Source organism: Coptis chinensis, chromosome 6 (genome assembly GCF_015680905.1).
Source record: "Coptis chinensis isolate HL-2020 chromosome 6, ASM1568090v1, whole genome shotgun sequence".
Classification (NCBI taxonomy): domain Eukaryota; kingdom Viridiplantae; phylum Streptophyta; class Magnoliopsida; order Ranunculales; family Ranunculaceae; genus Coptis; species Coptis chinensis.
Window position 1 is genome coordinate 30041258 of NC_141461.1, and position 144179 is coordinate 30185436.

The 144179-nt window shown below is 37.5% G+C and overlaps 7 protein-coding genes across 9 annotated transcripts; 4 read left to right on the forward strand and 3 right to left on the reverse strand.

Moving 5' to 3' along the window:
* The first annotated feature begins 40810 nt into the window (after nucleotides 1-40810).
* Nucleotides 40811-53083, forward strand: LOC147492519 (dynamin-related protein 3A-like). Of its 2 annotated transcripts, none has more exons than XM_086565873.1 (20): nucleotides 40811-41302; nucleotides 41723-42005; nucleotides 42120-42148; nucleotides 42271-42372; nucleotides 43235-43303; nucleotides 43393-43452; nucleotides 43751-43864; nucleotides 44116-44164; nucleotides 45019-45128; nucleotides 45411-45503; nucleotides 46454-46546; nucleotides 46650-46787; nucleotides 48720-48833; nucleotides 48949-49047; nucleotides 49169-49211; nucleotides 49685-49833; nucleotides 49937-50083; nucleotides 51461-51513; nucleotides 52345-52447; nucleotides 52616-53083. In XM_086565873.1, exons 1-20 carry the CDS (start codon nucleotides 40949-40951, stop codon nucleotides 52901-52903), a joined length of 2490 nt encoding a protein of 829 aa, XP_086421999.1. In that variant the 5' UTR covers nucleotides 40811-40948; the 3' UTR covers nucleotides 52904-53083. The 2 variants fall into 2 exon arrangements, with proteins under 2 accessions (XP_086421999.1, XP_086422000.1); XM_086565874.1 differs by having other exon boundaries at nucleotides 40836-41302; nucleotides 52348-52447.
* Nucleotides 53084-53227: 144 nt separating this feature from the next.
* LOC147492520 (Exostosin family protein) lies at nucleotides 53228-61998 on the forward strand. Its single transcript, XM_086565875.1, has 5 exons — nucleotides 53228-53705; nucleotides 53785-54071; nucleotides 59711-59943; nucleotides 60785-60942; nucleotides 61429-61998. Exons 1-5 carry the CDS (start codon nucleotides 53301-53303, stop codon nucleotides 61528-61530), a joined length of 1185 nt encoding a protein of 394 aa, XP_086422001.1. The 5' UTR covers nucleotides 53228-53300; the 3' UTR covers nucleotides 61531-61998.
* Nucleotides 61999-62692: 694 nt separating this feature from the next.
* Nucleotides 62693-68239, reverse strand: LOC147492521 (Sas10/Utp3/C1D family). Of its 2 annotated transcripts, none has more exons than XM_086565876.1 (8): nucleotides 68004-68239; nucleotides 67843-67930; nucleotides 67594-67773; nucleotides 67314-67496; nucleotides 67069-67230; nucleotides 66828-66982; nucleotides 66597-66723; nucleotides 62693-62963 (listed from the first exon to the last, which is right to left on the reverse strand). In XM_086565876.1, the coding sequence occupies exons 1-8, from the start codon at nucleotides 68153-68155 to the stop codon at nucleotides 62952-62954; spliced, it is 1059 nt and encodes a 352-aa protein (XP_086422002.1). In that variant the 5' UTR covers nucleotides 68156-68239; the 3' UTR covers nucleotides 62693-62951. The 2 variants fall into 2 exon arrangements, with proteins under 2 accessions (XP_086422002.1, XP_086422003.1); XM_086565877.1 differs by having other exon boundaries at nucleotides 67864-67930; nucleotides 68004-68210.
* Nucleotides 68240-85159: 16920 nt separating this feature from the next.
* Nucleotides 85160-108868, forward strand: LOC147492522 (protein SABRE-like). The gene is given in 25 exon segments (XM_086569137.1): nucleotides 85160-85708; nucleotides 85788-85899; nucleotides 86383-86646; nucleotides 87411-87676; nucleotides 88037-88259; nucleotides 89416-89586; nucleotides 89720-89797; nucleotides 90272-90523; nucleotides 91598-93715; nucleotides 94206-96072; nucleotides 96286-96386; nucleotides 97063-97419; nucleotides 98102-98220; nucleotides 100176-100434; nucleotides 100569-100793; nucleotides 102252-102391; nucleotides 103786-103858; nucleotides 104694-104795; nucleotides 104878-105066; nucleotides 105699-106040; nucleotides 106115-106282; nucleotides 106382-106652; nucleotides 106655-106734; nucleotides 106737-106764; nucleotides 108048-108868. Coding segments are annotated over 25 exon segments (7986 nt in total). The 5' UTR covers nucleotides 85160-85637; the 3' UTR covers nucleotides 108158-108868.
* Nucleotides 108869-110007: 1139 nt separating this feature from the next.
* LOC147492523 (Tetratricopeptide repeat (TPR)-like superfamily protein) lies at nucleotides 110008-113964 on the reverse strand. The gene has a single exon (XM_086568763.1). The coding sequence runs from the start codon at nucleotides 113926-113928 to the stop codon at nucleotides 111757-111759; it is 2172 nt and encodes a 723-aa protein (XP_086424889.1). The 5' UTR covers nucleotides 113929-113964; the 3' UTR covers nucleotides 110008-111756.
* A 464-nt stretch (nucleotides 113965-114428) lies between these two features.
* LOC147492524 (F-box/LRR-repeat protein At3g26922-like) lies at nucleotides 114429-116658 on the reverse strand. The gene is made up of 3 exons (XM_086568801.1): nucleotides 115457-116658; nucleotides 115208-115364; nucleotides 114429-115105 (listed from the first exon to the last, which is right to left on the reverse strand). Exons 1-3 carry the CDS (start codon nucleotides 116378-116380, stop codon nucleotides 115092-115094), a joined length of 1095 nt encoding a protein of 364 aa, XP_086424927.1. The 5' UTR covers nucleotides 116381-116658; the 3' UTR covers nucleotides 114429-115091.
* Nucleotides 116659-121003: 4345 nt separating this feature from the next.
* LOC147492525 (hexokinase-2, chloroplastic-like) lies at nucleotides 121004-127296 on the forward strand. Its single transcript, XM_086566147.1, has 9 exons — nucleotides 121004-121786; nucleotides 121981-122131; nucleotides 122230-122412; nucleotides 122590-122664; nucleotides 122812-122967; nucleotides 123277-123372; nucleotides 123624-123754; nucleotides 126559-126640; nucleotides 126729-127296. The coding sequence occupies exons 1-9, from the start codon at nucleotides 121521-121523 to the stop codon at nucleotides 127065-127067; spliced, it is 1479 nt and encodes a 492-aa protein (XP_086422273.1). The 5' UTR covers nucleotides 121004-121520; the 3' UTR covers nucleotides 127068-127296.
* The last annotated feature ends 16883 nt before the right edge of the window (nucleotides 127297-144179 follow it).

Genomic DNA, 144179 nt, shown 5'->3' on the forward strand with positions numbered 1-144179 from the left:
AAAATGTGAGAAGTGGGATGAGGAAGGGGAAACCAACTTCAACATAAATAACAACTTCTAGAATAATCGAAGACAATTTAGCATAAGTTCATTACAATAAAACTTCTGGGTACACGATATTGGTGGTACATCTAGAAGAGTTTGGTGGAAGGACTACACTAATTCTCTTCGAAGATGTGCACCTGGAGAATGCCACGTATAATTGTCCATGGCTGAATACAGGAGTTCTGAATACAGGAGTTCGTAAATCTATCCCAACATACTTCACTGACTGCCCTTGAGATTTATTTATTGTCATACCGTACGCAAGTCTAACTGGAAACTGGCGGCGTGTCATTGGGACGTCCAGCTCTGTAGATGAAGGGGTCAAATAGATCCTAGGTAGAAGTGCTGGCTCGCCTGCGTGTTCCCCGGTTATAATGATTGCTTCAATCACTTTAGGGGCACATTGGAGAACAATCAGGCGTGTTCCATTGCAAAGGCCAGCTTTGGGACCAATGTTTCTGAGCAACATAATTGGGCACCCAAGTTTCAACTTGAGCCTGAAAGGAGGTAAACTGGATGGGTCAAGCGAGTTAAGGAACTCAGTTGGATAGTCGCCAATAGGTGCAGGAGACTTATCATGGTTTTTCCTTTCATTTGATTGAGAGTCAGCAACATCTGGAGTTGAGTTGGTTGTTTTCCTTTTTTTTGTGGTCGTAGGTTTACAATCAGTATCAACAGCTTTATCTGCAGCCAAATATTCGAGAACTTCGCCAGGAAACAAACGCAAGGCCATGTCATTAATATCCTTGACATCATCATTCCTTGCAGCTAGAATAGTACGTTCTCTTAGGAATTCTGGTGTAGTCGTGCCCTCCTTGTCCAACTCAGGGTATACAGAGAGAATTAGGTGTCTGAGATCTATACAGTTTTGTATACCTGATGGCAGCTCAATTGTTTCTTTTGGATTTGTGCCTATCTACACGATAACTTAAAAGTAAAGTGCTTAGTTCAACGTTAAGTATTTGCGGCAACAACATTTCAAAGGCAATGTTGTCATAAGTATTTACCTCGGTAAGATAGGTTCCAAAGTCAATGTTGTCTACATCCGACATGTCCAGGTGCATGTTTTGAAATAGATGCAAAACTTCCACATGCCTCCAGAGTTGAGACCTACGGAAAGATGCAGCAACAAAATCTTCACGGACCCCTTTTGGTATAACGGGCAATGTTTGCCGGAAATCCCCTCCTAGAATAACGGTTATGCCACCGAAATTTTTTTTGTTTTCATAGATATCTTGAAGCAACCGATCAACGGCTTCAACGCAGTATCTATGTTGCATGGGACTTCATCCCAAATAATAAGTTTTGCCTCTCTGAAAAGTCCGGCCTGCAATGAATCTTTGCCAAACCCACACATGGTGTCGTTGAAGACGTTTAAGGGCAAACTAAATGTCGAGTGAGCAGTGCGGCCCCCAGACAATAGCAAAGATGCAATTCCAGAGGAAGCCACCATTATAACGATATTACCAATACAACGACATGACGCTGCAATTGTATTGTACAGGAATGTCTTCCCTGTGCCCACGGCTCCATTCAAGAAAAAAAATCTTCCCTTGAGCATTGTGTATGGATTCTGTCACCGCATTAAAAGCATTGCGTTGCTCTTCATTGAGACGACTAATATTAGCATCAGTTGATTCTTGTAATCCCTGATGGTTTAGCTGCTGATGCTCCCAAATGAGTCTGTTTTCAACAACACGGCTCCAATCTTCCTTTGGTAGGGGCATGTCAGGGAAATTCGATAGATTCTTCCCACTTTCTTGTAGCAGCTGTTCCAACAAAAACAAACCGTAGTCTATAACTTGGGCCTCAGATGGATTCCCTATAAGAAACTCAGTTTTCATCCCGTGCCGAAGGTCATCACATATATTAACGGCAAATCTGTTCCACAATACTTCCGGACGCGTTGGAGAGCACTCTGTTAGGATAATGCTGAATAATCGGCGCAGCTGATACCCCGTCCACATGCAAGATGCCTCCTGCAAACATTGGCTCCACTTTTGGTCATCTTCCAATAGCCCTTGTGTAATACATGCTTCCTTAAACGTACTGTATGGAACACCGTCCACCAATTTAAGTGATGCGAATGATGTGGGCCCTTTAACAACGGTTAGCAGCATGCGTAGATAAAAACACTCCCCGGCATTAGGTTTCTCAAAAAACATTCGCCAATAGCTTAAACAACTATCTCGACTCGAAAGTGTCCATTTTTAAAACCCTTTGTTGTAAATGAAGGCTCCGTGCATCTCCGAATAAGTGAACTCGGGCTTTTGGATTTTCAGCACAACATTTAAAGAATCACGGTTAGAGTTGATTGTTGATGTTTAGCTCGGCGAGAATTTCATCCATTGGTTCGGTTGGGTCGCATGAAGGAACCCCGATGCATCCGAGGCAAATGTTGGCGGTTTAACAACGCGTTGGGTACCTCTTGGTGCATGTTAAACTCTAGAAGCCGCTAGAAGCCCGCTTCACGTGGGCGATATATACCTCGCGTCGATGTATTGTTGTATCTCATTATTTGCTCCAGTTAACACCATGGTTGTTTTTTCAAAACCCTTGTAAATGTATTTATGGATATATTTGACTGCCCGAACTTATGCACACACTTCAACATTAATGTGGCAATCAAACAGCTCAGATAGGTACGGATTATATGGAGCTACATTTTGGTTGGTCACTTTATGTTTCTTGCGCTTGTACTTTATGCCGGTGTTGCGACGCATATAAAGCGGGTATCCTTCTTGATCCATCGTTGTTTTCTCAGCAAATTCCCGCGGGTATTGGAACCTGCAACGACCATCTTGCATGCAGGGCGCTTTTGGATATTCAGAACCACACGGACCATGAATCATACATTTCATAACTGTTTGAAAGAGAGCAGGTTGTGTGTCAGGATTTGGAATCTCAGCAGAAACAATTCGATCGACTTGTTCAGTGGTACGAATCTTGTCTTCATGTTGTAGGAATATGAGAGCGTGCATGTGTGGAAGGCCACGCTTTTGGAATTCAATGGTGTAAAAACGTAATGCGACCCGCGACCGAAAATGTGTTTCTTGGTGATTTCATCCATTATTGCTCTACGCTTCATCTCAAAAACACGCGCCACTATCGTTGGTTTATCATTCTATTTTTGATGTTTTTTAAGTTCCGTTAGAACTTCAGGCCAATTCGGATTCGCAGTTGCTGTAAGAAAAACATCCGGATGTTTATGGTAGCGTGTGATGGCCATTGAATCTTGGTAAATCTCGTACATATGCCTTGGACTGCCGGTATAAGATGATGGCAGGATAACACGCTGCCCAACTTGGCTTGGATGCAGGCCCTGTGCTGCAATATCCGTTAATCCACGGTATAACTAAGACGAATTTGAGCTTGTCGATCTCTAAGAAAACGCGACCGGTTGCTCGTGCATTTGCGCCTAAGCATCGACTAAAAATTGTTGGCCTAGGGCACCCGCATTCAAAATAGGGGAATACTCTGATGCGCAATCAAACATACGATAGGCATAGTATTGCGCTTGTGTCAAACGCACATCGGTGGGACAATTGTTAACGACATTCCACTGACGCAGGTCAGGAGACCAACCGAGATCCCCTCGCGGAAAGAGAAGAACATAATGGAGGGGAGAATACGCGGGGTTACACTCGCTGATCCTTTCTAACCGACCTTCTCGCAAGCGAAGAACAATATCTCGTATGCTATCATACGTACTCCCCTCTCCTAGCAAAATCACAACTATCTCTGTTGTGGATGGAAGGTTGTAGCGACGCCGGTCACTCCCAGAGCCATAATGCAATCGAGCTGGGACATTGTTATTTGGAGAATCACTTGTATTCAAAATCTCAAAAGCATTCATATACAACCTGTAAAAGTTGTTGTTTTGGATAAGAGTGTCCTGAATGATGCTCAAAACGTCCTTTGATAGATGAGGGTTCCTACGAAGACGGTGATTCAAAGCCTCGTTTCCATCATAGAAGTAAAGTTGTGAATAGACCGGATCCCTGCCTAGAGATGGAAGGAGTGACCCGACTCTGTGGTAGAGTTCTCCATGGATGACAAATGATTGTGGGCCACGTCCACTCAATACGCATTGGTCCGGATCCACACCAAGGCTTGTAAAAGCATTACATGCATTATATGCATGAATGTGCTCACGGAATGACACTGCGCGTCCATCATTTCCTTCATATGGTGAGTGGAGAGCAGGTGGCAATGGCGATAGCAAGGGCAGTCTGACTTTCCCTTGTAAACAACACATCCCAAATTTAGGGTTTTTTTTGGATGAATGTGTCAATTTCTCAGCCATCCAGTGAAGAGCTGAACAATGTGGGCAACACACATCTATCCGTCCCAGATAATGGCGTCCTTCTGGCAAATCAGTCAACGGTTTCGCGAGGAGATTTGTTGCAACGCCTTCGCTTAGGCAGACCGAATCAAATGAATTCCTCATTTCAACCCCAAACGCATCTCCAACGATACAATTGGCTCTTTCGTTACATTGCTCGGGACGGGTACTATACATGAAAAAGTATTTAGTGCATAAGTTTTCTCCAAAGTAGCATAAAGCTTTGAGGGGCAATCCAAACGAAGAGAAAATAACGCACTTGAAGAATTTTAAGGAGGCTGATCTTTTTTGACTAACACACATGGGTGGATCAAAGGTGCTAACATCCTTAATTTGTTCTTGGAAAAAAACTTCATTCTCTCGTGTGCAGTCCCCTTTAGATGATGACCCAACCAAATCGTTGATTGTGTAATGCCGTGGTTGCGGAGCCAAATCATAAACGATGTCCTTCCCATTTTTTTTATTTCCATTTTGCGCTGATGGGGAACCCTCAACGACAGGTGCGTAGCAATGGGGCCGATAAGTTGATGGTGGCACACAGCCGCGCTTAATTAAAGTTGAGCTAGGAAGGCGGGCCATTTTGTCTCTGTTGCTTCGGACACGGCGCACTAGTGTCTTTTCGGTTAAGGTGTCACGGTTTGGGCTCAAATGGATGCGAATATCTTTAGATGATAGTTGCATTCCCTGAGATGTGGTTGAAGATGAAAGGCGCTCTCTTTCCCTCCGAGCACGTTGTGTGATGGTGCGGCGAGAAAGCAGAGGAGGAGTAGATCTTGGAGCAAGTTGGTGTTGGAGCTGCACTCGTGGCGTTTCGTTGGAGCTTGCAACCGGCTTTGAACAGTAATCAATCGAAATAAGCACAGTTAAAACGGCACGCTATGATCGAAATAAGAGATGCTATAGTCATAATAAGACATTGTATTAACAACGACACAATGATCAAATGTTTTTTTGGCTGTTTAAAAGCCGGGGAGGAAGCCACACGCAGAATGGGTTAATTAATAGGTTAAGGCAGCAAGTTCTCCCCAACCATTGGGTGTTGTGCTTGTACAGTTTACGGTGGGAAAAAGAAAACTAAATGAATACATGTGCGGGGAATAAGCAAAAAGCAAAATATATCATGCTCGAAAATATAAACGCACCTTCATTTCGTTAACAGCTTCAGTGCGAAGCTGCGCCCACGCCCCTGATCGACGAACTTGTGAGCCCGACTACCGACAAAAAATAAAGAAAGCAGACAGTTTATTGGTTGAGTTAGTAATGGGGATTAGATACGCTAGCATCGGACAACACTTGACAATTGCGGAGATAATAATTACACACATACCTCAACTTCTTTGACAATTCGACTTCGAATTTGGTTACGTATTGTCGCCCGGTAGATCTCCACACCCCCTACACAGTGAAAATGCAAGGACAACCTCAAAAACGCATTAAAAGAATTTATTTGTTCGAACTAATAACAAACCAAGGGTCTAAAATTGCACCGTCTACGTGATACCTTGATTTCAAGAACCTTGTGCCCTTCAACGGGTCCTACATGTTTTTCTGAGAAGTCACAAAAGCAAGAATAAAATCTAACCACAATTGACAAAAAAGTAAAGAAGTTAAATAAAAAGGTGAGGAGAAAGAAACCAAAGTCATCCTAAACTATCAACACCATCGAAATGTAATGGAGACGAATCTGTCAACAAAGTTAGAAATGTGGTAACAACAAACAAGGAAATGTGGTGCCACCAGCCGAAGGACCAAATTCTAAAAAAAAATAGCAGAAGAAACCGATCTGTAGTAACCACCAACCAAGAAGAAAAGAATCCCCGGTGGCATCAGGGTCAAACGAAATGTCATAAATGTAAAGACAGAACGTATGAATTAAAGTGTATCAAGAAAAGTCGTGGTCGGTAAAAGCAAAAACATAGCCGAAGCAAAAAAGAAGTCATTACATTTAGAAGGGTTTGATATATAACAATGTTATTCTTCTCAACTTCTCTGGGCAGCTGAGATCGAATTTTGCTGCGCATAGTCTCCCGACAAAACTTGACGATGCACTAAATAGGAAAATGTAATGACAACCGCAAAACACGCTTAGAAACAAAGTCGTATGAACACACAACAAATCTAGGGGGATAAACACACTCAAAGGCACTCCTAGACTTTTATGACTGTGTGCGCTTCCAATCGATCTAGACACACCCAAAGGGACTCCTTGACTTTTACGACCGCGTGCGATTCCAAGCGATCTAGCGTACATATGTAAGGAGACACAAAATAAGAATGAACGCCAAGAAACCAAAAAGTGAAAAGATAAAAGATAATAACAAAGGAAGAAAGAATAAAAAATTGACCAAAGCCCTTAAGTAGTACAGGAATAAAATGAAAATGACATCTAAAAAGATGTGGTCTGAAAAAAGAGCAGAGATTTTAAAAAAATAGTATAATACTTTACTTCGTCTAGTTAAAGTACGGTACAGGTAAAGAACAATGCGTTCGTTTCTTTGCATGGTGTGGTACGGCGACCAAAAACAATAGGCAATGCAAATATCAAATACCAAAACTACATATACAAACAAACCCTAACTTTAATTAGAAAGCTCTGATTTGATATGTAATGTTTAAATTACTTGAGGTTACTAAGGATTTTAAATAGTGTACGTTCTTAGAGAGGCGACCACGGTGACCAATCTATAGCGAAAGGAATTGCGTTCACTGTCAATTAAAATTTAACGATTAAAAATTAATAATAATAAAAGAAAGAAAGAAAGATAAAACGTCCGACCACAAAGCCTGTACACCTCTAATCAAATGTTGTAGGCGTGACTATAAATGGAAGAAGCACGCTGTAGGAAGCGACAGGATCAACAAACAAAAAAAATCAACGGTAGGTATAGTATCACTACGCATGTGTGCTGTGACACCAATTGCTTCCAATTTATTATTATTATTTTTTTATCAGGAAATAGTAAACGGTGGAATTGGTATAAACGAACCCTTATAAAATCTGTAGGGAGAAACGATAGCTACAAATAGAATAAATCAATGAGTGTACCATAGTGCATGGTTAGGAAGGTGGTTAATCAATTTCTCACATACATAAGAAAGAGTGTACAAACCTTTTGATTTCGCGAAAGCTTCTCAGTTGGAGTTGGTTAGTGTAACCGATCTGAGATAGGAAAAAACAAATATAAGATCATAAAGTGGAGTTTGCTTTGATTTGATATGTAATGTTAAAATTACTTGAGGTTACTAAGGGTTTTAAATAGTGTACGTTCTTAGAGACAGACACAGGTGACCAATCAATAGTGAAAAGGAATTGTGAAATGTCAATTAAAATATAATGATAATAATAATAATAATAATAAAAAGAAAGAAAGAAAGATAAGACGTCCGACCACAAAACTTGTACTCCTCTAATCAAATGTTGCAGGCGTGACTATAAATGGAGAAGCACGCCATAGGAAGCGACATGATCAACAAACAAAAAAAATCGACTGTAGGCATATTATCACTACGTATGTGTGCTGTGACACCAATTGCTTCCTATTTTTTTATTGATTTTTTTTTCATGAAATAGTAAACGATGGAATTGGTATAAACGAACCCTTATAAATAGAATAAATCAATAAACGGTAGCTGCAAATAGAATAAATCAATGAGTGTACCATAGTTCATGGTTAGGAAGGTGGTTAATCAATTTCCCACATACATAAGAAAGAGTGTACAAACCTTTGATTTCGTGAAAGCTTCTCAGTTGGAGTAGGGTAGTCCAAACGATTTGAGATAGGAAAAAACCAAATATAATATCAGAAAGTGGAGTTTGCTCACCATGCGGCACAATTTATGAAGAACTATCGGGGCACAAGCTTAAGGGAAGAAGACAACGACTTGAATCTTTTAGGCATGAGAAAGAATATACATTGGAAGAAGCAGTCTGGAGACGGCGAATAAGCGAAGAGTTAAAGGTTTTTTTTTGTTTAATTGAGCTATTATAAACAATATATGGAGAAGAAGAGGAGCCGAAGTGGGCGACTGATATTTGATTGGCGCTTGGTAATTCGTTGTAAAAGAAATGATTCACCAAGCAACGTAAATAATTTCATGAGCAAAAGGGGCGTTGGCATCAAACTTCACGAATCAAATAAGGGTAGTAAGACCAAATAAACATTAAGAAATATACTAAATCAAGAAGTCATATAGAGCATTTTCTACACGCAGCATCATTGCACCAAGCATAATGCTAATAAAAGTTCCAACGTTTAAGTATGTGTACGTATGCAAAGTTTTAAAATTCCACAAATAACCATAAAGTTTTTTTTTTTGGCACAAAATAAAGAGGTCAAAATCAGAATAATGACCAAAAAGGTAATAATAATAATAAATAATATACACACAGTACTACACTTAGATTCCATCCATCCAATTTTAGCTCCTAAGACAATCCAATAAGGCTCAGTGTATAATTAGCTCTTGACCAACATGAATTATTGACGATGAAAGGATTCATTTAACATACAATGAACACCGTGTCAATTTTAGTACATCAAATCCACTACCATAAGGATTCTAGGAAACCGACGTATCCATTTGCTTATGCACACTTATCATTAAGGATAAACCACAAGCTATCTGGTCACATTCACATTTTGCAAGAAAATCCAAATCTCACCTAAGAGTAATGATTGCAAGAAACAAAATGTGTAGTTATAAGGAAGGAATGTTACCCAAATTGGTTTAGTCAAGAGCCTAATTCAGTAATATCACACTCAACCTGCAAATTGTGGAGCAAAGATTAACACTACACGTGTTGAAGTAAAAAATTCAGTTGTTGAAGTAATAAGTGCAACCACGAAAAACTCTCAAGTGAAAAAAAGAAAACGCAGACCAAGCGAAGGGTTTTTGCAAGTTTGGAGAAAACAAAAGGTTCTTTTTTGGGTTTAATTTCACTAATTTATACCTAATCGCGTTTTAGAAGATAGAGAACTGAAGGGTTTATGGGGAAAAAATATGGTTTATTGTTCCCACACATGTTGATGAGGGTGATCAAAAGCTAGTTGTTGATGGGATAGAACACAATCTATTATATCGCCATCAGAATTCTACAACAACAGCAAATTGATCAACTCTCTAGAGTAACTGAGGGTGATCAAAATCTAATTTGGATATATTCAACAGTTTTTTGCCTACCCAGTGTCCTTTTATTTTGTACATTTAAGTGTCGAGAAAACAAATTGGTGTGGAAAGGTTGTGAAGCCATTGTTCTCTGTGGCGTGTATGTAACTATGTATGCACTTATGCAAAGCAGAGATGCGCTTGCGATGCTTAGCCTGTTAGACTCTGGCCATTCGCCGGCCAAAAGTTGTGTCACCTTAAAAGAAATTGTTCACACATCTAAATTACTCTATTAGGCTAAATAGAATGGCAGAAAGCGAACTACAAACTCGTTCTTTGGCTTCTATTTGTATACATTGGATTGGATTACTTTCACAGATAACAAAAATGGCTTACTTAGCTGATGAATATTCAAAAGTTACATTAGGCAATCCTTCTTCTCTGGGCTTTACTGCCTGTATAAAAAACCAAAGTTTGGTTAAGCTCCTCTATCCTCAGCCACCCTTCAGTCGAATATCAACAAATATCAAATAAATCTAAAATTAATAACCAAAGAAATCAATATTGAGATATTTAATTTGTTTCTATGGTCAGCGCCTCAGCCCAAGGACGTAATTGATGGCATGAAGTATGAAACATGTCGAACATAAGCTAAAAATGTATGTCTTCCTGTGTAGTGATCTAACAAAGTTTTTCGAGCAGATTAACCTATTATATATATATTTTTTTTTTAAAAAATGATCAGCTTCCAGTAAAATAAAGAAAGCAATATATCCGCAGGTGGATCGAAAGCGTTTGGCAAACAACAAATTATATGCAACAGTTGCCTAAAATGAGCATGAAGAGTTAGCAATCATAAATGCAAAAACCAAAACAAAAATCTACAATAATCGGGATTATAGATACCTCGTTTTGTACTCTGTTACGAAGAGAATCAATGAAGTGGCTTCTGTCAAATCCCATCTGAATCACTTTCTGAAGAATTTCGTCGTCACTCTATAAAACCAATAGGGATAGTCAGCTACTATGAATGCGCAAGCCATAACTGGAAATGAAATTCTCACAGACTCCAATTCTGAGTCATATGCTATCAATCAAGAAGAAGAAGAAGAAGTGAAACTTAGATGTGAGTTACATGTGAGTTGTGAGAGTACCGAAGCGCAAGGAGAAAAGTGTTTTTTTTTTTTTTGTCAGATGAAGTTGTAGAGAGAGAACGAAGAGAACCACAGTCTAATTAATTGTGGTTTAAGTCTGGAGAAAACGAAGGGTTTTTCTGTTTAATTTCAAAATTAATGATCTAATTAATTTACGGTGGCTGCCATCGTGGCACTCGTCACGACCGTAGATTTATACCCCTTCAAAACAAATCCCAGCCACGAATCAGGAAACAGCTCTATTTTGTTAGATTGATAGGAGATAAATTCCGTTATAATAGGAGATGAATTCCCGTTGTAAAAAAAGATTTCCGTTTTTCAAATAGTAGAGAAATTCCCGTTTTAGTAAGAGATGACGTGGAATTTTAATAGAGCTCGAAAAATACCTCTTGTGGGAGCTTTAATATTAAGACAAGGTTTTTGACCCGGCCATATAGCCGGGCTCTTTTAAAAACGCCTTAGCTTGATTTTTTTTTTAGTAAATCATAGTTATAATGTTCTATTCATTTCATTACCTATGTATTTCAACGTCCCTATCTATTTTTCACGTGTACATGTAAACTCATTCATAGATAATGTACATGTAATCATCCTTCATGAACACCACTCAATATCATATTTTTCTTCTTCACTCGGTATCAAAATAGTATCAAATGACTCTACACATTTTCTCACCTTGGCCTTAAGCTTTTGTAGTACTTCTTCCTCTAATCATTTTGAATAAAATGACATCATGCAATAGATTAAGTTCTCAATAGATGATCAATCAACAAAATGTTATTTACATATTTCTCAAAGATACAAAATTTGTTACAAAAAAAGAGTAATTGTGCATGTAATTAGTAGAAAATAACCCATATAAATGAGAAGCAGTGCCAAAGAAATAACCCATATAAATGGTTTATTTACATGGAATCTCATAGCACAACTTAAACTTGCTATATCTTATAATTCTATTTGTGAAATACTTATTAGATGCCTGTTCTCAATGGATTTCACATATATATTCCTTCATATTTTCTCTCGAATGGGAAATGTTTTGCAATCACGCTCACTTTGCAAGAGCTTTTGCACACGGAACATGTATCAAGCTATTGTAATCAGCTTAAATTAGGACTTTATTACGTATGTCATTAGTTGCAGTCATATACAGTAGAGTTGTGTTGTCATTCACCTTGACACCTTCATAAAGCCTTGAGTAAGTAATTTTCTCGAATTCCTCATTGCATCATATCATTGAAAGTGTTCCATCTACATAGTGATGAGCTTGAAAAGTATTAATTACAGTCACATCATATAACAATCACCTTAGTAGGAACCTATGAGACTTGCTAGTTCATGTTGCATCCAAGGTTTTTTACCCTAGTGCTACAACTCTCAGGAATTACTAGAATCCTTAAGTGAGCAGGCTTTCAAGTATTACTAACACTAAACTCTTTCTATGGTATCATAAGGACACATTCAATGTATCTTAAGCAAACTGCATTAGTAATAAAATCAAACACTAATTTTATATCAATGATTTAGCAAGGGGACAATACATTAGTAATAAAATCAAACATTAATTTTATATCAATGATTTAGCAGGGGGACAGAATCATCAACTACTTGTTCAATTTACTCACATCTTAAATAAGGCTACACACAAACAAAGTTCCAAATGATCACACAATTAGTATAGCTAAGTTTGTAAGAGTAAGTTCAAAAAATAAAGTACAATACCTGTTTTTCATTCTCTCTTAAGAGTTTGTAACATATGCATCTCCTTGATCCATGCAGATTATATAGTGCAGTAAAATGTTTGCACACAACCATAGTTGATGTAGATCATCTAAAATCCTTGAAGGCATGCAAACATGCATCTAAGGGTCATTTCACTCATATGGTAGTTGCATTCCTAGTTGTGAGCTTGTGATTATATAGTTCTGCTCATGAAGATGGAGAACAACAATGTTTTGTGACACCATACATGACTTTCTTAATTATAATTCTTGTGTTCTTGTGAACAATCGATTTCCTCATCAAGCAGATATATCTGACATGGAGAACAATGACTCAATGATTGCAATATTAAAATTTAAACTCTATCAATCGCTTGGATGATCAAATTATCAGGGACATCAAGGAATTGATAACCAAGGGTATCCCAAAGAGAATCATAGAATATATATTTAAGTTTGATAAAGTAGTAACTCACATAGGCCAAAGATTGTAGTATTCATTCCTGCTGAAATGGCCAGCTGAACTTCATCACCAAGTTCTCTTCGAAGATCCACCGGCTTACTCTGCTTCTCAAAACTTTAAGGAAACATCATCGAAAATGTCTCTTCTCTGTTTTGAGTACCCCACTGCATCGATCGAACCTGCAGAATCTTATCAAGATACTTTCTGATTGTGATGACATGGAGAAACGGAAAGTGTGTATCATTTATTTTGATGATCGAGTGAGTGAAAATGGCAGGTGTGTCTTTTTGGTGAAGTGTTACTTCAGGGTAATAGTTTCTTAGTTTATAAGCCTTTCTATTTTCCTTTTTAAGCTTGCATGTACGTCCAGTTTATGGTTTCTATTATCTTCTTCGTAAGTTAGACAAACAACTTAACATTGTAAACAATAAGTATACATGTCTATGTATTTACTCCCTCTGTTGATGATACTCTTAGGAAGATCGTAAGTATTATGTTTTGTTTAATGGAATAGGTAGGGGTCTTCCCTTCGTTGTATATATGCAATAGTCTTGAATCTTCATAAGAGTCCCAAAGATGTCCTATAATATTGCTTCTTCTTTCAATGTCATATCATCTTCACTCTGTGATGCCTATGCATCACATTGAACCACAACATGAGTTTTCTTTTGATGGATCAGAATCATGAATCATATCCCTTTTTTCATCATCGCCCCAAACTCCTCATAATTGATTTTACCATCCTGCAAAGAGGAATATGTGCAAGAGAACTTTGAATTCAACTCATTGAGTTTGTAAGGAGAGGAAAAATAAGAATAAATCGATTACAATGGAACTCACATTATCTGTGTCGAATAACTTCATCTATTGTCACTTCATCTTCCATTCCGTACTCACTCATAGCGTGTTTCAGTTCATCTCTTGTGATACACCTTTTGATGACGGAAACAAAACAATTATAAGTTATTAGCTAGGCAACATGGTCATTAGAAGCGATGCCTTATTTTCAAACAATGAATAGAAGTAGCAAACGCAGAAGATTATGGCTCGAAACCAAAAAAATAAAAATAAATAAAGGTTACTAAATTAGTAAAGAAATTTGATGAAATATACAAACTCTTTCTCGGTGGTGCTTGATTAGTAATGTTGAGCCGTTGAGGTATTGTTAGAATAGAGCGACCCTAGAGATTCTCTCTCGGAGGTCTTCAGAAGTTTGAGTATTTTAAGAATTGAGAATTGAGAGCGTTTTTCCACGAAAGAAAAAATCATCCTAGGATAGAGTTTTAGTGTTTTAGTACATCCACGTGGCTTTCCTCTGTTATGGGAAAGTGCCACTTAGGATAGAGTTGTCCACGTCAGATGTACTCTACTTTAATATAGAGAGAGGTGATGTAGATAGATATAGATATGAATATAATATAAAGAAATCATGGAATTAGTTATATATAGAATATACAATATTCTATTCAGAATTCCTTCCGAATTCACTACAATCATACAATGAGTCAATCATGCTCTTTGTCTATGTTAAATCATCGTGCTATCTGGGATTTCTGACACATACCTATAAATTTATGATTAAGCCTTAGATTCAAAACCCAAATTGAAGACAGAAAGACAAAATTATGATCCCAATAGAAAGCCATATCAAAGCAGCACCAACGCAGCCTTTGTCATAGTTATTCAGTTATTCTAGCAATTCCATGTCCTACATTGGCCCACTGGAACTTCAATAGTGGTGTGATTTCCCATTCAATACCACTCTAGTCTCACAAAAGAAGGGAACTGGGTCCACTCGAACTTTCACTACTTATAAAAAAGGCTTTTAATAACAGTTAAAAACTGTCATGAAAATTTTATATTGACGTTTTTTGGGTGAAAAATTAGCTGTCATTACTGGGGGTGTCATAAAAAGTCCATAAAAACCGTCATAAAATTTATGACAGTTATATCAAAGTTGTCATATCATGTATCTTTTTTATGTCCAAAATCAATTCCAAGTGTCATGAAAGCGTGAGATATCTTGACAGTTTTTTATGGAGCCGTTGTAATATATGGAGAAGAAGCGTCAAGAAAATTGTATTATTTTTCAAAAAAAAAATCAAAAAATCAAAAAAAAAATATTTTACTACAATAAAACTTTTTGTTTTCTTTATTGTACTACAACATATCAGTATACACCATTCTAAAATGCTTATACATGATAATTCCCAAACCCAGAAATTAATTTGCATCTCCCAAAAAATGCTAACTAAACCCTTCTTCTAACAACATGAATCTGCCTTGGCCCATCCTCTTTCAGTCATCCATCCAACCAATGTGTAAACTTGCCAACAATAACCTGAGTAAAGACATAAAAGTTGAATTAGCACTTGAAAATAAACTGAAAATGAAATAAACAACCTACAGAAAAATGAAGCTAGATGACAGACTAATCCTAGTGAATGAGTGGGCAGTTTAGTACAATATAACATACTAACCATTACAAAAGAAAAACATTTACTCGTTCAAATGTTAACAACTTATTTTAATCTAACAAGGTGTTAAATAATGCCACTATGTAATCAAGGATTCCAGGTGCACCACAGAAATTAAAGCCTCTTGCACGCACGCGAATACTAATTAACTGGTGTGTGTCCTTCACCTTTGAGAACTCTCCATCAGATGACCAACACCTCATCAGCAAGATCATCTAATATTAGAAGCAATGAGACAACATAATGGGAAGATATAAAAATAACATTATTAAGGAAAAACTTTTAACAAAAGGGGTTTGATTGTTTAGGTAGGGACACCTAAATTAACCCTGCAATCCAAGAGGACTGTATCATTATATGTATGTAAAGACTTAATACAACAAAGTTCTATTGGATTCAAGTCATCAGATGCTAGCATAATTCCATTGTAGCTAATGCCCAGTAATTAGTTAGGCAGAAACAAGTGCATCAAGTACCGAGTGAAGGTTTATGGACTAGACTAGTTATAAACTACCATCATCTATCGTTTTTGCAAGCAAAAAAATATATAAGTAACAAGAAAGACAGTAGAAAAGGTGAATCCAGACCAATATATCTAAGTAAATGGGTCATGAAATAAGTTTGGAATAATGGGTGACAATCACAACGTTTGAAAAATAACATACACTCATATAAAATAAAAGTAAAAGTTGACAGAAGAATCAACAAGCTAGAACAAATAACTAACCTTTGGTATCACCAAACCACTACCATTATTTAGAACCCTAGGCTAACCAAGTAAAGCTTCACATACGATAACAAGCTACAGTCCCAAATTCATCAAGAGCATTTGATAGATTGAAGTCCTACACAATCCATCAAGTAAATGTAAATCCTATGTTAGGACCTGCTCCATAAACAACCTCACTACCTTGCTGAAATTCACAATCACCTAAGAACAAAAAAAAAATACCAAGGACTTGTTACTGGGAATTCACAAAATACTAAACAGAATTTTTTCTAAAGTCACTACATTCTCATTGTCTGGGAACAAAAAGTAACTAGAGTTCAGTAATATTTTTTGAATGAATCTAGTTTAGCAAAGAATTACAATGCACCATTTTAACATTTTTCTGTTATAATAAGTATCAAATACAATATTGTCATTAATATGGTCAATATTCACAGTAAAATTCATATTTACTTACTTGGTATGCCTTTGATATTTATAGATCAAATAGATGGTGTTGGGACTTGGTAGGCAAGAACTTGGAAACTGAAAATGGCATCCATAGTGAGTGACTTGAGGCTGGCTAACCACAGGCTCTTCTATTCATGAAAATGTAGCTTAGTGCTTACCGCCTAAGCAAAGACGTTGTTGCTGAAAAAACTAATGCTGACAACACTAAAGGCTAATACGAGTCACGCTCATCAATAGCACTTGCAACATGGAGTAAGATATCAACCTTAATTATCAAAGAGAACACCTACCACAAAGAAGTAACATTATTGCCTCATGTAGTTTGGTACAAATCAGAAAAGGAAAAGAAACTGAAGGTCCTTATCTAGACAAGCTAAGATGACAATTGACCTACTTAGACATGATAAGGGGAAAACTCTCTCGGAAAATGGAGTTGCATATTGGAGCGTAGATAAAAAAATTGTCCAAATGACCTAATTAGCATAAATGAGATTTACCCACAATTCTTTTACAAAATTAAGCGGGAACTAGCAAAAATCAGAATACCCAATAGTACGTGCTTATTAGAAGTGATTCCAAGAAAAAAAGTTTAGAAGAAATAAAAAATAGCGTTGCTTACAAATTAAAAGAAAATCAAAGAAATTAAGAATCTAATAGAATCAACACAGTAGCAGCCAATTATTATTACAGACCGATATCATGCAAGCACCTTATATTCCCCAACCCACGTTCAGAAAAACATACAGAAACAACACAATAGTTCATTATTATTCTATACGATAAATACTTGCACAATAATTACTTTTCAATCAAAATGTTTAAATTGGGGGAAACCAAATTGAAAAGAGGCAACTTTTTTCCTTAAAACATCAAACAATATTGAAAAGAACGATATATATAAAAGAATCTTCTTGTCTCCAAAACGTTCAAGTAAAATTGGATCCTTCTTAGCAAAATTCTGACTCCTCAAATATATAGAGTGCAAAAAACGAATTTTTCTTCTCAAAATGTGCAACGAAATTCTGCTCCCATGAGTTTCAAAACAAGTTTACTAGTTGAGGAGATCTCCTAGTGGCTTAGGAAGCAGGTTCGAGCATGGGAGAGAAAGAGATCTGAGAGAAAAGGCTTGGAGGGTTGGGGAGAGAGAGAGAGAATGGAAGAGGAGGAGAAAAATTGGTTTCAAGAACAGATGTATGGTTCGTGTGTGGCTGTGTGCATGGTCATTTAATTATTTTCTTTCCTTTTTTTGTTTTGATTTCTTCTATGGTGAGAGTGTGAGACAGTGAGACCTGATGACGCTACGTGGGCTTGAATCCCAAAACCAAACAACTCATAGGGTCCAAAAGATACCCCCCTTCTAGTGACGGTTAACCTAAGCACCTAAGCCGGCGTCGTAAATTTTCTTCACATCTGTCTTAATGATGTCATAAATTAGGCAAAGCCGCCATAACAAAAAAGTCCAACTTGACTGTTTTAGGAAATCCGTCATAAATTCATCATATTTTCTTGACGTTTCTTCCATACGAGACACAAAGTTGCAACAACCGTCATAAAAATTTCATTAGGATACTTATCTTGACAGTTTTCAACAAAACCATCAAGATAGAAAAATAACAGCCATCATAATATGTCCTTTTTTTAGTAGTGTTTGTTATGGTTATCCAAGCAATCCCCCACTGAATACCACTCAATATCATATGAGTGGGGCACTGCCTCGCACCTACAACACATACAAGAAAACATTAAATTGACAAATTGAAAATAAGAATAAAATGATGAGAAACTCTAAAACAAACAAAACAGACCTTCTGCAAAAATTCTTCAGATATACGCTGGACATTGATGATTAAGCCAAGTTCTAACACCACACGAACGACCGCGTTAATAAGCTAATTTCTTTCATGAAGGGGTGTGTTGTACGTAGGACACAACAACATAGGCGTATTTATAGAATTGGGTGTTCTATATGCTAAGTATCGTCAGCAGAGCTTATGGGTTATATCCTGATAAGAACCTAAAACTGTAGTTTTAACCCCTTAATAATATTACATTTAGACCAATTATATTTATAATAAATAAGAGTTAGTATTGTTTACGTACTTTTGTGTATTTCAGGTCTTGGAGTCAAATATGTGAAAAAATATGTCACTTTTGCAATAGAAAGGAGAAATGTTGGTTGCTAAGAAGTTCTATGATTAAAGCCCAAGTTTCAAGGAGAAAAAGTCTTTTTAAAGCTCAGTCAAAGCTGAAAAGTCAAAGTCAACGCGGATAGAAATAGAGCAGAAAAGTTAATAGAACTTCTGCAAGCCGTATCTTTGAACTCAGACCTTGAAATTGGGCCTACTATATGTCAAAACGACCGGCTCAAAAATAGCTTTCTAATGGTCTAGCCTTGATCTAATTAGATGAGTAAAAGTGGACAAAAAGGCTGTTGCAGTAATTTCTAGTAGAGAAACCCTTTTTGGAATCAAGTAATTAGGTTTTGGGCTTGATTTAATAGCCCAAAACATAGCTCCAAAGCCCATGCACGAAATTGTAAACCTAACCCTCTCCTATATAAAGAGGGTTAAAGCTAAACAAAACTTGGCTACTCCCCTCTTTAGTTTAGTTATAAATTAGGATTCTCGCTCTCTCCTATTAGTTATTTAAAGGGTTATTTAGGGATTGGTCCTACTTATTTAGGGGTATTTAGGGATAGGTCATAAAATTATCGATTATTAGGCTTTAGTCCTACTTCTATCAATTGACCTTGAGTCAACTTAGTTGACCGTGGTCAACCCATTTTATAATAATATAATTTTCATTTTTTATGAAAATGGCCAAACTATCCTTCAGTGTGCTTCGCATGTGACTTTATATTGGACCGTTGGAACACCAAGTTAAACAATAGGCACGTGTCAAAAATCTAAAGCATTGATCTAATGGCCAAAATTAGAAACATTGATCCAAGGTATTTCACGAACTTAAATTCAAATTCTTTAATGGCAGAAAAGTAGGACAAAAACCTAATTAACTCAAATACAGGAGGGGTTAAATCTTAAAAAACTAATTCTCTCTAATTGAAAGATTTGAAGCTTCCATATACTGCCATTGAAGAATTCGAAGCCTTAACCATCTATCTTCCAATCACACTCAACTTTACGTCATCTATCTTCCATATCTCCTTCAAAGCCATGGGTTGAACAGCATCATGAGAAATAAGCTTTTGCATACAAGAAAGTCCAATCACACTCAACTTTACAGTTTTAACCTCACATGCCATCAGCCCACATCTATTAGAAAAGTTAAGGCCCACTTAACCAAGATTTGAACTGGGTTCTAACCTACCCATTGATCATCTTCTCTACCCATATTTTCCACAACCCAATCTGGACATACCAGCACCAAATTGACACCTCCAACAACACTTAAACAACAACCAATCACATTGAAACATCAAATCACGAACCAAATCGCCATAAATTTTTGTTTTAGAGACCATTCTCTTGTGCGTTGGTTAAGTACCCATATTCCAATATCTTAAAGATCTTGTTGCACAAAAGAAGTAGTAGACGGTTGGCAGAACAAGGTGTGCTGTACTATATATCTTGTCACTGAAGGTGTTGGGAGATTGATCTATTGCTTGGTCATTGGATTACAGAATGCAAGGGGTTACAATTTTCTTAACTACAAAGTATGTAGAAAGCCATTGAAAGTGGGCCTTAACTTTTCTAGTAGATGTGGGCTGATAAAGCTCGTAGATCTGATTCGAGGACTGTCATGAAAGCCATTTATTGAAAATGAATTTTTTTTTCACGATTTCAGCATCGGGGAAATTGGCATTTTGAGATCAGAGAAAGAAATGAGAAGTGAGATTTTGATTGAATGAATGAGAAAAATAGTATCTGTTTGTTTTTATATGGAGGGTAGTTTGGCCATTTTCATAAAAAATGAAAATTATATTATTATAAAATGGGTTGACCACGATCAACTGAGTTGACTCAAGGTCAATCAATAAAAGTAGGACTAAAGCCTAATAATCGATAATTTTAGGACCTATCTCTAAATACCCTTAAATAAGTAGGACCAATCCCTAAATAACCCTTATTTAAATTAGTCTAAACCTAGTTTTATGTTTTATTAGCCTAGGCACCATTAATTCAAGACAAGTTATCTTTAATAAAGTAGTTATTCATTATGTCTTCTTCTACTTATTATTTTAATTATGATAGTCTAATGAACCATAGCTAAACCTCCATTAGAGGGGTTTGATTAAAGCTTTGACAAAGACTTGATGTGTTAGTATAGAATAGTTGTAGTAAATATTCCATTCTAGAAGGTAGTTAATTCATCATGAGAATAAGTTTCAATTGCGTCACTTGCTAATTATTAGTTGGTAGAGATGTCATGAATAACTAGGAATAAAATCACTACACCAAAAAAGGCGTTTACTAACGGCCATAATCATTATTAATATTTTTACTAACGCTTATATCCGTTAGCTCTGGGGTGTTACAATCACTTAGGCAAAAATTACTAACGGGTATATCTGTTACTTTAATTAATTTTAGTAACGATTATATCCATTACTATAAATATTTGTAACAGATAGTTAATTGTTGATTGTCCTTTAAAATTGGTCATTTGTGACGAATACAAATGTTACAAAAATTTGGCGTGCTTTGGTTACTAACATTTTAAAGATTTGGTTTGTCACGGAAATATCTGTTGGTAATAGATGTGTGACATACTACTAGTCAACTTTGGTGTAACAGATATATCCGTTACTAAATTTTAGTCCACGAAAAAAAAAATCCCCATGTCTAATATTTTTCACCCTGCACATATTAGCTCCACCACATCTAACTATTCCATCTCACACAGATATCACACTCCACAACAACTCAAGCAACAATTGAATAATAAGAAAAACCAACAAACTAAACTTTATTGAAACAAAACCTCCAATCCAAATCACAATTTATATAGAAACAAAAACTTCGATTCAATGAGCTTTCACAACAACTCAAGTTACAAGTGAATAACAAGAAAAACCATCATATTCAATACTATTCAATACTACAGTACTTAACCCACAGTCCAAATCCCCCTTTACAAACAAAAATATTGAAATGACTTAACCTACCGTATCCATCTAAAGTTACATGACAAGAGAACACAGAGTAACAAGTGAATTATTGGCCAAGAGCCCAAGTGCACCACATAGGTAATATAAGGTATAGGTGCAACATACATAACAATGGTAGTAGCTAGCAAATCTACAGAAAAGCTTCCTCATCTAGCCATTAAGTGATATTATAGATTCCAGCACGACAAATGCAAAAAAGACAAGTACCACATTCAGAAATAGCACCATCGTCTGCACTTTTAAGGTGAGTATACCTATTTTTACAAATAAAAAAAAATCACATTAGTCTCAAACTTTCCAAAAAAATGAAAGTGTTATAGGTCTCAAGTATTGATTACATCTAGAGAAACTATAACTAACCATTGGATGAGATTAACAAGGATATAATTTACGTATAACGTGGAAAATCCCCATTATCATAGCCTTCAAAAACAGTAAGTTCACTAGCAATAGCAGTGGCCGGTGAGTGCTCATAGTTCTTTGGAGAGCTTGCTTTCACAGCCTTGATGGGAGTGAGTGTCCTTCAGTATGTCAAGGGTGTCATCCTCTTGAATGTCATACCCAATATCATAGTCAGACTCTTGACGCAACATGCTCCCACCTAACTGAGGCATTAGCATAATGGGTGAAGTACACCAACAAAGAGAACCAGGCAAGTGAACACTTCCTTGTAAATGGGTGAGCATCTTGATATATAGGTTATCCAAATGCAAGCACAAAAGTCGCAGGAGCAACAACAGTAAAAAGGAACACCTAATTTTGGATATAATTAGTTAATCAAGATTATCATAATAAATTTATTTGACTCAGTAAGTCAGTAGTCGTATACAACAAAGAAAAAATGTCTATGGAAGTAAGTTTCAAAAGCTAAATGTTTATGTGGCATGCAAAATATAACCAAGCAAGGCAAGCAAAGATGCAAAACAAATGAACTAATCAATTATATTGTCACTTGCTGAATTATGAGATACTTATGCAAATAAAGTTGAAAAGTGGGCAGTGCCCAATATGATCAGTTATATCACCAAATAAAGAGATACAACTTATGGAAACTGCAGAAACTCTTACGCCAAAATTCCCAATCAGCTTATTTCCTTGGTAGAGACATAGAGTAGACTAAAAAATCAACTACTTCTACTTAAGATTTTCACTGCTTCTACATATCAGGAAAAAAAATAACTAAAAATAAACCTTTATATCAACTAAAAAAATAACTACATATCAGTAGCTACACTTATACACCTTTCAAATATCTTATACCTAGCTAATGAAATACATGTGAGACAGGCTATGCATCTCAATATTGCACAAGTATCTATTTTTTAATAAAAGTTTAGAACTTACCTTCTTTGATGCCAAAAAGAATTTTTGCATCCTTCACATATACACCCAGCTGAGCATCCAACACCAGACATGTATGCATCTAAGAATGCCCAATGGTAAGAGAATAAATTATATTACAATTGGCAATAAGACCAAGGTTGGAACAAATATCTAAACCTGAAAGCATTCATAATATTTTTAAAACAGATGGACTTGCAATTGCATCCCCTTTTATTTTCCAACAACAAAGCACTCACAATAACAGCCAACAATAATGCGTACATGTCAACGAAAATTGCAGGGATTGGCTTACTAGTATCCATTGGTTATTATCATCTTGCATGACTTACAGTTTCAAGCATTTGGACCTTCTACAATTGAAATGCTTGCAATCATCCCCAATGGTGTGTGTCCTCTTCCTGGATATCACAAATCATTATTCCCAAACCCACAATGAAAAAATTGAGAGCGTGAGATAATGAAATAAACATAAAATACCTATATTTGACTCAAAATTATTGTCAAGCGTTAGTAACCTTGTTGGCTGTCTAGATAATTATAAGGTGTTTAACAAACAAAACAATGAACTAAGCAATGGTAGATATTAGAGTTCTAATGGACAAGCAATGGTGATTTTGATGAGCCACCCAAACCCCAAACCAACAAAATATCCCAATGTTGCAGTTCTCACACAAAACTTAATTCCCCCAAATTTGTTAGCAATGAAATAAACCTAACTTGATCATTTCAAGGAGCACAATTAAAACAAAAAACTTGGAAATTCGCTACCTAGGGTTTGGGGTTGAAAGAGAGAGAAAACAAATCAAGAGAATAAAAAAGAAAATGTACCTGGCTCACTTCTTCGACGGCGAGAGTTTGATAAAGTAGACAAGGCTTCCATGGAGGCTTTTAGACTTGAGAGAGATGAGCATCGGGGAGAACTTGTTTTATTTACTTCTAATCTTTTCTGTTAGTTCCATATATACCCTTTTGGTATTTGTGTTAGATGTTTTTTATCCATTTTTTATTTGTTTTCTAACGGATCTAATTGTTACCCAACATTAAAACAATACTTTGAAAATAGTTGGAAAAATAAAATGAAAGATACTAACGGATACGAAATAACCTAACAATTATATCCGTTAGACAGGTTCTAACGGATATATGTGTTACAAATAAAAATTTTGTTGTGTTACAAAATGACCCTTATGGTGTAGTGAAAGACCTAACATTTATGTGAAAACATAAATATTAGGATTGCAACAAAAATCTACACTAACATATTAAGAATTAATCAAGGTGAAATCAAATCCCCCTAATTTCTTCTTCTTATTCACATCTTCTCATTAAATTGTCATAGTATAATTTAGCATATTTTAATTAGTTATTTTCATCACCTTAGTATAATTAAACCATTGTTCTCATTGATATTGTAGAATTGTTAAGTTAGAGAAATTGTTACGTTTAAACAACTAGGAGTGGAACGAATTCTAACTCCCGTTATTGCATGATAATTGAGAGTAGAACTTTGATAACAACAAGTGATAATTCATGTGTTTACTTCTGCCGAGTTTAATTAGTTAAGTAGGAGTAAAAGCAGTGCTTTTACAATTATCAAATGGCGCCGCTGTCGGGTGTTTTTACAATTATCAAATGGCGTCGCTGCCATCTTAGTTGTGTTTAGATTAGTTTCCCTTCGTATTTTCAATTCTACCACTATCCCATTTCACCCACCCACCTGATTGTTTGGTTCTAGCTATGGGGGGTTTTTTTTTTCCTGGAAAAAAAATGACATAGTACTCCAAGCGCGCCCGCGCCCTTATTACTCTATTTCTGAGCGCGCCCGCCCTCTTATTACTGGATTATTTTTTTTCTAATAGTACCTTGAGCATGCACGCGCCCTTCGAACAGTACCTTGAGCGCTCCCGCGCCCTTATGTATTCTATACTTGAGCATGCCCGCGCCCCTTCTGAAGAAAGCCCGATTCATAGGTTAGTCACAAGCTCTCTTTGTGTTCAAGTTATTTTTACTATTCAGTGTTCCAAACTTCTTCAATACACTGAGATTGCGTATCAAAGACGTTATTCATACGCGTAGCAAGAAGACATTCAGGTACTCCTTCTTTCACTCCCCGTCTCTTTTGTCAGATAAGTTTTAATTCTAGTATATCAGGTTGTTATTTGACTGCTACTAGTGGTTTTTTCATATTGGCCTTAGCCTTGCATGATATTAAGGTCCAGTAAGAGTAAACCATCTAACGTTATATATCGTAAACGTCAACGCACATGTCTATCTATAAATTTATAGTTAGAGTTTTGTTTGCATATTAATTACCCTAGAATATATTTTAAAACCCAATATGAAATATCAATATGTAGACCAACAATCATGTGGTTATTATGCAAACCCTTCACCATGTTCATGTTGTGGTAGTCCTTACCATTGGGCTTCTCAGTGCCCATCATACCAAGAGTTTGGACCTATTATAAGATATAATAATAATTATGAGCCTCAATTTTCAAATTTTCATAGTAACCAATACAATCAAGAGTTTTTTAGTTATCCAAACTATACATGGAGTCAACCAGCGTCGTCTACTTCTAGTTCCGTGATAAGTGTGTACAACGAACCAAACACTTTTTCGTGTATAATTTGTTCAGATCCAGACCACACCGCCCATTCATGTCCCATATTTATTCAGCCTCAACCTAACCCATCACAGTACGAACTCAACCAGAGTCACTCAAACGCCAATAATTATGACTATATCAAACACCATACCAACCAGACCCACACCACCAAGCTTCCCCTCCGCTAACGACATTTGACAAAATAATGGCCCAAAATAAAATAATACTTCAGAACCTAGAATAGACAAGATTGATACTAACCTCACCTACGCCAGACCCTTCCGCCATGCCAGAAATCACCCACCCATTTAGTTTGCCACCCTTCCCAGACCAAATTTCCCAACAAATGACTGACTCAGAACAAACATTTAGGGAACAAATAGCCAACAATGAAAAAGTGTTTAGAGAACAAAATGCCAAAACCCAAACTATGCTTTAGAATCTAGCCCAAATGATTTCCATGATCCCTTCACCTAATACAGAACTTTCCATAACTACACCATTCGACCTAGTTAAGACCTACCTTAAATTTCATGAACCATTACCTTCCCATGACCCTCCTATTAACCATTATATCAACTCCACACCCTACCTGGATGAAGAAATTCTTGAAGACGACTCTTTAGGATTTGTGACAAATGACCATGATGCCATTGAGGAAACTTATATTGTTTTAGAGGATGAGAGTTAGGGAATAGAAATCAACAATTCTAATCTAAGGTGTGAACAAGGTAATGTGCATGAATTAAACAAAGTAACTTTTTAACGCAATGTAAATCTCAATTTAATTTGGCAGTTGAGGATCCACCAACTGATGAACCACCAACCGACCACCATCCACCTGAGTTACCACCTCCTAAAATCCAACCATCTACCACAACTAAGCCATCCATTCACCCACCATTTCAGAGGAACCTCGAATTTGCACTTGAGCCAATTGCCTCAGAGACCCTCTATAATTTTTTCAACCCTCATGGTGAAGAGTGTTTGCCTAGCACACAATCCCATGAGTACACCATTCATGTAGTTAAGAGCCAAGTTTTGACCAAATGTAGTGAGAAACCTAGTTTGTCTTATTTTTCCTCATCTGAGCCTCATGAAAGACATCAGGATCCATACTTCATTTATTTCTCACCTAAAGTATCACTAATTCATCTTTTGGGTCATTTTAACTATTTAAAATAGCTACAACATAATGGTTTGCATATGTTCTTTGATGGGTTGCATAAATTTTAATTCATTCTTCTACAAGATTGTTTCCAATTATACAACTTCATTTATTTGGGGGTGCATTTAGTATCATATTTTTATGGCTAGACCCCCATCTCTTTCGACTATTAGTTTATAGTTGACCACACATCATCCATATTGTGTCACCCCAATTTCTTGCTTGTTTGGGGGTATGCACAGTCTAGAAAAATCTGACTTAAAACGACCCCACATTAAGTTCATGAGAATCTGACTTTAAAATACCCATATAATTTTTTGTAAAATACCACCTTAAGAGCATTTGCAATGCAGGGGATTATGAGGGATTTGTAACTATAATCACCAGTTTGGTGCAAAAATGGTTGTGCAATGCAGTGGTGAATACCTGGTGACTATAGTCCCCAGTTGATTTCAAGGTGAAACCTTCCACCAAGATAGTGGCTAACTTGTTAGCTTCGGACGGGATCTTGGATTCCATCTGGATTACAAAACTCACCAGACGGAATCCAACATCCCGTCTCGCTATATTTCTTTTTTTCCAGACGGAATCAAACATCCGGTCCGGAGTCCTAGCGGCTAGTTAACCAATGGTCAGAAAGTTAGAACGGTAAAAAATGGTCAAAATAAAAAACTTTGGTATATATACAACATTTGTTTCATTTCAACTCACACACACTTCCAACAATCATATATCATATTTCTTCTTCTTTAAAATCAGTTCTTCAAAAAAAACAAAATATCAAATGGCATCATCTCAAGCATCTCAAGCAAGTGGTAGCACTCAAGCAAAAGCAAAAACTCACTTTAGCATGTCTGAAGATCAAGCTCTATGTCTTGCATGGATAAAAATTAGTGAAGACTCCATTGTTGGTGCTTTCCAAAATGCAAAAGGATTTTGAAATCGTGTAACAAACGAGTTCAATCAAACACGTGGGTCGGATAGGTTTTCCGATTCAATTAGCGGTAGATGGAAATATATTTCAAAAATGATAAACAAGTTTGTTGCAATTGTGAATGTGGTGGAGGCTCGACATGCAAGTGGTACAATAATACAAAGCCGAGTAATTACAACTTTGTCAATTTGGAATTTATTGATTATATTAGTCTTAGTCTAATTATTTCCGTCTTAGTCTAATTATCTTAGTGTATTTATTATTTCCATGTTAGTTTTAGTCTAATTATTTGGAATTTTTTGGATATTTTGACATTTCCAAACCATCGGGAATGCTCTTCATGTGGTGAGGTTGGTAGGGATGCATTGGGGGATGGAGAAGTCATTAGGAATTGAAGTTTGTGAAAAAAAAAATTGTTAATGGAGGCTAGAAAATCGCAATAGAGGCTGGGAAGAAAGTGAAAATGGAGCCTGTACGCGTCTGTTCATATTGACTCATCAGACGGGATGTTACATTCCGTCTCAATAATAAACCTCCAGACGGAATCTAACATCCCGTCCGAGATATTTTTTTCACCTTTGCATTGCACAGTTTCATCTTGTTTTTCACTGTTTTGGTGAAAAGAGGGTGAATAAGTGCTGAGGTGGCGGTGATAAGGGGGGGATTATATTCACCTACATTGCAAATGCTCTAATGGAGTATGGGACACAAAATTTTCAAACTTATAAAGAGTTTTCAAATTTTGTTTGGGGGTGGCGTACTTTGGTATTTCATTTCAAATCTTTTTGCCACCCTTTGTCTGTCATGTTTACTCCAGTAGAATTTGTGTTAGTTAGTACGCAACAGTTTAATTATGCTTCATGTTATCATATTATCTTTATAATATTTCTGTTACAGGTATTGCCAATTTTTACCACGTTTCTATGGTAAAATCTCTCCTTGTCTCTTTATACTTTGAGGACAAAATGTTCGATTGTTTGGGGGAGGGATAGAAACATTTGCAAAAATTAGGCACCGAGTAGGATATATATGTATAATATGCACTTTACTGTTTAGTAAAAAAAATAATAATAATAATAATAATAATAAGTATTTATACTATGCACTTAGGAATATTGGTATTGTTTCTTCTTCTGTGATGATAGTAGTCTAGAAGTTTCACGTTAGCTCTTAAATTATAGTAGTTTTTAGAAATTTAGGTTAATATGTAGGTAATAGTCATTGCATATTTTCATAAATATATTGCATGAGCATCTATGTTTGTATTAGCAGTAAGTTTCTGAAATCTAGGCTAGTATACTTATTCTACAAATCCTGTGAGAATATAGCCTAAAAGCCTTATGAGTTAAATATATAAGTAATGACACAAGGGATAAGTAAATTCCGAATAGAGAAATCACACATCCACTTGATTACTATACCATATCCTAGCGAGAATTTAGGCCCTTTTTGGATTGATATAGCCAGAAATTCAAACATATATAAAATTATTTTCCGCTAGTCATCCCTCTGAGCCTTTCTTTAGCCTTTTCATAAACCACAAATCCTTTACCCTTTTATAAGAAACAAAACAAAATAAAAATCAGCCTACCCACTTTTGAATGAGTCTGAGAATATAGATGAAATGAAGGAAAGAAAAGAGAAAGACCTGTGGAAAACCAAGAATTTGTTAGTTGCTTCAAATAAGAAAAGAAAGCTTCCATTCAAGGAAAAAAAATAAAATAAAAAGTTAGAACTCCAAAAACAGAATCAAATGAGTCAAAAGCCAAAAGAAAAGGAAAAAAAATGGCTAAGGATGGAAACAAAGTGTAGAAGGAAAGTAAGAACAAGGTTTTCTCTAGTTACATATTTTGAAGATCTTATTATCTCAGACTTGTCATTTTGAATATCCATTTCCTTCCTTTTTAAAACCATCACCTAATTCCCGTAACACCTAATAAAGATTTCTAGCTTAATTAGGAATAGGTTAGTGTGATAGTAAGTGGCATATGTGTTTGATCGACTTCGGCTTCCTTGTACGTCATTGAGTTTGTAAGGTAAAGTGTCATCATTGCACACTGGATGTTAGTGTGATAGTAAGATATATATATATATATATATATATATATATATATATATATATATATATATATATATATATATATATATATATATATATATATATATATATAAATGATTGATTATTATGCATTATTATTTAGGTTTTCAATTGATTATTATGTATTTATTGCTAGTGAGATGTATAGATATCTGAGAATAAATAAGAAAACAGTCATTTTTATTTCTTAGTTGTTGTAGTATAGATGAAGTTTGTGAGTACCTTCTCTGGAAAACTCTCACAAAGCTATAACTCGTCCACTAGGGAATTCATAGTGGTTTAAGGCATTATTGCATATGGTCAATGCAATCGCACTCGGCGAAACGAGATTAGTTAGAACTCCATTTTTGGTCAATTATTTTAATTTCTCATATTTGCTTGAGAACAAGCAAAATGCTATTTAGGGGTGGTTTATTAAGAGCCAAAAATTGTAGTTTTAACCCCTTAATAATATTACATTTAGACCAATTATGTTTATAATAAATAGGAGTTAGTACTGTTTATGTACTTTTGTGTATTTCAGGTTTTAGAGTCATATATGTGAAGAAATATGTCATTTTTGTAAAAGAAAGGAGCAAAGATTGGTTGCTAAGAAGTTCTATGGTTAAAGCCCAAGTTTCAAGGAGAAAAAACATTTTTAAATCCCAGTCAAAGCTGAAAAGTCAAAGTCAACGCGGATAGAAATAGAACAGAAAAGTCAACAGAACTTCCACAAGCCATATCATTGGACTCAGACCTCGGAATTTAGCCTATTATATGTTAAAACGACCGGCTCAGAAAGAGCTTTCTAATGGTCTAGGCCTTAATCCAATCAGAGGAGTAAAAATGTACAAAAAGGCTGTTGCAGTAATTTTTAATAGAGAAACCCTTTTTGGATTTAAGTAATTAGGTTTTGGGCTTGATTTAATGGCCCAAAACATAGCTCCAAAGCCCATGCACGAAATTGTAAACCTAACATTCTCCTATATAAAGAGGGTTAAGGCAAAACAAAACTCGGCTACTCCTCTCTTTAGTTTAGTTGTAAATTAGGGTTCTCACTCTCTCCCATTAGTTATTTAAATTAGTCTAAACCTAGTTTTATGTTTTATTAGCCTAGACACCATTAATTCAAGTCAAGTTATCTTTAATAAAGTAGTTATTCATTATGTCTTCTTCTACTTATTATTTTAATTATGATAGTCTAATGAACCATAACTAAACCTCCATTAAAGGGGTTTGATTAAAGCTTTGATGAAGACTTGATGTGTTAGTATAGAATAGTTGTAGTAAATATTCCACTATAGAAGGTAGTTAATTCACCATCAGAATGAGTTTTAATTGCATCACATGCTAATTATTAGTTGGTAGAGATGTCATGAATAATTAGGGATAAAAAGACCTAACTTTTATGTGAAAACATAAAGATTAGGGTTGCAACAAAAATCTATACTAGCATATTAAGAAATAATCAAGGTGGAATCAAATCCCCCTAATCTCTTATTCTCATTCACATATTCTCATTAAATTGTCATAGTATAATTTAACATATTTTAATTTGTTATTTTCATCATCTTAGTATAATTAAATCATTACTCTCATTGATATTGTAGAATTGTTAAGTTAGAGAAATTGTTACGTTTAACCAACTAGGAGTGGAACGAATTCTGACTCCCGTTATTGAATGATAATTGATAGTAGAACTTTGATAACAACAAGTGGTAATTCATGCTTTTACGTCTGCCGATTCTATTTAGCGTAAGCGGAGTAAATAGTTAATTTTACTTTTATCATATCCTAAGGTACTCTACCAGAGTCGACATTCCTAAACTCATAAAAGTCTCGCCGAAAGCGGCACTGAAAATAACTTGTTTATCTATACATACTGCCTAATAAGTATGACAATGCAACAAGGACCATCTTGGATCATACTTCAAAGGCTTGGGCGCATATGTTGTTCAAGTCAAGGCCCAACATATCATCAATATATCTGATATATATCGTTTTTTTGGTACACCGACATCGATATATCCAATATATATCTACCGAATATTGAACCATTTTTTCTCGATATATATCGGAATTTATGATATAACGATATATATCGACCGATATATCCGATATAAATTGTTGACTTTGACCGATATTGTTGATTTTGACCAAATATTGTTGACTTTGATCGATATATTGACGATATTTCTGATATAATCAACGATATTTCCGATATAATCAATGATATTTCTGATATATCGACATACAAAACAAAATTTTGACTGGTCAACAAAAAAATAGATATCTCTGATATTTCTAATATATCGGATATATATCGATTTTTGGGTACACCGAAATATTCACCGAATTCGATATTTTGGGCCTTGGTTCAAGTATGTTCTTTCCAAGGCTAGAGATACGAAACTACATTACAGGGTTGTACAATTTTACTTGGAGGAAGATCCGCCTATATAACACAAAATGAAGTTAGAACCATCTTAAATAGCACATATTCTAAGAACTCAATCCAAACAGTCATCCAGAAACAATTCTCACCGTAATTGTATTTAGTTTTGGAGAGAAAAGAAGACGGGAACACAAATCTAACACGATCCTTGTTTTTAAGACATAGGTTTCACTTATGTCCTGGTTCGTCCATCAGTTTTCATCTTAGTAATGAATAGTAGGAGCCAATTAGCAAAGTCAGTAAAATTTTTGGGTGATGATACTAGAGGTCTGGGGCTCGAACCCCGCTAACATCAAAGAGTTACTGATCTCATTTAAAACAGGCTTACCACTAAAAAATAAATAAATAAAAATGACAATGAGAATAAACAAAACAGTTGAGAAATCACCTCGATAAAGAGGTTGAGACCGCATAATTGTGCCATTTCAGATATACGTTGGACATCGATGAGTTCAAACACCAAATCCCTGACAAGATCTGAATGTTCCTCCACGTAAAATTGTACAACCTTATAATGCAGTTTCGTATATCTAGTCTTCAAAATAACATATTTGAACAACATATGCTCCAAACCCTTTGAAGTATGATCCAAGATGGTCCTTGTTGCATTGTCATACTTATTAGACAATATGCACAGACAAACAAGTTCTTTCCAGCTAGTGTCGCTTTTAGCGAGAAATTTTTATGAGCTTAGGAATGTCGACTCTGGTCGAGAACCTTAGGATATAACCCATAAACTCTGGATGGCGATACTTTGCATATAGAACACCCAATTCTATAACTACGCCTATATATACTGGCATGTCCTACAACACAACTTTCCATGGAAGAAATTAGCTCATCAAAGCGGTCGTTCATCTGATGGTACATGCTAATTCTCTTAAAGTGATCCGCCTATCAGCTGCCATAATAAGTTGTCGGGGGACGGATGTCACAGTTTCTGCCGTCTGTTGTCAGCAGAAACTGTGTCGTTTGTCCCCCGTTTTAATTAAATGGTCGGATGCCCTTCCAATCACTCAACACGATTTTTACTTAGCCAAATTCAATCAATTATTCACTCACATGCATTTAATTGTCATCAAAGCCTCAACCCTCACAGTCTCAACCAACTTCATTTATACCATTTCAATCAAATCCATCAATTGTTCTAACTCTATTTCTTGTTTCAATCACATCCATCCATGTCGTCTAATTAGTTAGATGACATGTCTAAATTGAAACTTTTTGAAACTTTTTTATTTTTTTGAATAAAAAAAAAGTACATTATTTTTTTTGAAACCAAAGTGAGAGTTTCTTGTTTTTTTTTTGTCATAATCTCTCATAGATACTTTGATTACATTTATAAAAAAAATAGGTGAGTATTCAACCAAACAAGAAAGTACTTGCATATCTAATCATAATAAAGCCAATTGAACAACACCATAATAAGCAATGTCACTACAAATCAATCATTATATTGATATCGGAAGTTCGAAACCCATAAAGGGAGTAATGCGGCTATTAGTTTATTACACCCAACACAAAAATAATTTTGTATTACATGAAAAGAAAATAATGTAACTTTCGATAAAGGTTTCTATTTCAACTTCTAACTATAAAGAATGTTCTATGTATCTCCCTAAGGCTTAGATAATGTAACTTTGAAAAGGAAGACTAGTCATCTAACCATTATAATGGCTCAATAAGCTCAAGATTGCTAGGCATAAACAATATACATGCCAATACAATACAAACATTAAAGGAATAAAGATTACAAATTTCAATAATCATTTATCGACCTAGTCTAAATATATATATGCCAATACAATACAAATATTTTGTTATGTTAGAGATTATCTAACATAACAAAATATAAAAGAAATATCACTACATCATTTATAATAACAAAATATTATCTAACATAACAAAATATAAAAAAATATCACTACATCATTTATATAATAATTTATTATATAAATGATGTAGTGATATTTCTTTTATATCTCTAACATTACAAAATATAAAAGAAATATCACTACATCGTTTATATAACTACATCATTTATATATAACTACATCATTTGTATTGTATATGCCAATACAATACAAATATTTTGTTATGTTAGATAATATCTAACATAACAAAATATAAAAGAAATATCACTACATCATTTATAATAACAAAATATTATCTAACATAACAAAATATAAAAGAAATTATCACTATAAAAGATATTTATTATAAATATCACTATATAAATGATGTAGTTATATGAATGATGTAGTGATATTTTTTTTATATTTTGTTATGTTAGATAATATTTTGTTATTATAAATGATGTAGTGATATTTCTTTTATATTTTGTTATGTTAGATAATCTCTAACATAACAAAATATTTGTATTGTATTGGCATATATATATTTAGACTAACATAACGACAGTTGATATAATAAATGATGTAGTGATATTTCTTTTATATTTTGTTATGTTAGATAATCTCTAGATGGTAGCATCAACTGTCGTTTGATCGAATTCAAAGAAAAACCATCTCTAGCTGGTAGCATAATTGTTTGCAATAGCTATCTAGTCGCATCCATATTTGTAAATTTGCGATTTCATTTGCAGATACGCGCTCAATAATAAGAGTGTCTGAGTGGATTTTTTTATAATTATTTTTTTAAATGGTATACGCAACATTATTGGTAGTGTCGCTCCAAATTTTTGTTGACTTTTTCAACTATTTCAACAATGTTTTAAACTATTTATTTTCATTTATTTTATTTTTCTTGGTTACTTTTGCAACCTGACACTCCACTCCAACCTTGGGTTAGTTCTCTAACAAGTAATAACAAACTTGTTCACAAAACGAACACTTGAAGATATCTATTGTAGATGTCAAAAGAAAAGTTTAATTCACGTACATATATCTAAGTATCTAACTAACAATGGTTTATTACTGCCATGTGTAAAAGTTGTATTTCATTTAACCTTATTACAGTAGGCAATTCGAAGAAGATAGGTTGATTGATTGGGTTTGACCGAGTTCATTTGGACGAACTGCCTACATATCAAGTTCTCTCTACTGGGTTTAGACTTGAATCAGGTAAGACGTAGTTCCTGTCCCCTATATATAGAAAACATTGGCAGTCCTTCCTCTTCGTTAGCATTAGGTCAGATCCTGGTCTTTAGGTCATGATGGCGAGTTATGGCTATTGATGAGGTGCGTGACTGAAGTTGTGGTCTTGAATGCATCAGTAAAAGCGTACGTTACTAGCCGTTATGGAACGGGGTGAGCGAACACTATGGAGGTCGCTCCAAGACGAGGTCGTCCATTCGACTTTAGTTACTTTGAAGTGAAGTCGTAGGGTGAGTGTATGAGGTCATTGGGTGAAGAGTTTGTTGGCTCTCTGTGAAGCGATTTGTCATGAGTTCGTTGGGAGAAGTGTCTTCTGATAGTGTTAGTTCGTGATGGAGAGACAGTTTGGTTCGCTATGAAACAAGCTGTTATAGGGGGGGAGTGCTCTCTTGATGAGTTGTGCTTGATACATGTATAATATACATTGGTTGTGTATATTAGCCCCTCACACATCCCCCTCTCATTAGTTCGTTCATGTTCATTGGGGTGAGCTGATGAGAGTTTAAGTTCACACGTGGGAAGCATATAAGGTAATTACTAGACGTCCTTTACTTGTGAGTGATTTAGGCTCTGATTCGGACTTTGTCATGGGGAACGAGGTGGCTGAAGCAGTTATGAACGAACCAAGAGGTATGTGTCTTTTAGCTCAGATGAGGACTGGTGGTACCCTTGGGGGCAGTTCGAATGCTAAAAATAATTTGACGTTGTGTTCTATTAGCAAGCGTCCTGTGGGTGAAAATGACCGAGAACGTCTTCTGTGCCCAGAAGGCTCTTTCTTTGATTTGGAAGAGGTGACTATGCCAGTTCGAATGCTGAAAATAATTTGACGTTGTATTCTGTTAGCAAGCGTCCTGTGGGTGAAAATGATTGAGAACGTCTTCTGCACCCAGAAGGCTCTTTCTTTGATCTGGAGGTGATTGTGGCAGTTCGACCACCAAATTTGAAAAGAAAGGTTGGTGATGTTGCTAATAATGTGGGGACTGTAGGAACTTGTGATGGAAAGGTGGCGATGGATGGTCCATCTCTCTCTAAAACTATTGACCTTAGTAAGTTTGACTTGGATGTTTTTGATAAGGAGGTCGGTGGTGCGACTCTTATTTCTTCTCCTACTGTGAAGCAGAGAAGTGTTATGAAGAATTGTTTTAAGGGGATGCAAACACGGAGCCAAAGTGATGAGCTCGATAGGAGTTTATTGTATGTTCCTCCTAAGATGGGAAAAACCCATTTGGTGAAGCAATCTGATTGTAGCTTCAAGTCGCCATTGGTGGCGAGCTGCTTGTTGGATAGTATTGCTTTGGATGGTGATATGAAAGAGTTGGCTGAAGGCAAGGAGTTGGTGGATAATCTGAGATCCATGGATGTTAGCCTATGTTATGTAAGTACTCTGTTTTATGTCACCTTTGTGGTGTTTTGATTTTTTCTATCATGAGGACTTTGATTTGTTTTGCAGATGCTTGATGGTTACCATCATCTAAAACAATTGGCTTTGGTTGGTGATACTTATAAGAGGAATCTGGATGTGGCTCATGCGGGGCTGGAGAAAGCTAATGAGGAGCTGGTGAATGTTCGTTCTATTTTGAAGTTGGAGTTTGAAGCTGGAGAAGGATGACTATGATGTTTTGAAGAAGAAATCTGACGATTTGGCTGTGGAGAAGGTCGGATTGGCTTCATAAAATAGCGATCTAGTACGTCAACTCGAGGTGGAGCGAGCTAAGTTGGTAAAAGTTAAAGATTTTGCAAATAAATGCAAGTCGGTAGCAAAGTTGACTAAGAATCTTTATGAGACTTTGTTTAGTGAGAGTGGAAAGTGGTAAGTATGTACTTTCTAAGAATTTTTTAGAACTGAAGGGAAAGTATGGAGACTTGAAGTTGCAATGTGTGCATGATGCTTCTGGAGCTAGAGATAAACTCATACCTGGAGGTGCAAATGGTGCCAATCTAACGGAGGATGTTCCTACTGTGCTTTTCGGAGATCGTCATGCTATCTTATCCGACTCTGTTGATGGAGTTATGGATGATGGGGGCATGTCCCCATAGTTTGAGTAATGTAATGTTTAAACTTTGCCTGTTACGTTGGAGTGACGGAAGGCTGTTTACTTTTTGGACTAGTTTGAGCAGGTCGTTACTTGATGTAATCGTGCTTTTGCGAACTGGTTTTCTAAGGTGGCTCGAGCAGTTCTTTTGGTACTATGGAGCTTTGTGGACTGGTTTCCTGAGGTAGCTTGGGCAGTTATTTTGAGTAGCTTTGATGATCTTTTTTGCTTGAATGTTCATTTGTTTTTAGCGTAGTAAAACTCTGTTAATGTTGTTGTGGGAGCTATGATCTTAGAAGTATAGTTCCATAGCTTGTAGTTTTGTGTTGGAACGCGCCTAACTTTAGATCATCATGTGTATGAGTGAGTAATCTTTAGGGTCGGTGACGCTTCAGTAGACTAAGTGGCCATTCCATCGTTGGGCTGCTCCTATCTTCAGATCGTCCTGCATATGAGTGACCGATCTGTAGGTTGGGTGGCGCTTTAGTAAACTGAGTGGTCGTTCCAACGCTGAGTTTCCCCTGGACGAGGTTGTCAACCCGGCTTGAGTTACTTTAGAGTGAGCTCGTGGGGCGAGTACGTGATGAGTTGCTCCTAGCTTTAGATCGTCCTACGTATGAGTGATCGATCTATAGGTTGGGTGGTACTTCAGTAGACTGAGTGGCCATTCCAACGCTGAGTTTCTCCTAGACGAGGTCGTCCACCCAGCTTGAGTTACTTTGGATTAGCTTTCGCTTTCCATTGGTATGATACCATGATAGCTCGATCCTGAACTGGTCCTAGAAATATAGGTCCCCAGCTGGCGAGATTATTTACCCGGGTAGAGTCACTTTGGAGTGAGCTTGTGAGGTAAGTTCAAGTTAAGTTGCTCCTAGCTTCTGCTTTCCATTGGTATGATACCATGATAGCTTGATCTTGAACTGGTCCTAGAAATATAGGTCCCCAGTTGGAGAGACTATTTACCCGGCTGGAGTCACTTTGGAGTGAGCTCGTGAGGTAAGTTCAAGTTGAGTTGCTCCTAGCTTTCGCTTTCTATTGGTATGATACCATGGTATCGATCCTGAACTGCTCCTAGAAATATCGGTCCCCAGTTGGCGAGACTATTTACCCGGCTGGAGTCACTGTGGAGTGAGCTCGTGAGGTAAGTTCATGTGACGACTGCTGAATTTGATTAGATCTTTTGTAAGTCGTCAGCATGGCGTTTTAGTTGGTATGAAAAAGAAATGTGACCTTGCACGTAGCTGTTAATACATATTAATGGTAGAAGATAGTCCGGATTGGTGAGGTGCTTCTTTCGGTGCATTTGTTTACTGGCGAAGCCCTTAGTGTATGATTTGCACTGTGCGACTATGATTGTGAGTTGATCTTGGTGTGGTCATATGACTGGTGTCAATCTGCTCTGAGTATGTGAGATCAGGGGCTATTTGTGGCCAGGATGTATTGGAACGTATTGCTGGTTGATCAGTACGCTTCGTCCTATGTGGTTTGGTGACGTCTCTCTTGAGTAAGGGTGAGTTTTGAGTTGGTCACTATGTTTTTTGTATGGACGGAGTTTCTTGGGTGCATTGTCCTGGTGTAATGTTCGTCTCCCTTGTTATGGGGGAGGCAAAGTGTGACTTCGTGGTTATCGCAGTTCGTTAGTCGTTTTAACGTGCGTGTGGAAGCGAACTGGTTTGACATTGTGAACTAGGTTTTTTTCTATACTGAATTGTAAGTATGGAGCAAAACATGTTCCATGAAAGAAAGATAACTTTATTGATGAACAGAAAGGTAAGACATTGGCGAAATAAAAAATACATGTCAAATGGACCTTTGTGAAAGCATAGATACTCCTTTGCTCAGATGATGACGGTTCTTTGCGAACTTTGTGTACCGTGCTGAATTGGCTGATGTACGTTGCCATACATCATCGTTGTGGTAAGTGACCTAGTTGTAAGTCAGTGAATCTGGACGATATGGGTGGATCCACTTGCGAACTAGGAGTGTGGAAGGGGAGTCATGTTATGATCTGGACTTGACTGTTGGGACGTGTGTTTAAGTAAAAGCCCCAGTAGTTTGACCTCTCTTTTGTTTTTGCAGTTCGCCACTATTGGCGTTCTGGTGGACGTAGTCCCTTTGTTATGGACCTCTACTAGGTTGTTGCAGTTCATTGTCAACGAACTTCTTCAAGAGTCCTTTGCTGATCAGGTATTGTATGTAATTTCTTAAGCACTTACACTTGTCGGTGTGATGGGAGTGAACTTGGTGGAATTGACAGAATGGCTGACCGGTGACATTTGGTATTGGTTTGATATCTGGTTTGAAAAATGGAGTATTTCTGATGCCCTGTTGAAAATGTGGCTTAACGATTTGGAGAGTTTCGCAGATTGAGTTGTGCCATGGGGGGTAACCAGTTCGATTTCTGGAATCGCAAGGTACTCAAATAGGTAACCTTTATCGAGAAAGTCTTGAATGTGGCGTTTCAAGTGCTAACATTCATTGGTGTGGTGGTTGCCGAGTTAGTGATAATGGCATAAGCGATTACCTGGTTTCTTGGGGAGCTTATCTGCTTTAAGGGGTGGGTTGAAAAAATAAAGTGTGTTTGATTTCCTCGAGGATTTCTTCCATTGGTTTGGATAGCGAGTAGAACTGTATGCTCCTTCGCCGTGTTCTTTTCTTCTGGTGGTTTGAAGCTGCTTCAGGCTTCGGTATTGCGTTCCTCATGCTATATATGTTGTCATGGCTGCGATGGTTCTCTGGTTCATATGGAACTGGAATGTACGGCGTGTTCCTTGTGGTTGCGCTGGTTCGATCTTCTGAGTAATCTTCTGGCTTGAGTGGTTCGTCGGTGTTGAGGGCGTTGATGTCGGATGTAGGCTCCCGGTTAGGAGTGAAGTTCTCATCAGGTTTTGGTTGTCTTCTTCTAAGTTTGAGATTGCTTGTTGCATTGTACTCACGGCAGAAACAAGTTGCTTGACTGAATCCATGAGGATTTCCATGCTTCGTGGGCCTGAGAATAATGACTTGATCGCGTTGTTTTCTCTAGAAAATCGACCCGCAGACGGCGCTAATGTAAATGTTGTATTTCGTTTAACCTTACTACAGTAGGCAATTCGAAGAAGATAGGTTGATTGATTTGGTTTGACCGAGTTCGTTTGGACGAATTGCTTACGTATCAAGTTCTCTCTGCTTGATGAGTTGGGTTAACACGTATATAATATATATTAGCCCCTCACACAATGCATCTAAGATTCTAAGGCATCATCACTGCTCATGGTCGACACACACTTCTTCAACCCAAATGGTCCTCAAACCTAGCACCACATCCGCAACCATGTGTCATAACAAAAGTTTAGATGAAGATATAAAAAAAAAAAAAAAAAAAAAAATTAAGCTATCTATCTATCTAACAAAAAGGAACGGTGTGGGTGGTTGGGCTTTTTAAGTCGGGCTTCTGGTGGGTTTTTCAGTGCCTTACGGAACAAAAGTTTGACCCGTGCTTTCCCTTTCAAAAACCTAAACAACAGAAAGAAAAAAAATGAATTAATTTCCCGTTGAAAATTGATTTTCCCATAATCTCGGAAGTCTCCAGAGAAACTAGGGTTCCACTAAAAATGGCAGACGAACAACAAACTCCGTCACCCCCAATACTGTTTAACTCAGTAATACCAATGGTAAATAAACTACAAGACATATTTGCACAATTAGGAAGTAATTCAACCATAGAATTACCGCAGGTAGCTGTTGTTGGTTCTCAAAGTAGTGGTAAATCTAGTGTTCTAGAAGCTTTAGTTGGTAGAGATTTTCTACCTAGAGGTTCTGATATTTGTACTAGACGTCCACTTGTTTTGCAATTGCTTCAGACTAAGAGGAAACCTGATGGCACTGCTGGGGAAGAGTATGGAGAGTTTCTCCATTTGAAGAATCAAAAATTTTATGATTTTGAACAAATTAGGAAGGAGATTCAGGTCTGTTTTATCAAAAGATTCATCTTTTACATACATTCTTTTACACTTCAACTACTAGTGTTTGCTCCAAATTAGTATTACACATAAACCACTTGTGCATGTCTATGCCATACGACCATAGAGACTTATCACATAAAATTTTCAATACACTTGTGTGACACATATCGTATGATATTGATAACTATGGAGAGAGATGTGGGTTTCAATCATCTTCTGAGTTGGCTACAAGGAAATTAAATGGTGTTACTTTCCCCTCCTCATAAAATGAGGCATCAACCTAAGACAGAAGTTAAGCCATTTTGATAGTTGGCTGGATCTTAAAATGTGTGGGTTACCTATGGGGTTCTTGTACTAGTGTCATTGTTATATCTCTATATTTTTCTGACTACTTGACAATATTTGTTATTCTCAAAATTGCAGGCAGAAACAGATAGGGAAGCTGGAGCAAACAAGGGTGTTTCAGACAGACAGATCCGGCTTAAGATATATTCACCAAATGTTCTTGATATTACTTTAGTGGATTTGCCTGGGATAACAAAAGTCCCGGTTGGTGACCAGCCATCTGATATTGAGGCTCGAATTAGAACAATGATAATATCATACATCAAGCATGAAAGTTGTTTGATTTTAGCAGTTACACCAGCAAATGCGGATTTGGCAAATTCAGATGCACTTCAGATTGCTGGCATTTGTGATCCTGATGGTATAATTTTTTCACAATTCTTATACAAGATTGTTTTTCATCATGTAATTGGAAGTATGGATGTATTGCCAACGATACCAGGGATATGATTGTGATGACTATATCTGTTGGCAGGTTATCGGACTATTGGTGTAATTACAAAGGTGCCCTCAGCTATGTTGTCTTTCTTTCTTTTTACTTTTTTATTCATAAATTTCAGCAACATTGGGAGTTATCGTTGTTTGCTTTTGAAGTAAATTATTAACTTTCCTTCAATTTGCATCAGTTGGATATTATGGACAGGGGTACTGATGCCAGCAAGTTCTTGCTTGGGAAAGTGATCCCACTTCGACTTGGTTATGTGGGTGTTGTGAATCGTAGTCAACAGGTAACCTTGGCACCCTGCTGCTCACAAGTAGAGTATCTAGACAATTTGACATTATTTACTCAGATTTTACTGGCTGGGTGAGGATTGTTTTTCTCCTCTCCCTCCATTCATTGATTAGCAACTACAGTGTATGTGTATGTGTATGTGGATAGAGTTCAAAAATCCCAAGGCCTAGTTGAGTCAATTGAGTCAATTAGGGTGTTTTTAGGCAAGGTGTAATGTGGGTTTTTCCAGTACTGCCAAACAGCCTTAAGTATATAGCCTTAAAGATGTTCTTAATGCATGTCAACTCTAATGAAAAACTTGAGTAGCTGTGTGATGCAAATGGTGTAGCATTTTGTTGAGAAAAATCCTGTAAGTAGGCACTGAAGTTGAATGATAGTACTCTTCCATGAAAACAAATAAAAGTGCTATCGTAGCCAAGTGGTATAAAATGATGACATCATATGGTATCTACTATCTTGGCATATTTTTCGATGTTGCCTTCAAGGCATCTTGTTCGGTAAGCACCAGGAGGTTGACTGAGCTCATAATTTAGTTTTATCTGTTTGGCATGTAAAGATGTCATCCTTTGTTGTGATGATAATTTCTGTTATATTAACAGGCACATGATTTGCTAAACCATGACAAATATTGGTTTGTGAGTTTAATTTTGTATCTTTTAATCAAGAAATGTTTGATTATCAAAGGCGCATGTCTGGAAACTGATGTCAAATCGTTGACATTGTTTTGTGATATAAAGGCAACAGATTTGGTGTAATTAATTTGTTTGGTATAATTGTATTCTTGAAAATTTTTGAGTTGGTTACTTTGTGTTATCCGCAAGCAGCTAATTTTGTTTATTTGTGTTATGAATACACAGGATATCATGAACAACCGTAGCATCAAGGATGCCCTTGCGTATGAGGATAAATTCTTCCGCAGCCAACCTGTATGTTTATACTGATTACTTTGGTTATTGATGATCTAGGATTGGCTTTATTGTTAATGTCTTTTAAATCTGGTATAATGCTGCTGCAGGTATACAGTGGTCTTGCCGATCGCTGTGGTGTCCCTCAGTTGGCAAAGAAGTTAAACCAGGTAGGATAATTAAGTACCTATAGGGGGCTTCTGGACACCTATAGGAACGTGGTTTTTATGTTAGAAATATATTTTTCACTCCATTCTTTAGTATATGGTATTGATCTCTGTTCTATAATATTTCTCACCCTCTCCTTTTTTTCATTTTATTTTTATTTTTTCTAATAAATTGATTTTTCTTTCTATACTTTCTTTTGACATGTTTTATGATGTTTGGTCACGTCAAAATGTACCACATTATCAGCTCCTGTTACATTTTGTTTCAAGCTACATCATCTTTATATCTTGCTGCATGCAGATTCTGGTGAAACACATCAAAACCGTACTTCCAGGTCTGAAATCACGCATCAGCTCTGCATTAATCGCTGTTGCAAAGGAGCATGCCAGCTACGGGGAAATCACGGAATCAAAAGTATGTAATATTGTTTGTCAGAGTGATGCTAGTACAACAGTAGTTAGACAATGAACTTGTATAGTTGTATTGCTGTAAATGAAACCGGCTTCACTTGTGGAGATACAATTCTAGATGTTAAGTGTGAACTTATTCATGTATCTTTTAGACCACAGTTGTAGGTTGATATGTTCTGATTCTTTAAGTTGTTGATATGACTTTTGCTTTATAAAATTAGTTTACATTATTTATATGATTCTGCCAATTCACAGGCTGGTCAAGGAGCTCTTCTCTTGAACATTCTTACAAAATATGCTGAAGGTAGACATTACCCGAAGTTCCATTTAATATCTCTTGAGCTTTTTAAGTTGAAAATACATATAGCCATACTCATTTGTTTATACTTATTTTATACGTATCTGAAAATGGTCACACTTTACACAAGTAATAGTTAATAAGTTTTGAGGGCCAAGTTTTACATTTTAGGCTCTTCCTGGTTATTCTGCATATTTAGCAAAAGTTGACTGGTTAAAATAGATCAAGGTGATTCAAGGGTTATGACTGTCTTACTGGTATAGATATGCGTCTTCTCTGGGTAGAGATTTTGGTGGTAAAACACCTACCAAGACAACCATACCTTTGTTCACACACAGTTCAAATTTAACCAGCAGAATTTTGCGTCATTTGCATATGGTGAAGCAGAGTTGAAAATTGTATTTTTTAACATGATTGCTCCGGAGTTTATTTGTTTCTTTGAAGTTATGAGTCTAAGACTTCTTAACCTGTAGCACTTATGTGGTCAAAGGCATCAATGGTCTTTAAGACCTGTGAGGTGCCCCAAGGTGCCAACTTTTGATAAACATGGTTCTTACCCATCAAGGTGCTTTTGCGGCCCCACTTGCGAAACCTAGCAGCCCCTAGCCCCTCATAATGTAGGTAACTAGATTCTTTATTGGTATTATGCTGCTCCGCTTCACCTCTTTCAGTTTTTGGAACGTCTAAAAAATGGCTTTGTACATATCCATAACCCTTGTTGAATTGGTTTTAAATATGTGATCTGCATAGAAACAAATCATTTTTTTTTCAATATGATTTTCCGGTTTTACCATTGTTGCTAATTGTTTGTGCAAATTCTTGGTTCTTCTTAAGACTCATGGATAATCTGTTTAAAACAGCGTTTTCATCCATGGTGGAGGGGAAAAATGAGGCCATGTCAACGTCAGAGCTATCTGGTGGAGCTAGGATTCATTATATCTTCCAATCAATCTTTGTGAAGAGTTTGGAAGTGCGTATTAAAACCTTTTTGATTCTTTTACATGTTGTGATTTTCAAAGTTGTAGCTAACTTTTCATTTGTTTCTATGAATATTCCATTGCCTGTTATATTTGATCTACCATTTTTACTCTTCTAGTATTGTAATCTTTTGCAATTACTTTTCGTATTTTCCATGTTTTGGAATCTCTTAGACTTATTGCCTTGCTTCCATGTGACACTTGGAGGCTCTATCTATTATTGGTTCACCCGAGTAACCTGCCTTTCTTACTGACACAATTGTATCCTCCTGTAGGAGGTTGATCCTTGTGATGATCTAACTGATGATGATATCCGCACCGCCATCCAGAATGCAACTGGTCCTAAGTCTGCTCTTTTTGTACCTGAGGTGGGCTGCTGTTAGAGTTTTTACATAAATTCTTTCTTTTTTAATCATTATCCTCATCATTTGCATGGTATGTCACATGAAATTACTTGCAAAAAAAATTCCGCAGATTTTTGTGTAATATAAATTTCAATTCACTGGACTCTAGATTCTAATTAATGAAAATGAAATAAACTAATTATTCATTCGTGCTCCTGCATTGTTCTTCCCCACTTGAAAGTTGAAAGAGGTTCATCTACAAACGTGTGGTTCCAATGCCTTAAGTTTGGATCATCTGTCTTTGTGGGAGTAAATCCGACCACGAGTTTTGTATAATAATATCTATGTTGTCAGGGACAAGGGACTAGGTTACCAGTTGCTCCCTTAGCAACACTTTTGACAAGGATCTGAAACTATTGTAGATAACTTTACTGCCTTAGCCGTCGCTGTGCTGTCTATTACAATATAGTTCAAATTTAATTCCTTTAACTCTAAATTTAATTTGATTACAGTCGTCTTTCGGTAGACTAAAGTAGACTCCTAATCCTAATTAAAATGGAAAGACTGATTTTAGTAAAACACGTAATGAAGCAAATAATAGATCCCGATGTGGTGAAATACTAATGTACTATTTATTTATCCTTGCTCCCGCGTCCCTATCATTATTATTGTTATATATTTTGTGATCTGGAGCAGCACCCACAATTTGCTTCAGTCTTTTGCTATGGATAGTCATTTTTCTGTCAAGTTATATATAAGTGATGTTACCTGGACACACCATATTTTAAAATAATCCGTGTTGGATACGTATCCATGTGTCCGCGTTGGACACATATTGTATGTGATTTACCTCAATTTTTTATATTTCTCCGTGTTAAACACTTTGTATCCATGTTAGATACGGACACATGTATCCGTGTCAATGTAACTTAGTATATAACTAATATAGGTTTGATTTTTTATTTGTTAAATAGGTACCATTTGAAGTTCTTATAAGAAGGCAGATTTCTCGTCTGCTGGATCCAAGCCTTCAGTGTGCAAGTTTTATCTATGATGAATTAATGAAGGTGGGGTACTTTTACTGTTAAAATATCTTAAAAGTATTATTAACATGGGACTGTCTTCCTCTTCCCAACCGTCAAACACTAAATTAAAATGACTTCACCTCAGATGAGCCATCATTGTATGAGCAATGAGTTGCAGAGGTTTCCTGTTCTTAGAAGGCGCATGGATGAAGTGATTGGAAATTTTTTGCGAGAAGGTCTTGATCCTTCAAATACGATGATTGGACACCTTATTGAAATGGAGGTACTTTAAAGTTTCCTTTTGCAGTCAACTGGCACCTACTTTATATAGCTTTGCAGAATCAACTTGCCTTCACTGAAGATCTAGGATGTGAGGCTCGGACACTATAAATTTTGTTGTCTTTTATTTTATGATATTGTCAACATTATCCACAAATCTTATGTCCATAGTTTTTGTGTTACTTTTTGGATCAATCAAGGGTATCATGGACTATGTTGAGGTTGTACTCATAGAGTCTTGATCAGCTTTGCTTCCTTGAATGTTTTCGAGTATGAATTGTTGTAAGTGTTGTTGTTTGTGGTTACATTTAGTACCGTGTGATTATCATTTTAGTGTTGTGCACTTAGTCACACAAACCGTCTAAACTAGGTAGCATTCTCGCTCTCAAACCACGCTTCGGCGATTTTAAACACAAACCTCCATAAATCCGCGCTCTGAAAATTTGAAAACCGTGCTTTCAGTTTGGAAACCGCACTCTACCTTTAGGTATGTATAAATCGTTGGGTTTTGATACAAGTATGCCTTCTACAACAAACAATTATAACCCAATTGCACTTGTTGAATAATATATGTTGTACGATGGAAATTGAGATCAAAATTGATTCAAGAATGAAATCCCCAATTGTGTAATCGGTGTAATTTCATAAATTTAACATAAAGAATGTCTAGAGCAAAGAGAATAAGGGAAGGATTTTTGAAACCCATGTACGTATAAGGTGAAGATTAATGGACTTAGAATACGTGTTCTGGACTAAGAAATTTCACCAATACAGTAATGGCGGAATGTGCGTATTTGCTTCTCAATTTGGAAGAAGAAGATCAGGTGCTCCTAGTAACAATACGTTACTATACTCCTAATCAAATATGCTCTATACTTTGTTTGACTTAGAGCACATTGTTATTGGACCAGAGCCATTTAGGCATTTAGCCCGTCGCCATATTGATTTTGTTAACTTTTCTATTACTCATAAAAATGATTTCTATTGGACCACTTGACAAAAATAGTGAGATATTAATAAAAAATTAATTAAAATTATATATAAAAACAAGCGCTCCCTAGACGCTCTCAATACGGGAATTTCTCACTTTATGCGCTTCGGCGCTCCTGTTTCCGCTCCCGCTCAACGATCTGGTGACTAAGGTTGTGCATAGTATCGAATGATGACTTCCATATTAGTGTGTAACGTGTTGTAAAGACAGAAAGCTAGTTTATAGAGATTGACGTACTCTGCAGTATTTTTATAAGGAAGAATTAATTTTTAAAACCAATCAGATAAGAAGTAGGTCAACGCGGGTTCAATAGAGTAAAGAAGTGGTCACTAGTTCGATTCCCTTCAAGGCCACTGGTGAGGCCGTACCTGGTCGGATTTGCAACCAGGGCCCTGGGATTAGTTGAGGTGCGCGTAAGCTGGCCCGGACACCCGGGTAGCAAAAAAGCAAATAAAATAGAGTAAAGAATAGATGGTCTCCCGAAAAATGGATTTTGGGGATAATTATGTGTTCTTCATGCATTTGAGCTTCCGGTTAAGATAGTGTGTGAACTGTGGGTGGGCACAATCATTTAGACTGCATTTATATGGAACCATAACATTCTACGTAGTGACTCACAGTGCACATGGTGTAGTTTGCATTATGAAGTTTGATCCTTAACCCTCAGTCTAGCTGAATCTACATCTTGTTTATGACCCATCTTATTATTAGGAAGACATTCTTGACATTTGATGTTGTCACAGGCAACATGCACTCACAAATGTCCACTTGGCTTTTCTCAGCCAATTTATTAGTTGCTCTCACACTTCTCGTGTTTTCTTCCTTGCAGGTTGTTGTAACCTATCTCATATGTTTCTTTTTGTCAATGCATTTTTTGTTTTCGACATACTGGTTTATACAGAATACCTGCATTTTCAGTCTTTTTTTTGCTTCCTTATTTCACAGATGGACTATATAAACACTTCACACCCAAATTTCATTGGCGGGAGTAAAGCTGTAGAGGTTGCATTGCAGCAGATTAAGTCCTCCAAATTATCTGCTCCCACGAATAGATCGAAGGTATGCCTTTCTGTGTTCCTGCCACGCAACTGTTCGTCTTTGGTTGGATTGATGAATATATGCAAGCGCCCTTCCTATTTTACATTGGTAACTCATTTGCACCTTCTGGATTTAGGACGGGCTAGATTCTGAGAGACTACCAGCATCGGAAAAAACTCTGAAATCTCGAGCTATTCTTGCTAGGTCACCTGCAAATGGTATTGTTGCTGACCAGGTATGAAGTTGCTATGATCGTTTACCATCGATCATGTGAAGTTTACTGAAATTTGTCAATTATGCTGCATTTTAATGTTATGGCCTATAATTTATTATTCTTATTTTTCTATGACAACTAGGGAGTTCGTTCTGTCACAGAGATTGAGAAACCTGGATCATCTGGTAAGCCTCCTCATATGAATAATAGCATTCTAAGTTTTGTATACCTGAAGGAGATGAACGTGAGGTCGATATTTGAGAATGACTGTATGATATATATATGGATAAGTAGGGTGCAGTATATAAAAATAGAAGTAAATTGGAAAGGTATTAAACCCCAAGTCCTTGACTTGGTTTGTTGTTTACGTTTTTCAATTGGAAATGTTCATTGCATTCCTTGTAAGAGGTGGTGGCTAAACATATTACATTTTTTTCTCTTTCTGACAAGTAATATTCATTAGTAAGTGGTGCAAAAGAACAAAAAGTACATAGCAGTGAGTGGTGGCCAAATATATTACATGAATCGTAATGTTTCAATAATATTCAGGAAATAATCTGGTTCAAGTTGGTTTATATCATCAAATTTTGGTGGGACTGGAAAAGAAAAGAGGTGGCTAAACATATTACTTGACTCATAATGTTTCGATAATATTCAGGAAATAATGCTGGTTCAGGTTGGGTTATATCATCAATTTTTGGTGGGGGTGAGAGCCGTAATTCTACAAAAGAGAACCCAACAAGCAGGTTATATAGTGAACCAGTTCAAAGCATGGAACATGCACTTTCTTCAATCACGCTGAAAGAGGTAACTGAACTGAAGACATCTGTTTGTAAGCAAAATAAGCTATCAAGCATCTGCATTTTTCTTTTATTATTAATTTGATGGTATCTGCGCACATTGTGCTTAGCCTCCAATGATCTTGAAGCCCTCTGAAACCCATTCAGAGCAGGAGATCCTTGAAATAGCAATTACAAAATTGCTGTTGAAATCGTACTATGACATCGTGAGGAAGAACGTTGAAGATTCAGTGCCCAAAGCCATCATGCACTTCCTGGTATGAAAATATTTTTTTGCTTTTTGTTATTTTTATGAATCAATACCAACTGACAACACAATCAGCACCTATAAATTAATACTTCAAACATGAGAATCAAAATCAGCATAGAATATTCATACAAATTTTAGTACCACTACCCTAGAAAGTTAGGCACTTGCCTACTAATCATAAAATTTGATGAGAAAGGAAAGTAGCATCTTTCCATCAATGAGTTTAGTTTTCCCCTCCGGACACACCCACCCCCGCCATCAGTATTTGAAGCCTCAAGAAGAAGAGAGAAGACACTCCTTTAATCTTGTGGTTTCTGGGTCGTACTAGTTAGGCTAATGGGTCAAACTAAACCCAACTATTTGAGTTGTTCATCAGCCCAAACTTTATACTAAAAAGGACCTAACACTAAAATCCATACGAAGCCCATTAAATGTTTGCTACTACTACTCTTAAATAAGCACAAATATATGTGGTTTCACATTGAACCTTTCCTAATTATCTGGATCAAGTTGGGACATTATTCCTTTGGACTATGATGCTTCTTGACCGGAGTTGGTATCACACATCAGTTACTTATTTTTATAAAACTATGTTTACTATTATAGTATTATTTGATTCCCATTTTTTACGCTTGAATACAGACACATTTTTACTTCTATATAGATAAGATAAACTCAGACATGGATGCACGTATTTATTAGTGATTGCTACACCTAACCCTCAAATTTCACAAATAATTGAAGTTTTAATATAATGTATGCCTCCTGTTTTTAGTACCTGTAGGTGAATATACTGTTACTTGTTTGCTTAAGCACATACAGTATGTCTTGTGAGTTGTGACACGTCTCTTAAGGCACAAATAATGAAGAGACCAAAATCATTTTGCAAGGAAAATCAGTAATGACCTCATGTTCCTTTATCTCGTCAGCCGCTTTTTGTTTAGCAAGCACCTGATATAGAGATTTTACTGTGAATATATTGCCTTTGTCCCACTTCCACTCTCTTCCATCTTCATCAATCAGTCTTTCTCCCTCTAAATAAATTACATCTAAGAACTTGACCAGAATATTTAACTTCCAATTATTAAGATTCCTCCTCAATGACACATCTCAAAGCATTCCCTCACTACCTCCACACTTCTAATAAAATAATCCGAGATTATAGCATGCCCTTTCACATGCTGTATTTTACCAACAAAGCCTTGTTATTTCAACTGAACAGTGTTTTTATCAACAGTTTGTTTCATGAGTGAAAACTATTTGGTTGAGAACATAAACTTGAAGAAACATTCTTTTATATTTGCATTAGCTTTTGTCATATGCTAATAAATGCAAAGTGTCAGTTGTAACGTTGGGTTTCTGATGCTGTGATAATTCTCTTTAGGTCAATCATACCAAAAGAGAGCTGCACAATGTATTCATTAAAAAGCTTTACAGGTAATATAGTCTAGTTCTGCAGTTCGATTGCAATGTATTCTTAAATTTGCTTTTGTAGCATTTCTGATACTGAATACTCACAATTACCAAAATTTGATGCATGTTGATTTTCAAACGTGGATATAATTGCTTCTTTTTTCTTTTGTTGTATATTCTACTTGATTCCATGAACCAGATCGCCCAAGGACCTGGGTCACTCGGTGTTGTATTGCAACAGAAGACCCTCTGTGTTGCATTTGCTTGCTTTAGACATTCAAATGAGTTTAATAAAAATTTGAAGCTTGATGATGGAAGTACACAGCTTTCAATAGTATGGGATCTGATTTGTTTTGAGATTAGTCAAGCTATTAGTTAAGGTTGTCCAAAGTGGTCGCCTGAGGCCTGATGTGGACCTAAGATATTCTAGTTATGCCTTAGTTAAACCTTTGTTTGGATGTTTTTGATGATCATGGTGCACTACCTCTTTTTCGCTTAAACGGTTGTTTGGCCTTCCTCAGAAAGTAGGACGCAGTGGCTTCTTACCACGCCTTTCCTGTTAATACACACACCGAATATTTAACTTGGTGCAACTCGTGAAAATGTAAGTTTAATTTGCACGCACCTTTCATTGGATTGGAAATAGCCTGAATGTTGCTGGGTGAACCCCAATTTTGGATATGGTATTACTTCAATACTGTATTGCAAGATTCTAGGGCCGTACTCATTGTCTGCGAAGAAAAGACACAAGATATAAAGTTGAGCTACTCATATGTAGTGAGTGTACTGGGCTGACTACCGTAAACAATTTAATTTTATATACCTTGATGGTTGTTTTGGTATTTTGTTTTAAAGCAGAGACAACCTTTATGAAGAGTTGCTCCAGGAACCCGACGAGGTGGCAACAAAAAGGAAGCGCACCAAGGAAACACTCCGAGTTCTGCATCAGGCTTTCCGAGTGAGTGCTAATTTTTATCTCAAGTGACATGCAGTAGATGAGTTAATTTTTATATATATATATAAACTTCTATGAGGCGATGGCTAGGCGCCAGGGTTGAGCCTAGAACCCAGGCGAGATCACCTTTGACTGCATATCATATTCATAATTCTTGTTCTTTTCTGGCAGACACTGGATGAATTGCCACTTGAAGCTGAAAATGTCGAGAGGGGATACAGTTTGAGTAATGACCGAACAGGGTTGCCAAAACTTCATGGACTTCCCTCATCGTCCATCTACGCAACAAGCAGTGGGGGTGATTTCAGTGCATTCTATGCAGCTTCTCCAAAGAACCCAAAATCCCGCAAGTCATCTCATTCGGGGGAGCTTAACTCACCATTTCATGCAACTGCAGATTCCAATGGCAGCTCACGCAATGCCACAACACTGGGTTCCTATCCAGCTGTTGAAGCATAAGCATTTAGAAGTGGCAAGGGAGACCAAGTTGTCAATATTAAGTTAGTATATTCATTTGATTCCCTTTCTTCATCTGGACAACGAGATGTAATCTAGTCAAACACCATTATTTTTTATAGTTACGACGTCAGTATAATAACGTCACCAATTTATAAGCAGCTCCCTTTTTTATTTGTGGAATCCATTCTTTCTCAAGGAATCACTCTGTGTTGGCACGTAATCTAAAAGTAACATGCAATTGGGCCAGGCTTTTTATCCAATGGGCCTTTTGTATGAACAAGGCCCAGCCCAATATATTTATGAACTCCAGCTCAAAAACACATCAACTTCATCATCATCAGAACGAAAAACAAAAAAATTGCACTTCTGACAAGTGATAAAAAAAAAAAAAAAACTAATGGCGGGAAAATCAACACAAATTCCAACAGTACTAATAACACTCACAACGCTAATCACATTCTTGTACCTCTCCTTCAAATCTCTTCTATTCCCACTTGATTATTATTATTATTCCACAACCACCCCACCACCAATCACTTCACAACACGTGTTATCAGATCTATATCATTCACCACAAGTGTTTAAATTGAATTATGAGGAAATGGAAAAAAAATTCAAAGTTTATATATACCCAGATGGAGACCCAAACACTTTTTATCAAACCCCAAGAAAATTAACTGGTAAATATTCAAGTGAAGGTTATTTTTTCCAAAACATTCGTGAAAGTATGTTTACAACCAATGATCCTGATGAAGCCCACTTGTTTTTCATACCCATTTCTGCTCACAAAATGAGGGGCAAGGTCAGTTTTTATTTTTTCTTTTATTCTTTTTTTTATTGTTTGTTTATTATGTTAAAAATGTGTTTTTTTTACTGTGTAGGGAACTTCGTATGAGAATATGACGGTTATTGTGGATGGTTATGTGAAATTGTTGATGAGGAAGTATCCTTATTGGAATAGAACATTAGGTGCTGATCATTTTTTTGTCACGTGTCATGATGTGGGTGTTAGAGCAACTGAAGGAGTTGAGTATCTTGTTAAGAATTCGATACGGGTTGTTTGTTCTCCGAGTTATAATGTTGGGTTTATTCCGCATAAAGATGTTGCTCTTCCTCAAGTTTTGCAGCCGTTTCCTCTTCCGCGCGGTGGGAATGATCTAGAGAAGAGGTAAGTTGTTTTAAATTGTGTTTCAAGTGATGTCTCTCTTTAATGCATTGTTGGACTATTATTTCATACAGGGTAAGCTTAGTTGTGTAGAAAAAAGGACAGCAAAGTGATTCCACTAGTCTATACTTTTAGAGTAAAAAGCAAGGCAAAAAGAAAGGGTACGGATTTAAACCTATTAGGAAGAATTATTCAACTTATAGGAGGATTATCAGTCTTGAAAAATGATATTGGCCAAAAGTACGTATAGCTTCTTTAAAGCACTACACTACCAATCCTGAGCCGACAAAGTACACGACTTTCTCAGTTTCTTGTATTTAGTTTTCAACTTCACCGTGTTTTTCTTCCCTTAGGCTTAAAGTAGCCAAGGAGGTGCCTTGTTTGATTGTTTCTCTTTGAAGTTGATGAGCAATGTCAGAATACACATCGAATGCCATCTCCTTTGCGTTCATTTGTGTTAGGTTCTCCAGATTAGTAGATTGCTTTAAGAATATGTTGATAAATTCTCCAGTTCACCCTAGTTTGCTTCTTGTAGTTCATATATAAAATAGAACTACAAGAAGCAAATAGCAAAGAGTCTTACTCGTTAACCTTTGCTTGAATAAGTTTGGTATGTGTTCCTTGCTTGTTTCCGTAAAGTGTGTACATAGGTTGTACTATCCCTTACAATATGACAAGTTTTTTATGATTTGTTGGTTCAAAGGGAAAACAAACTCTGGATTGAGTATGAGTTGGAAATTGATATGTAAATTATATTTTGAGTGAGTGTGGCTATCAACAGGCATCCATCTAAAGAACTGGTCACAAAATAAAGGAGGTTCTGTAACTCTTTTTCGGTACCAATTGTAAGCTGTTTCTATAGACTTTTGTGTATTGTCTGTTCACTCTTCTTTGTGCGTGCCTCACATCCACAGGTAGATTATTCAGGGGGTGATTCGAATAGAGTGATTTAAGTTGGTTGAGGTTCCCTCCACTACTCGGAGATGTGGGAAGTCGGACTTTGTCTTAATGGAATTATAAAAACAGAGTATTTGCGGCTACTTCAAAACAAAACAATTAAATTTAGTTGTAATCTTTTAAGGAACCACTACAAACATGATCAAATGAATGTAGAATTTCATGTTTTATAAGGTCTGCCGATTATCAAATTCTGTAATCTTTTTCTGTGTCCGTCTTTATCCTTCAAAATATATTAAATAAGTTGGAAATAAGTCAAAATTTTAAAATTATGGATGCCTCAAAAAAATTTATCATTTTAGAGGTCTTGATCATTTTAGGAGGTAATAGTGTCTCTTTGATTGGCATGTGGTTTAGGGGTGCAAAATTTTTAGTTTTTTTGTGCAATTGGAACGGACTTGTGAGATGAGTGAACTTTTATAACTTGGGGTCTTGGGTAAGCTTGAGCAAGGTCGAGTAACTTCTTGCTACAGGGACCCTTGACCATTGTAATCATTGTTGTATTATTAATACAGTGTAGAGTGCCATATCCATCACCGCAAGAAGAGTGTGGGTCTGGCGAAGGGGTTCATTTCGGTGGAAGGAGGCCTTTGGTTGGTGGATGGAGTGTTCGACAGATTAGCAAATAGGAGCAGTTTTTCTCATCTAGTGATATACCAAGATGGAGGGGTAACATCTCAGCAGTGACCATCACATTGGAAAGAAGCAACCAAAAAGACATGCATTAAGCTGAATATGACACTAATTGGAGGTAAACCTTGAAGGACTGTGTGTACCTGAGGTTAAGGGTAGCTTGCCTTTGCAGAGTGACTCAAGGACTTCATTGCAGGGGGCAGGGCTTCTGAATCAGGGTCCAGCAACCGGTTATTGCAGGGGGCAGAGTGACTCTGGCAATTTGGTTGGTGGGTGAAGAAGGAAGCAACAGTAGGGGGAGTAGCTACTGAGGGTAGCAACAAATAAGTAGATTTGGGATGACAAAGCAAAACTGGGCCTAGAATATTCTGCAGAACAGGAGGAGGAGTGGGATTAGGACCTAGTCAGTCAGTTCTGGATTAATCGCCTAACCTCTCTTTACTGCATTATTGGAAACAATTGTGTGGGAAAAATTGCTCAGTTAACAATCTAAAAACAAAGTGATATCACTAGTTCATACTTTTAGAGTCATGAATGAAAACAATTGTAAGGATTTAAACCTATTGGGAAGAATTGTTAAAATCTAGGAGATCTAATTTGTGTCCGGCATGCAGTGTACTAAAAAATGCTAGGCGGTAGTCGGGCGGTGGGAGAGCGCCTAGCGCCTAGGATTTCTAGACGGGCTAGGCGCTAGGCGGTTTTTTTTCCTAATATATATAGTAATACACACATATACTACAAGAAATGAAGAAAATCATTTACCATAACTCAAAAAATAAACACAAACAAATATACTTATTACAAAAATGCGTAATAGTTGAGGAATATTGACTTCATATAAAAACATACTCTTTGTTATAGTGGCATATAATTTACATTAGACTTAAGTCTTTTAAACTCATTCAGATCTTAAGCCTACACAGGCCTTTATTTTTCGACATTTAATCATTCAAAAAAAAAAAAAAAAACTTGACTGGACTGCCTAGAGGCCGCCTAGACCCACCTAGTTGGTCCACCAATTTTTTAAACGACTAGGGCCTAGGCAAGTCGGTTGGGCACCGCCTGGCCGCCTAGACCGATTTTTAGAACAGTGCTGGCATGAGTGAGTTTGTCTCTTTTAACTTCATTAGCAGCGGACAATATCACAGGGTATGCCTTCTCCTTTGTCATTCAGTTCTCTAGATTAGTAGATTGCTTTTATGTCGATAAATTATATAATTCACTTCAACCCTTACACAGACATCCTAGTTTGCTTCTTGTAGTTGTTCATATATATGAGTAGAGCTACATTTTGCAAATAGCAATGAGTCTTACTCGTTAACGGTTTGCTTGAATAAGTTTGGTATGTGTACGTTGCTTGTTTTCCATGAAGTCTGTATACAGGTTGTATAATCCCTTACAATGTGGCAAGTTTTGTATTCTTTTTTGGTCTAAAGGGAAAACAGACTCGGGATGGATTGTTAATTGGAAATGGTTATATAAAATATATGTAGAGCGAGTGTGGCTGTCAATGGGCATCCATCTAAAGAACTGGTCACTGAAAAAAGAGGTTCTGTAACTCTTTTTCAGTACCAATTGTAAGCTGGTCTAAATGGTACTGAATCAACTCCCCACCAGATTATGCCACATGGACCATGTTTTAATAATGTAGCCCTGTAGATGCTGGCCCTTCCACATATGAATCCAACACAAATTTTCAGTGTGGCTCTCTAATCATGTACGTAACAATTTCGAAAACATTGTAATAGCGTTGAATGTTCCTGCCCAATAGATTGTTTCCAGGAAATACAGATTTCTATAGACTTTTGTGTATTGACTGTTGTACGTGCCTCACATCCACAGGTAGATTATCCAGGAAAAAGAAATTCAAATAGGGTGAATTAAGTTAGTTGAGGTTCCCTCCACTGCTCATAGATGAGGGAAGTCAGACTTTGTTTTAGAAGAATTACAAAAATAGAGTATTTGTGGCCACTATAATTAAATGTTTAGTCATAATCTTGTAAGGAACTTACTACAGGTATGATCAGATGAATGTAGAGTATATGTTTTATAAGGTCTCCGTATTATCAAACTATACTTCGAAATAAAATAGCAGCAGTTTTTCTCTTTTATTGATATACCATGATGGAGAGGTAAGATCTCAGCAGTGACCATTGCATTGGAAAGAAGCAACCAAGAGAAATACATTAAGCTCAATATGACAACAGTGGTAAATGTTGAAACCTTGTGTGTACCTGAGGAAGATAGGGCTAAAGGGTAGCTTGCTTTTGCAAAGGGACTTGAGGACTTCATTGGAGGGGGCAGGGATTCTGAATCTGAGTCCAGCAGCAGCTCAAGATCACATTGGAATGAAGGAGGAAGCAACAGTAGGGGGAGTAGCTGGACTGAGGGTAGCAACAAATAAGAAGATTGGGATGACGAAGTGAAACTGGGCCTAGAATATTTTGCAGAAGAGGGGGGAGTGGAATTAGAACTAAGTCAGTCAGTCCTGATTTAACCACCTTTGGTGGACATTTTTATCCTTTTGCAATTTTTTATGTTTCCGTTTTGTCGCATTTTACATATATGCTGGTATTTTGGTTTATTTGTTTGTTTTTGTGGGTGTGTTGGAGTCCTGGGCTATTGATCTTGGTGTCAATGTATTCCCACAGCCTTATCAATACATTAACTTTAGTATTATATTATATATATATATATATATGGGGGGAGGGATAGAGGCACATTCATTATGCGCACATTATAGCCACATTTTCAACATACAAATGAATGAAGGCCTAGTTTTTAGTGGAGATGATCTCCCCACCATGAAGATCATTCCCACAAAAAATCATAATATTTGGATATGTCTAACCATGTTAAAATTAGTGTTCATTTTGAATTTTTCATCTAACGGTCTAAAAGTTTTGTTTTGTGAGCATGTTCCAACGTTAGACTTCTTTGAATGAGCTGAATTTTGGAGATCACATCTACAAAAAATCAGCCCTTAATTCAACTTTTAAGTCCATGATTTTGCTTGGATTAATTTACAATGTGGCTATAATGTGCACATAAACTGAAAACAAAAACAGGAACTGTCTGGTACTTGAGAGAATAGGAGGTTCCAGTTATGATTCCTTATTTCGAGAGTCGGACCATAAACTGAAACTTGAAATATTTAACCATTTTCGGTTCCTAGAAGTGAATAGAACCTTAGGAGCTGAGCAGGTACTGGACTATTGACATGAAGGGCTTCCATGTGTTTTGTATAAACAGATACAACTACTGTATACAACCATGCCATTTGGGACTTTCTCAAGTATATGCTTGGTGGGATCGATTATGGAGAGAAGAGTAGCCTTTCAAACATAAGCACATCTACACGCAACAGAAACTGGGGAAGCTACCTCAGAGAATAATTTCGGTTGTTCATGTATTAAGTTGTAATTCTAACTTTTAAAGTTCGAGTCCAACTTTCCTTTCAAGTGGCACAAATGTAGTTATTAAAATTCATCCCAATCATGCTAGAGATTTTTCCTGGTTCTCACCTTCTGGTAGAACTTACCTTGGCATTTCCGAGATCTGTAGGGGTATTTTGTCATACTTACTTGATATGTTGATCTGAAATTACTTTGAGCTTGAAATAGTATATTACTAATATTAGGGTGAACTATTATTTTATAATGAGGCATTTGGACCATTCCCAGATAACATAAAAATTGATCATATTTAGTACAAATATAATAATAATGGTAAAGGGTGTGGGTTATTATGGGTAACGTGCCATGTCCCATCTACCTACCTTTTCCTATCATGCATATTGATGGCAGAAGTGCTCAGCAATTGTAAGTGGGTTATTATGGGTAACATACTAACATGCCATGTCCCTTCTACCTACCTTTTGCTTGCATATTGATGACATAAGCTGAAGTGCTTAGCAATTGTAATTAACTAACATCTCACGAACATAAAATTAACATTAAAATTGATTTCTTTAGTTAAGTAATGTGTGCATGCATAACAAACCATGTTAGAATAAGGAATTATGTTTTACTGATATCACATGTACTTTGCAGGACAAAGCTTGGTTTCTGGGCTGGTCATCGCAATTCCAGAATAAGAGTTATTTTGGCACGTGAATGGGAAAATGACACTGAACTTGATATTTCAAGCAATCGAATAAGTAGGGCTATTGGACCTCTGGTATATCAGAAGAAATATTACGAAACTAAATTTTGCATATGCCCAGGTGGTTCCCAAGTAAATAGTGCTCGCATTGCAGATTCAATACATTATGGATGTGTTCCTGGTAAGACTCTTACCTTTCATTTGGAGGATTTTATATATTTGTAAAGTGTGTGGGTTTGTGTGTGTGTGTGTGGTTGGGGGGGGGAGGGATTTTTTATTGATAATATGTGTTATCGTTTAAGTGTTACCTATAAACATATTTCAACTCAGATTTGACGTTTGAATATGTGGTTCTTGGGACTCAAGTATGGATGTCTTAGAACAAAATGGCTTTTGCGGGACAAAGTTCAGTACCTTCCAAAACCAAGCAAAACTTTGACACCTGAAGGGGATGAATATCATTATCCTGTGAATAATGCCAGAATGCGTAGTCTGGATCAAAAGAGAACCATTCTGTAACTTTGCTGCATGCAATCAGCTGCTCTGTTCAGATTTATTTCTTTCCATTGGGCTTGCTTATGTGGAGGAATTTTATGCACATTGAGGATACTTCACCTTTCATGGTGTCTTGGGAAGTTGCTTAGCAGCACCTTCACTACATAGCTACGGGTTTATCTCGTTTCACTTATTGCTGTTGCTGGATGTGACCGGCAGCAACAATAACAACACTGACAAACTCGCAGGAACACACAAACAAAAATGGAAAAATTAAAAACATAAAGATCATTGTGCAAGAACTCAATAACTAGTAGCAACTCACCGATCGACAGGTGAGCTGCTTAAATAATAAATAGGTATATTGTCTTTTATTTCAGACACAGCTTCCATGTCTGAAAACTGAAACTTCATCTACAAAGGAAACATACTTTGTTATCTCATCTGAATAACCTTTTGCCTCTATGTGAAATCCATTTTAACCTTTCTTTGAGTTTCCCTAGTAATTTAACTTGTTCATTTTGCAGTTATCTTGTCTGATTACTATGACTTACCATTCAATGATATCCTCGATTGGAGTAAGTTTTCTGTCATTCTCAAGGAGAGTGATGTGTATCGGCTGAAATACATTCTTAAGGAGATATCTGATGAGGAATTTGTTGCACTGCATAACAACTTAGTCAAGGTATAACCATTCTCCCATGACAAAAGAATTGAACATAATAATTTGCAACTTTTTTGCTTTTCTCAATATGAATAGATGATCTTGTCAATTTCACATTTTACGTTTTTTTTTTCGCTTTTTGCCTCCTCACATTTGGCTTATAGGAATATCAATTTGTTTACACAATGACTACATCAAGAGGATAATCAGGAAAAATAACAAGTATATGTATTGATCTAATTATCTATATATATCTTGAACCTTGTGAATCACGTGAAAGTAGGCTATATATATATAGATAGATAGATAGAGATATAGATATTGCACAGAGAGAGAGATTACTGAAAATCCCAAAAGAATAATGAAAGTCAGTATTGTTTCTTTTATTCTCAATCAAGGAATGTAGAATGTAGTAAGATTGGATAAATGTCAAAATCAAACCTCGGATACTTGCTTAGTGGCTTGCAGTCTGTAGGCCAAAATCTAATTTTGTGAGATGTATATCAGGTTCAGAAGCACTTTCAGTGGAATACTCCTCCCAACAAATATGACGCATTCCATATGGTCATGTATGAGCTCTGGCTACGCAGACATGTCATCAAATACTAAAAAAGAAAGGTCCGGCAACTTTTATGGTTCACTTGTTGTATCCCTGCCATTGCCACAACAATGGAACAAGGAGACGCTTGTTCCTCCAGCACTGACAAAGTGTTGTGCTCTGATCCATATTGTTTTCTCACATTTCTAGTTGACCATGGTTTCGTTTCTTCTCCTGTGGTAAGTAGAACAAGGAGAAGTTCAAAGGTTTTGGTAACTTTGGAAGATAACGATCTGTTGCATCTCCGTATATGATCTTTGGCAAAATCATTGGTCAAGTGACATGTCTGGTTTCAGAAGAAATGTATATGGCAATTGTACTATTCTTATTTGTTTAGTGATTTGGAGCAACAGTGTTCGTGGGTGTAATGTAAGATGTATCTGTAATGTTGTACATTATTTTTTGTTTATCTGTGATCCATTATCACAAATTTACAGTGATCTAGTGTTATGGAACTAATATCATGAGCATTCTACTTACTAAGCACCTGTTGCATTACTTGCATCTATGGGATATTTTCTCCATATTCGATAATTTCCAACAATTACAACCAATAGGCAATAGCAGTGTCAGAGACTGGGATTTTAGTTCTGGAAATGTGAGGTGTACGAGTTGCTTTGTCGGGAAACTGACCTGACCGATTCCTTCATTAAAGATTTTCAAGTGCTTGCACAAAACATTTGTGGCATCGGTTATGAAAATGGTCAAATGGACATTCTCGGATGTCAATCTTGAATACAAAGAAAGAATTCAAACAGGAGTTAAGTTGGTTTATCGATCTTCAGAGCAGAATCGTGGATCTGACTGACAGGAAACCAAACACAACTCCTTGGATTGTAGAGTATGGGAATTCTCCTCAAGAAGCCGCTCTATTTGGAGGTTTATTCTTGAAGACAAACTTAACTTTGATGTAGTGTGAACCAAAGAACAAAAGATAGATGTTAAAATAAGTTTAAATGGGGTTTGAAAGCTTTTCTGGGTGAGAGGTAGACTGTTTGCAGGTGCCGACTAGCAAGGTCGGTAAAACCTTTGATTGATGATACCAGAGGTCTGGGACTCGAACCCGCCAGCACCAAAGGATTACTGATCTCATGAGTGATGATACCAGAGGCCTGGGGCTCGAACCCGCCAGCACCAACGAGTTACTGATCTCATTTAAAACAGGCTTACCACTAAAAAAAAAGGTAGACTAGTTATTTTCCTGGTACAATTCTACACTAAAATTCATGTTGAACATTTTAATCAACTCCTTGATCAAACACACTGCAATATTCTGCAAAGTAGATTGATCTGGTCACGATGTTACAAGAATCTATATTAATATTAATAAAGGAAATCGTCCTTTGGATCCATCAAGCAAAGAAGGGGGCATCTTTGTTCTTTAAACACTTGAAAACTGTCGCACAGCACCACAAGACCTGATCTTTTGCCATTAGCGCTTTCTCTGCATATAGGCAATCATCACCCAACTTATCAGATGTCAAAAATGTGACGAAGGAAAGAAACAATACATAGTTATATACACTGGACGTAAACAGTAAAAAATAGACTGTGCATCTCTAAAACAAGTCGAGTAAAGGTAAACAAGTCTTGAAGATGACAGATGCAACTATGGGTCGGTATGTCCACAACCATAAACGCCATCCACTCTTTCAGCTACCAAATATTAACTGTTTTTTCATAAGTAAAATAGGCGGACCAAAACCTAATCTGTAAAAACAGCATACGGCAAGGGCCTTACTCAATGTGAGCAGTCAAGCCACCTATCACAAAGACAAAACAAATTTCAATCCCTGTTAACACCTTGAGTACTTGTGCAGAACTACTACAGTTTTCCAAGACCTGACAGGCACCCAAGGCAGACTTTTAGTGAAATAACAATTGCAGGTCGTTTTCAAAGGCACTGCCTGAGTGTTAACACGTCCAAACGTGCCACTTGATTGACGAAAGATAATTCTGTAAGCAGGGTGACCATATTATGGAACACTGCCCTCCCTCTGACATGTACTGTTAAAATACATATCAAAAGAATTTAACTTGCATAAACACACACACACACACACCAAAAAAATACATATAAATAAATAAAGACACATCGCACAGACACAAAGCATCTGATCTGTTGATAGTCACGATTAAGGTTCCTTTATGTCAAGACCTCGACTAGATTGTTATATGGTTGTACGACTATAGGAAAAGTTCTTGCTGTATGCAAGACAAACAGGTTCCTAACATCACTTACATAGGTAAATACTGAATTAGAAAACCAAATTCAGAATATTGTCTATTTCTCATAAAGCTCAATGATTCTCAAATTCACTACTTATTTCCCTCGTCTCTATGCCATCAATCACACACACATTTTAATAATGTGACTCATCAAAATGATGATAAACCTTTATATTCTTGCTAATACCTCAAGATCTGAATCAGAATTTATCTGTCTTCCTTGCCTTAAATATCTACAAAAGAATTGGAATACCACGATCTCTTGTAAAGAAAAAGGTGTTCCTTAACCCAGTTGATACATTTAAAGAGTACTTTACTGGTCCTGGGGACTAATCGCTATGTTGTCAAAGGTGCGTCAAGGTGCCCCCAGGAGCCAATGGTTTTCCAGGACCCACCAGGCACCCAAGGCCTTACCTTAATGGAAAAAACGTTGCAGGTCGTTCAAAGGTACTGATGTGGTGATATAGAGGCTCCCCAATAAGCCACTTGATTGACAAAGATGACTAAGTAACTTGACTATGCACAAGCAGGGTGACCATATAATGACGAAACACTATTCTTCCTCTGACATGTATTGCTATACTACACGCATCAAAAGAATAGGTTGCACAATTATAGAAAAGTTTCCAATATAACCAGCATAAAGGGCATCTCAACTATATAAGAATTTTCTGTATTCAAGACAAAAATGTTCCTAATATCACTTCGGTAAATATCAAATTAGAAAACCAAAGTAAAAATTCATCAAATAAACCAGTAAATAAACTATAGCTCTAACTTTTAGCATAAGTAATTGCACACAAAAAAATATAAAAAGATAATGACTTTGGAAACAGATTTGTAGAGAAAAACAAAACTTATCAAATCAGTCATTTTATGAATGAATCTTTTAGGCAAAATTTAATAATGTGCCATTTACTCCTTAAAACATACCTCGTTGGATGATTAAACTCCCCCTGCTGCTACTATCAGTCAAGTCACCCATCACGAACGAAGATGAACAAGCTCGGTGTCTGTCACTCTGTGTGTGTGTTTGTTTGTTTATGTATCACTAAATCATGTCGAGTAAATGGAAACAATAGTCATGAAGATAATGACAGTCGCAACTATGGGTTAGAATGTCAGCAACCATAAATGTCTCCACCTTTTTTTTTTCACACATGAGAGGGAATATGTACAAACCCAAATTCGATCTGTAAAATATCATTGAGCAAGGGCCTCACTCGATGTTAGCAGTCAAGTCACCGATTACAAAGCTAAACAAACTCCAATCTCCAGTTAACACCTTGTGTAGAACTACTGTAGTCAAATTTAGAAACATATACATGCTCCTCATTTGTTCTCATACTAGAACTAGCTGCATCTCCTGATCAATGAAAAGAAAACACTATATTCGTGTTATCCTAATCCATCATATTATTCCTATCAATACACCATTTCTTAAGTCCATGAGAATCGTGCAGTCCATCCAATTTTCTTCAAAGGTATTCATCGCCGGTCAAATTAAGAAGATTGTCTCAATACTAAATCGTTGATCAAATAGATTTACAAACTTACAATTTACAACCATCCGGCTCTCAGATACTAGATTAACTGCATAGCGGTGGAGAGAGAGAGAGAGAGAGAGAGAGAGGGAAAGCAGTTTGGTCGAAGAGAAGAGCAGATGAAAGGCAGTCAAGTCAAGTGACATTTTGGACCCCCGACCACCACACGCGAAGCCCATAAACATTTCACTCGATTATTTATTTTTCACGTCTCTATGCCATTAATGACATCCACAATTTCATAATGCATCTCATCAATGTGATGTACCAATCTTTATCTCCTTGCTAATCTCAAAATCTTAATTAGAATTTCATTGTCTTTTTTGCCTTAATATCTGCAAAAGAATCAGATACCAGAATCTCTCGTATAGGAATTGGTTTTTCTTAACCCGATTGATACATTCTAACTTCTAAGAGTATTTTACTGGTCCAGGGGACATTGATTGCTATGTTTTCAAAGACGCCGTCAACTCTTGTATAGAAGTAGGTTTTTCTTGAACTGACTGACACATTCTAAGAGTACTTCACTGATCCTGGGAAAATTGATTGCTACGTTGTCGGAGGTGCCGCTCAGGCACCCCCAGGAGCCAATGGTTTTCTAAGATCCGTCAGGCACTCAACGCACAAACTTCTAACATAAAAAAGTACCATGTCATTCCCAAAGGCACTGCCATGGCTTCCAAGGCGCCCTAACAGGCCACTTGACTGACAGAGTATGATTTGATAGACACGACTAAGTATAGGTTCCTTTATGTCAAGACTTTGACTTGAATGATGTATGGTTGTACAACATAGAAGAAATTACTACTTCAAAGACATGGTGCTAAACTGGCCTCAGGTTATTAGGGGGATCCTCCTTAAGTGGTGTTATTGTGTAAATTGCAAGCCCCTTAGTATGGCTTGTGAGGCCCTCACTCAAACTAATGTACATTTTGTGCATCTGCACCTCTTCCCACTAAATATCACTTATAAAAAAAAAAACTATATGTAAAATTCCCATGTAACCAGCAGATGTAAGGAAAGGGCATCAAATGCACTGTATAAGTATTTTCTGTATGCAAGAAAACCAGGTTCCTAATATCGCTTTCATAGGTAAATGCTAACCCATAAAATCTATAGCACTAGGTTTTAGCACAAGTAATTGCACTCAAAGAAACATAAAAAGATATGAATTTAAGAACATATTATGTCAGATAATATGATCCACAGAGAGAAACTTCATAGAGAAAAATGCATTTTTATCATGTCATGGATGAGCCTTTAAGACAAAATTTAATAATGTACAGTTACTCCTTGAAGCATACCTTGTGCTTATTAAACTTTTTGCCCCTGCTACTAGGATTATTAAAGCCTGGTGTTCGTGTACTCTCATCACCCTCAAACCCAAAGGTTTTGATCTCATCGTCAAAACCATCCGTCAAAGCAGACAATCTAGTATCAAAAGTGCATGACAAATTAGAGCAAACAACATATCAGTTGGACATGTCATAATTAATCAGTATTGACTTGCAAAAGAAGGTTGGTATAAGACTTACCCATTGCTCGATTTCTTCAAGTGCTTTTCTCTCCTCTTTTCCTTCTTTGTAAGTGGAGCACGAGTAAAAAGCTCCTCTTCTTGTCGCGCACGCTCATCCATCCTTGCCCTGTATCTTTTAAGGTCTCTACTCTCAGCCCCAAAAGTTTCTTTCACCTGTATCCAATTATAACAAATAAGAAAGTCATAATGTGAACCGCAACATTATTCTGTTAAACACATAACAATAGTCTAAAACCAACCTCCTCAGGCTTCCCTTCAAGGTCATCCATGAGCCCTCTCATAAAATCACTTTGTTTAGCTTTCTGATGAAGCATTTTATCCTTTCTCAGTGCTATTTTTTCCAATTTAGACATCTCTTCAGTAGGAGCAATCTTGGGGGGTCGGTACACACCATCACCATCCTACAGTTCATATACACGATAAATAAACCTTCATTCAATAAACCAACTAAACAACAAAGAAATGTTACGCTAGTTCACCAAACCTGAGTATCCACGTCCGACCTCTTAACAAGCATATCTGGGTTTGGTCGATATCTTAACAAATCCTCATTATTTTTAGAAGCATTTGTCTCCTTCTCATCATCCTCCACTTTCTTCCCCACACCCCCAGCAATCCTCAAAAGCTTCTGAATTTGGTAATCAAGCTTTTTATCAATCGGGCGAATCTACATTCAATTAAGACACTTTCCATGAATACGATTCAACAACCACGATCAATTCTATAACTTTTAAAAAGAAAAGGAGGTAATAAACACTACACACCTTTTCCAAAAACAATCTAATCTCCACAAGACTCCGAACAACGGGGTGCCCTTCAATCTCCAACCCTTTTGCTTTACGCAGTAAATAATACACAATCGACTCGCAATAACTTATTAGTAACAAATGTTTAGCCTCTAAATAACTAAACCCATTCACTGTGGGAAACTCATTCTCTTTCACCTAATAATAAAAAATGCCCATCACTTAAAAACTCATAAAAATACTTAAAAAAAAAACAATAAAAACTACCTTTGTAATTAAAGATTGAACCTTGTTAGTTACTGCATCTAATCCTTGTTTCATTTCTTTTAATAAAGCAGCTAATTGAGGTCCATCTCTAATATAATAATGAAAACAAAAGTAAGTGATACATTATATAATGCAATGTTAAGAATGGTAAAAAAGCTTACTCTTTTAATAATGAGGAGTCTCCCATTTTCCCAACGCAACTCAACAGGAAGAAATAAGGACTGGCTTTAGGGTTGGAGATTTTTTCTTTCTTTTTCAGTGAGCGAGCGATATGTATAGGATGGAATAAATTATGTCGTTTTTGACTTGGCATGCCAAAAGGGTCAAAAATCTGATGTGGCACCTATTAGAGCAAGTCCAATGGAGAGCTGTTTGCCCAACCAAATTTGGCTCTCCAAAGTCAAAAAACCAATCCAATCGCTTTTATTGTTTTGAAGTGTGCGCTAAATGATACGGAAGTTTCAGCCGTCTGTCCATTATTTTGTAACTTACATTGAATTTTTTTTGGACTTACATTATTTTGTAACACAGTTTCTGCCATTCGTCGAAATTTAACACACGGACGGCAGAAATTATGTCGTCCGTGTCCTAAACTTATTATAGCAGCTGCTAGCGAAGGTCTTAACATGACAGTTTTACCCCTCTCTCACCTATGTTATTACAAAATGTCCTTATGACCATAATCGTAATAATCGACTATGTACAATAGTATAATCATAAATATCCACTGTTCACCGAACAAAAAGTAGTTAGATAATTACAAAAAAAATATAAAAGGAAATTATACAAAACTAAAAAAAGATAATGTAAAGTTTGTCTTCTGCGACCCAAAATTATCACAACCCAACAGCAGTATTTCGACCCCCACCTACGTGGCAAACGTCTATTAGTAGGGGTCTCTATTTTATTCATTTAATCAACAGGGCTAAAGCCTAATTCGCAATATCATGGATCAATGTACATGCCCATTAACTCATGTGTCTAAGGCTGAACCTTAGCCATATGACTTGCCACTAATGTACATTGATTTATGTTCAGATTCATTTCTTATCAAAGAGATAATTATCAATTGAGAGTTATCTTCTATCACAATTGCTCAAGCTACAAGATTACTTGAGTTATAAAGCTATAAGGACTCTCTACTCTGCCTCTATAAATACCAAACTATTTTTCATAAGGAACTACGTTGAAACTTGATCCCTATAGAATAGATCTTGGGTACGTAGGCAGCCATTATTTGGTTCAGTTTCATCTCCTTAACATCAAATTTTCTCGTTTCTTAGTGCGTTCTTTACTATTGCTCGTTATGTTGAAGCGGTTCTCCGAGAAACATAATTGGGCGCCCGTCTGTGGGGAATTTAGAATTCATTATCACGTGAAACAATCAAGATGGTAAGCACAAGAAGTAGACCAAATAGTCGACATATTCCTCCTGCTAATAATACTCGCAAACCTCAAAATTAAAATCGGTTAATGCAAGAACCGTTGAACAATCAAGTTGCTTCTAGTGGTAGGATCAATTCGCAACATCCAACCGCGCCGCCTCCGCCACGCCACCATAAAAAGGCAAGATATACAACCGCAGGCACCAACCCTAACAGGTCTTGCAACAAGAAAACCGACAAGTCGGTAATCCTCCATGCGGTCCAATCGCCGTGTCCATATCGATTCTTGGTTGACATGGATATGGGCGTGGACATTACTCTCACACCAACTAACGGAAAAGGTGATAGTAATGTACCCAATCCACCCCTAATACGGTTGGCGTGAGTTGACGAGTCAAAAATTTAAATATGAACTTGAGAAGGAAGCGGCAAAGAGGCAAAGGCGGTGGGCGATGCCGCAAATTCAACAACATCAAAGGCGACCACGAAGGGATGCGAGGCCATTCCAGTGTATGGGACCGTCTTGAAGAACCACTTCATCGCCCTCAACAATGTGTTATTTCTCAAACACAATCAACCCGATTACGCGCTCTAAGAGTAATGACCCTATTACCCGTACTTATGGGGAGAATCGGATTGGCGGGGATAACTACTACCCTAGACATGTCCGATCTCAAAGGGAAGATTTACCTCCGGAAGCAATTTCATGGAAGATCTGCCGTCGAGATATATGTCGACATGACGGGAAGGCGGGCATCCCAAACAAGAGCAACAAAACATGGAGAAGTGGTATAATTATTCCGACCACCCGCCTAGACAGCCGGGTTCTGAGGGGATAGACAAAGACAATCACCGGTTGGGTCGATCGTCGCATCGCCAAAGATCTCTAACTCCAATAAGAGATAATGGAAGGTATCATTCTCCACATGGGCACGACCGGGCGCCCGGTTGTTCGAGCCAATACTTTAACTCTAACGAACAACAAAATTTGAAAGAGTTGATTGCAAAAGAACTTAACAATAGAGAGTCAAGGGATGTAAGAATGAAAAACTTGACAGTCAATGATGGCATACTTGATAAGTTTTCGATCGACATTCAAGAAGCTTACCACCATCCCGACTTCAAACAACCCGATTTTGAACTTTATGATGAGTCGGAAGGTGATCCTGGCTTGCATATTTTATCGTTAAAAAATAAGTTGGTATTATGGGGGGAGATGACCCACTCATATGTAAGCTCTTTCCATCAACTCTAAAGGGAGAAGCATTACGCTGGTTTAGTGAGTTGCCTTCAAGATCAATTCACCAATTCAATGAACTAGAAAATCAATTTGTTAATCATTTCCGCCATAATTGCAAGACGCCAAAGGATGTCGACTCACTTTTGAACATCAAGCAACAACGTGACGAAAAGTTACGTACTTTTGTTACTAGGTTCCGAAAGGCAGCAGCAGATGTTCCAGAAGTTTCTGATGGGATGCTTCTTTTCGCCTTTAAAGAACCATTATATTATGAAATAGACAGAAGTTCGAACTTCATTGTAAGGGATCTTTACCACTCTCTAATTAAATATGTCCCTAAAACTTGGTACGATCTGTATATTAGAGCTAAACAACACATCCGTATCGAGGAGAACCTATCGGCGAAAACAGCAAGAGACAAAGATATTCGGAGTAAAGATTTTTCTGACAGCAAGAATTCTAAGCCGAAGCAAGGACAGTCAGATCAACAACATAACGATGGAAAGAATGACAATCAAAAGCAAGTTAGTTTCAATCGTGATGGAAAGACTCTACCTGAGCTAAAACTGACCCCGCTTAATGCCAAGTACTCTGTTATATATGAGAAGTTGAAAAGTGGGAATCTTCTTCCCCCGCCTTTATCCACTTTCGGAAGATACCAAAGGGACAAGGGACAAAGCCTTCGGTGTAAATTCTATAATGACTCGGCCATGAGATTTAACTTTGTCTCTCTCCGGGTCGGATTCGAAATTAGTGGAGAAAGGACTTTTAAACGAATATCTTACTAAAGACTCTCAACAGACAGTTGCTGCAACTTATGAGCATGTCATTAATGTTTTCCATTCTCATGTTGAGTCTCTTTCCAAAAGTCAGAGTAAGAATCAAAAGCGTTTGAAAGTTAGTTATGTTGGTGAGTTTAACCATATCAACAAAGTCGATTTTGTCAAAGGAATCCAGACCGAGACTTTTGAAGGAGAGCCCCTCCGATTCACTGATGATGATCTCATTGGTGTATATCACCCTCACTATGACGCAGTTATAATTTCTGTGTCTATAGGTGCTTCTCGTGTTCAACGGGTAATGATCGACACAGGGGCCACCTCCAGCGTCATTTTCAGTGGATGTTATTCTCAGATGCAACTTCACGAAGGTATGATCATCGCCGAAGACAATCCTATCATCGGTTTTGATGGGACAACATCTTCAGCGGTTGGAAGAATTACCTTACCAATCAAATTAATAAACAAAGAAGTTGAGCTCGATTTTTTCTTATGGATCATCAATCCCACTATAACACAATTTTGGGCGGAGATTGGATACATTTCATGGGGTTGTAGTCTCCACATTTCATCGTGTGTCAAGTTCCCATTCTCCGGGCATATTTGCAAGGTTAAGTAGTGACTGTGTATCCGCCCATGTCCGTCATGACAAAGCAATGGATGACTATAAAAATCTGAAGTTCGAGGTAATACGATCCTTGCAAGTGCCCCCCTAAGTTTCGGTTGCCTTGCGGCATGCCCTCCATCTATAATATTGAGGCTCATGTGCAAGGGGCGCTTCTGATGGATCGACTTTTGGAAGTGCAAGTAGGAGATTCAGCAGAAGAAACCACTTTTATTTCCGCTGAACTTTTGAGCGTAGAACAAAAAGAGTTGGTTTCCCTTTTACAGCGAAATAAGCGTATCTTCGCTTAGAAAATTGAGGAAATGCCAGGAATAACCCCTTCTGTTGCCTGTCATAAACTTGACATTGATCCAAGTTTCAGGCCAGTTTGCCAAAAACCAAGAAGAATGACACCTGATCGGAAACTCAAAGTTAAAGAGGAGATTGATAAGCTACTTGCGGTTAACTTTATCCGACGAGTTACTTACCCAAAATGGCTTGCTAATGTCGTCGCAGTGCCAAAAAAGAACGGACAAATCAGAATTTGTATTGACTTTACAAACCTTAATGAAGCTTGTCCGATTCATCCGTATCCATTGCCACGAATTTCCGAACTAGTGGATGCCATTTCGGGATTCCAACGCCTATCTTTATAAATGCTTCTTCAGGGTACTACCAGATCTCTTTGAATGTGGATGACCAAGAGTTCACCACCTTCATTACCAACCAAGGCATTTTTTGCTACACTATTATGCGTTTTGGTATGAAAAATGCCGGTGCAACCTACCAAAAGCTTGTCAATACAATTTTTTTCGATCTGCTGAGGATAATAATGGAGGCTTATATCGATGATATAGTCGTTAAATCGAAGCTTACTGGTGATCATCTTTTCGATCTTCAACGTGTTTTTGATAGGCTTAACAAGTATAACATGAGACTCAATCTCGCCAAATATTCTTTTGGCCTCTCTTCTGGAAAATTTCTGGGATACCTCATAACTCGTAGAGGTATTGAGGCTAATCCTGATCAGATACGTGCCGTTATTGATATGTCATCACCAAAAAATAAGAAGGAAATTCAACGGCTTACTGGTCGTCTTACCGCTCTTCATAGATTTATTTCTAAATATTCCAATCGTTGTCATCCCTTCTTCCAGACTTTAAAGGGGGCGGCAACTTGGAACGTTGATTGTGAGATGGCATTGCAACAACTGAAGAAATACTTGGTTAGTCCTCCTATATTGACAAGTCCTTCAACGGGTCAACCTATTGGCATATACCTAGCAGCTACAACTCAAGCTGTTAGTGTTGTTCTTTTCGTCGATGATGGTAGACCCGTCTTTTTATCGAAGACGCGTTAACCAAAGCCGAGTCTCGTTATTCAAAATGGAAAAATTGCACTTGCATTGGTTCATGCATTTCGTCGGTTAAAACCATACTTCCGGGGAGGTTGGTCGAGTTTATCTCGAGTATCCCTTTACGCAAGGTCTTTCGTAATGCACAAGAATCAAGCAGATTAGCCTAATGAGAAAGTTATCTTAGTGCATATAGCATTGTCTTTGAAAGTCGTACTGCTGAAAAAGGACATGCTCTAGCTTCTTTGATAGCTGATTTTCCGATTGATGATTCTCCTATTGGCGATTTCTTGTGCCAAGAAGAATCTATGGAAGACATCTGCCACCAATAACTGGGGGCGACGAAGACCAACTTGCAAATGCAATTCCTAATCCCATTGACCCTATGGATTGTTTACTCAGATGGCTCCCATAATAAATCTGGGTCTGGAATTGGATGCGTTTTTGTTAAACCTGGCGGAGAGAAGATTGAGAAATCTGTGCGACTTGGCTTCGCCGCTTCAAATAACGGCCGAGTATGAGGTGCCGCTTTTGTGCCTTCGAGAACGACTTTGAAACTGGGGGCGCAAAAGCTCCAATTATACACGGATTCTCGCCTTGTGGCCAATCAGTTTGGCGGGTCTTTTGAAGCAAGAGATGACCGTATGGCGGCTTATCTTGGTTTGATACATAGCCTTGCTCGACAATTTGATAGCATCTCTATCACTCAAAGACCGGAATGACATACGTCATGTTGATTCATTTGGCTTATCTCCTCCGCCGCGTTAGAAGCGAAGAGTCAAGACACATCAACTGTGGAGTTCGGAAAGAGCCAAGCATTGACTTTACCAAAAAGAATTGCATGACTTGTATGTACATGAAAGCAATTACTTGTTTTGTTTGTACTAACAAATGAAATACGACCCACGTATAATCGCACCAATCATGACTCGGAAGCGAAAAAGGGAGATGGAAAATTCACAACATGACCATACTTTGGATCTTTCATTAGAATCTATAGATCCATTTGTTCCTCCTGAATTCGCTCCCGAAACAGATAGTGAGTTGGTACATGAAGCAGATGATAGTCCTGAAGTTCCCAATATGATACTATCAGAGCCAGTGATGATCTCCGATACACAAGATTGGCGTCTTCCTTATATCCACTACTTGCAAGTTTCTTCACTTTCGCCATAACCAAATCTCGCTGAAAGAATCAAACGCGATGCATGGAAGTTTTTGGTGATATCTGTTACTGACGGAAGTTTGCACTTATATCGCAAAGGCTCGGACTTAAACCCTATGTTGTGATGCCTCTCAAAACAGGAAGGACTTCAAGTTTTGGAAGAGATTCACTCCGGCTTATGCGGAAGCCACTCCAAGGGGCGAAGTTTAGCTCATAAGGCTATGACACAGGGCTATTGGTGGCCAGAGATGTAAAAGGATGCAAAGCACCTATCTGAGAGGTGTGAGCCATGCCAAAAGCACAATAATATGAGTAAACTACCTATTACTGAGTTGCATCCCATGCTTAGCCCATGGCCATTTGCCAAATGGGGCTTAGACATTATTGACCCTTGACCTAAAGCTCCAGGTAGTATACGATTCCTTCTTGTGGCAACCGATTACTTTATCAAATGGGTAGAAGCAAATCCTTTGGTCCAAATCCATGCTTCCAACGTCAAAATGTTTTTATGGAGAAATATTGTTTGTCGTTTTGGCATCCCTGCGGCACTTGTATCAGATAATGGTAAACAATTTGATGTGAAGAAATTCGCCGGGTTCGTGCTAATTTGAAGATACTGGCATAACTTCTCCGCGACCTTATCATCCGAAGCCAACGGGGGTAAAGCCACCAATAAGGTGATTTTGGCCAACCTAAAGAGGCGTTTGACTGGCGCCAAAGGAAATTGGGTCAAGGAGTTACCAACTGCCTTGTGGGCTTATATGACAACGCCAAAATATTCAACTGCATTATCACCTTTTAACCTTGCATATGGTGCTGAAGCAGTCTTACCTACAGAACTGATTTCCAATACATCTCGATCAGTTGATGTTGAAACAGGTTCCAATGACACTACTTTGGCTCAGTCAAAAGCTCTTATTGATGAAGTTTGCTCTGAGGGACTACAACAGCTTATTAAGTATCAAGCTGACATGAAATGGAACTACGACAAGAAGATCCGTCCTAAGTCTTTTGCTCCTGAAGACTGGGTTCTCTGTAGAAACCCAAAGCTTATAGAATCAGGAAAGTTTGGAGAAAATTGGCAAGGACCATACATCATAGATCGCCCAAAGATCTAAGGGGTCATATTTCCTCCGTACTATTTATGGAAGAATGATAGATAAGCCATGGAATGCTTACCACCTTCGTAAGTTTTACCGTTAGGAATTTTTTTGCATTTTTACATTACTCCATCAATAACGAATCTATCCATCTATGTAGTTCGTTCTATTTTATCCATCAATAAAGGCATTCAATTTCCATTCTCTTAGTTTGGTTGTCATTTTACATTACTCTATTCTTCTGTAAATTTACTTTCAACAATGTCATTCATTAACGTTCATTCTAGGGAGGTCATTCATATTATGCCTTTTTCGGTCCAAGTAAGTCGCATTCATGCCTACTTGACGGAAATCCGAGTCAATAAAATGGTTATTCTTGCTCGGAACAATTATTGCAATACTCCCCGCGATAACAATCCGTGCTAATTCCACTACTAAGGCAATGGCGTTGTGTTTTAGTTTGGTCCGAAGCACGGGTGACGACTTTGAACCTGCGGACAACTCTGCGGTTAGCTTGTCGCCTTGCTTCACGCTCGGTACAAATATTTTAACACATGAATAGCTAGGTTCATTGAGAACGATCATGTCCCCTTTGCCTTTCAATAACTTTCTCCAATGGTTCTATATTGGGAGGTTTTTCTCTCTACATGGGGGCGTCTCGTTCTTTTACATTCATAAATCAACAACACTAAGTTTTATGCATGTATGTTATCTGACATCACAATGATATTCAATAGCCAACACATACTTTATTTTTATTTTCATAAAAAAAAAATTTAGCTCTATGGTATTACATACTCGCAATCACATGATCTTTGGTTTGGGAAAATACAATGGTTCCTTCCCAACTTTTCGCATATACAACTCGTACAAATCTTTGTAATTCATCTTCTCACATTCTAGTTCATCTCCCGTTTCTATTAAAGTCTCTGTCAATTGTCTTACGGACGATTCACAGTGTGCCATTTGCCGCGTGATCTGGCCGATTTTCGTTTAAATTTGTCATTCGCTTGTTATTTGTCTCTACCTCTTTTTATGCACGTTTAAGTTCCTGATCTTTGGTCGCCACGAGTGACTTCAATTCTATCACATCTGCTTTTAGGTGTTTGTGTTCCTCCATTATCTCACAGGCTTTCCCAAATTCTTCGTACGATATCTCCTCTGCTTCTTCCGTCCGCTCGGTTAAGTTTTTGTTTTCGTCTTCTAACTCTCTGATGGTTCCGCTTAACTCTTTGTTTGCCTCTTCCAATTTTTGGTTGAGTATCTTCACTTTCTCTATTTCTTCTAAGGCATTGACTTCATTCGAAACGATATTTTTCTTCGCGACTTTTTCATGAATTTCTTTGGCCCGTACTACCGCCGTTTTAACCTACGGAGACAAATATCTGATTTCATCAATCTTTCAGACTTAAACACAAGTTTGCAATAACTAATAAAAAAATACTATCATACCTGGTTTATACTATCGAAAATCATTGACACTGCTCTGTCATATTCTCCGATGTTCTCCGTATTCTGGTCACATTTTTTATATTTTTCAAGCCCTTCCATTGGCGTAATCCCGGGCGATCCCTTCACTTCGTCTTCCAAACTTGAACATCTCTGCTTCATCTGCCATTTTCATCGGTTTAGTGTTGGACACAAATTTCTTTACCGTCCTAACGCAATAGTAAAAATCAACAGTCAACTTACTGTTAACAGATTTTGTGGTTTTCTTCCATGAGTAGTATTACCCCTGACAATACTTGCCAGTGGTTGTTGGATTCTTTGCTCCTGCATTTTGCTTTGCCGTTTATTTTCTTTCACCGACTTTGTGTTCTTCGCTGCACTATCTTTTATAAGTATCACTGTTTTGTTCTTTTCCTGTATATACCAAAACAGAGCGAGATATTACATCTCACCACACTTTTACAAATCTATGTTTTCTACGGTACATACCTTTTCCTCTTTATATTGAGAATGTATTATATTTCGTCTGGGGTGTTTTGTGCATTGTAGTCTCGTCCCTCGAGGCATCATACATTGTAACGTTGGTTGTCTCTCTTGGTCTTCGTTTGCCCGTTTTCTTGTGGAACATCTTCTTTTGTACAATTCACTTTTTGTGGTTGGCAAGCTCAGCACTAATTCTCGCTGCGTTAATTTCGTTCCATCTTCTTTTTCACTATCGCTATCGCTGCCAAATATTGTATTTCTGAGACTCTTATTCTTCTTAGCCATTTCACTATGTGTATCCATGAACCTATCGGGCCGTTGTTCGATACCCCCATAGTGTCGGAAATCAACAATATCATCAAAGTAGCTCAGATCTACCAATCTTTCGTCAGAACATTCATGAAAGAAGAAACGAAGGTTGTTCTCCACTTCCTTGTCCAATTCAATATCTGGTAGTGTACTTTCGCGTTTTACGTTAGACACAAAATAACTTCGTGTTAGTCAACAATTTACTTTCGTAGTACAATTTTCAATACTTATGTTTTGGCTTACCCGAAATTTGTTCGACACTTTAAACTCTGTCGGATTCCACTTCCCCGCAAGCGATGTAAATCTATCCCATCCGGTGTATACTTTTGGGAACCCTTTAAAACTTCTGTTTGAATCTTTGAATTCAATTTCAAATTTTATGTACCCTTTCGTCAGTATGACTTTCGGTCGTATCAACGTGAAGATTTCTTAAGCCCCAAACCTTCTATTAAATTCATTTTGTAAACGGTGCGCTCTCGTAAAGATTAACCATAACGATATTGGCAGTTGTCCCGGTGCAATTTGTCACCACTTCAATAATTGCCTATTTCTTTGTTCAACGGAATTGCACTCCTGCAATTTAATTGTGTGTAAGCCATTACTACTTCATCTTCTTCGACTTTCGTTTCAAATTCATACACTTCATCCATCTCAAATTTCTTGAGTCCAAGTATTTTATGTATTTTCTTAAGCGACCATCGACGCGGTTCCAGGTAGTCGCTGTATCTGTCACCTTCTTTCCACCTCACCAAGTTTGCGATCGTCATCGAGTTTTCTTCTCGAGTGTTTTTTCGCCCGTATAGTACGGTAGTTTCTACCTGAAAAAAAATAAAAGAAAAACGGGTCAGATAGCTCAAAAACCGGGTCAGCTAGCTCAAAAATCGGGTTCACTGGGCCATGTTAAAGAAGTGCAGGTATGGTGTCCCTCCTTTACTGGCGCTGCACCATATCATGTTGGTTATGTCAGTTTTTTAAATAGAGGTGCCATCAGTATCGCCTTCACCACTTTTCTTCTCATCAGCTCATGTAAGAACTTCGTTCCATACACCAGCACTTTTATGTCATCTCCACATGAACGTGCAGAGGAATTCCTAAGAAAGAGTTCAACAGTTCAACGGCCATGCAAAAAAAAAGCATAACGCGCAAAGGTTACTTACCACGATATCATCGGCCTCCAAGATGCGTTGAAAGATGAGTATTCCGTAGCCATGTCCTTTCTTGATGAGTTCAACTCAAGCCCAAGCAAGCTGTTTAAATTTCGAGTTGATGGACTGGGTTTAAATCTCATCGGTATTGGCATCCTGCTGGCGCCTTACAAGCCCAGGATACATCGTTTTAGCTATGGGCAAAGACGACATGTTGGGGTTTTTTCGCCTGCTCACTGCCGGTTCCCTTGAGGGACTTGTGTATACACGCCAGTTTATATAGCAGCTCTCAAATCTTGCTGTATCAGGCAAGATGCAACAAAATATTTTGAAGGCGCCAGTAACAGGGTGTGCTTTGTGAATAAGCCATTTATTTCGTGATCTTTCCGATCAGTTTTACTGGTGCGATAGTTAAGATGGGATGTAGAAGATGAGAAGAAGGTTTGCCTGAAACTAGAGGACCGTATAAATAAGCAAACACAGTACTAACCTTTTTTCGTCTTCGAAACCAGCGACGACACCGTACGGAAACTCGAGGATCCCTGTCACAATGGTGTAGTAGTAGAACGGTGGTGTTACTGGTTTTGGTTAAGGTTTTTCTCACGTTCCTTCTGTTTATATTCTTTCTCTTTTCTTGATCTTGCACTGGTTCAGTATTTCAGTCCATGTATAATTCTATTAGCCAAACCGACTTAAGGTGCGAGACTTGATGATAAGCATTATCCAATCCGGATTTAATTTTGGAGTCCTAGTTTTATGTGGTATATTCACGTGCACATCTTTTAGTTATTTCGGAACAAATTTTTGACTCTTGAACATTTTTCGAATTCCAATTATTTCGTTCACAATAATTCGCGATTTTTTTTCAACAGTTTTCAACGGTCTAATCCTCGTATTGCTATTCCGCTGGCACGCTTCGTCGACATCACTTTCGCATTGTTACGTAATGCGTTCGGTACAGTGTTCGGCACTCAATTTCTTTTGAAATTTTATTTATGTGCATCTTTTATTTTTTCTATGCATTTTTGGCCATTTTTTATTTAACTACGTCATTGCGTCCCGTATACGTTAATTTGACATTTTTTCATTTCCGCTAATTCACGAATTTTTTCCCGATTGTCCATTTTCTTATCGTTTACGTTCACACGACACTTTGTTATACACTCCGCTTACTCTTTTATTATTTCAAGTTTTCCTTGATTTTTCTTCTCTTCTTTGTCGTGTGAACTTTGTTCGCATGACAAAGAGGGGGCGGTGTTTAGACCCCCACCTACGTGGCAAACGTCCATTAGTAAGGGTCTCTATTTTATTCATTTAATCAACAGGGCTAAAGCCCAATTCGCAATATCATGGATCAATGTACATGCCCATTAACTCATGTATCTAAGGCTGAACCTTAACCATATGGCTTGCCACTAATGTACATTGATTTATGTCCAGATTCATTTCTTATCAAAGAGATAATTATCAATTGAGAGTTGTATTCTATCACAATTGCTCAAGCTACAAGATTACTTGAGCTACAAGGACTCTCTACTCTACCTCTATAAATACCAAACTATTTTTCATAAGGAACTACGTTGAAACTTGATCCCTAGATAATAGATCTTGGGTACGTAGGCAGCCATTATTTGGTTCAGTTTCATCTCCCTTAACATCAAATTCCTCTGTTTCTTAGTGCGTTATTTACCATTGCTCTCGTTGTGTTGAAGCAGTTTACTGCCGAAACAAGCAGTAATAATCTTCTACCATAAAATGAGTGTTGCGAAATCCACAAGTTTGATCTTCCATTGGTGGCAGATTAAGATACTTGAATATATAGAAATCTAATACTCCATTTTCCATAAGATACCAAATCACAAAACTAATTCAGATAAAAGGAATTGATCTATGGTGGTTGAGTCGTAAAGAAATTAAAAACAATATGGCAACCCCCATTTAAAGATTTAATCATCCAAGAAAGCTTATTTCATGGCAAATCAACAACCCATTCAAAACTCCTTCATCTTATGCAACCCACACAAGAGGAGGTTGACGATGTAGACAAATATGGGCAAATTTTGGAACCTGGGAGAGATTACGATATAGACACGAGCTCAAAGCCACGAAAGTTCTTTACAAGGTTATCAGAGACATTCTTGCAACAATAAAGCACCATGAATCTCTAGAGTCTACTAGAAGGCCTAAACTATGGGGCTCACATCAAAATGGGAAGAATAAACAACTTCATTGAACATATTGTGAATACTAGATGCTTTCAATACTTGTACGTACGACTACCTGATTAGAGTGGAGTTTTCCGAAAGAGACAGAGCAAGCTTCTTTAAAGCCATCAAAAGCCTGTGGTTCACCTCTAAAAGACTAGAAAAGACTACCCCGTTTCAGCACATATTTGCCATCGATTTAAAACTCGACAAGACCAAAAGATTTCACTTTTGGTTCAACTTTTATATTGAAGGAAAAAAATGAAAGATAATCTACACCAGGAGCAAGTTGCAACCACCCTTAGGCCAGCCACGCTCAACTTCAATGACAACTAAGTTGGTATATAGATGGGGCACAAATTCAAAAAAGTCATCAGGCATTTTTCTCGAGACAACTGTTGAACTTGAACTCACACTATATACATTAGCTTACAACAAGATGACCAACGACTGTAAGAATCCATGCGGCCAATTTTAGTTTTAATATTTTCCAATTGACAAAAATAAAAACAAATTTCGTAATCTTTTCAATTGACAATTTTATCATGTAACTTCATTGTATCATTTTAGAAAATCATTTTTGTATGTAGATATGAAGAAGCTAAGGCATGCGGGAAGAAGATGAACAACAATGTTCATATGCTATTTTCAGCTTTTCTTTTGCATTTTTTTTTTTTTTTTTTTTTGTAAATAGTGAACGAGAAAAAAGGCTAATGTGGTTAGTTTAATTTGTTGATGTGGACTAATCAGTTATTGTTGTCCTGTGGACAAAAATTAGGTGTATGTCTACAAATTTGCTCTCATATACTAATGGTTGAAATAGTGAGTTGGCATCTAATTGACATGCTATATTGAAAACTATCACACACCGAATTTGCAAACAATTACAAAGTGAATATTTAAAATATAAATATCTCAAACATCACTATGTTCAATTGTCTAAAAATCCAGGCTATGACGGGGTGGATGCAACACATGCCAAAACCGAAAATCCACACTATAAAAAATCAACTTAACAACAATAATCTCCAAAATTTCTCAACCATCACTTTATTAATAAACTATTTTCCATCCAAAACAAAACATCAAACAAACTCTAAGAATAAAAATTCTCACTACCATATTCTCATGTCATGCTAAAATATAAACTACGTTATTACATCATTCTAATAAGAGACCTAATAAAATAAACTCCCGAACTGCTCCAGAAACAAATCCAAATCAAACGTCGTGGTTCTACTGCCTTCCACCTATGTTCCCAATAACACACCCACGTTACTAAAAACAAAGCAAACACGGGTCAGCAAAATGAAATTTGCTGGTATGAATAGATTAACAACATAAAAACATTTACAGACTTTAATTATCCAAACCACACTTTATATGTACCCATAACTTAATCATTCTCAGCTTGAAAGACAGGTAGTTCCGTCATTTCAATCGGCATAGTTTTTTCACAAGCAAAACTTCAATTATATGAACTCATTTATAACTCATCTTAATAACTTAGTAATTGAAATAAATCTTACCGATATCCACTTATGTATAAGGGTAGGACAACGTTTCTACACAAAATATTATGAAGTCCTACTCCCCTGTAAACGGAAGTTAGAAATTATAAATAATATATGTAGATATCATATAAGTATTCAAATGCAAGTCCAAGCACACAAATCAATTTATCTTATTAATTAATCAATTACTTTCCTTATACACCAACCCTTTAGTGTCTATGTACTTTAGGTCATTTCCGCCACATTCAATGAATACCCGGGTCATTTATGGCACAGTCAATGAATATCTAGTTATAACATTAACGAGCCATTTATGGTACATTCAATAACTGCTCACCTATCACATGCCATACTTAGTCATAAAATATCATTTCCAAAACTCGAGACGTTGAGAGATTCTAAAAAGGTGTTGTAAATTTGTTGAGAATACTATTAAACTTTATTGCATATATTATTTCATAAAATGGAAGAGTATCTTGTTTATTGTATTATTGTTTATGTTATTAATATATCGATGTCTAAGTGTCATAGCGTCGTATATCATAAAAGACTGAAATATCACTTAGTAGTTAATTCATGTACACACGTATATATATATATCGATGTCTTAGCCTAAAGCCAAGTACGCTTATAGCCCTAGACCTATCCCAACAGGTTCTAACCCAGTTGACCAAAACTAAGGCCAAAAGATCATAACCTGGCCCACTTGGAAACATAAGACCAACCCACATAAAAACATAAAACCGGCCCAAGAACAACTAATTGGTTCAACCTAACAACTATATAGAAATCGGCCCAAAACAAAAATAGATTTTGGCCCAACCAAACAAAACAAAAATTTCTGCCCAAGGCCCAACAGAGTCATCTTCCTCACCTCGCCAGCTACTCTCCTCCACTAATCTGCCACCACCAACCTCTCTTCAACCACCACCATCAACCCATCGAAATTAACCCCTATCAAAACCCCTACAACTTTAATAAAAACAAAAACCTCAATTCATTACTTCAAAAATCCTTCATCAAAATTGGATCGATGTCTCGACCTCCATTAATGCCTATTCCAAGCTTCAACCTCACACTCTCCAACACCCAATCAAACATCAACAACCAATAACCAACCAACAATTTAACATCACAACAAAAAGAGTTCAAACCAAATAATTAAGACGTTTTCTCTATTTAGGCTTGGCGACGCCATTAATGCCTGATTCAAAGTTTCAACAGCCACACCCAATTTCAATCCCGAAAGCACCCAATCAAACCTCAACAACCAATAACCAACCAACAATTCCAAATCACAACCACAAGAGTCCAAATAACAAGAAAAAAAAATCATAACGATCTCTTTGTTTAACTTAAGCCGCCATTAACGACTTGTTCTAAGCTCCGGCAGATTCAATCTAGAGTTTCAATTATTGAGCAAATAACTATACTAACATATAACCAAATTCAATAATTAAACAAGACGAGAGAAATATAGAATAAAGACAAAAAAAACATATCAAAACTGTATCAAAACACAATATGAGCACATACAATTTTCCAGCATCGTAAAATCAACAAATAACGAGATTTTGTATATAAAAAAAAATTCATAAAATATCTACTCACCCGTGATACGCTCCTGCTATCCGTTGATATCAGCTATCAGTAAATCTACATCAAGAAACCTCTCTTCTCCTCTATGTGAAAAACTATATTTTTTTTCCTCTCTATTTAAAAAAAAAAACTTTCCGTGTGAACTCCTTTTTGTTTTGAAACCCCCCGGAAAAATGAAAGAAGGTTTATCTCTTAACCTACTTTGTTTTCTATCCTTAACTAATATCTATCCTATTTTTATTTTATCTATTATTATTATTATTATTATTATTATTATTATGGTACTAGAAAAAATAAAATAAATAAACGGGGTGTTATAAAAACCATCACTAGACTTACTCTTACCATGCAACAATGTGTAAGAATACCCTTTTTATGAGCATGGAGCAACATGGGTTTAGTATCTTTGGCTTCATAATTAGGAACTCAATACTATTTATAAGTTTAATATTCATCTTAAATAACATACCCATTGAAGTTTTAATCATCTAGTTGTTATTTGGTTATCTATATATATCGTTATATGACAGGGGGAGTGGGAAAATAAAAATTTAAGTACTAATTAGCGGCAAAGTTAGGAAAAAATATTACATAAGCACAGTTACGATCGGTAATCATGGCTGGAAGCATAATGGTCACAACATCTAAATCATCACAAAAGACAAAACAATAACTTCATAATATATAGGAAAAAACTTGTATATTTTAAATATTAGTTTCTAAAAATGATTTCACAACAATGATTTTAAATATTTTAAACAATATATATTTATAAAAATATATATTTTATAATTTAAATATTAGTTTTGTTTTTGTTTTTTAGTCCAAATTAGTTTCTAAAATACAAAAAACTGTAATCGAGGTGTTTTAATCATATATGTCAGGCTAAATACATGAAAAAAATAATAAAAAATAAAAAATGGGTAAACTAATCACAACATAAACCATGACTAACTAGAAATATAGGGGGAAAAAAACACTAATTCCAATTTTAAGAAAACAAAAAAAACCATAATCCTTCCTGCATCATCATATAAACTATCAGAGAAGAAACCAGCAAAGAAATCAAGATAAAAAAAAAAAAAAATATAATAAACACAAAAAAAACTAAAACATGACTAACATAAATTTTAACTAATACTCACAAAACCCTAAATAAGAAGAAATAAAAGTTGAAATGTGGAATTACATAATGATATTTTGTCAAATATTAATTATTATTTACTAATGAGTGACTACAAATATATAGTTGAGTTGTATTAAAATTGATTCCTCTTTAAATAAAAAAATAAGTTTTAATCGGTCTAGAAGATGTACATAAATAGGGGAGCGAAAAAGTCGGGAAAGAAGAGGACAAAAAAGAAGCACAAGTCCGATCGATCGGTAATCACGGCTCCATCATCATAAAGGACAAAACGGTATTTTCATGAATAATAATGAAGGAATAGATCTGGATTGTTAATTAATGGCACCGTCTCCAGTAAAGTTTCTTGTTTTGTTCTTTCTTCTTTCCATCGTTGGATGGGTCGTTTTCATGTAAGTAACTACATTGTCTGTTTGAATTGATGGATTCGGATGTTAGATTAGATGATATGATATCCAATTTTTATTGCAGATTTGCAGCAAGGTTATTGGCTTGGTTTCTAAGCAGAATAATGGGCGCATCCGTTGTATTTCGAGTAGCTGGATGGAATTGCTTAAGAGATGTGGTCGTCAAATTTAATAAGGTTTCTCCCTGCGCCGACTTACTTTTTATGTTTTACTTATTTGATTCTAGCATGAAAGGGATTAGAGTTGCCTAGCCGTTGGGCTGGAGGTGTTGCACACATTCAAGTTTCAGTGATCTAAACCTGACTAAGGGTTTATCACGAAACTCGTTGCAAGGTTTCTAATGAACACATAGTTTTCTCCAGTTTGCACTACTAATTAAAAAGGAAAAAAAAAGTAATTATGTTTGCTTTTAGGACTTCAGGAAATTGCCAATTTACACTGGTTTGAGGGTCTATTTGATATTTTCTACCCCTTCTTATTATGCATGATACTTCATTATTTAAGTGTTTGCGAGAATACATCTGGTCTCCTGTGACTTGTTAGCTCAAGTCTTTAAATGAGCGAAAAGTGCGTCGTTTTGTAATTTATTGATTTATTATTATTCTGAGTCTGCTTCCAGAGAAGAAGGATATGTGACTTCTTCTTCTTTTCTCCTCCAGGGTGCTATAGAATCTGTATTTGTTGGCGAAATTAAACTTAGTCTACGTCAGTCTCTAGTCAAGCTTGGGGTTGGGTTTATTTCAAGGGATCCGAAGCTGCAGTTGTTAATATGCGACTTGGAGGTTGTAATGAGGCCTTCAAGCAAAAGTGTGAAGAAGAAGGCCAGAACAGGGAAACCCCGTTCTGCAGGCAGAGGAAAGTGGATGATTGTGGCCAACATGGCAAGATTTTTGTCAGTTTCTGTAACAGAATTAGCTGTCAAGGTATGCTGTTTCCACTAGCAGCTCTGATGAATAGTAATCATTTTTATTTCCAATCTAATTTCTCCAATGAACTTGCACACACAAGTCACTACGAAAGGGCCTACAAAGTACGGGGTATGTCAAAATAACTGGGTTAATGTGCGTGCCGACTCATATGAAAATGGTATATACCTCTTTATTTCTGCATATCCATCGAAGTATGGCAAAATTAACTGTTTAAAGAGGAATATGGTACAACAAAGGTGGATTTCACTTTAAATTTATGTACAAATCTGAAGTGCATTCTCCACAGTGTTGTATGGAATATAAATTCCCCATGCTTTATGACAACATTGACAGCAGGTGTGCCTCTGGCACTCCTGCTCTTTGGCACTTATGAAAGTCGGCGGGCTTTTGAGGTGCTTATAATTCTGCACACATTAACTCTCTCTTTTCAAGCTTTTACTTATTTTTTTGATTATTGTATATATATTTTTAGAATTTGTTATAGTTTGAAGGACCTTGAAAGATCGTTTCCAAACTTAAATACTTCATAGGAAACCGATATGTAGATCAAAGACAAAAATTTTGAATTTTGATTTTACAAAAAAGAAAAAGAAAAAAGAAGACGAAGAAAGTGAACATACACAATGTTCTTTCCTCAAGGATCGCTTGCTACCCATACTTATTGGGCTCTTCTTTGACTTTGTGGCGTTTGCAGTTGTCCTTCCATTGCTATGGTGCTAGTTGATAACACTATTTTCTAACTTTTGAAAATCTTGCAGCTTCCAAAGGTTACCATTGAAGCCAAAGATCTGAGGGTGGACATATCCAAAGATGGTGGATCAAAACCCACTCTGTTTGTCAAGTTGCAGCTTCTCCCTATTCTTGTCCACATGGGTGATCCTCGGCTTAGTTATGATCAATCATCCAGTGTAAGCGAGGGAGGATGTATCTCTCCTGACCAAGCGTCCTTAGCTGGGATGGATAAGGCAGCTACTCCTTTTGTGTGTGAGGAATTGTCTCTTTCTTTTGAAATCGGTCATGATAGGTGAGTTCTTTTGTAGTAGGTTTGGACATCCTCTTAAGAATCTTTGTTGGGAGTTGGTTGCAGATTTCCCATATAACTGTAAGAAGTGCAGCACAAATGCTGAATTCTTCTCTATTTGTTAAGGATGGTGAACATTGTAACTACCGAAATGGAGAATTAGTAATTAGATATATACTACTCTTATGTTAATGCAAATATATTAATATTTATCTTGATCAATCGATTATACTTTACCGATAAAAATAAAATAAAATAAAAATTATGTTGAACTTTTTGATGCTGTGCATCATTTAGCAGTGGTAAACTTTTATTATGTTGTGATTATTATCTAACAGGGTCATCTAAAACCTTTGGTCGCAGAGAAGTAGGTGTTGCTGTCAGTAACTTGGATGTTACAAGCGGAGACATCACTTTGAATCTGAATGAGAAATTGATCACTAAGAATAAGACAGCTACAGATGCATTTGTTCAGGCAGATACTGTTGGAGGGACTAATGTGAGTGAGGGAGTAGCTATAAAATCACAGAAGAGACAAAATACACTTCAATCGCTTAAAAAGTACTCTTCTATGTTTCCTGTGAAGGTTAGTGTTTATGTGCCCTGTGCAAGACGTCTTTGCCGTCATTTTTTTTCTTGTCTATGATAGTGGGTTTGTGGTTGAGCTGTTTACTAGTAAGGATCAGCAACTGGTTGCATACTTGCATTTATATGCCTATTTTCCTCCTTCGATTTCGAGGTGAGGTTGATTAGCCAACAAAAAGGAAACCAAAAAGAAAGTTCGGCATGACCAATATGATAAATTCTATAATTGTCTTGCTATATTGGGAAGTCATTGGTTGAACTGTTTTTCTTCTTCCACACGAATTTCACCTTTAAGTTTGTGTCTTCTATGTTTGTAGTTATACAGCAAGCATCAATATCTAGGAATAGGAAGAAAGGAATCTTAAAGGCATGATATTGTTCTGATGTGTAATGATGGGTATTTCTTTCTTCTATGTGCAAGTGTCAGGCTATAAGGTTTCTGGTCATGATTATGCCAATGGACAGTGTCCAAGCAGTTAGAATGCCGTACCTCTTTTTGAACGGAAACATTCTATGTGGAATGCTGACAAGTAGAGAAGAGGTTCATAGGAATGTAAGTGGAGAGACATATACGAGAATAGTAAATAAGGCAGACTATGGATTAGAGCTAAACCTCTCATATTTCTTTTCAATTGGTGACACAAAGCTTCTGAAATCATGCGATTGAGGGGATCACATTAGAGAATCATAAAATACAGCAAGCTATAACAGTATTGCATTAGCTGACCCAAGGAAGTGAGATCCTCAAACAGTCACCTCTCACCCTAATGTCATTGGAGGCCCAAACCATATTGTGGGACCTTTCATTTTTGCTCTACTGATAGCTGATTGAGGACTTCCACTGCCAGATAGATGAGGTACTTAGACCTCTTAGGTGCTAAAGAAATCTGTAAATGAACTTATTAGTCAACAAAGTTAGAAGCTGTCTTCAAGCTTACATGTGGTTGATAAATTCTTCAACCTTGTTATATCACGGTTCAGTTTTTGCTAGAATGTAGCAACTGGCAAACAACATTGCTGGAGAGGGTTAATTCCTCTCTCTCTCTCTCTCCATCTTTGCTTTATATACCAGTTGGTTTTTTGGAATTTACTGTGATATAGAAAGTTGGCAATTTGGATAAAAAGTATTAACTAACAATTGTTGTTCTTTTTGGAAGGTTAGCTTCAATCTGCCAAAACTGAATGTGAGGTTTATGCACCGGGAACAAGGTCTTGTTGTGGAGAATAATGTCATGGGCATTAATGTGAGAAGTGGGAAATCACAGTCCAATGAAGACATGGGGGAGAGTACACATTTTGATGTTCAAATGGACTTCAGCGAAATTCATGTACCTAGTTAGTTGTCCTTAAATTGGTATTTTTTGCTATTACAATTTTAATATTTTACTGAAGTCGGTAACTTCAGATCAACATATAGCTTGTCTATTTGCATTTCTGACAACTTCTCCGTTGTTTTTTCAGTTTCTTAGAGAAGGTAGCTCATCTGTCTTGGAGATATTGAAACTTGCTATTGTTTCTTCTATATATGTTCCATTACAAGTAAGTGTTTGTTTTCGTTTCTTCCTCTATTTCAAGGCTCAGGCAGAGGATTATCTCTGTTTGTTCATTTAACATGTAGCAGTATGCTGTGTAGTATCGACAGAGTCTTGATACATTTTCATGCACTTGTAGACAACACGATATACGTGAAATTGTGCGAATTATCACAAGGTTCATGCAGCGATTGTCTGTTTGTTTTTATAACATGTACCAGTGTACTATTGTACTGTTGTACCGTCCCAGTCTGGACTGTGGATGCATTATACATACATGCAGACAACAACATAGGCACAATGCATTAGGCATACATGCAGACCGCAACAGAGGCACCAATCGCACTAAATATTTTGACTGCTACCCCTCAAGTTACATAAGTGGCATGTGCATGTCTATGTTTCTTGTATGTGAGAAGGTTTTATGCTACTTTTTGACTTTCTTGACTTTTTTTTTCCCTGTTATATTGGTGGTTTTCAGCCAATAGCACCACTTAGAGCGGAGATCGATATTAAACTTGGTGGTACTCAATTCAATATCATTCCGAGTAGATTAAAGCCATGGATTCAACTTTACTTGTCAAAAAAGAAGAAGATGGTACTTCGAGAAGAAAAACCTAACCTCGATAGACCACAGGCATCTGAGAACAAGCTTGTCATGTGGACATGTACTGTGTCGGCCCCAGAGATGACAGTTGTTCTTTATAGCATCTTTGGTGCGCGACTATATCATGTGAGTTATATATTTGATTCATTCATCTTAGTTCTTTTTCATGTGGTATCACAAATGGGAGCAACTCCATTTTTATGCTCATGCTTTATATATTTACTAGCAGCTGCTCTTGCTCGCAGCAGTCATGATACTCACTCTTTAGTATTAGCTTGTCGTGCCTTTGACACTTATATACAAACGTGTGTGCCTTTCACGGTGTAGATTTATGAAAAAGACTAGTGTCTGGTTCTTGCATTCTTTGATGGCATGCAAGTTCCTATTACTTCCTGCAGTTTATTTCATATCTATGCTTTTAGCTTTTGTTCCAGTTCCAGTTCCAGTTCCAGCACCACCACCTATGTTATCCTTGACCCCAAAAAGTAGAGGCCTACTTTTGTTGTATGTTACTCTTGTCGTAGTATAAGTCATTAACCTCAATATCTTTTCTTACTTAGGCCCATTATTTTTAGATTTTTTTTGTCCCCTTTTAATTGTTAAACCTGCACTAAAATGCTTCTTTTCACTTGTATTATTTATCTTTTATTTATGTCTAAACTATCTGGTAGGGTATGTCTTTAATCTTTGTGAAAATATCATCTCTGAATATGGTCCTTCTGTGTTGTACAAATAACTCAATAAACACTCATGTTCTATTAGGGATGATAAGTCAGTTGGTAATTGATACAATGTGGTCACTTTCTTGTAGAATATGCCGAACATCAATCAGTTTATCTTGGAAACATAGATTATTTTATTTTATCTTATTTATCGTTATTATATTAATTAACTTCGAAAGTACAGGAAATGCTCTGGCCTCTGGGGAAATGGATACAACATTTTTACTTGAAAATAAAAGTGTTTGTGTACAATACATCCATTTTGAAGTGTACCAGCAACATAATCCATGTAAACTATAGAAATTTCTGGCACCTTAACCGACTCACCTTTCAAAATAAGACCTTTTGCAAATACTCAAAAGAATTGTATTTTCAAATGTGACAATTTTAGGGTTTATTTTTTTAATTAATTAATTATTATATTTTTCAGGTTTTAGTGTGTCACCATAATACTCATTGTCATCATCTTGATTTGTAGGGATGCTCACAGTCTTCACATGTGTTCGCAAATAATATCTCCAATACAGGAACTGCAGTACACATGGAACTTGGTGAACTGCATTTGCACATGGCTGATGAATATCAAGAATGTTTAAAGGAAAGCTTGTTTGGTGTGGAAACAAATTCAGGTTCATTAATGCATATAGCAAAGGTTAGTCTAGATTGGGGGAAGAAAGAAATGGAATCACATGATGAACATGGTCTGGGACGGTGTAAGTTGGTTCTCTCAGTTGATGTGACTGGGATGGGTGTATATTTTAGCTTCCAGCGTGTTGAGTCACTCATATCGACTGCTATGTCTTTCCAAGCAATCTTGAAAGACATATCTCCTTCTGGAAAAAAGGAAACACAAAATAAGGGTCTGCGCTTGGCTAAACCATCTGGGAAAGGGATCCAGTTTTTGAAGTTGAATCTTGAACGATGTTCTGTGAGTTTCTGCGGTGATGTGGGTGTGGAAGATGCAGTTATTGCAGATCCTAAGCGCGTTAACTATGGATCACAGGGAGGGCGGGTCGTAATAAATACTTCTGCTGATGGTTCGCCACGTATAGCAAATATAACATCAACAGTGTCCAGTGGTTGCAAAAAGCTAAGTTACTCGATAAGTCTTGACATCTTTCATTTCAATCTGTGTGTGAACAAGGAGAAACAATCTACACAGATAGAACTTGAAAGAGCTCGATCTATTTACCATGAATATTTGGAGGAGCATAGGCCGCATACAAAAGTAACTTTGTTTGACATGCAAAATTCAAAATTTGTGAGGCGCTCTGGGGGTCTCAATGAAATTGCTGTTTGCTCTCTTTTCAGTGCAACTGATATTTCAGTCAGGTGGGAACCGGATGCTCATTTGTCTTTGTTTGAACTTGTGTTGCGCCTGAAATTATTGATTCATAACTTGAAGCTTCAGAGACGTGATCTTGATATAAAAGAGGCTTCTTCTACCGGGAAGACTTCAGAACCTGAGAATAAAACTAATGCAGATCCAGTGCAAACAGATAAAAAACCCAAGAAAAAAGAATCCATTTTTGCTATTGATGTGGAGATGCTGAATATATCTGCTGAGGTTGGTGACGGTGTAGATGCAGTGGTTCATGTTCAGTCAATATTTTCTGAAAATGCTCGGATAGGGGTCCTACTCGAAGGACTTATGCTTAGTTTTAATGAAGCCAGGGTATTCAAAAGTACGCGGATGCAAATTTCCCGTATTCCTAATCCATCCGTGTCAAGTAGCTCAGAGGATGCAAAACTGCAGCTGCCTACTACGTGGGATTGGGTCATTCAAGGCCTTGATGTTCATATTTGTATGCCATATAGATTACAGCTGCGTGCCATTGAAGATTCCATTGAGGATATGTTACGAGCTCTGAAGCTTATAACAGCTGCTAAAACTAGTCTTATATTTCCAAAGAGTGAAAATCGGAAGGTGAAAAAGTCCAGTTCTACAAAATTTGGTTGTGTCAAGTTCTCTATACGTAAGCTTACAGCTGATATTGAGGAAGAGCCCATGCAAGGTTGGCTTGATGAACATTATCAGCTGATGAAGAATGAGGCGTGTGAAGTAGCAGTTAGATTGAAGTTTCTTGATAGTCTTTCCTCAGAAGGTGTTCAGAGCACTGGAAGCTCTGAACCTAGCGACTCTTGCATTAAGAGTTGTCACCACAATGGAGTTGAGATTGATGTGCATGATTCTTTAGCCGTACAAAAGTTGCGAGAAGAAATTCATAAAAATGCATTTCAGTCATACTACCGGGCGTGCCAGAATCTGGTGGGTTCAGAAGGATCAGGTGCCTGTAAAAGGGGCTTCCAGTCTGGTTTTAAGCCTAGTACTGCCAGAACTTCTCTTCTTTCTGTTTGTGCTACGGAGTTGGACCTAACATTGACAAAAATTGAAGGCGGTGAGATTGGCATGATTGAAATTATAAAGAAGCTTGACCCTGTATGCTTAGAGGACAACATACCATTTACTCGACTCTATGGCAGAAATATTGTTTTGAGTACAGGATCTCTTACTGTCCAGTTGAGAAATTACACGTTTCCACTTTTTTCTGCTGTTGTTGGTAAATGTGAAGGACGTCTTGTGCTGGCACAACAGGTAAGGTTTGATGTTGTTTGGCCAATTGCATTTACTATTGAACCCTCAGATACAAAGATAGACAGGCATACTTCCATATCCTTTTGGCACACTTTCATTTTGAGGGTTTATATTATTGTTCCCTAGTCTGTTTTATGCCACTTTCTAAGATGGTGACTATCAAAACATAATGGATTTTGATTCTTGATTTCAATCTTGTTTGAGATTTGATACTAATGTTGTTAGCTGGTACTTGCGCATATTGACTATCTACTAATACAAATAGTTGAGGCGGTAACTCCACCCTTTCCCAGTACATACACACGCACAACAACGACAAATGAAGTTTAAGCCGCCTTAATCTAATAACAATTATTATTGTCCTCTCTAAGTTTGACTAGATTTTTCTAACATCATATTACTTTGGTGGTTCCCCTGCCTGGGAACCTAGAACCTTCTCTTGATAATATTGTATCAGATGTCGATCTGATTCCCCTTCTTGTGATTGCAGGCAACTTGTTTTCAACCACAAATGTCACAAGATGTATTTATTGGGAGATGGAGGAAGGTGCGCATGCTTCGTTCTGTGAGCGGTACCACTCCTCCTATGAAAACATACTCAGATTTGCCAATCTATTTTGAGAAAGCCGAAATCGGCTTTGGGGTTGGCTTTGAGCCCTCTTTTGCTGATGTTAGTTACGCCTTTACTGTGGCTCTCCGCAGAGCTAATCTAAGCGTTAGAAATAAGCTTCCGGGAACTCAGCCCCCAAAGAAAGAGCGTAGCTTACCATGGTGGGACGAAGTTAGAAATTATGTTCATGGGAAAGTTAGCCTATATTTCGGTTCAACAAGATGGAGTATTCTAGGAACGACTGACCCTTACGAAAAACTTGACAAACTTCAAGTTGTTTCTGGTTACATGGTCCTCCAGCAGTCAGATGGTCGTGTTTCTGTTTCTGCGAAAGACTTCAAAATTTTCTTAAGCAGTTTAGAAAGTTTAATAAATTACTGCAGTTTAAAGCTTCCTACTAATATGTGTGGTGCTTTTCTGGAAGCCCCTTCCTTTAGTCTGGAAGTAAATATGGATTGGGAATGTGAATCAGGAAATCCTCTTAACCATTATTTATATGCACTTCCAGCTGAAGGGAAACCTCGTGAAAAAGTTTATGATCCCTTCAGATCAACTTCTCTCTCCCTCAGATGGAATTTTTCTCTGAGACCCTCCCTTCCTCAATGTGACAATCATTTTCCATCCACCAGTATAGCTGAACAGAGAGTGTTGGATGAGGTTGTCTATCCTTCACCGTACAAAGCTGAACATGTTGCAATTGATTCTCCTATTGTGAATATTGGTGCTCATGATTTAGCTTGGCTTACGAAATTTTGGAACCTTAATTACATCCCGCCTCATAAATTACGATCCTTTTCCCGGTGGCCACGTTTTGGAGTCCCAAGAGCTGCCAGGTCAGGGAACTTGTCTATGGACAAGGTGATGACAGAATTTATGCTCCGTGTTGATGCAATGCCCACTTGTCTGAAACATATGCCTTTAGATGATGATGATCCTGCCAGTGGACTAACATTCAAAACTGCAAGGTTGAAATATGAACTTTGTTACAGTCGAGGCAGGCAAAAATATACTTTTGACTGCAAGCGCGATCCTCTTGATCTAGTTTACCAGGGTCTTGACCTCCACATGCTTAAGGTTTTTATAAATAAAGAATATTGCACATGTGTTGCTAAAGAAGTTCAAATGGCAAGGAAAAATTCACAATCTGTTTCAGTGGACGATACTAGCAATGAAAAGTGCAACAATAAGAGTGGTTGCACAGATAAGCACCGTGATGATGGATTTCTGTTATCTTCTGACTATTTCACGATCAGAAGGCAGGCTCCAAAGGCTGACCCCACAAGATTATTGTCTTGGCAAGAAGCTGGGAAGAGAAATCTTGAGATGACATATGTTAGGTCAGAATTTGAAAATGGGAGTGATAGTGACGATCATACGCGGTCTGACCCAAGTGATGATGATGGATTCAATGTGGTGATAGCTGACAATTGTCAGCGTGTTTTTGTCTATGGCCTTAAGCTTTTATGGACTATTGAAAATAGAGATGCTGTCTGGTCTTTTGTTGGTGGAATATCAAAAGCATTTGAGCCTCCAAAACCTTCTCCTTCTCGGCAATATGCGCAGAGGAAGTTGTTTGAGGAGAACCAGGTGAGAGATGGAGATGAAACGCTTCAGTATGATACCACTCAGCCTTCAGCTTCAGTCTCTCAGGGTACAGGTTCCCCTACTCCACAGCATGTGGATAATTTAGGAATGCTTTCGTCTGCATCAGCTCCAAAAACTGAAGGCTCATCTTCTAGTGCAGTTGGTAAGTCTTAATTTTCATCAGTTTGAGGAAAAAATAATTAGTTACTTGATTTATTTAAAGTATTGGTAGGTAACTTGTGATAGTTCATGGTTAATACATCTGATTAGGACATTTTAGGAATTGTGATTTAAGTTTGCTCGTTTATGTCCGTCAGTATGTCTATACTGTTTTTAACTTTTTATTGGTCATCTCATTTATGTGAAATTACACCAGCAAAGAACGAAATCACGGATGACTTGGAGGAGGAGGGAACACGCCATTTCATGGTGAATGTAATTCAACCTCAGTTCAATCTTCATTCAGAAGATGCTAATGTGAGTGCTGCTTTCCTGTACCTGTACTCATTCCCTCCTCTCTTTTCTTTTGTCGCAGCTGTTATGTCTGTGTTAATATACGATTGAATAGAATCACTATGAGTTAGCTCTAACTGAGAATTCGGAAGGTCATAATTCTTTTAAAATATGTAGCGCCTCAGTCTAGATCCATTGCCTTGGTTTTACCACATTAAGAAGCATCAACTTATACCCGCAGTAACAGTTCCTTTAGGGAGAAAGGTGGAGAAAGGTTTTTAAATGAACCTATGAGTATTATATATATTTGATAAGATGTGCATTCATCTGTTATATATACTATACGTACATATGCACATATACACAGATGTCTATTTAAGTTACATTAACACAGATAGGTGTGTCCGTATCCGACACGGATACAAAGTGTCTGACATGGCACAGTATAAAAAATTGAGGTATATCACATACAATATGTGTCCGACACAGATTATATTTGATATATAGCGTCCATGTAACATAGATGTCTATGTATAATGGGCAAGTAGATTGAAATAAATTATAAAATTCTCAAGTGTTGATGCTCGTTTATTATAGTTGTTTACTGTTTTGTTGAAACTATTTAATGTGCATTTGGATTTGTTTCCTCTGTGGTAAAACAGAATTTTTTGTCTATAGTTTAACTATTTTTCCACACCAGGGTAGATTTCTCCTTGCTGCAGCCAGTGGCCGTGTTTTAGCTCGTTCATTTCATTCAGTTCTTCATGTTGGTTATGAGATGATTGAGCAAGCACTTGGTACGGGAAGCATACATGTCCCCGAGTCTGAACCTGAAATGACATGGAAACGTGCAGAGTTCTCTGTGATGTTGGAGCATGTCCAAGCTCATGTTGCACCAACTGATGTTGATCCAGGGGCGGGTCTCCAGTGGCTACCAAAAATCTTACGAAGCTCCCCAAAAGTAAAGCGTACAGGTGCTCTTCTTGAAAGGGTATTTATGCCTTGTACAATGTACTTTCGGTACACTAGACACAAAGGTGGAACTGCAGATTTGAAGGTGTGAATTAGCTGCCTCAGAATTCTTTCTTATTACGATAACTACATAACTAAGTAGTATTTAAGCTAAGTAACGACACAGGTACTAGTATTGGTATCCAACACGGTGAAATACCAATTTTGAGGTATATAAACTTCAAATAGGAATCAAAGGAGTGAGAGTTGGGAGGTGGCTTGATGGGCGGCTGTGGTGGTGGTTGTATATAGGGTTGTGGGCTGGTTGGTCTATTGTCAGGCTTTTGTGTTTCTTCCTTCTTTGAGGTTTCTCTTTTTGTTGTATATTCCACTGGGTTCAGTATACCATGGTTTATAACCCGCCCCACAACTTCATCTACAAGATGGATTAGAACCTAGTTTTTTGTTGATATGTTCAACAAACCATAAATATATTTTTATATATATTTTTTTGCTTATTGGGGGTTGGGTCAGCCCATTGTAATCTTGGTTACTGGGGATGGGTATTTAACTAACAACTTAGCTGTTCTATCAACAGATTCAGCTTTTCTTGATTAAAACAATAAAATAATTAACCTTCAGTATGTCTGTGTGTCATAGCTGACTTGGGTACGTGGATATGTATCCGAAGCCGTTTTTGTTTAATGCGGAGTGCCAATGTTACATTGTATTCAATTATTTTAACTTTTTATTCTAATAGCACCGTGTTTTTTTTTCTCATGCTGTAGGTGAAGCCACTAAAAGAGCTCACTTTCAATTCCCCAAATATAACTGCAACAATGACATCCCGCCAATTCCAAGTTATGCTGGATGTCTTGAGCAACCTCCTCTTTGCGCGGCTACCCAAGTGAGCATAAGAAAATTTTGTTTTCATTGTTCTTACTCTTTAGTAGTCTTTGTTGTGTTCTGAATCATTTGTGTCTTCTTTGTCGTTCTCCATATTTTCACTAATGTTTGTGGCAACAGTAATTTTTACTTCTTAAGACCGAAAATCCATTTAACTTTTTGAATCTCTTTGGGAGAGAAATAGCCAGACAAACTCTGTTGTTTTGATGAACTTGTATAAGCATATAAATAAATGAAATCGGTATATATTTGATTGAAATGTTTGGATGTGTTAAGTTTTGAAGTGTATATAGTTATTATATATATAGCTCTTTAAAGAAAAAGAAAACAAAGTAATAGTTGTATATTTGTATGAGCAACTTTCGGTTAGAATGGATATTCTCGTTGTTAGGGATCAAAGAGGAGTTACATGACTGGGCATGTGCTAAACCATTTTTCAAAGGGGTGACCTACTTAGACTGCAAGAGTGACAGTCTTTATGTGTAATTGGGATACTCTCATACTCTTATACTGGAAAAGGTTTTGTAACTGGGTAGAGGGGATCTTTGAGGGCACTACGTAGCTCCTTTGAGTCCTTTCTATGTGGCCCACTACTCGTGATATTATAATTTTGTCATATTAATGAATCGAGTTTGTGAGGACGGAGGATTAGTTTATTATTATTATTATTATTATTTTTGCCTGTATAATATGGACATTTGTTTTCAGATCATATACATATATGTAGTGCATATGTTTCCAAAGTTGGCTACACAAGGTCACATAACATAGCTACACTTCTCTCAAGAGATACTATAAATCCCTGACGTGGCACTGACATGTGAAATCTTTTGCAGGGATTTCCGGTTTAAGAGATGACAAAAATTGAAGACCTCTTTGATTTGTAGAAAGAGGTTAAAATTTAAAACTAGTGTAATTAAACTGCCACGGGTTTAAAACCATGTCTCATACACAACACAGTAAAAGTCACCTTTTACACCTTTTACCAGTCTAAATACATTTACTGATTTTGGTTGTCGTGTTATTATAGAAAATTGTTTAGCTCTGTCAGAGAAGGATGGTCTGTGTCCACTGTTATTGCAGTTGAAAGCACAAGCCTGATGTCTTTTCTATTTTAGAAAATATTGAGTTCAGCACTTGAGAAATTAAAATTAAAGATTCAGTTGTTGTTCGATTCTGGTAAGTAGGAACATTCTTCAAAGTTGAATGGAGACAAAGCTCAAGCTTCTACAGCTCTTGGTTTTTCCAAATTAAAGCTAGGAAGAAGGTTATGCAGCAAGCCGAAAAGGACTAGTGCAAAGATTGCTTTGTAATCCACCCCTCTGGTTACGAACCTTAATCACATCATATGGATTGAAAGATTAAATAAATGTCCAATTATAATTTATATAGACTATAGAGCTGGTCTAATCACCGATTTAAAGTTGAATAAAAACTAAAAATTTAAAATCAGGAACAAACATAGATAGTAAAATATTATGTGATAGAAAGATAAGATAGTACAAACTGTGATTAAGACGCGAGTTTATTTCCTACATTCTAATTTTGGTTTTCTTGATTCTCGTTGAAAATGAAATCTTGGTAAAGGGTTTTTCCTCCATACGTGATAAAGCATATTCTGGAAGTGGTTTTAACTTTTATATTTGATAATCCTGGGAACCTCGGCAAGAGAATTCAACGATGTCATTGTCACGTCAGGAATTGATAGAACTCCTCGATTTTAAATTTAGCTGTGTGTAGGAGACTTTGTGTAGCCAACTCATGTCTAGACTCTAGAACTCCATGTTTTAAAATGTAGCTGTGCATAGGTGATTTTGGGTAGGCAACTCGTGTCTATTCATGCACAAACAGTCACACATTCAAAAAATTTTCTTTCGTAATTTTTTTTTGTTACTCAACGTGGTTCTATTGATTCATGATTTGTGAAATTGTTTTGCCTAAACTTGTGTAATTCAGGCCTCGGAAAAGTAGTTTATCTTGTCTTGCTGAAAATGATGAAGATATTGAAGAAGAGGCAGATGAGGTGGTTCCTGATGGTGTTGAAGAAGTAGAGCTTGCAAGAATTAATCTTGAACAGATGGAACGAGAACGAAAGTTACTACTTGATGACATTAGGAAACTGTCCATTACTTACGATAACCACCCTGGGGAGCTTTGCCTATCTCCCGAGAAGGATGCCAATTTGTGGATGATAGCTGGTCGAAGATCTACACTGGTGAGCTGATTTTTTTTTTAATTACTTGAGGCTAAAGTAGTAAAACATTGGGTAACCAATTAAATTACTGTACGCTTTTCCATCTTGTTATCTTCTGTTAACACTTCACAAGCCTCGCAACTGTGTTTGATTAGGTCCAAGGATTGAAGAAAGAGTTGGTAAACACCCAAAAATCTAGGAAGGCAGCTTCTGCATCATTGAGGATGGCTTTGCAGAAAGCAGCACAGCTCCGGCTTATGGAGAAGGAGAAGAATAAAAGTCCCTCCTATGCCATGCGTATTTCATTAAGAATTAACAAAGTGGTGTGGGGAATGCTAGCAGATGGTAAATCTTTTGCTGAAGCGGAGATAAATAACATGGTGAGTGTTTTCTTGTTATATTTCCATGTTTTGGTAATTGTACATGCAATCCCTCTCCTGTTTGTACCCGTGAATGTCACTTGCAGAGTTTACATTAAGTAGGAGTTTTATTTTCTTTTAATTTGAGGTTGTTATTAACTAAATGGTCAGAGTGTCAAACTAGCATGTATCCTGAAATTTTTCGAATAAAACTTTTGTTTTGTGTAAGTAAGCCTTGTTCTGTTTCTAGGAAGACGGGGTTTAGAGAACTAATGATAATTACACATAGGAATGTGAGCGAGCCCATCAGTTGTGTGATGGGCTCTGAAACTCTTTCTACACCCCAAAATATATCGACTGGGTACTTTTTAAAGCTGTTTTACATATTCCCTCGGTTTCTCTCTTCTGTGTGTTTCCTTCCCAAAAATCCAACCCAGCTAGAGTATGTACTACCGCCACCACCATTCCGTTGCTAGCATTCACCACCTTACCTTCTTTACTCTTCCTGACTTCTTCATTGTCATTATCTTGTCTCATTAATTTTAAAAGACATACCTAATGGCATTTAGGCAATTTAATGAGTTTTGATTTGCATGAGAAGTTCCACTCAAGTTATTAGAACCAACAATCAAATATGATGCATAAATTGGTGGTCTAATGCTATTATGCCACAAAACAGTGCCACTAGATTTAGACGTGGAGGTTTGATATCATAAAAAATTTCAAGCTAAAGAAAAAACCCCTAACCCCAAATTAAAATCAATCAACTCTAAAGAAAACTATTTTATTTTACTTGTGAAATTTTTTCTGTAAATATGAAGAATTGTTAATTATTTATATGGTACAGATTTGAGTAAGACGAAGAATACAAAAGAAGAAATGGAGATAGAATAGGAGAGATATTCATTGGGGGGGGGGCGGAGGGGTGGAGATAAACAAAAGAGAGAGTATAGTAGAATAGACGTGGTATGAATTGGCTGAAGTGATACCTTGTTAATTTTTTTATGTTTTTCAGTGGAGAGTTTCGGAGCCCATCACAAAACTGATGGGCTCGCATTCCTCACACACACTCATACATATAAATACGCAAATTTGGGAACCATTTCTCGGTAACTCTCATTAGAATGAGCATTCTGGAGAAATATGTGTCTTAAGAAAATAGGCTGAACTCATCTTTCTGGCGAGCAACTGAATGTAAACGATAAATCATAGGCAACTCTCACTGTTCAATTCCCATTCCCACTGACGATTTGGCTGATCCAATTATCCTACTTTTAAAAAATATTTAAGATGTTACCGAATGCTTAAATAATAGCAGATTAACATATTACCCAATTGGCCAATCTCTCCCATTGTATCCAAATACGGACTTGCTGATAAAAAAAAATGTAACCAAATTTGGACTCAATACCTTGAAGTGTACTTATGTATGGTTTTGGATACTTACAAATATTTCATCTGACGTGATTGTCTATGCAGATTTATGATTTTGATCGCGATTACAAAGATGTCGGTGTTGCTAAGTTTACAACCAAGGCGTTTGTTGTGAGAAACTGCCTTCCTAATGCCAAATCTGATATGTTATTATCAGCTTGGAATCCTCCTTCTGAATGGGGCAAGTAGGTTTTTTGGTTACATTTTCTGCATGTGTATTTGTGTTACTTTATCTGCTCAGTGTGTCATCTAGATGGTTCACTATATCCTCTCTACCTCATGTATGTGCTCGAGTTGAGACCTCTTAGAACAATCTCCAAGGTTCCTGCCAGCTGACCTGTTTGTGTTGCTAAAAATTCCAACCCCTATTTAATAAAAGCCTAAAACCAAGACTTGTTTTATGAGAGCTCTTTGTTTAATGGAAATTCTTGCCAACTCTGAAACCACGTGATGTAGGACAAGAAGGAAAGTGATATTGGCAATTAATGATATTCCTTTTGATATTTGTAGGGTTTAGATTGTTATAATTAGGAGTTCAATTCTTTATTAGTTTCTAGTAGTGAGTTTAATTATAATTAGAAGCCTTGCTTTTTGTTCATCAATATTGGCTTATCTAAGGGGACCACTGTACTTAGGTATTGAGTTTAATTATAATTTGAAGTCTTGTTTCTTGTTTGCCAAGATTGGCTTATTTGTATAAAGAGGCCATTGTAGTTTTCTTAGGTATTCAATTGTCAATCAATTATAATATCAAATTATCTCTTAAAAACCCTATTCATCTTCCTCTTCAATATTCAACTCTTATTCGTCTAATCTTCTTGGTCTCCCTCATTCCATTCTTCTATCAAGGATCTGAATACTTTCATCTAAATCTCTCGTTCGTTCTGTCATTTGGTGATGGTATGTTCCTCTGTTTAGGACTTTTTGGTTCTAAGCTATGCCATTTAGTGTTTCTTTTTGGTATGCAAGGTGCAGTAGTTTGGTTGTAGGTTCTTAAACATTGGAGCATCCAACTCAAAACCAATAGGTGATAACTGATAAGTGAAGAGGCCCATGAACTTTTATACTGTACAAGCTTTAAACTTCCCTTGCGGGACTATACTGAACATCTATTCACGCCCCTTCACTTATCGTGTTACATGTGGACAATTCTTGGGTGGTGTGGAGCAATCGGGACCTTTGGGCCAAATTCAATAGTTTGCTCGGGTAACATCTTAAACTTTGGGGCATCCAACTCAAAACCAATTGGCAACAAGTGGAGAGGCCATAGGATTTTTATATTTCAATGCGAGGGTTTAGACGATATGGGATTATAAATCTCAACAAAGGTTAATATTATTCTGATGGCGGGTACCAACTGGCAAAGTTAGTAAAACATTTGGGTGATGATACTGATCTCATAGCCAGCGTCAATGAGTTACTGATCTTATTTAAAACAGGCTTGCCAATCAAAAAATTATTATTCAGATGTAGCATAGACCTTTCAGATATTTTGGTGATAGTAAAAATGGTTCTAAATGGTAAAAGTTAGGTAGTGTATAACTGTTAGCTATCTAAATTATTACTATATTTGCTGCAGAAATGTTATGCTACGTGTAGATGCAAAGCAGGGCGCTCCAAAAGATGGAAACTCTCCTCTTGAATTATTTCAGGTCTTCCAAGTGTTCTCTTAAAATTAATATTGGTTTTGTTTTATCTTCCAAAATTTCCTTTGGACTATTTCTGCATATTATGGATTTCCTTAGGAGCCTGGAAACTGGAAAGCATGCTTTCATATACATCATCCATTTTGAAGGAACTAGGTTTCATGGTAGCTGTAGAGTGTAGAAAGTACTCTGAAGATGTATTTCTTCAACATAAGGGTTCAGTAAAGAGTTGAATAGCAAAATTGCATTCACTTCACTCTGCTGGCGTCTCGGAACAACAAATTTTTTTAAAGACAAAATAATTCCACTGAGCCCGCAAGCAGTAAGGATGAAGCTTTGTTGTTAATGGCACATCTAAATGTTTGGTTGGATGTCAAATGCCTTCTGATGATCTGATTCTATTTGGATGGCTATGATTCTCATACTGCTATGAAAATTTACGTGATCTATCACAAGACTGACATGAAAGGAGCACTGATCTCCCAATTGGAATTACATCGACATTTAATAGGCATATATTATTAATCAGAAAAAGGAAGATAATAGGCACTGAGCATTATAAGGAAGTAGAGAACCATCACTCCAGCAGTCTCAGCAAATCATCAATAGTCTACTGGAAGTACTAATTCCCAAAATATATGCTGAAATTTAGATGTTAGAGAATAGGCATGATGATATTGTTTTAGTAAATGCTATTAAACACCCGTCTGGTAACATCTAATGAAGAGTGGATTCAGTAAATATTTATAGTAGATACATAGATTTTGTTGCGAGGGCAATTATACTGACTTTCTTGTCTTTCTTCTATAACATAAAGTGTCTATTTTTTGAACCGTTGTAGGTAGTGATCTACCCACTGAAGATACATTTGACTGAAACAATGTATAGAATGATGTGGGAATATTTTTTCCCTGAAGAAGAACAGGATTCACAACGCCGACAGGCAAGCTGCATAGTTTTCCGGTTGCTCTGTCTGCTAACGCTCTATAATGCATAATAACTGTTGACATACTTTGAAAATGCAGGAAGTCTGGAAGGTTTCAACCACTGCTGGTTCAAAACGTGTCAAGAAAGGTGCACCTGTCCATGAAGGAGCCTCCTCAGGCAATCATTCATCCAGAGAATCTGAGGGTCCAGCCAAATTAAGTGCTTCTACAATACCACTAATTAGTGCTGTCGCGAATCAGTCTTCAACTCATGGTGATGCTTCCCAAGTAGGTTTTCCAGAGCTCTTCTGTCCAATATTGAGTTATTGTGGATTTGGGGTTTGACTGGGTATGGTTAGTGAGAGAAAAAAAACATGAATGAAGAGAAAATAAAAAATAAAGTCAGTATTGGTACTAGGAAGGAGAATGGTAACCAAAACTATCTAATAGGATCCACAGAGCTCGAACTACCTTCTAGTGTATACGTGATTTACCTCCGGGTGATTGAGTCCCAGTACTATGCTTTGCAATCCTCCTGGACTGAGACCTAAACCGACTGTATTATTCAGTCAACAAATACATTTCATTCTCATGTCAGTTGTAATAACTTGGTAAGAATTCTAGTTGAGAGATTTTGTTTGTCCATTAACTAACAGCTTTTAGGTATCAATGGTTCAAACTCCAAAGTAGACTTGCCATTTGTGTTAAAAGTTAAAAGATGTAACTGCTTATCCTTTTTATTCTTCTTATGACATTAATTAGACAAAACCATTTGTTTCTGTGTCTGTTTGGTATCAATGTCGACTTCCCATTTGTGTGAAAAGTTAAAATGAACACCACAACTGAGTTCTTTAATTTCTTAAGACATCAATTAGACAAAATTAATTGTTATCTCCTACGTATTGGCTTATTGCTTTCAGGCCTCAAAGTTGCAAAACCTAAAAGCAAATATAGTCTGTGGTTCAACGCCAGAGCTCAGGCGTACATCGTCATTTGACAGAACATGGGAAGAGAATGTTGCCGAGACTGTGGCTAATGAGCTAGTTTTACATGCTCATTCTTCAAGCATCTCTACGAGAAGTGGTCCGCTTACCTCCACTGCAGAGCCTCAAGAAGAGTCCTCAAGAGGTAAAACAAAAGATTCCAAGATCATCAAATCTGGTCGTCCTTCCCATGATGAAAAAAAGGTTGGAAAATCACATGATGAGAAACGAGCAAGAGCCCGAAAGATGAGGGAGTTTCACAATATCAAGATAAGTCAGGTTAGTTCAAGTCAGACTGATGATTCTCAAATAGAAATATAGTTTAATTAACTCATTTCATAATGATCTTATAGGTTGAATTGTTGGTGACTTATGAGGGGTCAAGGTTTGCAGTGAGTGATTTAAGATTACTGATGGATTCATTCCATCGTGTTGAATTTACTGGTACCTGGAGGAGATTGTTTTCACGAGTTAAGAAGCATATAATTTGGGGTGTCCTTAAATCTGTAACAGGAATGCAGGCAAGTTTCATATGAACTTATAGTATGAAATTTGGTTAAGGCTCATTCTCTAGCTCACCTAAAGACATTTTATTATGTTGCTTCTTGGTATTTGTATAGGGCAAGAAGTTCAAAGATAAAGCTCACAGTCAAAGGGAACCTAGTGGAAATGCTATTCCTGACGGCGATCTCAATTTTAGTGACAGTGATGATGGCCAGGCAGGAAAATCTGATCAGTTCCCTATATCTTGGCTCAAGAGGCCAAGCGATGGAGCAGGTGATGGATTTGTGACCTCTATAAGGGGTCTTTTCAATTCTTGGCGTCGCAAGGCCAAGGCATTTGTCTTGAGGACTATGAGAGGTGATGCTGATAGTGAATTTCATGGCGAATGGGCGATAGCGATGTCGAGTTCTCTCCCTTCTTGAGGCAACTGACCATAACAAAAGCCAGGAGACTTATTAGGCGGCACACCGAAAAAAGTTCAGATCAAGAGGACAAAAAGGTTTTAATTTCGCTGCTCAACCTCAAGTTTCTAATGAGTCTCATGTTTCCCTTTTGTTTCCTATTATATTTTTGTAGAAGGATGTAATAGAGAAAGGGGTAACGAAGGTGACCATCATTACCATTTCCTAGTTGCATACTGGTTGAGATGTTTAGTAGAGTCGCAGATGTAATGTCTAATGCATTGCAGTAGAGTATAAAACTTCCTCGGGCATCTCAACTCATCACCAATTTATTTTGAGTTGGATACTCCAAAGTTTTAGATGGTTTTGGAACAGGCTATTGTATTTGGCGCAAAAGGCCCGTTTACTCCCCAACAACTAAGTATGTGCACGTATTAGGGTAAGTAGTGCCACTTGTGAGGGGACGTGTTGAGATGTTTAATATAGTCCCACATGGGATGGCAGTAGAATATAAAAGGCCCCCCTCAACACACACACACACACACACACACACACCCAAACAGCAGCGGTAAGTGAGCAAAACTGTAGTGATACGTCAAAATAAAGTTGTTACAGTAGAGTTCAGTACATAGCATAGAAGGACATTTCCATCATTTTTTTTTGATTGGTAAGCCTGTTTTAAATGAGATCAGTAATTCTTTGATGCTGGCGGGGTTCGATCCCCAGACCTATGGTATCATCACCCAAAGGTTTTACCGACTTTGCTAGTCGGCACCTGCAATACACTAAGTTACATTGACACGGATACGCGTGTATGATATGGTGAAATATCAAAAGTTGAGGTGTGATCACATACACACGACATGGACTTGTGGAGTTGTAACCGAAACGGATTATTTTTAAAATATAGCATGTCCATGTAAAGTAGAAAAAGACATAAGGCACCTCTTGCATTTACCAATCCGTTTGCAGGTCCTTGTTACTATGCAGTTTGGACTTGTAGCATTCATTATCTCACTATTTGGACGTGGCGTGTAAAATTGGATACAAAAATATTTTATAAAACAAGAACTAGACATTTACCAAGTTGGTCGGGTATAGTCTGTGAGACATTCCTGTGTTTTGATTTTTGAAAACTAAATGACCTTATTTTTTGTGGATATGATCTCCATGATAGGAAGAACATACCCACCAAAAATGAGCCTTTAAATCCTCGTGTAAGTCCACTTTTTGGGTCGGGGTGGCTGCATCGGATGATTTCACTTATTTGGGATGGCTAGAGTATGTATTAGTGTGTTACCGTAAAATTGTTATGCATGGCCATAAATTGGGAGATTATGTTGGTTTTTTCTCTTCCTTATGTGTGTCTTCACTTTTACAGGTACAGGTTCTCAACAGATTGAGTCCCTTCCACCATCGCCAAGGGAGAATACACCGTTTGAGAGTGATTATTCAAGTGGATCCTCACCTTATGAGGACTTCAATGAGTAGAGAAACTCCACGGTGTCAAAATTTTTCAAAGCATTGGAGTACAGTGGCTCTACAAGATTAGCACTTCTGGGAGCATAATTGACTGCAATTTAAACTCAGTTCAAGGTGCTAATCTGAAGGTTGGGCGAAAGTGGCTCTACATGGTGAGCACTTGGAGTATTATACAACTGACTACAAGCTGCATTTATCTCAAGTGGTGTACGAGACTTGACTGTGATCTGCACCAATCTTGAGTGGTATACCATTGATTTCAAGATGTATAGGAGTGGAAATGCCACAATTTGTTTAACTTGGTGATGGCCTTTGATCAAGATTTGAGGATATGTCACCAAGTGTCACATAAATAAATGCAGACTGAGGAGGTTGCTCGTCTGCACAAGCTAATAGTGGTTTGCTTTCCTGGTGATTAAGTGAAAGCACACCTGTTAAAATCCCATGTATTCATCGTTTTAGTCTATACAGCAGAAGTTGCCACATCAATGTACTTTCAGACTCCAACCTGAAGAACTTTTGGTCAACATTTTTGTATCTTTTATGTGTACATACACGCGTGTATATTAATAGAAGAAATCTTGTTCACCAGTTTCAGTCTGAATAGTGCCAACATTTATACTCTGAAAAATTTGAAGGGCACCATAGACAAATACAATCAACGATGAGCATCAATATGTACATTATTTATTTTATTTATTACCGGTCAAATTTTAGTAACCATAGCAAATTGCAATAGTATTCTGCTTTGGTTTTCAGATATTTGGTTTCTGCAGATATGCCACAGAAGGGAGGAAGCCAAACCGATCTTTAGGATACGTGAAGACGTGTCGTTGCAAATGCTGAGTTTTGGCTTAATACAACAAGTCTTGTTTCTCCTGTTCAAGAGCCCAAAAGCTATGGCCAGCTTCTCTGTGATAATTTAAGGATCTCTCTTTCACTTTTTCATTCAAGTTCTGCGAAAATTACGTGTAGTAGTGAATACATGTCTAGAAATAGGACACTTCATATATACTTGTCAGTCTAACATTTTCTGCAGTTAAAAGTTAAAAGTTGAAACACTTATTTTTTTCTTTTCAGGTAACAGATCAAAACCGAAGAAACAAACCTGAAAAACAACAAAGACTGCTTCCATTTACTGTAACTGTAAATTTGGGGAATGGAATTTATATAAAAAATGCATCAAAAGTGGAAATGAAAACTTGCTGTCAATTCTAGTTCAGAAACAGGACAATAAGTATGTATATGAAGTTGCATTTACAAAAAATTGAGAGAAGCCTATAAAACAACAATCAAACTCCAAACTCTACTAATCCCAAAAATAGGATACAACAAGTAACAGATGACTATTAAGTCCTAATCCTAATAATAACTCTTGTTGACTTGAGAGTTGAGATAGATAAAAAACAAATAATCTAACACTATGAATACCTGTATAGGGACAACAACCTCAACCTAAATAAACAGAAAATAATCAAAGGAATGAATTTGTAATAGTAGAAATTAATAAACACATTATGCGTAGCCACTACTCTCGCTGCTTCAATTCTTTTCTTGGACATTAATTGCAAAACAGAGTTTCTGTTCTTGTTGTTTTCGAAACGACCAGATTTGAAGTTCGTGGAGATTAGGCCGAGTCAGCCCATGACGTTGAACAAAGTTCATCCACTCAGTCTTAAAAACAAATTTTTTAAAACCATGCCAATACTTGAAAGTTAGGCATGGAAACACACCTAGATTGTCGACAATCGACACTTTCAATTCCTTGTTTTTATCACCCATCAAACAAATCTTCTCAGTTTCAGTTAGGATGTGTTCAATATCTCCTGTAAACAACCACCTATTCTCTCCACGGCTTATATCAGTCTTGAACACGTTTTTCCTCTGCAACCATGTCATGTCTATTCCTCCAACACTCGCTATTGTTTCCATCATATATTCCGGCATTACTGGCGGCTTTTCTTGAGTCTTCTTCCCCTTGAATTGCATTGCACTAACTGGCGGCTTGATTCTGGTCACTTGTACTAGTGTCTTTAGCTTCTTTTCTGTTATGTGCCTGTTAGTAACCTGTGTCTTCTTGCCTGTTTTATGTTTTCGCTTTCCAGTACCGTCCTTGGTATCTTTGCGCTCCGTAATCTCAACGTATTCATCCCAAGTAAGAGTTAAAGAAGCTTCCCAATAGCTATCCAGTTCACCCATCTGAACGCTTGTTAACTATCAAGGAATGGGAGAAAAGTAGAGAGGTTATTGGAATGGAAATAGGAAACTAGTAATGCAGGGGAAATAGGGTTTCTTCGAGTGCAAGTAATAAGAGACGAGTTTCTAATTCTGTGTGTTTTGTGTTACCGGTAATGAAGGATGAGAGAGAGAAAGAAAGAGAAGTGACCGAAATAGGAATGTGTGGTTAGATTTAATTAATTTAATTTAATTTAATTACTTGAAACCAGTGTGACTCTCTTGCATGTGTGAGCCGTTCTTTGGTTCCAGAAGCCTTGTTCTTCTTTTTTTTTTTTTGGGACATTGAATTAGTTTTTAAATTCTTTGTTAAACTGAGAGCTAAATTGAACAATTTGCTTCTGTCATGTGGATCACTTGCCAAGACATTGGAGGTTGTTCCAGGAGGCCTGGAGTTCGAGTTCATACATGAGCAGTTATGGGTAACGATTTAACAGAAATAAGGCAACTGAGTATATATGATATGATATCATAAAGACATAAACAGAATAGAGAAAATTAAAGAAAAATGTAAACCCAAAACCCTGACATGTGAAGCGGAGTTTCACACAGCAATGTTTCTGCAATAGTTCTAATGATTCACTAAGATGATCCTATATTCCTATTTACCGTCTACACTCAAACCTGTCTAAAAAAGCAACTACAAATATAACAATGGAGAATACACCGTTTGAACGCGATTATTCAAGTGGATCCTCACCTTATGAGGACTTCAATGAGTAGAGAAACTCCATGGTTTAATTTCTTCAAAGCATTGGAGTACAGTGGCTCTACAAGATTAGCAATTCTGGGAGCATAATTGACTGCAATCTAAACTCAGTTGGAGGTGCTAATCTGAAGGTTGGGCTCTACATGGTGAACACTCTCGGAGTATTATACAACTGACTACTAGCTGCATTTATCTCGAGGGGGACTTAACTGTGATCTGCACCAATCTTGAGCGGTATATCATTGATTACAAGATATATGGAAGTTGAAATGCCACAATTTGTTTAACTTGGTGATGGCTTTGGATCAAGATTTGAGGATATGTCACCGAGCATCACAGAAATAAATGCAGAATTGCAGACTGAGGAGGTTGCTCGTCTGCACAAGCTAATAGTGGTTTGTTTTCCTGGTGATTAAGTGAAAGCACCTGAGTTCAAGTCCCTTGTATTCATCGTTTTAGTATATACAGCAGAAGTTGCCTCCTTTGCACATCAATGTACTTTCAGATTCCAAATAGCAGGACATCAGTATGATTGTTTGAACAACAAAGAATAAAAAATCAGGCTTTGGCTCCATTATTATGGATGCATTGTATTTCTTGACAATTTCTGGGAGTGTACATGGCGCAAGGAGAAAATGGCTGCTAAGTAAATTAGACATAATGTTCACCAATAATCTCCACAAGAACACATCCCCTCTCTGAAATGATGAAATCGCTTTGCATCTCTAGCAATTATCTCTCTTCCAACTGCTTTGGATACATACTTTATCCACGTATGACAATCACCACAAACTCTAAGGTTCTTGAAAATCCTGATACAAGTAGTCTTGTTTCTACTATTCAAGAGCCCAAAGGCTATGGCCAGCTTCTCACTGTGATAATTCAAGGATCTCTCTTTCTCCTTTTCATTCAAGTCCTGCAATACAAATCCAGTGTCAGGAACATAACCCAAAACCTTAATTCTTTCGCTTAAACGCTCTAGCTCTTCATCAATCTCTGTTGCCCTCGGATGTGATAAATCTCCAGCCATGAAAGTCTCCACCTCTTTATCAACCTCAATCCAACTCATTGCAGGGGCTTTCTTCAATTTCATTTCCTTGATTATTGTTTTCATCTTAGTTACCTCATTCCAACGGCCAGTCGAAGCATAAATGTTTGTTAACAGGATATGAGCCCCCTCATCCCCTGGTTCAAGCTCAACAACTCTATTCATTATTCGCTCCGCCATCTCCACTTTCCCATGGATCTTACATGCACTAAGCAGTGTCCTCCATAGAACCACATCAGGGTTCTCCACTTGGGCTATCAGCCATTCAGCTTCTTCAAGTCTTCCAGCACGACCTAGTAGATCGACCATGCAAGCGTAGTGATCTCTTGACAGATCAACGTTCCCATTGCTTTTCAAGGAGAAGAAGATTCGGCAGCCTTCGTCAAGCAATCCTGCATTGCTGCAGGCAGACAGAACACTTAAATATGTCATATCGTTTGGCTCAAGTCCCAAATTTTGCATTTGATCAAATAGTCTAACCGCTTCACGCCCATAACCACCCTGAGCGTAACTGTAAATCATGGAGTTGACTGAGACAACATCAAGTTCATCCATATCATTGAAAACAGATCTGGCCATTTCAGTAATCCCACATTTGCCATACATGACCACTAGTGCTGCTCCAACAAATGGATCCACATCAAATCCACACTTCAACACTAAAGCATGGATTTGCTGCCCCTGTCCAAATATTGCAAGGGCAGAACATGCCCGAAGAGCCGTAGACAAAGTGAAAGCATTTGGATGAATTGCACTTTGGATCATCTGGCGGAACGTCAATAAGGCGGACTCTTCTCTACCATTTTGAACTAAACCCATGATCAAGGCTGTCCAGGACACTAAGTTTGCACTTAAAAACCCATCAAACACTTTCAAAGAATCATCGATCAAGCCACATTTGGAATACATAGTTAAAAGCGACGTTCGAGAAGCAACAGCAGTCTCAAATCCACATTTCATAACAAGACCATGGATTTGCTTTCCTTTACTTATATCAGCTAAGTTTCCACAAGCTATCAAGACACTTGAAAATGTAAAATCATTCGGTTTAATACCTTCACTAATCATATCCCTGAAAATCTCTAAAGCTTCTCCATCCTCACCATGTTGGGTGTAACCAACAATCAAAGCAGTAACCAAAACGACATCCTTATCCACAATGCAATCCAAAACCAACCGAGCTTCCTTCAGTTTCCCAAACTTGGAATACATATCAACTAATGCACTACCAACAAAAACATTATACACCTCCAAACCAGAAACCAATAACCTTCCATGAGCTTTTAACCCTTTGCGAAGAAAACCCAACTCCGCAAACGCTCTAAACACACTAGAGAAAGTAAATTCATCAGCATTAACTCCCTCCAAAACCATCATTTCATACAACGCAATACCCTCACTATACCTTTTACAACGAATGTAACTAGAAATCATAGAGTTCCAAATCACAATATGCCTTAGAGGCATTTCATCAAACAAATTCCTCGCCTCGTCCACAATATCACATTTTAAATAAGCGTGGATGAGTTTATTGCCTAAACTTAGGTGAGGAAAGCCAGATTTTTTCATATGAAGATGGATTTTTCTGACTTCTAGTATAGATTTTGTTTCTGCGCATTGTCGTAGGTGATTGGTGTAGGATTGGAAGATTTGAGAAGGGGTTTTGCTGTGGTTTTCGTCAAAAGGAAGAGTGAGAGTGGAAAGATGCTTAGCTTGGGTGTGAAGAAAGCGCCTGAAATTTGAAAAACTGTTATGAGTAACGGCTATTTGCTTGCCAATTCTTTGCATAATATGGTTTGTTTAAGGAACTGTTTGGTGGACTGACATAAAATGGCAAGGAACAAACACAAAAGAGTTGCTTCCTACAACTTTCATGCAGGATTTAGTATTTAGGATTAAATTATTGTTTTAACCCTTGTATTATTGGTCAAATAACATTTTTCCTCTTGTACAAATTTAACAGCTCTTAAAACACATTGTACTTTTAGTCAACTAATATTCTCATTCTTGAACATATAGGCATAACCCACTAGGATATTGTGTGTTTATCGGGAAAAATAAAAAAAAGTTACAATAAAGTGTGTTTTTTTTAAACACACCATATCCTAATCATCGGATTATACCCATGTGTACAAAGGTGAGAATGTTAATTTTGTACAAGAGGGCCCGTTAAATTTGTACAAGGAGAGAATTAGTTGACCCGGTTAAATTTGTACAAAGAGAGAATGTTAGTTGAGAATGTTAGTTGACCAAAAATGTAAGGGTTAAAACAGTAGTTTATCCTAGTATTCATGCCACAAGAAAAGTGTTGATTTTATAGCTATTGAGTATCACCAATTTACAGTTCAACACTTCAACACGGAATTTTTTTTCAAATTGCAATAAAACAAGCACAACTGACTACGTAATTACGTAAAAGAGCGTAACACATAGAATCTTTGTTTACATTTAAGTATTTAACGGCAGGTTGCTACGGTTTTCTAGTTTGATTTGAGCTAGACAGTAAAGCATGACTGTAGAAGAGAGGATTAAGTTTGACTAAACATACTGGATTCTATAAGAAGGTCCAAAGCGGAATCACTTCCACCCATCTTTACAAAATGCCAACTTAGCAGAAATACTTAAAGGCAAACATCGATTGAATCAGCTGCAGATATGTTAACTTCAAGCTGATATCCTACATGAACAAAATCCCAAGGCTTGAAGAGGCTCTTGGATAAGTTAGTAGCATGTCCCCAATTTTCCTCAACTCTGTCTTAGTCATGGAAGCTTCCCCAGAGCTCTGGGTAACAATACTCATTTTCTCCAAAGACTTAGCACTTTTTAGTAGAAACTGTACAAATTTGATTTCGTACTCCCATCCTCTAAAATTTTGAATCTTAACTGACTTGAGGCTACGCATGCTGAAGTTGTACCCTAGATAAGCTTTCAGATCAACCTTTCGATGCTTTTTAGACTTTTTCGACTTGGCAATCACCACAGAGAAAATTCAGTTAGAACTTCAAATATAATAAAATAATTTCGTAAAAGAGCAATTTAAAAGATATATATATTGCTAATGAATTACCAGATTGGTCTCCAACAAAAGAGTTTCGTGACAGCTTCGACATCGTTGTAAGCACAGCGATGTCAGCATTCTTGTATGCAATCCCCAGCTTGAGCCACTTCAGATTATTGAAAAACGTTTTATGTAAGTTTGAATCTCCAGCGGAGTATTCACATGCCTGAGAAGCTCAAAAGAGTATATGGTCAGATTAATCAAGGAAACCTAATTCAAAATTTTAAAGGATTACTAACATTAGTAGAATACACATACCACCATGCAATCGCGAGACAGTGAAATAGATTGTGCATATCTAAGTCCTTCAATATTGATCTCGCACCATGCACCAACCAAGTGGATTTTTGCATTGACCAGTGAGATAAGATTGTCTAGAACACACTCTTCTCCGAAGTCTTCCAAGTATAATTCGATTGATACTAGTGAAGGAGCAGAAACTTCTATACCGAAAGGAAGGTATAATAGAAGGCTATATTTTGGTAGACATTGTTTTATGAACAAAATCTTCAGCTGCTGGGCAGTTATCTTCAATAACTCGTGATTCCTAAAATCACAATTATCAAGGATCAAAGTTTTCAAGACAGGTAAAGCAGAAGAGAAAAGAGCATTGGTTTGTTCGTTATCCACAAAAGTGACATGTTCTAGACGCAGGACTTGAAGAGAAGATATGCATGCTAAACTCAGTGGACTCACTAGCGCATAACTCAAACTCAATTTGAGTTCTCGTAGTGACTTACATGTGTGAAGACGAGGAGTTAATTCAAATGAATCCACATTAACAATTTTAAGATCAAGAGACTGAACATTACGTCTGGCAGCAGCGATGATCCACAGATTTATACGAGATGGATCGTCTTTGATATGTCCCCATGAAAGTCCAAGTTTCAGTAGACCAGAATAATCGCGTAAAAGTAGTACAGTGTCTATGAACTTGGAGAAGGTTATAGGTCCTTCCGTGTTTTGGTTTCTTCCCTTGAGAACAAGGAACTGAGTCTGATCAAAGTCTAATGAGGGAATAGAATGCCAGAGATCTTTCCATCTCTTTGACAAAACACAGGTTTGAACTACATAGTTGGTTGGGAGAAATGAAAGAAGATGATGAAGTACACAGTCATGCAATCTACTTATCCTATCAACACTTGTCCTCATTCCTTTCACTTTCCCTTGTTGATTAGCCATTAGGTAGTCTGAGGAAAATGCTTTAAAAAGTAGCAATAGAAGATTAAAGAAAAGATAAATTCTTAATGCAGTTCATAAGACACAGAATACTAAAGGTATACAAAATTTCCATCAATAACAACACTTTCAAACTTTAAATATACATTGTAACAACAAACACCATAGTCATCACTATACAACAAGATTTACGATTCCTTAATTAAAACCATATTTTACCTAATGATCACACAAAGGACTGAACTTAAAACCCAACTGAATAGACTTGCTTATTTAAAAGAATGCCAACTTACCTGAATGATGAGTGGAGACAAACAGTGAATGAGAATTGCAGAAAAGCAACTCACTCCCTACGAGAAATGAAATGGATTCACTATATTAAATGTTCTAGGTATGATTTGTTTACTGTTTTTTTCCCCCCGAGGGTGTTCATGGGTCGGTTCTGCGATTCCTATCGGGTTCGGGTCTTTCAGTTTTTTTACTTGTCCATGTTCATACACTTGGATGTATTGCAAACTCTAAAAGTGGTACAAGAAATTGTGACCAAATCAACTAATTTGCAGATGGAAAATATGAGATGGAACATGTAAGGGATCGGACATCCTATCAAACACGTGATGTGCACGCAATCCACACACAATGACTCTACCGACTCGACTCCAAGAACATGAGCACTCGCTCACTCGTCAAGATCAAATCGACATTAATGACTCGTCACTCGACTTCATCTCGTGACAGCATCACCTACTACTCTCATCATTGCTATCATTAGCATTAGGCCTCCACCCACCGTAATACCCAAATTATTACAGTTGTTTACCATCATTACGCCTTATGCCAGCTCAAACAACATAACACCTATAGTTACTACACACGTGCTCATCTTAATCACATATCTGTCTAGACCACCACACGTGTCCTACCAAATGTACGCCCTCAAGGCCTAAAAAAGTCACCCTCAGAACTATGTTGGCTTGATTCCAGTCTCACTTACACAGTGTTAGATACGTAGGCCGCATCTTTTTACTCACGAAGAACAACCATTTCCATCAACCAAAACCATCCATTTTCTTCATCCTAAACTAGAGCTAAGTTTTAAACCATTGGTGTAATGTTCTATTAATCCCCTAGAACAAAATTAGACATTTACATTTAGCGCCGGGTGTGGTTGATTTATTGAAAATCCGATAACTCACATAGCTCTCTTCTCCAGTAATCAACCTCCTCCATTCAAACTTCCATAATGGACGTTGATTTACCTCATCCACTTACCACAATTGAACTAGCAGCCTAGCTACACTCCCTTCAAAAACAATACGATGCCTTCAGAGCCACAGATCTTGATCCACCAATCAATGCATGGTTTTGAAGCAGACTACCATGCAAATATTGAAGTTGCCACCCTAGCAATAGCTCAACGTCCTCACGCCATTACAAAAGTACACGGGAGTAGAGACATGTCTCAATCTGTTCTCCAAACATTACAAAAGTTTGACAACTCTCCTCTCACCAAAAAGATCCAAAAAATAGCTGCACCACTACACTTCCAGCAACGGGAATTTCTGATGTACGTACGATGGTTCTACCTGTCCTTTTGAACACATCAAAAACTTTATGCAACGTCTAACCATGTACACTCATCTTGACAGGCTGTTATGCCGTCTTTTCCCATCAACCTTTAAGGGTCCAGCTCTCAAATGGTTTTTCGACTTACCAGTTGACTCCATCACAAACTTCTATACCTTTAAAACCATCTTTGCCCAAGAATTCTTTTACAATCAAGCCAAACAACCTACCATGGCCACCATCTTCAAAACTAATTAACGACACAATGAACCACTCGAGTCCTACCTTTAGTGCTTCAAAAAGTTGCTTCAAAAGTTGTCCTGTCACCCCCCCGAGTCAGCCATCATCATTGCCTTCCGCAATGGCTTGACACCCATTTCTGCCCTCAGTCGATCACTGTTGAGGGCCAATCCCATCACATTGAATGGCTTGTACAAAAAAAGTGAACAAATACATTAAGGAAGAAAACGACCTTGCAGGACTTGTCGAAAGACATGAGCAAGTTGTAGCTACATCAGACCACAATCCATGGCCCAAGAGAACTCGATGACGAACTTTTCACCATTCATCTGACCTGGCCACAATCAAACAACCGCACCTCGTCTCAAGTCTACACACCTCTCAACAGATCCTTGTCCTACATCTACAACTGTTTTAAAAACACCAGACGGTTCAAACCCGAGATTAGACCAATCAAGGAGATTCCCGATTGTGCACATTGCTAGTTCCATGATATTCGCTCTCACCCTACTAACCGATGTCGTGGCTTGAAGAATTACATCCAGGACTTGATCGACCATGGCAAGTTGGCTGACAATGTCGACTACCCACAAGACCTATTCCATTGTCTTTTGCTGGCACAACGCGATCGCTCTCGCTCCCCACTCAACTGCAGAAATCCTGCTCTTGCTCGTCGTCGTACCCATTCACCAAGGTGACAACCATCACCACCTCCAGTTCCACATAACAATCACAATAGACTCCCAACTCCTGTAGTCCACCAGGATGACGACAGAGTCATCCACACCATCATTCAAGTAGAAGAACCAGTAGCAGATTACTCCCATCGTGACAAGCCCTGCTAGATCGATGATAGGAACCATTGCTACAATCTCACCCACACACGAGCATCAGTTGTTCCTCCTATCAAAGAGATGAGTCCAGCAATACTCTACTTCACATATGACGATCTCAACAAAATCTATATCCCGTATAACGATGCACTCGTTGTCCAGCTCAAGGTCAAAGGAGTCCGCGTGTAGAGAATCCTAGTTGAACTTATAAGCTCTTGCGACATCTTTTATTACAACACCTTCAAGCAGCTTGGCCTGCCTGATTATATTCTGCCTTGGTCCCAACAGTCACCTCAATCTATGGCTTTAATGGATTACGAACCGACCCAAAGGTGACACCCTCCTACCTGTGTCCATCACGGACAATACAGGCTACAAAGTCACAATACGGACTTGCTTCAGCATCATTGACATCCCATCCTCATACAATGCCATCTTGGGGTGTCGTTGGATCCACAACATGAGGGTAGTACTGTCAACTTTGCATCAAGTCATCAAATTCCCTAGTCCACACAACCTCATGGAACTACGCGGTGATCAACTACAAGTACAACAGTGCAGCGCGCTGAATCAACACTGGAACTCCCCCTGAAGAAACTCTCTACCAGACAGTGTTCACTCCTCCTCCACCACCCATTACTCTTGCTGATCCGACTCCAAAACAAGCTAGGTCAAACCTCGACATCCCTAGTTCCTAAGTTAAGCACTGATGCCCTAGGTGTTTAGGTCAACATAGGCACAGAAGAAAACTCCCCAACATGTATTCATTTGGAGTGACCTAGGACCAGTTCTCTATGACCCAGGTTGTAAAACTAATAATTAAATGCTAATAAAGATGTTTTTGCTTTCTCGTATACTGATAGCCTGGCATAGATCCTTCAGTTCAATGTTATCAACTTAATGACAATCCTAAATATCGACCTATCAAACAACGACCCCACATTTTATCCCTTAGATACAAGTACAAGGTCCATGATGAAATACAACGCCTGAAAAAAGGTAGGATTCATCAAACCCGCCATTATGCCCAAATGGGTAGCCAACATTGTTGCTGTCCCAAAGAAAAATGGCTAAGTTCGCATTTGTGTTGACTTCATAGACATAAACAAAACATGCCCAAAAGATAGTTTCCCACTTCCATGTATCTACCACCTTGTTGATCAAACTTGCGGACACACATTACTCTCATTCATGGATGCATATATATAGCGGATACAACCAAATCCCACTACACCCAGATGATCAAGAAAATACTGCTTTCGTCACTGAAGAAGGTCTATACTACTATATCGTTTTCCCATTCGGTCTCAAAAATGCCAGAGCCACATTCCAACGGCTAGTCAACACCATCTTCAATGACATAATTGGCAAAACAAAAAACAGCTTGTAAAGTTTATGTTGATGACATGGTCGTCAAAAGCATGGAAACCGCTGATCGTATCATGCATTTACACGCTGCTTTTGATCGACTCCGCCAATACAGGATGAAGTTAATTAAATCCTGCCAAGTGCCTTTAATTTTTGGTGTAACTTCAGACAAATTTCTTGGATATCTTGTTTTCCAGCGCGGAATCGAAGCTAATCTTGACCAAATCAGAGCAATCGTCAATAAGCTAACTCCAACCACCAAGAAGTAGATTCAAAGACTCAATGGACGGGTTGCAACTCTGAATCACTTCATTGCCAAAGACAAATGTCGATCCCGTCCTTGAGATTCTCCGAAAAAGCTCTCCGTATACATAGAATGACGAATGCAATGAAGCATTCTCCAAACTCAAGACATATCTCTCGACTCTACTAGTAATCTCCACTCCTATGGGCGAAGATCTATATATATATATATATATATTTTGCAATCAGTTCAGTCCTCTTCAGACATAATAATGGAATCGAAAAACCAGTTTACTTCACCAACAAGACACTACTACTAACCGAACAACGTTATAAGCCACTCGAAAAAGTTGTCTTTGCTCTTCATTATTTCAGAAGGCAATATTTCCAAGGGTGGACCATCTGGGTAATCACAGAATACCCCTTGAAGAACATATTGAACGACAAATGGGCGGTCAAGTTAGCTGAACATGATTTCGATTTCCTACCTCGAACAACTCTCAAACCTCAAGCAGTCGCAGACTTTGTCACCGACTTTCCAGTTGAAGATCCACATTGGAAGCCTCGACCACCTAAACCCACAGAGCAAGGATTTTGCCACTTCCAACAACTAAGCGGAATCTGCAAGCCCCCAAAGCGACTTTGAGCTGGTGGTCAAACAACTAAACGGTGATTATCTTACAAACACAGACAATCTGACTCGCTGTCCACACCTAAGCAAGGGAGCAGGCCACGTAAGTCATTTGAAAAGTCATATAGAAGTTCCAACAACCATCCTTAGTTGGCTCCGTCACTTAACTAATTCTTTTAACAAACAAAAAAAGAAAAAAAGTAGATTCTTCGACATTACCAAAGCTTCTTTCTTCTTTTCAAGATCATTAACTAACACAAACATGGCAGTTGTTGGAACGTCAAATACCATTCATAAATCATCATTCTCTTTTCTACGGTCTAATAAGACAAGCAAAATGGTTACAGTTGTCAGATCATCATCATCAAGTGGTATTCTGACCAACTTACAGAACAAGTGTGACACTCCATTACCTGTATTGCGCCACGTGGCAGATGCCATGGCTACTGACATGCGCGCTGGTCTTGCTGTTGATGGTGGCAGTGATCTTAAGATGATTCTTAGCTATGTTGATAGCTTCCCCACTGGGTGAGTATTACCTTCTTTATTACTTTTCACAAATATATTTTTATTTCTCATATCTTAGAATGAGTGCTTCCAGTTTTCTGTATAATTATGGGAAAGACTATTGAAAATGTTACCTTATTACTGTAATAATTCTATATATTAATCACTTTACTTCAACATCTGATCAAGTGTTTTTCTCCCTTAACTTTCACAAGGAATGAGAAGGGCTTGTTTTATGCATTGGACCTTGGAGGAACAAATTTTCGAGTATTGAGGGTGCAATTAGGAGGAAAAGACAAGCGTGTTATAGATACTGAATTTGAGCAAGTCTCAATTCCTCAGGAGCTCATGTCTTCTACTTCTGAGGTCAATGTGTTCATATTATTTTAATTTCCATTTGGTGTTTCTCTGTTCAGTCGATTTCTTCTTGTTGTAAAGCTAACTGACTAAGTTTTGTTATTCAGGACTTGTTCGGCTTCATTGCTTCTGGGTTGGCAAATTTTGTGCAAACAGAAGGTGGGAGATTTAGCCTGCCTAATGGAAAGGAAAGAGAAATTGGTTTTACATTTTCTTTTCCCGTGAAACAGACGTCCATTGATTCTGGCATTTTGATCAAGTGGACAAAGGGTTTCGCTGTCTCTGGAACAGTCAGTATTTCACTCTATGTAATTAGTTGGTTAAATGTATCAATCAATTAGAGAGAAGGATTTTTAAGCGTTTATTAATGTCCTGCGAGATTACATTGTTTATCATAATATGAGTTTACATAAAGAAATTCACGAGGCATATTTTGTAATGTGATTCAAAATTGTGACTCGTGACAGGCAGGAAACGATGTAGTTGCCTGTTTAAATGAAGCGATGGAACGACAGGGACTACATATGCGGGTGTCTGCCCTGGTAGGTTTTGCTCAAGTTTACATGATTCTTAAAGCTAAAGTTTACGTTATTCTTAAAGCTCAAGTTTACATGATTCTTAAAGCTTATGTTTTCTATATATGTGAACATGCATTCAAAGACTAACATATTCCAGTCCCTGCATGATAGGTTAATGATACTGTAGCGACACTAGCTGGGGCACGCTACTGGGATGAAGACGTAATGGTTGCAGTCATTTTAGGAACTGGAACTAATGCGTGCTATGTAGAACGGATGGATGCAATCCCGAAATTGCAAAGCCAGATGTCCAGTTCTAGAAGTACGGTGTGTATTCAATGTCCTTTTATGTTCTAAAATACTTAATTGGTGAAATGTAAACCACCAATTCAGAGACTTAATCAAATCCTATTTGCTTAGGAGTTTCTAACACCTATAAGTCAAAGGCGTATTGGATTCTCCTGCGCAAACTACTTGTGTGTGCATCTCAGCTTAGGTGGTTAGTGACATTCTATTGCAAGTTCGTTTCATGGTTTATGCCTCTATGGTGAATATGAAAGTAGCCGGTCACAATGATTTGAAAATTGAACAGCTCCTTGTATTTCAAGACTTAAGTTTTCTGTACCTGTCATGCAGATTATAAGTACTGAGTGGGGTGCATTCTCAAACGGTCTTCCTCTAACAGAATTTGACGAAGATATGGATGCTGCAAGTATTAATCCTGGTGAACAGGTAACTAACACTGGATTTTACATTAAATGACTAGTAGTATCTTGTTTTTCTACCAAAGGTGAATGTTTTGAAATGCTTGGGTGTGAAGCCCAAGCTAACGCTTCCCTTATATATGCCGTAGCTTCTCCCGCTGGTTTTGAATGAGTGTTGAACAAGTGAATGAAGTTGCCCCATAAGCTATGAGGGCGAGCTATAAATTATCCATTTTATGTCTGACTGGCTTTTCTGCCATTTTATGGGAATTTACACAGATATTTGAGAAGACAATTTCTGGTATGTACCTTGGTGAAATCGTAAGAAGAGTGTTGCTGAAGATGGCTGAAACAGGTTCTTTATTTGGTGACGCTGTCCCTGAAAATCTGTGCATGCCATTTCTATTGAGGCAAGTTTCATTTAGCTCTGTCACCCTACTTAAGCATTATCTGTCGATTCTGAGGTTTTCACTTTTCACTTTTGGCTCTGTGCTTTACTTTTCGCTTAGCAAGTTCAGTTGGCTCCTCATTACTGAGTAGTAGAAGGAATTTGGTTTTGGAGTAGTCGGATCATGGCTATAGTTATTGCAGAAATCTTTAATTGAATAAGTGAAAACTCATTAGATGCATTCTTTATCCTACCAGCATGATCACTATTTTTTTTTTATTTGCACGAAAATGTGAATATTTTATTAATAATAAGGTTACAATATAGGGGTTAAGCACCTCCTGGGATGGATTAAATTCCCACTTTGAATCCAAAATCAAACCAAAATAAACTAATTTCCAACAAATATAGTAATATACTAAAGGTTCAGGTGAGTCTGAAGTATATTTGGAATGGATTTTCCAGTTTAGGTACGAAGCTTATTTTGGGTTTTCCAGTTTAGGTTCGACTCGCATACTAGTCAAATCTATAGTAATATCTATATGGCCATTCCATGGAGGTGATAAAGCCTTCACTCTAAACCATGAGTGTTTCCAGTACATGTAATTCATTTAAATCTTGCTGGAATGTTTCTAGCCCTCGGTGGAAGAGGAGTCGGATCCACATCTTCCCCTTGGACTTGCTTCCTCTCTTCTTCCGAACCTGCCATTCTACCTCTTCAGTTTGATCAGCCCAATTCACGGAGCTCAGCAATCTTTCAGCTTCAAGGATAGCAAGATTTCTTGTAGGAGAACAGTTGTATTTGCAACCATTTCCCGCACAGAAGGAGAGGCAATTGAAAGTTTTTCACCTTCCTCTTCGTCTACCAGATCAGCTCAGTTGACCGTTCTCAGTAGTGAGTTCGCTTCATTCAACACATTGAATCTGTTGCCGTCTCCTGAAGAGGTAGAGTCTATAGCCCTCAATGTTGATGCAGAATGTGAGTCCATCACTCGACTATTTGTTGGCGTCACTGCTGTATCCTCAACAGTAGGAGATCTGAAATGAGGTGCTATGTAGTGTGTATGGCTACACATAGTTGGAGAAACAGAATCCTCGACAGCTTGAGAGCAGTTACTATCTTGACTCTCATTGACAGGTGAATTAACTCTAAGAATAGGACCCGATGCAAGTGTTTCAATACCAGAATTTGTATCTTGTACCATTTCTGCTGTAGGTATTTCAACTGTTGCTAATGTTGGTACAACCAAGTTTGTTGTGCTCTCTGGCTCTGCAACTAGATTAGTCGCTGGTTCAAGAGGAATTGTGGCTGTAGGTTCTTGTACTACTTGAATAGCTGGAGTGACAACATCATTTCTTTCTTGAGAGTTAACTATTTGGGCAACAGTTGCAGCTTCAGTAGCTACATTCTCAATCTCATCATCATTAACTGTAGGGGAGGGAATAGGGATGCCTTCAGAGTCCTTACTTTTGCTAGCTCCACCCTCATTTTGCCTGTTTTATTTGTCTGTTTCTATTTCTCCTTTTCCTCAAATTTGTAACTTCAGTAGGCTGATGTTCCTTCCTCTGTTCTTTATATGATCTTGGGTCTTCTCGATTTGCATCTCTTTTTGTAGCCCTTTGCAATCACTCATCATGTGTCCAATGGACAAGCAATGGGAGCAAAATTTTGGAAGTCTTGACAATTCAATCTCCTGAAGGAAATCTTTACCACCTGGAACTTCGATAAGAATCTGATTTGGGATTGATTTAGAAAGGTCTAAATCCACCAAAATGCTTGTGTAGAACCCATATTCCCTCTCTGCAGTTGGTTTGTCGATGCCGATAGGATAACCTAGACATCTTCCCATAGTCATAATTAAGTATCTCATAGTCCCAAATTGTTGCTTTAGTTTAGGAAACTTGACCCATACCATAGCGTGAGAGATATGCTGTATTTCTGGACCAAAGTAGTTAGTCTGAGAATTTGGTTCTCGAATTTCCATGCACCTTCACTCCATATTTTGACAAGGTCATCTTCACAGGTAAGCCGTATCATGAAATATCCTTTCCCAAGTGGCACAATTTTCCAGCTACCTTTTGGTCGGTACTTCTCTGCAGCAAGAGATCTAACTGTGTCGATTTTGATTTTCTGGAAATCAAGGCGTCCGACTAAAACTAAATTTGCAGCATGATCACTATTAAGAAGTACTGTAACTTATATAAGAGGTCTCTGCTGAGCACGTACCTCAAAAACTTTGTTACTCTGTCCCTCTGCAATTAATTAATTATTCTCTTAGGAACAATTTGATTTTCTTGTGAGAAATTATTGAACCTAATAATTTTGGTCATCAAATCAGCATCTTGGGACGGACCCCACATTGTACTATCGTCCCATCATATTGCTATTCGGCACAATGGCTTTTAGTGCTGTCTCTCGTTCAATGTTCTTGACGTGAATATGCATGTTATGATTTGGTTTCCTTATTGTATTCATGTTCACTTTCTTCTTTGATCCGTTTTGCATCTCAGAGACATGTTCGGTTCACACGTCTTACACTCTATACCAATGTTAATTTAAAAGGATAAGCTAATGAGTGTCCAAATATGCCTGTTTTTTTTTCATATACCAGAATCTATCTTTACTACACCTCTTCATCTTGTAAGAACCTGGGATAGACACCAAGACAAATTAAAAATTAAAAGTGGCTTAGAGCTTCTCTTTCCATTTTCCTTCTACTGCATTTCACTTGTCACTGATGGAAGTCGATTATGGATCTGAAGATAACGTGATTGCAATCGAGTTATACATAGTGATACTGATTTTTCCTCAAATTAATCATGCAGAACGCCAGATTTAAGTGCTATGCAACAGGACAACTCTACTGATCTGGAAACTGTCGGATCAGTCTTAAGCAGTGCCATTGGGGTACATTCACTTCATACTGACATATATCTCTGTTGAAATTTCGGTTATATAATCTTATGTGCGGGCTGTCCTTTCTATTTGACATCAGGTAAGTTCAAACTTAAATGCAAGGAAGGTTGTCTTAGAGGTTTGTGACACCATTGTAAAGCGAGGAGGGCGGCTAGCTGGTGCTGGAATCGTTGGGATTCTTCAGAAAATGGAAAAGGATTCCAAAGGCCTAATATTTGGAAAGAGAACAGTAGTGGCAATGGATGGCGGCTTGTATGAGCACTATCCTCAGTACCGGAAATATTTACAAGATGCAGTCAATGAGTTACTGGGATGGGAAATCTCAAAAAATGTGATCATTGAACACTCAAAGGATGGATCAGGGATTGGAGCAGCTCTACTGGCTGCTGCAAACTCCAAGTATGCGTTAAAGCTTTAGACTTCTGAGTATCTTAAGTCCATTGTTTTTGCCTCGAATCCTTTGGCACTGGAAATCTGAACGTGTATTTTTATGAGTTAATTGAAGACTACATCTTTTCTTTCTTCTAAGTAAAACGTGTTTAGCAAGCATAAAAACTTGAAAACTACATTCAAGAAGCTTTGGGAAACTGGAACTGTTGTAATCTTTTTCAAACTTTCTTGCATTAGAACTGGAGAGTGTTAGTGAATGGTGGCTGACGTACGTGCTTTTAAGTGAAAACATCTGTCCACGACTTTTTTGTAAGTCCACTGTCAAGGGGATTTCAAAATAGATAACATAACATCTAGCTATATATATAGTCTAGCTAATAGCCATTGCCTCTTTTCACAAGCAACTCACTCTGAAGGAAAGAGGACTCCTCGAATTCAAAACTATTATTATTCCTTCATCGTAAACGTTTTGGTCTTCTTGGTCATCACACCGAGATGACAAGATGTGTACTTGTTGGTTCTCATCCAAGTAGTACTGCTAGTATCACTGAAGTATTGCCTTTGGACTGCATAGCTCACATCCTGTCCTTGACATCTCCTCGAGATGTGTGTGCTTTTTCTCTGGTCTTGTCTACTTTCAAGTCTGCTGATTCTGATCATGTGTGGGTGAAGTTCCTGCCGTTGGATTACAAAAGATCGTCTCTAGATGCCGATTGCTCAAAAACAGTTTGTAGGGGGGATTTCCCGCTACAGTCTGTCACGTGATGAACTGCCTTTGTAGAGAAAAAAGAGTTTTTTCTGGTTTTCACGGTCAGAGCGCGCCTGCGTTCAGAGTGGGCGCGACTTGCGCTCATGGTCCAGTGTTTTGGCGCGACCCGCGCTCAGAAGGGGCGCGCCCGCGCTCAGGTCCTTTCTTTGTGGGCTTCGCTACAGTAACCGCGATTTTGGTTTTTGGTATAAAAACAAAATCAGTTTTTTGGAAAACCTAACTTTTCCAAAACCAAGAAAGAGAGAGATTATAAGAGAGCAATTCTTTGTAAGTTGAGTATTCATTCTTTGTGAGTGAATTGAGAGACTTGTAATCTGTTACTCCGGACATCTAGTAAAGCTTGGAACTCGCAATGTGGAAGTAGGCAAATTGCCGAACCACGATATATCTCGTCTTGTGGTTTGTTCTTCTTTTATATTAATTTGTCTTACTTTATATACTTGTTATTTGATATTGAAGTGTTGGGATATTGCTTGGAGGGTGTTGAAGTCTTGTCTATTGAGAAGGATCGATCCTTGTGTTGGATTGATCCGTTTGTTGTGGATAACGTTGTTTCCGCAGTCATATATTCACAACAATTGGTATTGGAGCTTAGGTATACGACCTAGGATTTTGAGTTTAGTGCTCGAAATTTGTGTAGACAAGGTGTTCGATTAAATTCCGAGGTGAAATTTTTTTTTTTGGGTTATTGTGTGTAACTTGAAAGATGGCTCCCAAGATGTCAAACGCAAGGTTTGAAGTAGAAGTTTAATGGGAAGAATAACTTTGGGATTTGGCAAGTCAAGTAAAGGACATCCTCATCCAACAAGGTTTGCACAAGGCTTTAAAGGGGATTAAATCTAAAGGCGGCGAAAGTATGAGTAATGATAATTGGGAAGAGTTCGATCTTCGGGCTTGTTCATCAATCCGGTTATGTCTTGCTAATGAGGTCATGTATAGTGTGATGGGAGAAAATACATTTGCCGGTATTTGGCTCAAACTAGAGTCTATGTATATGACCAAGAGCATGACAAACAAGATGTACCTTAAGAAGCGTCTTTTATCGGTACATGATGGTCGATGGTTCAACGATGCGAGCACGTTAGTGAGTTCCGTCGGCGTCTAGCGGATTATTTGAATGTTGGTATGAAGATGGATGATGAGGATCAAGCGGCATGTTTAATATTCTCCTTGCCGAAAGCTATGAGCATCTAATGACTACATTCATGAACAGAGAAGTCGTCAATCTTGATGAAGTTGAGTGCACTTATTTCTTATGAGTTGATGAAGAAGACACGCGTGTAGAGAATAACATTGATGCGCAGTCGGGGGCTAGTGGCAAGAGGAAATTGTATGAACGTAATTATTCAAGTAATGAGAATTCTAGGTCCAAGTCAAAGAAGCCTTTAAAACATGTGCGAAGGCTACAATTGCAATGAAAAGGGACATTACGAAGTAATTGTCCTCACCGAAGAAAGAAAGAGAACAAAGAGATGGTCGAGGAAGAAAGGCAAGGCAAAAATTGAGGCAAATTATGCTTGGGGTTCAAGAGGATGAGTTCGGTCTCGTGTGTCCACACAAGACTATATGACCCGAAAGGTGGATTCTTGATTCGGATGTTCCTATCATATGTGCTGAATAGAAAGTGGTTTACTTCTTATGAGAGCATTGATGGTGGTTCCGTTTTAATGGGTAATGACGTTGCTTGTAAGACGGTAGGAATTGGAACTATACGGGTCAAGATGTATGATGGTGTAGTGAGGACTTTAACTAATGTGAGACATGTTCCTGAGCTAAAGAAAAGTCTTATTTCTCTTGGTACCTTGGACTCCAAAGGCCACAAGTTTGTGGGCGAAGGTGGAGTCCTACATATTGTTAATGGCTCTTTAGTTGTTATGAAGGGTAAAAAATATGGAACCTTGTATACTCTGATAGGTAGTACGGTGATAGGCGATGTAGTAGTGGGTGCATGTAGTAATAATTCTGAGTGCACTAAGATATGGCATATGCGTTTAGGGCATATGAGTGAAAAGGGTTTGTTTGAGTTGTGCAAGCGAGGGTTCTTGAAGAACTTGAAGAAGCCAAGTATGGGGTTCTGTGAGCATTACGTCTATGGGAAGCAGTGCAGAGTCAAGTTCAAGTCAAGCAAGCACACGACAACAGGCATCCTTGACTATGTGCATACGGATGTTTGGGGACCCTCCAGGGTGGCTTCCAAGGGAGGTAACCGCTATTATGTCTCATTCATTGATGATCATACTCGCTATGTGTGGGTGTATATGATGAAATCGAAAGATGAAGTGTTTGAGACATTTAAGAAGTGGAAGGAAAGGGTTGAGAATCGCACAGATAGGAAGGTAAAGACATTACGGTCTGACAATGGTACTGAGTATACCTATGGACCTTTCCAAGAGTTCGCGGCGCTAAAATGGAATTGGACAACTGATCGATCGGGGCACGCCACAGAAGAATGGAATGGTAGAGAGGATGAATAGAACTTTGCTTGAAAGAGCAAGATGTTTATTGTCTAATGCCGGTCCCAGGCAAAGAGTATTGGGCGGATGCGGTGTCCATGGCGTGTTACTGTCGCATAATAGGTCACCCGATTACCAGCTATAGATTGCAGGACACCTTATGAGGTGTGGTCAGGTAACCCAGCTGATTATAGTATTTTGCGAGTGTTTGGATCGACAGCTTACTACCATGTGAGGGACAGCAAGCTAGATCCTAGAGCTAAGAAGGCCATATTCTTAGGCTTCGCCAAATGGGGTAAAAGGGATATAGATTGTGGTGTCTAGAAGACCACAAGTTCCTGGTCAGCAGAGATGTTACCTTTGATGAGACTTCCGTGTTATCTTTCATGAAATTTGGAAGTAGCCGGGCGTAATGGTGAGTCCATATAGAAGTTCAAGCTCTTGAGCTTGAGTTGTGCGATGCGTGAGATGACTGGTTAGATCATGATGAGGTACCAAATCATGGAACCACAAAGAAGAAGGGAAGAAGAGCAAGAGCATCCGCGAACTTGTAGTGGTGACCCAGGCCACGAGACAAGTTAAAAAGAAGTGCACAAGTATGGGCACGGAAGCCGGTGAAACACTATGGTCGTGGATTTAGTGGCATATGCATTGAATATCGAAGATGATGAGCGGATAGCTTCAAGGAAGCTGTTAGAGATGCTCATTTAGAGATTGGTTGGTAGCTATGCAAGCGAGATGGAATCTCTTGATAAAAATCACACATGGGACCTAGTTTTATTGCCAAAGGGCAAAAGGACTATCGGCGATAAATGGGTGTTCGAGAAGAAAGAGGTCCTTCCCGAGTCCGACAAGATCGGGTACAAGGCAAGAGTGGTAGCAAAGAGTTTTTTTCACGAAGGAAGGAGTCGACTACAATGAGGTATTTTCCCGGTGGTCAAACATCGTCCATTAGGTGTGTTATTGAGTTTAGTTGCTCACTTGACTTGGAGTTAGAGCAACTTGATGTGAAAACTGCTTTCTTGCATGGGGACTTGGAAGAAGAGATCTATATGAGACAACCTGAAGGGTTTGTCGTTGCTGAGAAAGAAGATAATGTATGCAAATTGAATTGGTCACTGTACGGGTTAAAGCAATCACCCAGGAAATGGTACAAGCGCTTTGACACGTTAATGATGCAACATAAGTACACCCGAAGTAAGTATGACTGCTGTGTCTACTTTAGAAGGCTTCGTGGTAATGACTTCATCTATCTCCTGCTTTATGTGGATGACATGCTTATTGCTTCCAAAAGCATGGTGGAGATAGACAAGTTGAAATCTCAACTTAGCTCTGAGTTTGAGATGAAAGACTTAGGTGGAGCCAAGAAGATCTTGGGCATGGAGATTTGAGAGATAGGAAGAAGCGGCGGATAGTTGTATCTCGGAAGAAATACATTCGAAAGTAATTTCTCGATTTGGTATGGAGAATGCAAAGTCGGTTTCTACACCTTTATTTGGGCATTTTAGGCTTTCGGCTAAGTTCTCTCCTAGTTGATTGGAGGAACAAAAGCATATGGAAAATGTTCTTTATGCAAGTGCCGTGGGGTAGTTTGATGTATGCTATGGTGTGCACTGCCGCGAGACATTTCACAAAAGCGGTTAGTGTTGTCGGTATGTATATGACAAATCACGGGAAGCGAGCATTGGGAGGCGATGAAATGGGTACTCGGTACTTGAAGGGTACCTTGGATGTGGGATTAGCTTATGGTGGAGGCACTTGTTATGTCGGTGGGTTTGTGGATTCCGATTATGCGGTGATCTAGATAGAGCGACGATCGACTCATCGGTTATGTGTTTATGATGCATGGTGCACCGGTTAGTTGGAGGTCTATGCTACAGCTACTGATTGCTCTATCTACTACCGAGGCAGAGTATATGGCGATGGCAGAGGCGATGAAAGAGGCACTATGGCCGAGGTCTTCTAGATGATTTGGGTATTGAAAGCGCAATGTGTTGTTGCGTGGTTGTGATAGTCGAGTGCTATTCATTTGGCGAAGAACCAAGTTCATCATGGTCGGACCAAGCATGTTATCACTTTATACGGGATGTCATTGAAGATGGTGATGTAGCACTTGAGAAAGTAGACACCCATGACAATCTTGGCGATATCTTGCGAAAGTTGTCACCGGAGTTAAGTTCCAACTTTGTTTGGACTTGCTCCAAATCCTACATGTTTGAAAGAGCCTGTGTATGGGCATAGCCGCCGAGGCGGTTATTTCGAAGTCTTCCTTCTTTGGAGGTGTTCCTCTTGGATGTGATCTTCTTTGGATGTGTTCGGCTTGGTTTTATGTGTTAAAACCTCACCGAGGTGGGAGAATGTAGAAAAAAAGAGTTTTTCTGGTTTTCCGCGGTCGAGGCCTGCTTTTTCGAGTGAAGCGCGACTTCAGCTCATGGTCGATGTTTTGCGCGACCAGCGCTTTCGAAGAAGCGCCAGCCACCAGCCGCCTTCGAGTCCTTTCTTTGTGGGCTTTTCATAAAGAACCGCGATTTTGGTTTTTTGGTATAAAAGCAAAATCAGTTTTTTGGAAAACCTAACTTTTCCAAAACCAAGAAAGAGAGAGATTATAAGAGAGCAATTCTTTGTAAGTTGAGTATTCATTCTTTGTGAGTGAATTGAGAGACTTGTAATCTGTTACTCCGGACATCTAGTAAAGCTTGGAACTCGCAGTGGGGAATTAGGCAAATTGCCGAACCACGATATATCTTGTCTTGTGGTTTGTTCTTCTTTTATATTAATTTGTCTTACTTTATATACTTGTTATTTGATATTGAGAAGTGTTGGGATATTGCTTGGAGGGTGTTGAAGTCTTGTCTATTGAGAAGGATCGATCCTTGTGTTGGATTGATCCGTTTGTTGTGGGTAACGTTGTTTCCGCAGTCATATATTCACAACAGCCTTTGAGTAAGAGTGTTCTCCAAGTCGTTAGGAGCTGATATAGACAGTTAGTGAATTGAAAAACATAGAAGGGTGGTTCTCGATGACAAGGAAAGAATGATTTAGACTCCTAAATAGAGTAAATTCCTAATAGGAAAGCAAGGTCCTAAGAAGGGAAGAAACTCGCTTGAGGCGAGATAAACCCTAACCCTAGGACTCCCAACTCAGGAGAAGGATCCACCTCAATGAACTGCGCATTTTGGGTTTGATTCTTCTAGTAATAAGAGATACGTAGGCGGTGCATACTGATTCAAAGATCAAGAAACACACCTTTCTTACAAAGAATCCACTCCTCGCAAGCTTTTACAGAGTGTCAATGATTGAAAATAGCAGCATAGATTTTCTTACAGCACTCCGAATGCTTCTAGCACTTCAACAGACCAGATTAAATAAACTCTTTTTTTCCAACTCCTTCGAGTTATATACCCCCACTAAAAAAGGTCCAGCAGTTAGATGGAAAACCGTCATTTTCCCATCAACGATCCACAAGCCACAGCGTTTCGCCTAATCGTTGTGAGCGCCAACTTTCAATCTCAAAAACCCAGCCCATATCAACGACTCTCAAAAAATCCATCCAACGACCCATCATCAATACTGTGCATGCAAAACCTAACCAACGTGATGACCGCCACGTACCCACCTTGAACTCCACAACCGTCTCTTCAAATGAAAAGCAATCACAACCGCAACAATTATTGTTTCGGCCATTCACCACTACGCCATGTAACCGTCCCGTCACGTGACCTCAGTTTCCGAATTTCTCATCAGCACGCCCTTTTCAACGACATACTAATGAGAGAGAGCTATGTAAGGGACATCCTATCAAGCATGTGGTGTGCACGCAGTCCACACACAATGACTCCAAGAACACGAGTACTCGCTCACTCATCGTTAAGATCAGATTAACATCAATGACTCGTCACTCGACTTCATCTCATGACATCATCACCTACTGATAAAAAGTAAAAACGATAGTTTTACCTACGAATAAGCGATGAAACTCAAACGTAAGTAAAACTAAAGCTAATTTCAGCTTAATATTATCAAAATTTTCTACTCTCGTTATCAATGCAATATTTGGAGTAGAGAATTCGTTCCACTCCTAGTTCTTTAGAATTCACGTTAACTATCAGTTCTATCAAAGTCGATGAGAGTAACGATGGAAATTATACTAATCAAGATGCGATAATTCAAAATACGGAAATACTAAATGGGATGAATTCAAAATACGGAAATACTAAATTGACAATATGATAATGAATTAGGGGAATTTGATTCCACCTTGATTCGACTTGATAAACTAACGAAGAAATGTCATAATCCGAATTGAAATGTTTTCACATAACAATTGGGTGTTTCTAATCCCTAATTGTTCATGGTAATTTCTACCAACTAACAACTAGCATGTGAAGCAATCAAACCCATTCTCATGGTGAACTAATTACTTTCTAGAATAGAATAAATTTTTACAACCAATTTCTACGCTAACAACAATCAAGTTTCATCAAGGCTTCCTCAAACCCCTCTAATGGAGGTTTTAGCCTTGAATCATCATCCTATCATTTCTAAAACAAGAACAATCAAAACAAGTTATTATTGAATAACTAATTAACTTTCTTAATCTAATTTAATAATAATCTAAGATTCAAAATGGATTACAACTGAAATTCAAACTAATCTAGAACTAAAATTATGAATACTAATTATCAATTTAAAATAACTAAATCTATGAATGCAAGATTGAATTCGAAATTAAAGATTGAAATATAAACTAAGTATTTTATTCTAAGATTCAAAACTTGTTCTAACAACTAATAAAATTGACAACTAATTAGATTAATCTATACAAACTAATTTAATGAATTAAAACTAAGTATTTGGATCATTCACTAATTCAAACTAGTTAGAAAAAATTGCTCAGTCCAAACTCCGTTTAAAACTCCTTTCTCTAATCTAGATCTAACTATATTTAAGAGCTAAATATCTTTTTTTGTTAAATGGAGGAGACCAGATCCACAAAATTGTGCATGGGTTGAGGAGCCTGTTTTTGGCCAGAAAATCGAGCCCAAAACCTCAGTACTTCAGTCCACAAAGGGATTTTCAGCTCGATCTGAATTCAACAACCTTTTCATCCACTTCTGCTCCTCTTATTAGGTCAAAGCTTGGACCATTGGAAAGCTCTTTCTAAGCCGGTCATTTTGACATAAGGTAGGCCAAATTCCGAGGTCTGAGTCAAAAGATACGGCCTTTGGAAGTTTTGTTGACTTTTGTGTTCTGTTTCAGCCCGCGTTGACTTCAACTTTTCATTTTTGACCGGGCTTTAAAAATGCTTTCTTTCCTTGAATCTTAGCCTTTTATCATAGAACTTCTTAGCAACCAACCCTTGCTCTTTTATCTCGCAAAAGGGGCATATTTCTGCACATATTCGACTCCAATGCCTGAAATGCATAAGAACACGATAACAGTACTAACTCTTACTTATTAATCACATAATTGGTCAAAAGTATATTATTAAAGGGGTTAAAACTATAGTTTTGGGCTCTTATCAAACCACCCCCAAATAGCATTTTACTTGTCCTCAAGCAAATATGAGAAATTAGAATAAGTGACCAAAAATGGAGTTCTAACTAATCTCGTTTCGTCGAGTGCGATTGCATTGACCCTATGCAACAAGGCCTTAAACCACTAGGAATTACCTAGTGGACAAGTTATAGTCTCGTGAGAGTTTTCCAGTGAAGGTACTCACAAACTTCATCTTTACTATAACGACTAGGAAATAAAACTATTGTTTCCTTATTTATGTTTCAATTATCTATACATCTCACTAGCAATGAATATAGAATAATCAAGTTGAAATCTAAGCTAATATATGTATAATAATCAATCATCTACGAATAAACATATATACAATGAGTAATACTATGAAATGCACTAACAGGTCCGTTTATGAAACTTTGGAATAACGTCCTTAAGTAGGTCCTTTAGATAAAAGTCAAGACAAAAACACTCTCTGATTTTTTTCGCTCGAAGTTTATTTACTCGATTGTCTTTGTGGGCACACTTTACCTTACAAACTCAATGACACACAAGGAAGCCGAAGTCAATCAAACACATCTGCCACTTACTATCACACTAGCCTATTCCTAATTGAGCTAGATGTCTTTATTAGGTATTGCGGGGATTAGGTGATGGTTTAAGAATGAAGGAAATGGATATTCAAAAAGAACCAGTCTGAGATAATAGAATCTTCATATTCTGTAACTAGAGAAAACCTTGTTCTTTTGCTTCTACACTTTGTTTCCATCCTTAGCCTTTTTATTTTAGATTTTTGAATCCTTTTATTCTATTTTTGGAGTTTTTATTTTGTTTATATTTATATTTTTCTTTTCTTTTATTTTCTTTGGATGGAAATTTCTTTTCTTTTTCTTTTCGGAAGCAACTAATGGAAATTTTTGACTCCTTTTTTTTTATAAAGTATAAGTAATCGTTCACAACCTAGATGGATTTGGACAAACCATTGGTACGGTTGTAGTATAATATGGTATTAGTCTATCTTGACTATAGGATTACACTAGTACACTTTGTGTGTATTGAACAAGACCAAGTGAGGTTGTTTATCTTTATACTGACTATATAAGAGAACAAACGCCTCTATTATTATGGATGCTTGTCCTCTTAATCCGGATATAATAATGAGCACTTACGTGCATTGTACATTGGTTTAAATCATCAATGAGTGAGATTCATTTGTGAATCAACAAACTCGATGGATTGGGTAATGACATTGTATGTAAGGTGTGCTGTTGATTATAGAAGGAATCCGTGTCCCGCAAGAAGTCGGGCTGATAAGTCGGGCTGATGATGTCCCCTTGAGGAGCTCATAAGGATTTTCATGTAAACCCTACAAGTGGATTTGATCCAACATGACAATGAGGTTGAGTGGTACTACTCAAGGACATAAAAAGTTGATTAATGTAGTTGTCAGTAATTTGACTTAATCAATGGGCATTCAATATCTTAAACACGGGGAGATTAACGAGCATATAATATGGAACCCATAAACACTGACACGTAATTTGGGATTAGGACGGTAGTGCAACAATGGCCTTTAGTGGAATAAGCCATTTGTTGACAGACTTGGGCCGTGTGTTCTGGGCGAACATGGGAAGCCCAAGCCCGTCAGGAGGCCCAACCCTAATTTCTCCTCATGGTCCCTGTTGTAGCCTATAAAAAGGAACCTATTTCTTTGGCCGTTTTTTACACTTAGCTCTCAAGGTTTTACTCAAGCAAAAACAGATCCAAATTCGGTTCTAAGGTTGTGTGTGAGAGAGAGAGGCCAAGAGAGAAAGAAGAGGTTGGAAGATCGTTGTCCAAACAATGTTCACTATGTGCATAGGAATACAACAGAAGATCAAAAGGTTGTTGATTTCATAGCTATTGGATTCTCAGAGATATCAAGAAGCTGATCTAAAAGGTAAATTTTTAACCAAACCGTGACACCCCTATTTCATTCTCAAGTGGCGTGGGTGTTTCGCGATTCGTAGTAAATCATTCGGCGAAACCATAATGGTTCCTACACTGCCATCCTGGCCAAGTCATAACTCGAAATGAACGAATCACGCAATTGGTGGGTCTCATGATTTCAACCCTAACCCAATCCGTGAACTGGGTACAGAATTCAGGTAAATAACCGCGCATGATGCGGCAAACCAAAACAGGCATAAGAAAATACTTATGCCTCATGCTATGGGCTCTCTTTAGACTAGCCACTAAAACTCTGGGAATGTCATATAGGCGGCGTCCCTCAGCTAAAGCAAGGAAAACGTCACCAGCGGTACTATTTGCAAAAGTAAACTGCCACTCCCCTAAAATATTCATCAGGATGAATAACATGGTGGTGCCTACATTCAGGGACAGACTACCAAGGGCTATGTTATATCGCCCTTGGTCCATTACATGAAATACCCCTCCCCCATAATACTCGTGGAAATACGCATAGTCATAGAGGTATGCATTATCAGTCATATATCCCCACGTGTTTGTAGGATTAGGCAAAGGCAATCCCGAAACCAACACTACCAAATTCTTACTGAATTCCATTGTCGTGTCATTAACTACGACAGAGAATTTTTGTTCTCCATCAAGTTGGCAAAAGAAATTAACATTATTGTAGAAATATGCAGTAAGCTGAGGTGAATACGAGTCATCATCACTTACCAGTAGATGCTGCCATCCTAACTTCAAGATCCTGTTGCGGAACCAACCTCCATAGGTCTCGCTTCCCAACAAGTCTTCGAAAGACTGCTCAGGTATGACTGTAGGAAATGTCATCACAATAACTACTCTCTAGAAGAGCTGCAAACGACCTTGGAAAACTCACAAAAAATAAGAAAATTATAGTGTTTGCGAAGGTCAGAGCGCGGGGTGCGCTCTGAAATGGCCTTTGAAGGGCGTGGGTCGCGTTCTATCAAATTCGAGTTACAGTGTTTTCAGCACAGGGTGCGCTCTGAAATGGGGTGTGTTGGGCACGGGGGGTGCTCCGTGTGTGAAGAGCAGGATAAAGTGAAAAATAAAAGGAAAAATGTAGAGGTTCAGGGTGAGAGATGAAAATGAGTTGTGTGGGTTTTGTGTGTAAAATGAATCAAGTATATATAGGGTTTCAGTTTCTAAAATGAATTAACAAGTTGCCAAAATTTTTAAGGCAATTGTCGGAAACAAAATATTTCCAAAACCTAAAACGGAAACAACCCAGATTCATTATTCCAAAACCAGCCTAATATCTTTTAGATTGAATTTAGAATATCAACTTTCTAACTCATTGAAATTTCATCCTACCACAATATCTAATCATAGCCACACCAATAATAGCAACATTCTCGACCAACTCATTGCCAAATTACTTCTAAAATGGTGGATCAGATAAAAGCAATGCTAAAAATAATAATACCACCCTCAAACAATTCGAAAAGGTGGGATTTACACAAAAATCATCGCAGGCTTTGACAAAACCTAATTTAAATAAAAATAGAAATTCAAATAACAATTAACTACATAATTCAAATTTAACTACTGAATTTAACAACTTAACATCTAATCTACTAAAAACAAAGAAAACAACATCAAAACAACAAATTTCCTAAACAACTAGCCACGAGATGAAGATGGGCCCAGGGATGAAGATGGGCCCGAGCCATCCGTCCTTCGGCGACGACGCTCATGCCTCACAGACTCCTCTGAGGAAGAACCCCCTATGGGTGGCATGCGTTCTAGAATTTCCATTTGGAACTGCGCTGTGCCTCCATAAATGCCTTCATCTTTACCCAATGCTCATCTTCACGCTGGATGATAGTCTCCATGTTAGCCTGGAGATCCGTTCCACCATCGTTGAGCAATTCAAAATTTGTCTAAAGGTTCTTTTGGTTATTTTGAATTCTAACTTGCCTAGTCCGTAAATCTTCACAGATATTATTAAGGGAATGCAAGCCACGATGCAACACTGACATGCGTTCGAAATCAGAAGTACACCTCTCCAAGGCATTGGCATCAAAACATGCCGTATCCTCCTCCTTATCATCCGAATCAACTACCCTATCCTCCGGCAACCTCCAAGTCTTCTGGATACACTCTGTATAAATAGTTGCATTTGAATGCAACTTTAACATAATACAATCAGATTTTGTAACATCCCCAAAAGACATCATGATCTTAGTGATCAATATAGGGAAGAGTGCAATACTTTTTCCAACTCCTATAATCATATTTAATATAAAATCGAGGATGCAGAATTTATACCTCTTCTCCTGCAATATCTAGAGAACATGCAGACAGTTCAACCCGATATCGCTGACTTTCTCTTTCCCAATGACGTTCTTACCAATCCACTTAGCTACAGCCAGCTGGTTGGTTCACAGAGATAACTGTCAGACACAATGTGATTTCGGATTGTACTGTCCCTCCAAGATAGTGTCTCTCATCAATACAGGAACTCTAGCATACTGGGATTCTTGCAAGGTGGCTTCGAGATGGGGTTTTGGCATAATGCCTAAAATATCAACCAACAAATCTCTAGAAACTTCTCTCCTCGCCCTAGTCATCTTCACAAAATTTTTTTGACCCTCCAACTCTCTCTTCTTATAAAATTGCGACACCAAATCAGAGTGGTAGAAGTCATTCTCCAAATACCACAACCTATTCCAATCCATCCTAATTATCTCGTCACTAAAAAATGGTGTAAAGTGGTCGGCAGTAAAAACCTGTTCCGGCAAAAGTCTTCATTTTTGAGCCATTGAAGTTTGGAGTCAATTTGTGGGATTGAGTGTATATGGGGAATGAGTTTGAATCAAACTCACTCAAAAATTTGGAGTGGGCGCGGTGGAGTTAGAATTTGTTGTGGAGAAGATTTGGAGTGGGGGAAACCTTTTTGGTGTGGTTTTTTTTTTTTTTTTTTAAGGGTTTGGTTGTTTTGTTAATGGCGGAATGAAGAAGAAACTCACGATCTGTTTTTGTTTTGAGGAAGGAGACGCACGTGCTGCGCACGTGCGTGCGATATTTGGGCCCAAGCCCAATTAGATTTTTAACATTTTCGATTTTATGCGCGCAAACTTCAAACTAAAATTGTCGATTCGTTAACGGTTTGATTTTTATGAATGATATATGAAAATGATCAGGAGAGAATTTTCAATCCAATGATCCATAAAACACTCTATTCTAACCATGGGTGACATATAAAAAAGTGTAAAATACCTCGAAGTGCGTGAATGACGTAAGTTATGCGAACAAATGAAATCTAAATTCATAGATAATGTCAACTAGAATCAAAATATGATTAAATGGCATAAGCAACAAAAATGGAAAGTTGAGTAATCAAGGATGGAAAGACCAACACCCCACCTCAAACAAATTTTCCCCAAACAAATTTTATAGAACAGAGTTTAGAAAATTTGTTTTAAACGTGGGTCTTTTAAAGTCAGATTCCCGAGACTTCCTAACTTACTATTTTTATGGTTTTAATATATTTTTTATTTTTTATTATTTTTTTTATGAATACGGATTAATATAAGGAAAACAATAAGCAGTAAAGGCGTAAGTCACTCCATAGATAAACATGACTCAAAAACCAAGAAAACATGCGAAAGAGGAAAGCGTGAATTACGTTAAACGTGGACTTAGGATCCAGTACTTACAGCCACACACTCTAATAGGAGGGCCTGATTACCTGAATGGTGCACTCACCAATATATGGAAGTGAAAGGAAGTACACCAAACAACAAAGGTCAGTCCTCATAGACAGGGTCCTGTAAAAGGACTTCCTCCACATCAGGGGACATTAACTCGTGAAAATGTTTTAACTATTGGCCATTGACTTGAAAGATATTGTTGTCCTTAGGATTTACCAAGGTGGTTGCCCGTAAAGGGGTGACTTCAGTAACCAGAAAAGGACCAGACCAACGGGTTTTTAATTTCCCAGGGAAAATATGTAGATGAGAGTTGTAAAGTAAGACCTTTTGGCCTACCACAAACTCTTTGCGCAAGATTTGCTTATCATGAACACGTTTCATGTTAGCTTTATAATCCTTTGCGAGATCATAAGAATCGCTACAGATTTCTTCAAGCTCATTCAATTGCAACTTGCGCTTGACACCCGCCTCATCAAAATTGAAGTTAAGGCTTTTTATAGCCCACATAGCATGGTGCTCCAATTCAACGGGCAAATGACAAGGTTTTCCAAATACAAGCCTGAAGGGAGACATACCTATAGGAGTTTTAAAAGCAGTCCTATACGCCTATAAGGCATCAGTTAGACGCTTAGACCAATCTTTCCTATCAGGATTTATAGTTGTTTCTAAGATCTTTTTGATTTCCCTATTAGAAACTTCTACTTGGCCGCTAGTTTGTGGATGATAAGGAGTTGTCACCTTATGTGTAACTCCATACTTTTTAACTAGAGACGCAACAACTCTGTTGCAAAAATGTGTTCCACCATCACTAATGATGGCTTTAGGAATGCCAAACTAACAGAAAATGTATTCCTTAACAAAAAACACAACTGTCTTATGGTCATTGCTACGGCAAGCCATGACCTTTATCTATTTAGACATGTAGTCCACGACAACTAGAATATATATAAAACCGTGGGAAACAGGAAAAAGACCCATGAAATCAATGCCCCATACATAAAAAATTTCTACCACCATGATTGGGTTTAATGGCATCATATTACGCTTAGTGATTCGCCTAAGTTGTTGGCAACGAACACACGTTTTACAATGCACTTGGGCATCTTTAAACATGGTAGGCCAATAAAACCCACATTGAAGAATTTTAGCAGCTGTTTTCATACCACTAAAATGGCCACCACACTCTTTGTCATGGTAGAATGATAGAACCTCATTATATTCCCACTGGGGAATACAACGACGAATAATCTGATCCGCACAATACTTAAAAAGGTAGGGCTCATCCAAGTAGTATAACTTAACTCTAGCCAAGAACTTCTTACGTTCATTTCTTGACCAAACATCAGGAAGAATATCAGACGCTAAATAATTCATAATGTCAGCATACCATGGTGCAGAAAAAATAGCATACAGATGCTCATCATGAAAGGAGTCAGGTATGGACTCAGAATCACTATCATCGTCATTTGTTAGTCTAGATAAGTGGTCGGCAACTACATTTTTGACCTCTATTTTGTTCTTTTTTCTAAGGTGAACTATTATAGGAGAAGAATCCATCGGATTAATCTCTGTTTAGCATCCTTCTTTGCGAGAAGGTACACTACACCAAAAAAAGCATTTACTAACAGTTATATCCGTTACTTATATTTTTACTAACGGTTATATCCGTTAGCTCTAGGGCGTCACTCTCACTTAGGCCAAATTTAGTAACGGATATAACCGTTACTCATAATAATTTTAGTAACAGTTATATCCGTTACTAAAATTATTTGTAACAGATAGCCAACAACACACGACCCGATTAAATTTGTCATTTGTAACGGATATATCCGTTAGTAATGGATGTAGTCACTTGTTTACTAACTATTGTTTGTAACGGAAATATCCATTAGTAAACTGTACCCATTGAAAAAAAAATAAAAAAAATCCTGGGTCAATTAATGTCCAATACAACTCTTTCTATCTTCTTATCTTTTTGATTCAAAACTTTCTGATGGTCTCTTCAAGTTGAAACTAGTCATTTCCCTTGTAATATTTTTAAGTGACAACTTCATATCCAGATATCATAAAATGAAGATTTGAAGTAAAAACAGCACACACCAACATTTGTATATATATCAAAATAGAAAATTTATAGTATTATTACAATTAACGAGTACTTGCACAATTACATTATATCAACTGAAGCATCAAAACTTCATAATGTCACCCTCGCTCAACATGCATGAATGACTGAATGCCACCCCTTATTGCTATCGCTTGCAAGATTGTTGCCACTACCGCCCTCCACCACCACCACTCTTTACCATATTTCCATAGCCACCGCCACTACCGCCCTCCACCAGACCACCACCAGTTACCAAGGAAATTGAATTTAAAAAAAATAAAAAATTAACATAATTAAAAAGCATAGAAAAGGAAAAATAATCCTTACCAAAAAAGTGGAAAAAAATGAAGCAATCATATAAGATTGTGCTAGTTAAACGCTTACCATGTGGTTACCTCTGAGCTCGAAGAAATGGCAATCATCTCTCGATTTCTTGAGTTTGAGAGGACCAATTAAAATCCGTCGGACACCACCCCTCTTTTGGAAAATTCTCCACCGCCAAAAAGCGAGTATGTGATTACTAAAATGTATCTGAACAAAACACTCAAAGGAAATAATAAAATGCCTAAAACAGTAGTATTGATTGGTTCTTCTCAAAATACTGAGGTTAAGTTCCTACGACAGTTCAAATCTACCATGATAGGAGCAGAGTTCTACC

Coding starts and splice junctions, on each gene's coding strand:
- LOC147492519 (XM_086565873.1), top strand. CDS start 40,949: ATGGCAGACGAACAACAAACTCCGTCACCCCCAATACTGTTTAACTCA. Junction 43,865..44,115: donor GGGAAATCACGGAATCAAAA/GTATGTAATATT, acceptor GCCAATTCACAG/GCTGGTCAAGGAGCTCTTCT. Junction 48,834..48,948: donor CTCCCACGAATAGATCGAAG/GTATGCCTTTCT, acceptor TTCTGGATTTAG/GACGGGCTAGATTCTGAGAG.
- LOC147492520 (XM_086565875.1), top strand. CDS start 53,301: ATGGCGGGAAAATCAACACAAATTCCAACAGTACTAATAACACTCACA. Junction 53,706..53,784: donor CTCACAAAATGAGGGGCAAG/GTCAGTTTTTAT, acceptor TTTACTGTGTAG/GGAACTTCGTATGAGAATAT. Junction 59,944..60,784: donor ACATTATGGATGTGTTCCTG/GTAAGACTCTTA, acceptor TTCATTTTGCAG/TTATCTTGTCTGATTACTAT.
- LOC147492521 (XM_086565876.1), bottom strand. CDS start 68,155: ATGCCAAGTCAAAAACGACATAATTTATTCCATCCTATACATATCGCT. Junction 67,931..68,003: donor GACTCCTCATTATTAAAAGA/GTAAGCTTTTTT, acceptor TTATTATATTAG/AGATGGACCTCAATTAGCTG. Junction 67,774..67,842: donor TTCAATCTTTAATTACAAAG/GTAGTTTTTATT, acceptor TTTTATTATTAG/GTGAAAGAGAATGAGTTTCC.
- LOC147492523 (XM_086568763.1), bottom strand. CDS start 113,928: ATGCAAAGAATTGGCAAGCAAATAGCCGTTACTCATAACAGTTTTTCA.
- LOC147492524 (XM_086568801.1), bottom strand. CDS start 116,380: ATGGCTAATCAACAAGGGAAAGTGAAAGGAATGAGGACAAGTGTTGAT. Junction 115,365..115,456: donor TGTCTCGCGATTGCATGGTG/GTATGTGTATTC, acceptor TGAGCTTCTCAG/GCATGTGAATACTCCGCTGG.
- LOC147492525 (XM_086566147.1), top strand. CDS start 121,521: ATGGCAGTTGTTGGAACGTCAAATACCATTCATAAATCATCATTCTCT. Junction 122,665..122,811: donor ATATGCGGGTGTCTGCCCTG/GTAGGTTTTGCT, acceptor CCTGCATGATAG/GTTAATGATACTGTAGCGAC. Junction 122,968..123,276: donor TGTCCAGTTCTAGAAGTACG/GTGTGTATTCAA, acceptor CCTGTCATGCAG/ATTATAAGTACTGAGTGGGG.